At 53.6% G+C, this 117,569-nt stretch overlaps 8 protein-coding genes across 18 annotated transcripts; 5 read left to right on the top strand and 3 right to left on the bottom strand.

The window, feature by feature from the left end:
- The first annotated feature begins 5,499 nt into the window (after window positions 1-5,499).
- On the top strand, window positions 5,500-14,247 carry LOC139598633 (sodium-dependent serotonin transporter-like). Its single transcript, XM_071445256.1, has 13 exons — window positions 5,500-5,674; window positions 7,368-7,502; window positions 7,592-7,811; window positions 7,948-8,086; window positions 8,277-8,411; window positions 9,477-9,580; window positions 10,386-10,513; window positions 10,594-10,706; window positions 11,022-11,153; window positions 11,239-11,338; window positions 11,588-11,688; window positions 12,995-13,162; window positions 13,738-14,247. The coding sequence occupies exons 1-13, from the start codon at window positions 5,500-5,502 to the stop codon at window positions 13,816-13,818; spliced, it is 1,731 nt and encodes a 576-aa protein (XP_071301357.1). The 3' UTR covers window positions 13,819-14,247.
- Window positions 14,248-14,888: 641 nt separating this feature from the next.
- CUNH12orf76 (chromosome unknown C12orf76 homolog) lies at window positions 14,889-16,887 on the top strand. Its single transcript, XM_071445264.1, has 2 exons — window positions 14,889-15,059; window positions 15,164-16,887. The coding sequence occupies exons 1-2, from the start codon at window positions 14,960-14,962 to the stop codon at window positions 15,247-15,249; spliced, it is 186 nt and encodes a 61-aa protein (XP_071301365.1). The 5' UTR covers window positions 14,889-14,959; the 3' UTR covers window positions 15,250-16,887.
- A 964-nt stretch (window positions 16,888-17,851) lies between these two features.
- On the bottom strand, window positions 17,852-30,043 carry ANKRD13A (ankyrin repeat domain 13A). 2 transcript variants are annotated; one of them, XM_071445255.1, is made up of 16 exons: window positions 29,667-30,043; window positions 28,178-28,231; window positions 27,472-27,604; window positions 27,225-27,349; window positions 26,728-26,773; window positions 25,965-26,108; window positions 25,376-25,571; window positions 24,750-24,816; window positions 23,764-23,845; window positions 23,022-23,080; window positions 22,269-22,405; window positions 21,813-21,970; window positions 21,283-21,387; window positions 20,953-21,104; window positions 20,674-20,738; window positions 17,852-19,924 (listed from the first exon to the last, which is right to left on the bottom strand). In XM_071445255.1, exons 2-16 carry the CDS (start codon window positions 28,184-28,186, stop codon window positions 19,726-19,728), a joined length of 1,677 nt encoding a protein of 558 aa, XP_071301356.1. In that variant the 5' UTR covers window positions 28,187-28,231; window positions 29,667-30,043; the 3' UTR covers window positions 17,852-19,725. The 2 variants fall into 2 exon arrangements, with proteins under 2 accessions (XP_071301356.1, XP_071301355.1); XM_071445254.1 differs by lacking the exon at window positions 28,178-28,231.
- A 506-nt stretch (window positions 30,044-30,549) lies between these two features.
- Window positions 30,550-54,482, top strand: GIT2 (GIT ArfGAP 2). 7 transcript variants are annotated; one of them, XM_071445252.1, is made up of 21 exons: window positions 30,550-30,702; window positions 34,869-35,002; window positions 35,500-35,612; window positions 36,286-36,391; window positions 36,707-36,793; window positions 36,940-37,070; window positions 37,564-37,658; window positions 38,208-38,253; window positions 39,034-39,085; window positions 39,563-39,635; window positions 39,959-40,056; window positions 40,333-40,444; window positions 40,893-41,035; window positions 41,765-41,914; window positions 43,357-43,605; window positions 44,937-45,026; window positions 47,346-47,428; window positions 47,505-47,687; window positions 49,184-49,285; window positions 51,424-51,487; window positions 52,281-54,482. In XM_071445252.1, exons 1-21 carry the CDS (start codon window positions 30,579-30,581, stop codon window positions 52,491-52,493), a joined length of 2,448 nt encoding a protein of 815 aa, XP_071301353.1. In that variant the 5' UTR covers window positions 30,550-30,578; the 3' UTR covers window positions 52,494-54,482. The 7 variants fall into 7 exon arrangements, with proteins under 7 accessions (XP_071301353.1, XP_071301347.1, XP_071301346.1 ...); XM_071445246.1 differs by lacking the exon at window positions 49,184-49,285 and having other exon boundaries at window positions 39,037-39,085; XM_071445245.1 differs by lacking the exon at window positions 49,184-49,285.
- Window positions 54,483-54,756: 274 nt separating this feature from the next.
- TCHP (trichoplein keratin filament binding) lies at window positions 54,757-59,386 on the bottom strand. Of its 2 annotated transcripts, XM_071445258.1 has the most exons (12): window positions 59,154-59,384; window positions 58,901-59,081; window positions 58,700-58,756; window positions 58,056-58,124; window positions 57,693-57,851; window positions 57,378-57,490; window positions 57,030-57,096; window positions 56,595-56,767; window positions 56,289-56,370; window positions 55,929-56,114; window positions 55,769-55,858; window positions 54,757-55,312 (listed from the first exon to the last, which is right to left on the bottom strand). In XM_071445258.1, exons 1-12 carry the CDS (start codon window positions 59,324-59,326, stop codon window positions 55,280-55,282), a joined length of 1,383 nt encoding a protein of 460 aa, XP_071301359.1. In that variant the 5' UTR covers window positions 59,327-59,384; the 3' UTR covers window positions 54,757-55,279. The 2 variants fall into 2 exon arrangements, with proteins under 2 accessions (XP_071301359.1, XP_071301358.1); XM_071445257.1 differs by having other exon boundaries at window positions 58,901-59,386.
- A 1,059-nt stretch (window positions 59,387-60,445) lies between these two features.
- Window positions 60,446-63,250, top strand: GLTP (glycolipid transfer protein). Its single transcript, XM_071445263.1, has 5 exons — window positions 60,446-60,658; window positions 61,339-61,400; window positions 61,593-61,726; window positions 62,185-62,335; window positions 62,499-63,250. Exons 1-5 carry the CDS (start codon window positions 60,556-60,558, stop codon window positions 62,679-62,681), a joined length of 633 nt encoding a protein of 210 aa, XP_071301364.1. The 5' UTR covers window positions 60,446-60,555; the 3' UTR covers window positions 62,682-63,250.
- A 47-nt stretch (window positions 63,251-63,297) lies between these two features.
- TRPV4 (transient receptor potential cation channel subfamily V member 4) lies at window positions 63,298-72,042 on the top strand. Its single transcript, XM_071445244.1, has 16 exons — window positions 63,298-63,736; window positions 65,930-66,374; window positions 67,376-67,548; window positions 67,706-67,858; window positions 67,991-68,131; window positions 68,222-68,520; window positions 68,969-69,148; window positions 69,232-69,390; window positions 69,504-69,596; window positions 69,760-69,833; window positions 69,919-70,084; window positions 70,284-70,350; window positions 70,569-70,882; window positions 71,014-71,141; window positions 71,344-71,465; window positions 71,598-72,042. The coding sequence occupies exons 1-16, from the start codon at window positions 63,391-63,393 to the stop codon at window positions 71,738-71,740; spliced, it is 3,003 nt and encodes a 1,000-aa protein (XP_071301345.1). The 5' UTR covers window positions 63,298-63,390; the 3' UTR covers window positions 71,741-72,042.
- A 4,354-nt stretch (window positions 72,043-76,396) lies between these two features.
- FAM222A (family with sequence similarity 222 member A) lies at window positions 76,397-105,126 on the bottom strand. Of its 3 annotated transcripts, none has more exons than XM_071445233.1 (3): window positions 104,892-105,126; window positions 89,345-89,463; window positions 76,397-78,546 (listed from the first exon to the last, which is right to left on the bottom strand). In XM_071445233.1, exons 2-3 carry the CDS (start codon window positions 89,424-89,426, stop codon window positions 77,339-77,341), a joined length of 1,290 nt encoding a protein of 429 aa, XP_071301334.1. In that variant the 5' UTR covers window positions 89,427-89,463; window positions 104,892-105,126; the 3' UTR covers window positions 76,397-77,338. The 3 variants fall into 3 exon arrangements, with proteins under 3 accessions (XP_071301334.1, XP_071301333.1, XP_071301335.1); XM_071445232.1 differs by having other exon boundaries at window positions 104,615-105,125; XM_071445234.1 differs by lacking the exon at window positions 104,892-105,126 and having other exon boundaries at window positions 89,345-89,769.
- Between the last annotated feature and the right edge of the window lie 12,443 nt (window positions 105,127-117,569).

The following is a 117,569-nucleotide window of genomic DNA, read 5'->3' as shown; positions in this document are numbered from 1 at the left end:
ACTCCCGGCACCCCGGGACTCACAGCTCCGGTATCCCCGGTACTGATGGGTCCGGTACCCCGGGACTCCCGGCACCCCAGTACTCATGGCACCGGCACCCCGGTACTCATGGCACCGGTGTCCCGGTTCTCCCCGCATCCGCAGCCCCGGCTCGCCCCGTACCCCCGGCACCCCCGGCATCCCCGGCAGCGGCGGCCCGAGGGGCGACCGGCTCTGGGCCGGTGCTCTCGCCGGGGTCGCGGCCGGGACCGGTCCCACGGTGCGGTCACAGCCGTCCCGCGGCTCCCGGTGCCGCCTCCAGGCCCCCCTCAAGCAACTGATCCCCGTTATCCCAGCCAGGTCCCCGCACCCCCGGTTATCTCCCCGTTATCCCAGCCCCGGGGTGCCCGGGGACGGTGGTGGCGGGGCTGGGTGACCCCGCACGGGAGAGCCCTGGGGGTGTCGCCGCTCATGGGGATGGCTGGGGCAGTGTGTGGCCTCGGACAGGGGCTCAGGGCTCTGGGGTCCCTCACAGGGGCGGAACAGCCACGTCCTTTCAGACGTGAGCCATCCAGCCCCGCTCCGGCGAGCTCCAGCACGGAGGGAAGGTGACAACGACCAGAGACCCCCAACGCCTCCTGTGAAAATGACACCGCCAGAGCCCCTCGGAGAGCGTGCCCTGCCTGCAGCTCCATCACCACCTCTTCTGTTTTCCTCTTCCCTGGTTTACTGTTCCAGGACATTTCCATAGAAACAGCATCCTGGCTCCTCCGCAGTCCGGTTTCCAATAACTACAAACGGCGGCGGTGCCAGGGCAGCGGCCACCGGCACGGCCCCGCTGCACCGGGGCTCCATCCCGGCAGGGACACCCCCGGCAGCCCCCAGCCCGATCCCAGAGCCGGGCTGCATCCTCTGCCCCCGAGCTTTGCTCCTCCTCGGTGGCTCTGGTGACAGCAGGGACCAGCATCATCCCGATGGTTCCCTGTTGGAGCGTCGCGGGGTGGGAGTGTCGGGATGGACGGAGATGGACAGAGATCCCTGAAGGCAGGCTGTGGAACTTGCTGTTCATTGCAAAGGGTGCAGGGCCCAGCTGGGAGCTGCCAGCCACAGCTCAGAGCAGGACTGAGAGAAGAGAGGGGCAGAGAGGATGAGAGGGTAAGAGAGTAAAAGGGTAAGAGAGCAAAAGTGTAAGAGTGAGGTTCCCATTACAATACAATAAATCTTCTTCTGTGTTGAATATTCTCATTCTCACTAACCAATCAAGTCCAAGATACAAATCCTATAGCATTTATACATACAGCCTGTAAGAATCGTTACATTCCCATACTGTGTTACATTTTAAAACCTAAAAACTCCTCTTTGGACCCCTTCTGCCAAGCTGTAGGGTCTGCTCTGCCCCTTGGGCCTGTCTGCAAGCAGAGGGTGTTGTTCCATCAAAAGGGCATTACCTTCAGCTGGCCATACCATTGTTTTCCAGTTGTTCAGAAACTGGGGTATCTCAAAGCTTGCTTTCATTTCAATCTCGCTTATAGTTTCCATAGTCTCAAAATCTTTTGCCAGGCAATCACATTTATAAGGCTTTCCTGTTTCATCTTCCCCAACAGTTCCCTCCGCTGCCCAGGCTGGCAGGAGAACAGGAGGGAGCTCTGGCCTCGGGATTAATCCAAATTCCACTCCTTCAGTGCCTTCCAGGGCCAGGTGGAAGCCTGGGCTGTACCCATATTTCCGTGTCCTCTGTTTGCTTTTCGCTGTTTGTCTGCTTGTTAAATACCCATTTAGCACAAGTGCAGCTCGGAGGAATGCGATTGCTGGACCAGATGGGTCCCAGAATCTTTGGGAGAAAATCTGAAAAAAAGCACAGGGACAAGCTCCCCCCAAGCCTTGCTGGTTCCTTTTCTTTGGAAAATTCTGCCTCTCCCCAGATTAAGGCCAGGTGGGAAAAGATTGGCCCCTGTTTTCTGGAGCTTGGAGAGCTTAAATGAGAGCACGTTGATCTATACTTAATGTGATTAAGTTACATCTCCGAGTATCATGCTAATTAAATTAAACTTCCCACTGCTGCCTCTGAGGCTTAAGCAGGATAGTTGTTTTAAGACCACAATTCACTCCCCTGCATGGCTGAGCAGGTGGGATAAAAGCACTCTGCTAATCAAGTCATCCTGGTGTTTAGAAACAACTTCTAAAGCAAGGGATATTCAAATTTAAATCTGATTGGAGTTGGATTTAAACTCTGCATTTTCAATCTGAAGTGATTTGTGCTTTGAATAAGGAAAATAACAGGGAAAAAGCAGAAGTTACAGGGTGAGACAGTGCACAGACTGTCTGACCACAGTGTCTCAGGTGTAGAAACAGAATTTTGGGAAGGAATTCCTCCCTGTGAGTAGTGAGCCCTTGGCACAGGGTGCCCAGAGAAGCTGTGGCTGCTCCATCCCTGGAAGTGTCCCAGGCCAGGCTGGACAGGGCTTGGAGCAGCTGGGACAGTGCAAGGTGTCCCTGCCATGGCAGGGGTGGCCCTGCCTGACCTTTAAGGTCCCTTCCAACCCAAACCATCCCATGACCTCGCCAAGACCCCTCTCCCCCTGCCCTCCTCCCATGTCCAGCAGCTCTTTCCGCCTTGCAGCTTCTCAAAGCAGCGGAGATGTCAAAGCTCCCGCCTGATGGATCTGACAGCGCTGCCCCGCAGGCGGGACGGCAGCACCGGCAGCGTTCACGGCTCGTTCCCCAGCCGGCCCGGGGGCTCTGTCAGCCATGGAGGTACCGAACCGACGGCTCGGCTCAGCCCTGGGCTGGAGCGGGGCATCCACCGTGCTCGGTGCGTGCCTGAGCCCCCGGAGAGCAGCGGGAGCATCCCTGCGCTGCCAACCCGGCACGGCTCGGCTGTGGGAATAACTCCGGCCACGGACATTCCTGCAGGCCCAGCTCTGCCCCCCAGAGCGTGATTCAATAGCTCGGTGTGAGGGAAACAAGAGACTCTTCAGGAGAGAAAGGAGCTTAGTTTTAAATAGATGCCAGAGCTTGGAGAGCCGCTGCTCCACACTGGGAAAGGGGTCACTGTTCAGTGTTCAAGGGATGCTGGGGGCTGTCCCTGCTTCCCACAGACCCCTGAGACCCCTGGCAGTGCCTGAGCCCATCTGCTGAGCCCTCCTGAGCAGGGGCAGGACGTGGGCACAGGGAGGTCTCCCACTTGTCCCACCGAGCCGTTCCATGCAAACCACCTGGAGAAAAGAAGGGCCAGCAGCAGAGAAAGAGCTGTTCTCTATTCTCTATGATCTATTCTCTATGATCTATTATTTTTCACAGTTGTTAGGGCTCCAGCTGCCTCAGTTCTGTTATTTACACCTGGAGATGGTCTTTGGTCAGGGGGGTTAAACCCCACTCCCCAGCAGGGAATTCTCTCCCCTTCATCCCAAATCCCAGCACAAGGGCAGCCCCACTGGCAGCCCCCACAGCCTCGGCTTCCATCTCCACTCCAGCTCTGAAGGATTGGGATGCACGGCTCTGGGAAGGGGCACAAATCCCGCATAAACCACAGCAGATTAACTCCCCCTCCCCTGTGTGCTGGGGCTGGGCTCGGGGGGAGCCACGCTGGGTTTAGGAGCAGGGCCTGATGGAGGGGCTGTGCTGGGACCCCCCAATCTCTGCTCGCTCCCCCCCCAGCCCAGGGACCACCCTGAGCCCCCCCTCCACCCAACCCCTTCACTGGGGGAAAATCCGCATAACCCCACCAGCAGAAAACTGCTGTGTTTCACAGGAGAGGTGTTCAAAGGGCGATTATTTCACCTTAAAGCCACAATAATTTCAGGGTCCACAGTGCAGAGGGAGTGCAGTCCACCCCGTGGAGGGGACTGACAGGACTGGACCCACTTTTAGGTTCTTCCAGCCTTAACAATGTGGGAATTTTTCGTCACTTGGGGTCGCTAATTGTGGTGGTGTTTACAGGGGTCTCAGAATAAGGGAAGAGATGAGGATCTGACTCTATGTTTTAGAAGGCTAATTTATTATTTTATGATATATATTATATTAAAATGATGTATTAAAACTATACTAAAAGAATAGAAGAAAGGATTTCATCAGAAGGCTAGCAAAGAATAGAAAAAAGAATAATAACAAAAGTTCCTGACTTTCAGAAAGTCTAAGCCAGCTGACTGTGATTGGTCATAAATTAGAAACAACCACATGAGACCAATCACAGATCTACTTGTTGCATTCTACAGCAGCAAATTATTATTGTTTACATTTTGTTCTTGAAGCTTCTCAGCTTTAAGAGAAAAAATCTTAAAGAAAAGATTTTTCATAAAACATGTCTGTAACAAAACACTTCCACGATTCTGTGATTCCATCCTATGACAGCCAAAGCAGCCAGGGCCGGACACAAACAAAACAAAACAAAAAACCACATAAATGTGCTTTTAACTGGAGGTTTCTGACGGGTCCCCGTGTGTGTGCCCGAGGGATTAACAGTGTCCAGAGGCTTCCCGTGCCCGGCAGCTGCATCACGATGTCACCGTCGTCACAGCAACCCGCTCACCACGGCCCTGGAGCCGCGGCTCCGGCTCTCCTGGAGCTTCTTTTAATTAAAGATGGGAAAGGCTGTGAAAGGCCCCCAGAGCCCCGGGAGAGCCCGGTGACCCCAGGTCTGTGCAAGCCCTGCACGCACGCGTTTCACCGCAGTGAATTTTGCTGTGGAACTGTCACGGGGCAGAGCGGGGGCTCTGGGGACGCTGCCATCCCCTCCTGGTCACAGCTCAGCTGGGGAAGTTATTTCACTTTCGTGTGGCTTTTTCCCCAGCAATTCACACCCCAGAGAGACCTGTCGAGCCCAGATGGATGAGATGACCTTTAAAGGTCCCTTCCATTCCCAAACCACCCCATGATTCCCGAATTTCCCCTGCAAGCATCAGCGTCACCTCCTTAGCAAAACACACCACGGAGAGAGAAATAAGGATCTGTCAGGAGGAAGCACAGTCCCATTTTACCACCTCAGCCCCAAAAACTGAGCTGGAATCCCCTCCCCTGGGTGGGACCCACGGGGTGATTCTTATTCACACAAGGTGAGGTGATCCCTGTCCCTGATGTCAGGCTGGTCCCCATGAGGTGATGCCTGTCCCTGCAGGGTCAGGCTGGTCCCCATGAGGTGATGCCAGTCCCTGCAGGGTCAGGCTGGTCCCCATGAGGTGATGCTGGTCCCTGCAGGGTCAGGCTGGTCCCTGTGGGATGATGCTGGTCCCTGCAGGGTCCCCATGAGGTGATGCCGGTCTCTGCAGGGTCAGGCTGGTCCCCATGAGGTGATGCCGTTCCCTGCAGGGTCAGGCTGGTCCCCAGGCTCGGGGGCCGCCCTCCCCAGCTGCCTTTGATCAGAGCACGGCTCTGTTTCCCTGCTCTCCGTGCCGTGGGTTTCCAGCGGGAGGTGGGGAAGCGCGCTCAGCCTGACCCTCCCCTCCTCGGATCTGTCATCAGCCGCACACAAACCCTCCCCAAGTTACCCAGCCCGAATCCTGCAGGATTTGCCGGGGTGGCAGGATGGCAGAGCAGCCCTGCCTGGGTCCCCCCGCCAGCCCTGCAGCCCCAAACCCCCAGACCCACCCCAGGGACAAGTGGAGCAAAAAGATGGATTTCCTCCTCTCCGTCGTCGGATTCGCCGTCGATCTGGGCAACGTCTGGCGGTTCCCTTACATCTGCTACCAGAACGGAGGGGGTAAGGACACCACTGGGCTTATTTAAGTCTTCTTTTGGAGAAATGATGCCTTTTTCCTCGTTTTCTATCTTTCCCACCCTGAAGAATTCACTGTTTCTTCTCCTTCTTTGTTTGCAGCTGCTCCACTTCAGACAGGGCGGTTTAAAGACCGACCCAACTTCTCCTGACATCTGTCTCTTTTCTGTTTGTGTCTTTCTTCATTCAAAATCCTCCTCCACTCCCTCCATCCTCCTTCCCTGGGGTCCTTTCCTCATTTCCTGGTCTTTCCCTCCGTTCCTGGTCTTCCCCTCCTTCCCCAGTGGGGTTAGAGGTGCGTTAGCAGCTCTAGGATCACAAAGGGAAAATTAGCACGGTCCAAATTGCAAAAAAGGATAAAGATCTGTAAATTTGGGCTGGGAGGTTCACACAATTCATGATTTTGGGACTCTGGGAAGCTGCTCCTGGTTTAAAATCGTCCTCATGAGCATCCCACCCTCCTGCTGTGGATCCTGGCTGGCAGTGCTGGACATCACGAGCAGCCCCAGCTTTGAGGGATCAATGGGAAGCAAAGACACAGAAAAAACACCACAAAGGGAAAAAAACCTTCAGTAAATGACTACTAAATAAATTGCTGGGAATGGAGCAGGATAGAAAGCCCCCTCACATGGAAATGAAAAAGGAGGGATGAGAATTTTGTGCTGTTTGGGAAAGCGCAGCGGATTTAATTGCCAAAGTTGGCTTTCAGGGAGCATCCTCCACTGCTTGGGAAAATTAGAAAGAGGTAATTAGTTCCATACTCAAGGCAAAACTGTGGATCCCAGGTGCCCACGTTGAAACAGAGTTATTTGTGAGATGCTCCTCTGGGACTGGGAGCAGAGCTGAGCCCCTCTGCGTGCCTGTGGTTCGGGTGGGAGGTTCCCACCTGCCCCACACACATGGGAGGGTGAGGAGTTCAGGGAGCAGCTCTGGGGGAGCACAGCCCCACGGAGGGGGAGCACAGGGATGGGCAGTGCTGGACTCACCCACAATTGAGGCTCTGCCTGGAAGGAAAACACTGGAAACACTTGGTGCTGTTGGGCCAGCCCTGCCAGGCAGAGAGGGGGGCTGCAGGAGGGTGTTGGGGATATTTGGGATACTGGAGGTTTCAGGGATATTGGAGATACTGGGGGTTTTGGAGATGCTGGAGGTGCTGAGGGTTTTGGGGGTACTGGGAATGTTGGGGTGCACCACACTCACATCTGTCAGAGGGAGGAGCTGTTAAATTAACTAATCCCAGCAGAACTCAGAGAGCAGTTCCACTCCCAAAAGCTCCATGGGGTACAAGTGTAGCCCCAGTAAAAATGAGGATGTAATGAATAATGCAGATTACAGCGCTAATTATGTGTCTTGGGGTGGCTGTGCATATTCAGTCAGATTTTCCTCCAAAACTCTTCCAGACCTGAGGGGTGCTGGGTGTCCCCTCCCCTGTGTCCCAATGGTTTATGTGGCTCTTTGTTCCAGCCTGGCCAAATGGTGCCTCCCCAGCACGGGCTGGGACCCCAGCAGGGCTGCTGGAGCACCAAGCAGGGTCTCACATCTCTGAGCTCCCCTGACCAGACAATCTCCAAAGCTTCCCACAAACGCATCCAGACCTGCTGGGGCAGTGCCAGGAGGGAGGGAGGTGACAATGCCGTGGTCCCCTGGTGTTCACCCTGCTCTGCTCCCCCCAATGCAGGAGCCTTCCTCATCCCCTACACGCTGATGGCAGTTTTTGGGGGGGTGCCCCTCTTCTACATGGAGCTGGCCCTGGGGCAGTTCCACAGGACAGGTGCCATCCCCATCTGGAAGCGCATCTGCCCCATCTTTAAAGGTGAGAGGCCCCAGCTGGGGTGACACCCTGACCCCCAGCAGGTCCCCAAGGTCGTGTCCCAAAGCTGATCCCGATCCTGCTTTTCCCAGGCATCGGCTTTGCCATCTGCATCATCGGCCTCTACGTCTCCTTCTACTACAACACCATCATTGCCTGGGCTCTCTACTACTTCTACTCATCCTTCTCGGCCACCCTGCCCTGGGCAAGCTGTGACAACCCCTGGAACACCCCTGACTGCACCAACTACTTTGGGAAGAGCAACGTGACCTGGACCAACTTCTCCAGGTCCCCCGCCGAGGAGTTTTACACGTGAGTGCAAGGATGTGGGTGGTGTGAGCTGGGCACATCCCCCAGGGGGTTCTGGGGTGGGAATGCTCCTGAGGAGCTCAGGGACTGCTTGCCTGGGGCTGAGGCTGCTCCCAGCCCTGGGGATCCCGTCCTGCAGGAGGAAGGTGCTGGAGATCCAGAAATCTGGGGGTCTGTATGACATCGGGGGCATCCGCTGGCAGCTGCTCCTCTGCCTCTTCCTCATCTTCACCATCGTCTACTTCAGCCTGTGGAAAGGGGTGAAAACCTCTGGGAAGGTGAGGGGAGCTCCAGCAGTGCCCTGCCAGGGCAGGAGGAACCCCTCACCTGGTAGGATCTTGCCACCCCCGAGAGGGAAATGTCACCTCCTCCTCCTCCTCACCCCTGTGCCCGAGGCCACCCTGGGCGAGCCCAGCGCAGGGTTTGGGCGCTGGGTGGTGGCACAGGGTGACAGTGCCTCCCCCCCAGGTGGTGTGGGTGACAGCCACGCTGCCCTACGTGGTGCTGCTCATCCTGCTCATCCGAGGGGCCACCCTGCCTGGAGCCTGGAGAGGAGTTGTCTTCTACCTGCGCCCAGACTGGGGCAAGCTGCTGAGCACCTCGGTGAGTGAGGGTGGGACCCCCTGCCCAGGGCAGGGCAGCACCCAGAGCCCTCCAGAGCACACCTCTCATAGACACATCTTTTATGAAAAATCCTTTCTTTAAGATTTTTCCTCCTGAGAAGCTGAGAGGCCTCAGGAACAAAATGTAAAAATTTGATTATCTGCTGCTGTGCAATGCAACAAGTGGATCTTTGATTGGCCCATGTTGGTTGTTTCTAATTAATGGCCAATCACAGCCCAGCTGGCTCAGACAGAGAGTCTGAGCCACAAACCTTTGTTATCATTTCCTTCTTATTCTATTCTTAGCCAGCCTTCTGATGAAATCCTTTCTTCTATTTTTTTAGTATAGTTTTAATATAATATATATCATAAAATAATAAATCAAACCTTCTGAAACATGGAGTCAGATCCTTGTCTCTCCCCTCATCCTTGGACCCCTGTGAACACTGTCACAAACCCACCCACCCATCTGGGCAGGGCAGCACCCAAAACCCCTCCCCAGGGCACCCACCCATCCCTGCCCACGGGCCTGGCCCCACCACAGGGCAATGGGGCCCTTGTTCCCACAGAAACGGTGCCCTGGACAGGCTCTTGGAAATGGAAATCCATAATTGAATCACCCATCTCATTCTGGCCGGTTTTGTTTGTGCTCTGCTCCCCCCTGGGCTGACAATGAGCTTCCTGTGGGTAATTACCAGGCAGCACTTGAGAATTCTCATTAAAGGTAATGAGGGCTGCCAGCACTGAATGTGCCAGGCAGGAGTGGGCACGGCAGGCTCGGGGCTCCCCTCCATCCCTCCCTGCTCCAAGGGTGACACTGCTGAGTGTCCAGGGTGGAAATTAGCTCATTCCATGCCACAGCAGCTCCTCAGCCCCCAGGACATCTCCAGGGGGCACAGGGCAGGCAGGAGAGGAGCTCTGGACCCTTTTCTCTGGAGACTCTCAGCACAGCCCCAGCCCTGTGCCAGGGGGTGTCCCTGCCATTGCTACTGTGGGGCACCTCCCAGCCCCATCCAGCCCCAAGGACCTCCTGCCCTGCCCATCCTCCTGTTGTTTCTCCCTCCAGGTCTGGGTGGATGCTGCTGCGCAGATTTTCTTCTCCTTGGGCCCTGGATTTGGAGTCCTCCTTGCTCTGGCCAGTTACAACCATTTCCACAACAACTGCTACAGGTGAGGGTCCATCCCAGTGGGCACAGCTGCAGTGGAGGCACATCCCAACAGCTCCTGGTGCCCTCTGCCACATCCCAACAGCTCCTGGTGCCCTCTGCCACATCCCAGCAGCTCCTGGTGCCCACTGATACATCCCAACAGCTCCTGGTGCCCACTGCCACATCCCAACAGCTCCTGGTGCCCACTGCCACATCCCAACAGATCCTGGTCCCCACTGCCACATCCCAACAGCTCCTGGTGCCCACTGCCACATTCCAACACCTGCTGCTCCCCACTGCCACATCCCAACAGCTCTTGGTGCCCACTGATACATCCCAACAGCTCCTGGTCCCCTCTGCCACATCCCAACAGCTCCTGGTGCCCTCTGCCACATCCCAACAGCTCCTGGTGCCCTCTGCCACATCCCAACAGCTCCTGGTGCCCACTGCCACATCCCAACAGCTCCTGGTGCCCACTGCCACATCCCAACAGCTCCTGGTGCCCACTGCCACATCCCAACAGCTCCTGGTGCCCACTGCCACATCCCAACAGATCCTGGTCCCTTCTGCCACATCCCAACATCTGCTGCTCCCCACTGCCACATCCCAACAGCTCCTGGTCCCTTCTGCCACATCCCAACAGATCCTGGTGCCCTCTGCCACATCCCTGGTCCCCCTGGCTGCAGCCTGGGCATCTTTCCCCATTTCACTGATGGTTTTTGTTTGATGGGCCAGGAGAGGGAACTGGAGTGGGGCAAGGCCAGGGCAGCTGGAGCAGGGTGAGGGCTGACCTGGAGTGGGGTCTCTGCCTCTTTTCTGCCCTCCAGGGATGCCCTGGTCACCAGTGCTGTGAACTGCCTCACCAGCTTCCTCTCAGGCTTCGTCATCTTCACCGTGCTGGGCTACATGGCCGAGATGAGGGACGTGGAGGTGGAGGATGTTGCCAGAGACAAAGGTTCTCCTCCCTCCAGCAGCCCCTTCCCACCCCCAGGGCTGTGCCAGGGAACAGCCAACCAAGCCAGTGTCCCCTCCCAGGGCCCAGCCTCCTCTTCATCACCTACCCTGAAGCAATTGCCAACATGGTGGGATCCACCTTCTTTGCCATCATTTTCTTCCTGATGATGATCACCCTGGGGCTGGACAGCACGGTAGGAGGGGACAGCCCAGCTGTGTCCCCAGCAGGGACCGGGGGTGGCCATGTCCCATGGCTGAAAGTGGGGTGACAAGGGGAGGGATGGGCTGGGATGGGATGGGATGGGCTGGGATGGGCTGGGATGGGATGGGCTGGGATGGGATGGGATGGGATGGGCTGGGATGGGATGGGATGGGATGGGATGGGATGGGATGGGATGGGATGGGATGGGATGGGGCATCCCCGCTCTGCCATTTTCAGCAGATTTTCTTGGAGAGCAGGGCTGTCCCCACACCCCATTTCTCCACCCCTCACCAGCATTTCTTTGCAGTTTGGAGGCTTGGAGGCCGTGATCACGGCCGTGATGGACGAGTACCCCCAGGTCCTGGCAGGGCGACGGGAGCTCTTTGTCCTCGGCCTCATCACAATCTGCTTCCTGGGCTCCCTCAGCACCCTCACCTACGTGAGTTCCACTGGCACCACCCTGCCCTGGCCCCCACATCCCCTCCTGCACCCGTGGGGTCTGCAGCCTCCCCCTGCTGCTCCAGGGGGGAGCCTACGTGGTGAAGCTGCTGGAGGAGTTTGGTGCTGGCTGCTCCATCCTGGCAGTGGTGCTGCTGGAAACCATCGCTGTCTCCTGGTTTTATGGTAAGAAACTGCCTCTGTCGTGGAAAACACTCTGGGGGCACCTACACAGGTGTGTGACCCTGCACAGGTGAGTAAATCCCAGGCACTGGATCCTGTGTGGGGCTCCTGGCCAGGCTGGGATGGGAGCAGAGGGTTGGGATGGGAACAGAGGGTTGGGATGGGAACAGAGGCTGTTGTGTCCGTGGGGATATCCCTGACCCCACATCCCCAGCAGGATCCCAGGGCTCTGAGGGCTCTCTCCTCTGGCAGGGATCCAGAGGTTCTCCCACGATGTCAAGGCCATGCTGGGCTTCACCCCAGGGCTCTTCTGGAAGCTGTGCTGGGTCGCCATCAGCCCAGCCCTGCTGGCGGTGAGTATCCATGGCCAAATTATGGACAAGGTCATTGCTGTCCCTCTGGACACCCTGCAGCCACTCCCCTCTGCTGCCCAGCTCCCTGTGCCATGGATAACTCCCCTCTCACCCACACGAGGTGACCAGGAGAGCAGACAGGGCTGTGGGACCTCACACCAGCCCTCCCCATGCTGCTGCTCCAGCCACCGTGCCCACATCCCCAGGACCTCGCCGAGAAAGGGAGCTGGAAGTTCATTTTCCAGCCTTTTCCACAGCTCCAGGGCAAAGCTGGGCGCTCACACGGGTGCCAGCTCAGCTTTGCCTCATCCTCCCAGCACTCAGCATCCCTGGCAGGGCTGGCCACGGGTCCCTGTCCCCTGTGCTGGGCTGGATCCATCCCTTTGAAACGCCAGCTCCCACGGCACTTCAAAGGCTGCCGTGGGCACAGGGGCCTAATCTCACTGGATCTGCAGGAGAAGAGGCCTTGTGAGGATTAATTATGGCTCTAAGCACTTTGCCCTGGTTATTAAGAGAGGAGTATTATCATCAAAGCACACACAGCAAAGGGTTTTGTTTCAGCACAGGGCTGAGCAGCCCTGGCAGGCCAGCAGCTCACAGGGATTGTCAAACAGAGCCTCCCAGCCCTCACCCAGCCAGGGTGGCAGCCTGGGAGGTGCCCCTGTGATGCCCATGCTGCCTGGGATTTGGGATGACAGGGGGAGCAGCAGGACATGGAGGGTGCTCATAGAATCATGGAATTGCAGAATGGTTTGGGTTGGAAGGGACCTTAAAGATCATCTGGTTCCATCCCTGCACCCTGATAACCTGTGGGGTGAGCTGGGGAGATCAGGGAATTGTTTGGGTTGGAAAAGCCCTCTAAGATCAAAGAGTTCAAGCATTACCCAGCACTGCCAAGGCCACCACTAAGCCATGTCCCCAAGGCCCACATGCAGGGGGATATTAAAGCCCTCCAGGGATGGGGACTCCTCCACTGCCCTGGGCTGCACAGCCCTTTTGGTGAGGAAATTTTCCCTGATGTCCAACATAACCTGGCACAACCTGAGGCCATTTCCCCTGGTTCTGTGCCTTGTTCCCTGGAAGCAGAGCCCAACTCCCATCTGGCTGCACCCTCCTGTCAGGGAGTCGTGGGGAGACAGAAAATCCTCCCTGAGCCTCCTTTTCCCCAGGCTGAGCCCCTTTCCCAGCCCCTTCCCCAGCTCTGTTCCCTTCTCTGGCCACGCTCCAGCCCCTCCATGTCTGTCCTGGTGTGAGGAGCCCAAACTGCTCACAGGACTGGAGGCCCCTGTGGCTCTGCTCGTTACAGTTCATTGTGATCAGCTCCCTCCTGGAGCAGCCTCCCCTGACCCTCTTTGAGTACCAGTACCCCGAGTGGAGCATCTCCGTGGGATTCCTCATCGGGGCATCCTCCTTCATCTGCATCCCCCTGTACATGGTGTACAAGCTCGTCTGGACACCAGGGTCCCTCAAGCAGGTCAGGAGTGGCAATCCCAGGGCTCCTGGGTGGGCTGGGGTGGGCAGGGACCCCCTTGGGGAGCTGGGCTGGTTGATGCATCCTTGTGACCGTGTTCACAGGGGTCTGAGGATGAGGGGAGAGACGAGGATCTGACTCCATGTTTCAGAAGGCTTGGTTTATTATTTTATTATATATATTATATTAAAACGATTCTAAAAGAATAGAAGAAAGGATTTCATCAGAAAGCTGGCTAAAAATAGCATAAGAAGGAAATGATAACGAAGGCTTCATCTCGGACTCTCTGTCCGAGCCAGCTGGGCTGTGACTGGCCATTAATTAGAAACAACCAACATGGGCTAATGAAAGATCTACCTGTTGCATTCCACAGCAGCAGATAATCAAATTTTGTTCCTGAGGCCTCTCAGCTTCTCAGGAAGAAAAATCTTAAAGAAAGGATTTTTCATAAAAGATGTCTGCGACACATCCCCAGCATCTTTGTTGAGCGGCAATTAAACCCCACCGGGATTTAATGCCCTGGGGAGGGCTCGGGGGAGCGCAGGGAGGAGACGCGCTGTGTTTTGTCTCTCCATCAGCGCCTCGCCGTCTGCATTCGGCCCGAGAAGCTGATGCGAGCCCCCCAGGCAGAGGGGGTGGGCATGGCCCCGGTTCTGTAGCGCGGGGGACGCGGGCACTGCTCGGGCTCCCTCCTGGCGCAGCGATGGGGCAGCTCCTCAGCACAGACCGGACCTGGCATCTCCACGAGCATCACCGAGGGCACATCCCGGCGGAGCGGAGCCCGTTCTCGCTGCTGGCAGGGAGGAAAGCACGGCAGGGAGAACGGGAGCAGCGCTGCGGCCCCTGCGGGACCAACAGCCGGGGCTGGGGGAGAAGCCCAGCTCCCGGAGCGGATGGAGGAATTGCCTCGCTCCAAGGCTCCCCCCCGTGCGTGTCTGTAGCTGTGCCGTGAGTGTTTGGAAAATAAAGCTGATGCTGATGCTCGGAGCTGAGGGGAGGGAGAGGAGCCGGAGCTGGCAGTGCTGTGTTCATGGAGCGCCGTGCGGGGCTCAGAGCCCGGGCTGGGATGGGGGACAGGGGTGCTGTCGCTGTCCAGACACACCTTATCCTGCTAAAAAGATCCAAAATCCAGCGGAGGACTCGCCCGAGCCCGGGGGTGGGTCCCAGGTGCTGCTGAATCCGGGCAGGTCGGTGCCTCCTGCCGCCCCATCCCGGGGCATGCAGGGAATAGGCATTTAAAGAGGGAAAAAACCCTAATATATCTAATTTTAAACCCAAACCCTGGGTCGGGGTGAGGCATCCCTGGACCGGTGTCAACCATCCACCCGCCGCGGCTTCTTATTCCCATCGCTCCCAGAGCAGCATCACTGTTCCTCGGTGTTTGGGCACCTTAAAACACCGGGAAGGACCCACGTTCGTGACAGCGGGGGCTTGAGGGGACACACGGGGCTTAGGGGGGACACACGGGATTTGGGGGGGACACACAGGGCTTGGGGGGGACACACAGGGCTGGGGGGCAGAGGGTGCCCACGGGGGTGCAGGGACGCGCTATGGACGCGCGGGTCTGTCCCGGGGGCCGCGGGGCGCAGCGCTCCCGGTGCCGTTCCCGGAGCCGCTCCCGGTGCCGTTCCCGGAGCCGCTCCCGGTGCGATTCCCGGTGCGGTTCCCGGTGCCGCTCCCGGTGCCGTTCCATCGTTCCGCTCCCCCGGAAGGCCGGTGCCGGGGCGGGGCGGGCGGCAGGAAGGGGCAGGCCCGGGCCCGGCGCACAAAGCCCGGCGGGGTCCGTGGTGTCGCGGCGCGATGGGGCTGGCGGCGGCGCGGGGCTGGGCGCTGTCCCCGCTGTCGCCGGGCCCGGCGGAGCGCAGCCGGCCCTACGCTGTACTGCAGCATCAGAACCTGGGTGAGGAGCGGGGGGCACCGGGGATAGCCCCGCCACGACCCGGCCGGCGGCTCGGGAGATGCTCAGGGAGTGTTGAATTAATGTTCTTTCTCTTGCCGCCGTAGTGCTGCTGGGCAGCATCCTCAGCGCTCTGCTGCTCACCATCATCCTCATGGCCATCTGTGTCTACCGGCCCGTCCGGCGGCGGTAGCGGAGCGGGACCCGCCGGGGCATCGAGAGAATGCTGCATCCCACCCGGTTCTCCCACCTGGAATCCGCCATCCCAGCATCGCTTCAGCCCTGCCGGTTCTCCCGTCTGGTACCCACCGTCCCGGCGCTGCTGCTCCGGACCCAGCAGGTTCTCCCCTCCGGTACCCACCGTGCCACCGCTGCTCCGGTCCCGCCCGGTTCTCCCGTCCGCTCCTGGCAGCTGCTGGGGATGCGCTGAGGATGCGAGCGTGGCTTTCCCCCATCTCTGCCCGTGCTGTATCCCTTGGCTCCATCGTGATGTGGCTTCCAGCGGTGCTCTGGCCGGGTGCTGGAAATCATCCTCCTCTTCCTCAGCAAACAGAACTCCTGGAGCTCCTGGGGCGTGTTCGCAGCGATCCCGCCTGGCTCGGAGCAGGGGCTGAGCAGCGCCTCCCAAATCCCCGCGTTTTGGAGAGGCTGATCCGACCCCGTGTGCTCCAGAGCATCCCCGGGCTGTGCAGGCACCCGGGGCCTCGGTTGGAACAAGGACGGGGCGAGATTGGGGACATTGTCCGAGGAGCAGCTCCACGTGCTCGGTCACACCACGTCTGCTTTTTGCTTTCTGATTAATTCAGGTCCTTGTTTGAACGCCGAGTTCTGGGAGTTGGACAGGGCTTGGAGCGACCTGGGGGTAGTGGGGGGTGGACCTGTCAGGGCAGGGGTGGAACAGGACGAGCTTTAAGGTCCCATTCAAAAATATTCCAAAGGTAAAAGCTCAGTGAGCCAGCCAGCAGTGGGTGGAGGGTCTGGTCCATTCCTGCCTCTGAGCAGAAACACTGATGCATGACCTGATCCCGGTGTAGTTTTCCCCAAGCCAGGCTTCTCATTCCCAACGTTATTTGCTTTAGCTCCTGGCTAAAAAGCCCCAAATAACCTCCCACCAAACCAGCCCTGCTGAACCTGTTGGGCACTGGGGTGCAGCTGAGGGGTTCCAGCATGTGCTGCTCACTGTCCTCCTGCAAGCAGGAGCCTCCAAAAGTCTGCAAGCCAGGCAGATGCTCTGGAAGAGTTTGAGCTCCAGCCAGACCCATTTTATGCAGTTTCAGTAACAAGTGTTTACACTGAGTCCCACTTCCATACGAATGCTGCTATTTTGTTTTGCACTGCTACAAGTAGTAACTGGATTTTACTAATTATTACTTTAATATTTAACATAGGGGTGTTTTGCTTAGTAATTTATTTAGAGTTTTAAAAATGTAACTTCCAGACTAATTGTTGTTGACCTGTTCTCAAGCCCTCGTGCTGCATCTGAGGTGTTTTCTGTTCTGTTTCAAGGACACTGAGAGCTGGCATTGAACAGGGATTTTCTTTCTTTTGAGAAATGACAGAGTGAGCCCGGCCTCGAACAGATGGAGTTGTTAATCCAAGAGTGTTCTTTCTATTGCTTTCTGCTCCTCCTTTTGCTCACTGGTTCCCATGTTCCTGATTTTCCTTGCTCCTTCATCGCTGTGAAGCCTGGCCTGCAGCCTGTGCTGCTCGTGGGGGTGGATGGTGAAGCTCCCAGCCCCAGCTCTGCATTCCCAGGAGCAGAATTCCTGTTTGCTCTCATTCCTCACTCCCTGCTATGCCTCTTTGTACAAATAAAACGCTCAGTAAACAATCCAGGCTCTTATTTATTCATGGCTGTGCTGTTTGTTATTAACTGGGCTGGAAAGGGGTGAGGCTGTCCTGATCCCCACCCCTGGTCCCCTCATGGCTCCTACCTTGTTTTTAGTGGGATGGCAGTGCTGGGGGAAGCCAGGGAAGAGGATGGCAGTGCTGGGACAATGTTTCCATGGATGTTTGTCAACAAGGAACCATTTAAAAGCACAATGGAAGCACATCCTACAACGGCTGTGCAGTTTCCAGCAGCTCAGCTATGAATCAAAACTCAGCCAAAGCAGTGTAAGAAGGGTTTCCAAATAAACAAAATCATGAATTGCTGATGTAAAAAGCCTTGAAATGGGGTCAAAAGCACAAAAAAAAGCACATAGTCTTGCTTTCAGGAGCTAGCAGCATCAACTTAAAGAACTTTTTAGAAGAAGCTACAGGTGTTTGTAACTCTGAGCTTCTCTTTCCTACATCAGCCTCAAGCTGCCTCAGAGAGAGGTTGGACTCTACACAACAATCTTGGCCTTAATATTAAACCCACTCAGAACCCTCTCTCCTCTCTTACAAGAAGCTGCAGAGAGAAAATAATAGGGTTTCCTGCTTTTCACTGCCTTAACTTCTGTGTTGTACTGATTCTCCAAGACAGGGAGACTCAAAATTTGGCTGAAAACGTCCAAAAGCCAGAACTACCTTGGAGAATTTCAGATGATAATGTCACTTTAATATACAAAAAGACAGATCATTCATAAAAGAAAAAAAAAAGACTCCAAATACAGTGTGAGAAAAAAATACCTGTGTGTGGTGTCATGTGCAGTACCTTTGGTTTTTCTTCCAGCACACAGAGCACGTCCATCTTACACTGAAAGGGTTAAGTCAGGCTTTAAGAGAAGCAGCACCTGGCTGAGGGAAGCAGGGCCTTCTAGTTTTAGCTGGAATCCTACAAATGTCAAAGAAAGCAAAAAAAAAAAAACCCCAAAGCTAATCCAATTTATTTTACAGTCCCAGACTAAGAAGCAGGAGCGTAACAGAACTTTAACTGAAAGTGCTCAATGTTCTTTAGTTTAAATATAAAACCAGAACAAGTCAGCTTGAAAAATGCTATTTTTACCCCTCTTGTAACCTTTGAAAAGCTTAGCAGAAGACAGGCAATGCCAGGCAGGCGGGTTTGTAAAGGCAACAGCACTCTTTATTCCCACTGGAGGAATGCCCACAGCTCCATCTCCTGCCTCCCACCCTGTCAGGAGCTCAACACGAGGCCTCTTCCCTTCTCCCAGCTGTGACAGCCACAGGAATCCCCTTTTGCAAAGAAAGAAATCCCAACCCAGCCCACTGCCCCTGTGCAGGACAGTCCCCATTTCCAGCAGCTGTTTTCAGGGATGCAGGTTGTGCCAGGGAACAACAAACCCAGTGTGGAGAGGCCAGTCCTAGTGTACACTGAAGGAATTGTAATCATTTCCTATGTAAAACAATGGATTATTGGTTTAAAATAGGGTTCCAACTGCCCCACTGGTTCTGATCAAGTCCATTTTAGAGTGATTTTACATTGGTTAATTAATAGCTGGTCACCCAGAACTGCCCTGTTCAGCCTGAGGAACAGGAACAACGTTAGGAGCAAGCTCAAGAGCAGCTGTACCAAAGGTTCCTCCAGCCCTGCCAGGCAGAGCAGAGGGATATTGCTCACATTTAACAAGTGTAAGGCTTTCCTGTGGCTGTTCATCGTGTACCTGTGGAGTGCACTTGAGAGTCACAGTGTGAGTACTGTAAACACCGAGAGGAGTGCAGATAAAAGAGCTACAAAGATCCTGTATGGCCAAAAAACCTGAGGAAAGCTGGTTAAAACAGACCTAGGAATCGTTACAAGACCAGTTTGATGAGTGTAGGCCTAGTGGTTTGGTTTAAAAATCAATAAAAATATTCAGGTAAAAAAATAGATGTATTCACATGGAGGACAAGCCGCTGGGGTTTTAAAAAGCAACACACGTTTCCCTTGCAGAATTAAACTTCTCTTCCAATAAGGACACGTGAAAATCTCCCCTGAATTCTTTTCCTGGCTGCATTTAGCACCCACACTCAGCCATGCACACCAAGAGATCCCAAAGAAGCACCTGTATCTATCCCTTAATTTCTTGCTGCCCTCTGAGCAGGGGAAAGAGCTGGTTTGGAATCACTGCAGAAACTGCTGCTGTACTGGACAGATGGTCCCATTTCAGCATCTAAAATGTTACTGGCTACTTGTTTTGTCCTTTTTCAGAAAGCACTAGTTTAATCTGGAGCTTGGATGAGCTGTTCAAGTATAAAATTATCCCTCTTAAGCCAAAAATCTCAATAACTAGAGGAGAGATAACCATATCTAAACAAAACTAACAGAAAACATCTGTCAGCATGAAGAACTATTCTGTGTGTATAGGCAGGGAGATGCTCTCCCATGGAACAGCTGGAAAAACAGGCAATGGCATTGAATTATTAAGAAATAATGAAGCAGATGAGTTTTTCTTTGGTAAGTAATGAAGTTTTCCTCCTGAACTCCCCATAAATCAGGCTTTCAAGCTTTACTGCAATCCTACATCCTGATGCAAAGCAAAATTTCCATCTGCTCTTCAATAAATAAGTTTAGATAAAAACATTTCCTTCAAAGCTAAGACTGCATGGTTGGGGAGCCAGATGTGGAGTCCTGTGATCTACAACTCCTCCAAACAAAAATAAATCAGGTTTTTGCAGCTGATGCCAACTTAGAAGGCAGTAAAATGTTTCCTTAAGCAATCCAGGAGTGGTCTTCAGACTGACAGCTCTGACAATCTCCAGTTTTACACAGATTTGGTCATCCCTGCTTCAGGAGGTCACTTAGGAGTTATTTTTCCACAAGAGAGAGCTGTAAGACTTGCTGGAGCTCTGCATCTTCCTTTTCCTGACGCTGCTTCTCCTGCTCCTCCTGCTCCCTCACTGACAATTCCATGGCAAGCTGCAAGTCCTTCTCAAAGCTGGAGGCTTCACTGGAGCTGCTGCTGTGGGAGTTCCCTGATCTTGACAGAAAGCTCTCCTGAAGTGCCCTGATGGAAAAGAACAACTCTGAGAAGTACAAGAAACAGAGCCTGTCTCATATTCTTTGCAATGATCCTTCCTGGCAACTGTTTTAGACTCAGAAACCTGAAAATCTCTCCCAGAGGGGAGAAAACAGTTTGAGGATATGAGAGCAGCTGTTCCAACACGTGTAAAATTCCCTATGACAAACAAGGATTCCTTTGAATCATTCACAGATACCAGCAGTTATAGTTTCAATGGGCCCTCTAAAAGTATCCTCACCTGGTTTAAAGGATTTTTCATGATAGAAGAACCCAGAAGATCCAGTTCTTGGTTTCTTTGCACTTAAGTGCAGGAAGACTCCACAGACACCAGAGCCCATTTTTAAGTGTCCATTAAATCCATGTTTTTAAGGATTACATAAGGATTTTGAAAAGAAATAAGATCTGCCTTGAAGTGTGCAGCCTCTAATAACCAAAGATGCAATGCAGAGGGAAATTCAGAGTTTTAAGAGCAGAAGAGGAGGACTGGGTTTGTATGTTGGGTAAAGAATCTGCTGTGTGCACAGACCAGCCCCACAGCTGGAAAGAGCTACACAACATGAACCAGGAGGCCCAGTTTGGAGTTCCTGTTTCTTAGAAAAGTTGGAAGAAGCAGAACAAGAAATCTCGAGTTTTGTGCATTTGCTCATATATATTAAAAAAAAAAAATTGCCAAATTGCTTCATGGTACTGCTGGGGGTATTTTTGCAAGGTTTGATGTGAAAAAAAAAACTTACTTCTGATACTGCATGTTGAAGTCTGAGGAATATGCAACTGCTCCATTGGAAAGCATCTCCAGGTCCTAGAGATGGGCAAAGAGACAATTCCACAGCAGTTATCAGATTGCAGAGTAACTCACTGAAAGTCACCCTGAAACCACCTTTATTTCTTCTTTGAAATGCATTATTTTTATCTTCTAAAGTCTAAAGTAGAAAAAGTGACCCTAAACTGGTTTCCTTCATCTCTTGCTGCACAGTCCTTGCCCAGGCTGCCACTGTACAGACCCCAGCACTTACTTTATTTGCACCAGATTCCAACAAGCTCTGCTGGATGGCAAACTGCATGATCTCATTGTCCTCATCCTGCACGAGGATGTTCCTGCCATCATCCTGGATGTGGTAGGACTTGGGGATCTCAAACACCGACTGGTCAACCTCGAAATTAGCACCTACAGAAGGCAAATAAAGCTAAAACCACGCTGGGCCCTGTTTGTAACAAGTTGTAACAGAATAAATTCTGATGAATGGTTTTGCAGTAACACCTTGCAGCTCCCCCTGTTCCATTCCCTGCTTCTCCCTCCTCTGTGCATTGCAGGGACAGGGATGTAAAAAGGGGAGATCCCTTACCTGCATCACTCTGTGCACCTCCAGGAGAGGCTCTCTCAGCTGTCCTGCAGCTGTTGACATTTTCAAAGGTAATTCGAGCATTCAGCACGTGAAACAGGGGGATTTCTGTAAGAGAACAAGATTTCTGCCAACATGAGAACAAATGTTTGCTTCCACAACAGCCTCCTATAATGACAAAGCACAGAGGAACTAAACTCACCAATAAGGTGGCTTTAGTTATTTATTATTATTTAATTAATGTTTTTAATTATTTATTTAGCTCAATCTCTCTCTAAATCTCTTATTTTAAAATAAGATTTGCCAAATTTAAGGCACTGAAGCTAAGAGGAAAGGGGCTGACAACAGCTCATGCTCACACTAATGACATTGTCTTTAAAATTATATTTCTGGATTGACTCCAGATGTACAAAACAATGTTTCAGAGAAGAGAAAACTAAAAGGCCAATGTGGGTTTTTTTTTAAATAATATATTGTGAAACCAAAGGGGGGAAAATGGACAAGATGTTACTATAAAAATTGCTAAATATTACCGATTTTGACAGGAAATCCTGGTGGAAATTCCAGAGTGATGAAATCCCTAAGTCTGGCAAAATGAGCACTGGTTCTGGCCATCAGGTCAATGATTGGAGTGACTTGTTCCATAAGAGACAAGGGGAACTCTTCACTCATCCATAAGGTTGCTTTAAATCTTAAAGACAAAGTAGGATAAAAAACATCCTAAATTCACAGTTTAGGAAGAGATGCAAAGCAAAACAGGCAGTTGGGCAGTGGCAGGAGGTTACTAACAAGTTACAGCACCAGCCCAAATGTTTGCTTTGACTCAGTGGAATTAAAAATAGATTATAGCTGTATACTTCAAGATCTCTCATCTAATTAATTGTGAAAACTGGGGGGAAAAACCACACTGGATATTTGTAAAAATGGTTTCCAGGGATTAGATAACCGGGAAGAGACAAACTAGAAATAGTTAAAATGGTATTTCTCACTTCTGTGTTCTAACAGTGACTTCCTTTGGTCTTCCTATGTCTCTGCCTTTCAAATCAAATTCTGGGTTGAAGTATTCCTCCAGAGTAATAGCAGTGGGATTGTTGGTTGCAGCATATTCTGTAGTCCTGGATGTACTCTAGAAGGAAAGAGAAGGAAAAAAAGCAACCCAAAAAGTAATGAACAGTGGTTACAACAAGAAACTTTTCATTTACCCTTTGTGAAGTAACTCCTTCCCTATTTCAGACACAGTGACACCCAGCCATAAACACCAGCTGTTATTAGACTGAGGTTTTATTCTGTTTCACTGAGGTTAAAAATCTCCAAATTTTTAGAGACAGAAAAAATCTTAAGACACTTTAAAGATGGAAACCAACTAGAAATACACACATGAGCCCCAGCATTTCCAGGCTCCAAATCCTTTACTAAAGTCAAAACTTGGATGGAGGATTTGAACCCAAGATCTCTAAATCCCTGTAAATGCGCAATGCCATCCTGACAGAGAACCAGCAAATCCATTATCCACTGTTCTTTCACAGTTTAGAAGCAAGGGAACTTCTAAAGCCAGGTGGAATCATGGAATGGTTTGGGTTGGAAGGGATCTCAAAGTTCTCCTATTTCCAACCAAACAAAAACACCCTCAGGGCAAATGAAAACCTCATAATGAAAACTGCTGCCAAGCTAAGGAAACAGGAGGTGACTCCACACACCAGGAATTCCTCCTACAGTGACCTGTGCTGACATCAGACACTCACCTGAGCACCACATTCATGCTCCACTGTCCCCAGGAATGATTCCAGAGGGCTCCTATCAGCTTCAGGTGACAGGAGGGAAAACAAAAACAGCCATTAGCATTAATTAGCAGTAAAACTGGCACTCAGGCCAGGCTTCCCACCCAAAGGGAAGCTGTTCAGATCTCCTGGGAGCTTTACCAGGCAAGCCCAGGACCTACAGCTGATGGTATAAAACAGGTACAACACACAGAATAGAGCACAGATTTTCAGTGGTTTCTATGATTAGCAGACACCTTTGTGAGTCCCAGTGCCTCAGTGGCCTCAGGGTAGGAGAATTTCCATATAAAGTTACTGGCTGGTCACCCTTTACTCTAATTCAAATACCAGAAGATATTAGTAGACCAAAACAAAAATTCCAAGCAAACAAAGCCTCTGTGAATCTCGTATCCATGGCCAAAGTGAAATAAGGGCAGGAATACATTCCTGAGCAGAAAAGTGCAGCCTTTTAAAACTGTCAGCAAACTTTCAACAGGCTTGAAGGGTTTTTATTTCCTCTAAACACAGCTGGGATAAAACCAGGTTCATTTGTAGGTTAAGAGTGAAATAATGAGCTGCCTCAGACACAGAACACGTCAAAGAAAATCAGGGCAAAGTCAGCAAGAAGAGAATTTCCTTGTTTGTCTGCCCAGTTCTTCAGACACAAAGGAGGTGTCAGACAGCCAAAGGGTTGTATTTATTCCCAATTTTCCTATGGGGAAGGTACCTTTATATCTTCTCTTCTCCTCTTCTGTTAAATGCTCTGTTCTGATCCGTGTGATCACGTTCACGTTGTTCGCTGTGTAGACCTTACAAAAACACAGAGACAAAAACCAAGCAACATCACAAGTTAAAAAAAGAGTTCCCCAGTAAAACATCATGTACACAAAACTAACTGAACCAACCTCAACACCAGACAGGCATTTCCAAGAGATTTTAAGAGGGAATGGAAAAGGAAAGCCAGGGAATACTATTTCTAATCAGAAATGAGTTATAAGACCTCAGAAATTATATTTAGTAACAGTTTGGGAACACTAATGAACCCTCTGTCCAGCTGAACAGCCCTGCAGTCTTATCAGGAAAAACCTTCAGATAAATGTAAAAGCTATTCAGCACTTACTCTTCTGGTGAATTAAATTACAAAATGTAATTTATTGCACCAATTCCCAAACCTGGAGTAAACACAGAATCAGGGAAATTAAATCTTGTGATTCTGAACCTAAATTCCTACCACAGTAAGGCTGCAAAACCACCTTGAAAAATATTTCACTGAGGTGAAATAGAGGTCAGAACCAGTGTCAGGAGGAACCATTCTAAGCAGCTGTGACCCAGGTGCAGTTCATGAATTCAAGATGCCACTCATGGCTGCTGGTGCCTTGCAGTGCTGTTATTATCAGCAGTTCCTCAACTTCCACCCACTGAAACAATGGCAGCGTTCAAATGTGAGTTAAGTGCCAGCCTTTGGAAGGGAAGGACTGCAGGCAGCTCTGCTGAATCTTCTGTCCCTCCTCTCCCCTCTTTGATCCCCCTGGGGACATTCCTGCACATGGGCTCCATCCCTCCCACAGCCTGGAAGTTCCTCACTCCAGCCCAATTCTGCTGGCAACACAATCAATGTCCCAATAGGAATTTTAAGACCTGAAATAGTCAGGAAATACAGAAAAAGCACAGTCAGACTTCAATTTGCTGCAAGATCTGTCAGACAGGCTTTACCTTGGCTTCATAACCATTGACACCTTCTGATTTTTCTGTCCTCCATACCCAGAATCCAGACGTGGTTCTGACAAAAAGGAACACCACAAATGTCTACACAGCTGCATTTTTATACAACCCCCAGCTGGTTTTTCTAAATTTCATTTTAAAGAACATTTGACAGGTTATTAATCCCAGATACCTGGATAAATAGGTGTAGTCATGAAGAAAGACAAATGTGTCTGTTAAAAGACACACTGTGCACATTTAAAGTATTCATGTGAGAGTTGACTTATTTGGTACCAAATCCAAGTTCTTGTCCATCGGTTCCAGCACATGGATTTGTGTGAAATGCAAATTTGAGTGAGCAACTGACTCAATCCTGGAGGCCTTTTCCAACCTTAATGATTCCAGTCCACTAATATGATAAACTGGAAGTTTTCTGCCACTGATTTCTTTCAATTGGAACCTTTTTGCCAAGCAACAGTGGCAATTTGACCAACCCAAATCTCTTCATCTATCGCTTCATGAAGCTTAAATTCATTTCAGACCTAGCCCTAAAAGTTTTAATTACCAAAACTTTTGTGAGTTTGTCATTAAAGCTAACATCAAAATGCTTATTTGCTAAGAGAAGCTCTCTGTCTTACCTTTCAAAAGCAATGTTTTTGGTATCAAGGCACGTGCTGATGATTGGGGATGTGAGGCGCCTCTCCACATCTTTCCTCTTGGGCGTCATCGATCCCAAAGTCAAACGTTTCATGTGCTGGGAGATCTCAAACCTCTCTGTTGTAACAAACTTGTCATCGTGGTTGATCTCAATGAGCTCTGCCCAGCCACCAGTGTCTGGTGGAAGAAAAGGAACATTTCAAGTTAAAAAACTCAGCAAGTGTTCCGGGGTGAAAAGCTGGGGGTGTATCGTGTATCAAACCCGGGTGTTTCTGCACTCAGATGGGATCAAGCTTGGAGATGGAACTAAAGTTATTTTTTATAGGTAGGGCAGCAGAAAAGAAGGAAGGAAACAGTAAAATATTGACATTTTACCCCATCACCAAATTTTTACCTCAGATTCACTCAAAGCAAAGAAGTTAAGCCATCATAAAACAATATCTCCGTGAGACACAGACAAGCATAAAACCTTCATAAAACACAAGAGGCCTTTTAGGTGTAAAATCAGGATTTCTCACTGTGCTCACACAGTGTTTGGGGGTCAGTGGTGCAGACAGGTGAACTCTTTACCTTCTCCCTTGAAGATGACAGTCCTCCTGCCCCTCTCCCAGCTCATGTTCTCAAAGCCCAGCAAGGTGATGTCCACACGCAGCTTGGCCCGGCTCTTCCAGATGCGGCACACGTCGCTCGGGCACACCCTGGAAACCAGGGGCACTGGGAGAAAGGGAGAAATGCAAAGGGAAAATGTGCCACAGGTGCAGCACAGAGGAAATGAAATCCAGCACAGGGATGGCTCACTCCTGGGAATGTCATTCCAGAGGAGGTGAGATGCTGATCCTCTTTAGATTTAAGAACAACCAGCTTAGGGCAAAACTGGCCTAATTTAAAGAGGAATGTGAAAAGGAAGAAGATATTTGTTCAGACTGAAGGGTGTGAAATGGCATAAATCCCATGCCTGGTGGTCTAATAGTTTGATATTTGAAATATTTAATCAGCTGTGAGGCCTAGTGTTCATTCCTTTCAGGGAAAAGCAGGTACTTCCCAAACAACCAGTGCATCCATAGATAACACATGATCAGATGGCCAGGGATAGGTAAAAAAACCCAAGAAAAGTCTTCAGCAACTGCAACAACAGCTAAATTCTCCACTACCAAAAACTACCCAACCAACCACACAGGAAACAAAGAATAATTGTGCAACAAAAGCACAAGAGGTCATTTAGAGATGGAGGAGAGGAGGATTCCGGGGAGCGGATATTTCCCTGCCTGTGCTGTGGGACATTTGTAACTCATTTTTACAGCTTGGAATTGGTAACAAGGAGCAGGATTCTTACCCCAGCTAGTGAACTCCCATTTCATTTCCACATAAAAGTCAGGAGTCTGCAGAAGGAGAATATCTGATGAGTACCTCATGAAATAGTTTGACATTCATTGCAGCATTTCCTGTGAACATTTTAGATAAAGGAAAAAAAAAAAAAAAAGGAGAGCAGAACTGGAGAAATGACTAGCCAATGCTAAAACTGAAATTGAAAGTAGCAACAATAGGCACTGCCCTGCCCCTGCTGCTTTCTGGGGAGCTGTTCTTCCTTGTTCTACTGGAGGAGCAGAAATGCCTTCAAGATTCAGCCTCCAATGCTGGAGTACATAACCAAGGATTTAAATAAAGTCAAGGAAAAACCTCCATGTCCCTCAGCACTATAGAATATGCAGGTTGGAACAAAACACAATTGCCCAGCTAATTGCAATAGTTCACTTAACTGAACTGCTTGAATGAGAATTCAAGCAGTGATTTCGGTCTGGAGTGAGAGTTTACACTTCAATACATCATTACCTCGTTAATTTTCTGCAGTAACTCAGGAACTCCTCCGAGGGTCATGGAGGTCTGCTGGTAGTCCCGATGCTGCAGGATCAGCTGGACCATCTCTGGATCCCCTGTGCTGACAGCCTCGTGCAAAACTGAAATAAACCCAACCACAGCCTCGTGTCACTTTGCTTGCTGACCAAAATTCCCCATAAAAACACAGAACATCTGCTACTGAAAGAAAGACACCCCAGGCTGTTCCCCAGGCTGTCCTTACCCGTCCATCCTTGTGCATTCTCCTTGGTCACATCTGCCTTGTGCTGCAGGAGGACCTTGGCAGACTCGATGTAACCCAAGGAAACAGCCAAGTGCAGCAAGGTCCTGCCCCGTGGATCCCGCTGGTCAACGTCCTGCCAGTGTCCAGGAGAGAAGGAACAGAGCTCATCAGAGCCTGCACAAACAGAGAGCTAATCCAGGAGTCAACATTCCCTGCCATTCCCATGGACCTGCTCCCAAACTCTCCTGCACCGCCCCTCTGCAGGGCTGGCTCGCTTCCCCGCGTGAATAAAAGGAGAGGCAGAACGGGGCCCAAGAAACGACACAAAATCTGTAGGACAGGAGTTCCTGCTGATGCTTTTCAGTTCTTTTTCTGTCATTATTTCCCCTCTGGCTCCCCCCAGAAGGCTCAGGAGGAGATGGGGGGAGTCTCATCCGTGTGCATCGCCCCACGGACAGCCGAGAGCCTGAGACCCCACAGAGGGCTTGAACTGTACAACAAAATGGGGGGAAAACAGGAAAAAAAGGTAACAGAGCACACAACACAGCTTTTGGACAGCACTTTTGGAAAGGACAGAAGCAGATGGTGTTTCACAAAGCACACACAGCACAATGAGGAGTGAGGGCATTCTCTACAAGTCACTAAAATAAAAAATAAACTACACAGGCACAAATATCCAAAACATGCAAGCACAACATACTCATACCTTACACATTTTTCACTATTAGCTTAGAGATTTGAAACAGAAGAGCATCTATAACTAAAGGAAAAGGGGAAAGTCAATAGCAGAATGAGAAAGGAAGGTTATTATGCATGTTAACAGCGTTATCTGACAGCTTCAAGTCAGACTATCTCACAGAGAGTGGGAAAGCTTCGCTTTAAAGCATCTTCTCTTCACTTCTGGGGTGGAACATTAATTAATTTGCTTTCCCACCTCCTGCAGCTCCAAGACTGCAGCACCAAAGAGCTCCAAGGGTCCCTCCCCACTGTGGTTGCTGCTGTTGCCTGCCCCCCACATGCCCAACCCTGTTTGCCACCCCAGCTGCAGCTGGGAGGTGCCTTTGATCCCTTCCCGCGTCCCTCCGGCAGCAGGAAGCTCCGTCCCGAAGAAGCAGGGGGAAATAGATCTTTGGAATACTTAAAAAGAGGAAAAAAAAAAAAAAGTTTAAAAGCAGGTAAAGGAAGTAAGAGACACAGTCCATCTTCACACACTGCTGGTTTCCACAGGGAATGGAGGGAGGAAGCAGCATTCCACAGGTGGGAGCTGCTGAGTGATCCCTATTTAACCACAGACTCTCACAGGTGTCAGAAATAAACACACAGGAGCAACGTGCCAGTGAGGTTAAAGATTTTGGTTAATGCAGAAGGTGACATGAATTAGATAAGAAGTGACTGCATTCCAAAGATTCTCCCAAACCAGGGCAGGAACATGCTCTGAGCAGGAATTAGTAAGTCAGGTGCACCGTTAGAGCTGCAGGTGACAGTCAGGAGGTGGCACAGCTGGTCTTGGGCTCACGTACTTGTGGTGTCAGGTATAATTAATTAATCAGCTCTGCTTATTAACTGTACCTCACTCTAGCCCTTGTCAGAGCTTTTCCACAGCAGCTCAGCCAGAAGGATTTTTGCTGCTCAAGCTCTGCTGCAGCTTTCAGGCCGTTTCCTTACGTCATCATGTCCCAGAGAGGGGACAGCTTTGTGTTTTCTACTCTCCAGCACGGAACAATGATCCTTTTTTTTTTTTTTTTTTAAGCAGAGATACTGAAAACATTCCAACCAATATAAAAACTCTGCCCTCAACCTTGGGCAGCAACAAATCTATGAGAACTGATGGTGCTCAGCAAGCTGGGGGCTGGTTTGATGTCCAGCAGCAGCAGCCACTTTTGCTGCACGTTGACTTCCCATTAAGATAAACACTATTTATTGCTTTAATAAATAAATTAACGTCCATCACAGCTGCTCTCCTTGAGCGACTCCTCTCCTTTTGCTGCAGCTGGAATGCTCACAGCGAAGCTTTACAGATGGGAAGCCAACGTTTAATATCTGACATAAAAATATATTCCTCCACCTTTTTCCATCAATCCCACACCACAAATAAACGGGTAACGAAACGCAGGGATCCCTCAAGCTCCTGGCAGTACCACCAGGGTGCTTCTCCCTGGCACAGCGAGGGCCAGCAGCCCCCGAACCCCCGTTACCTGCTCCTGCAGCTCCTCGTCCAGCCGCCTGTAGTCGTTATTCCACACCAGGACGTGCAGGGGGAAGGCGCTGCTGGCCCCGCCAGGGGAGCTCATCCCGGCACACACCTGCGGAAGGGCAGCCAGGGCCCCTCACTCTTCCCTCTCTGGGTGCTGCAGACCCCAGGTTACTCAAGCCCTGAGCCCTTCAGCTTCTGCTCTCTGCTGGCACCCACCTGGCCCAGGTGTGTGTGTGTGTGTGAGAGCCACAACCCTCTAGGAACCGTTCACCCCTCTCCAAGGGGAGCCCCATGCAAACCCCACCGCGGGGGTCTCCCTTGCTCCTGGTGCCCCTGGCAGCCCCCCGCTCCCGAGAATGTCCTCCCGGAGCCCCTCAGCGCCGCTCCCGGGGGTCTCCCCGCTCTCGCCCCCTCAGCCGTCCCCGTCCCTCTTCCCTGTCCCTCCGGGGACGGCTGGGACGAACCACAGCGCGGCCGGAGCAGGGGGGGGCTCCTCGCTGTCCCCCGCACTCTACCGCCACCGACAACCGCACGGAAAGCGGAAGCCGCTCCCCCTCCCCCTCTGCGGGAGGACAGATGGAACGTCCCGCCCGCAGCTGTCCCATCGCCTTCCACGCGGGGGGGGGAGCGCTCCTCTCACCCCACCTTCGCCCGGCCTTGGTTTCGCTCGCCCGCCCGCCATGGCGGGTGAGGGCAGGGTTTGCTGCACAGCGGCCTCTTCCACCAGCCTTCCGAAGCCCCGTCTCTCCCGTCACCCCGCTGAGAGGGCGCAGCGGGCGGGCGGCCGCACCCCCGAGCGGGAGCGCTCAGTGCTGCGCCGCTGAATAAGAGCTCAGTTAAAGTCAGGCCCATGCCAGCAGTAAAGATGGCGGCACGGGCGACATGCGGAGCGGCACAGAGCGGCTCGGCGCGCATGCGCGGGGCCGGCCCGGGGCTGGCGGGGCCCGTTACCGGCCCCGCTGCCGCCGCTGCCGCCGGTCCCGCGATGGCGAAGCGCCTGAGGAGCAGCGAGGTGTGCGCCGACTGCAGCGCCCAGGGTAGGCACGGCACCGCCACCGGCACCGCGCGGGCTCGTCCCGCCGACCCCTCTTGGGCCGGGGGCCGCGGGGGCGCCGCTGGCCCGGGGGTGTCACCGCCCCGGAGCGGCCGCCGCTGCACCTGTGATGGAGCGGGAGGGTTCGGGTGAGAAGGGACCTAAAGCCCATGGGCAGGACAGCTTCCAGCAGCCCGGGCTGGGACACTCGCAGGGCTGGGATATAACTCCGTGTCCGAGCGTCCGGGTCCCGCCGGCACCGCCGCCCCTCCCGAGCCCGGCGCACGCAGAGCTCCGGGATATCCTGGAGATCTCCGGTGTGGAGGAAACGCGGAGCTCCCCAGTGTAGGAAGGAGGAAAGCCGACAGAAATGCACCGGCTGAAAGGCGGGAGGAGGGCGTGGGTTGGGAGTGTGTCACTGAAGGGACGGGGCTGCTTTGGGGGAGCGGGGCTGGGCTCGGAGCTCTTCATCCATTCCCTCTTCATCTTCCCAGGTAAGCTGGGAGTTGTCCCACGGCCCGATATGGGTGTCGGTGTCCCAGACTTCCAAGGAAAGTTGTGCTGAGGTGTCTGAGACGCTCAGTGTCTGCTCTGGGCTGACACATATCCCACTGCAGACCAGTTTGGGAGCGTGTGGAAACAGATCTTGTCTTTAGGAAGGCTGTTGCATCTCCTGACCATCTGTAGTTCTGCTGCTCTTGTATCTAAAACTGTCCTGCTTTATTTCATCAGCTCTGTCTGTGTCTTTTCTGTCTCTTTAGTTTTTGCTGTTTGTGTTCTGGGCAGGTTCTTCCAATACAATTAATTAATTATGCACGTACTGATATGAATTAAAACACTAATGTAATAATACATTATTCTGACATATGTAACGTAGATAGCACTTGAATTGGCAGAAGATAGGATGTGCAAGAAGGGAGAACAACTTTTGTTAAATCTGAGTTATGTTTCAAAAAAATGATAAAAATTCCAAATTGACTTCCAGAAAGTTACTTTCTTCTTTCTACAAAAGGAATTCTTCCCTGTGAGGGTCGTGAGGACCTGGCACAGGCTGCCCTGAGAAGGTTGTCCCATCCCTGGAAGCGTCCAAGGCCAGATTGGGTGGGGCTTGGGATAATGGGTGGTGTCCCTGCCCATGGTAGGGATTGGAACTGGGTGAGCTTTAAGCTCCCTCCAACCCAAACTAGCCTGGATTCTTCTTGAACCCCTGCAGAAATTTGGGTTTACACTCAATGGAGCTGGCATCTCTCAGGCAGGCAATTTTCCCTATCACACAAGGCAGCCTATCTATGCTTGCACACCTCAGGGGTGTTGTGGCTTGGAGATAAAGCTGTGTGAATTGTGTTCCTTAAGCTCCAGAGGTATCAGAATCACTGTCTGGTAATCCTGTAACCCTGCCTTTTATCGTGACATTAGAGCACTGCCAGCTTTTTACTTATTTACTAGAAATCTGCTGGCTTATCCACATATAGAAAGAAATCTTAATTTAATCTTTTTGTAAATAAAACAAATCAACCCCTTCCTTTAGCTAAACCAGAGAATTTTTCCCTGGGTGCAGGGGGGTTGTGCCACGAGACCTGGGGGCTGCAGCCTTTGCATCACTGTGGGTGTGCCCAGCACCTGCATTAATTATTGCTTCCCCTGGAAGCTCATCAATGCCCCCTTTGTCTCTGCAAAGGCAGAGTGTGTGGAGGGTTTTCTTTGACTGGGGGTGATCTTAGAGCAGCTCTTGTGCTGCACTTCCTATCCCGAGGCAGGAGCTCAGTTCTCAGACCCAGGGCCGGGTTTGTCTCCATCTCACACTTCCTGTTTTGAACCACCCTGCAGGTTCCTGAAAGCGCCAGCCCAACCCTGCAGCTTCTCCCCAATTGTCCTTTGTATCCAAACCAGCGTGGGCAGCAGGGCCAGGCTGGGACCTGAGCTGGACACTGAGGCCCCTCAGTTGCTTTGTCCAGCTCTGGGCCCCTCGCTCCAGACAGACGTGGAGGATGTCCTGGAAAGGGAATGGAGCTGGGAAGGGGCTGGAGCAGCTGAGGGAGCTGGGAAAGGGGCTCAGCCTGGGGAAAAAGAGGCTCAAGGGGAACCTTGTGGCTCTGCACAGCTCCTGACAGGAGGGGATACCCTGGGAAGGGTCAGGCTCTGCTCCCAGGGAACAGGGACAGGAGGAGAGGGAACTGCATCAAACTGTGCCAGGGGAGGGTCAGGCTGGACACCAGGAGGAATTTCCTCATGGAAAGGGTGCTCAGGGCTTGCTCAGGGAAGTTTGGATTCCCCACCCCTGCAGGTGCCCAAGGAATTCCTGGATGTGGCACTCAGTGCTCTGGGCTGGTGACAAGGTGGGGATGGTCAGTCTAAGGTTGGGCTCAGTCTTGGAGGTCTTTTCCAACCTCAGTGATTGTGGGATTCTGTGTATTTTGGTACTGGCTTAAACATATTCTGATTGAGTCCATAATTAGGTCTGTCTTAAAAATTACTCAAATTCCAGGACAGATACTTCATTACACTAAATTTAAACCTGAAATATCCAGGGCCATTGGGTGTTGAGGTGGAGATAAAGAAAATCCCCAGTGCTGACTGTTGATAATGCAGAGCAGTGCTCACAAACAGCCTGGGAATGGGCAAGGGAAAGGATCCTTAAGGATCCCATCCATGTGTGATGAGGTTGTCTCTAACAAGAAGGGACCAGGCTCATTAATCTGGAAGGCTGCCTCAGTTTGGGTCATTAGGTTGCCATGAAATCATCTTCACTCCATTGCTGCTCTTTTTCTTCTTCGAAATCAAAGTTTTTAAATAACAGAATGATTTAACAAGGAGTTCAATGTGCTTGTTGTAATTTGTTGTTTAATAAATTGATTTTTTTTTTTGTCTCACCTGCTTTAATTTGGCTCTGGGCTGGTTCTGGTGGGTCAGGAGATGCTGCTGTCCCTCATGGCTCAGACAGGTTTGCCTGCATTGCCTGCAGCACACCCAGATCACCAACTCTGCTCAGAAACCTGGGAAGTCACATCTCATTTGCAGGGATTCAGTCCATTTGTGTGGGTCAGAGGAGACTTTTCCATATGATGCACCAGTGCTCAGATGTGTTCTGACAGGACTCAGAAGTTCTCTCATCAAATACCAGGCTCGCCTTGTACTCACTTATTTGGCCTCAGACCCATCTCTGCATTTGAAATTAAGATTTTTCCAAAATAAAAGAGATCTTGATTTCCTTTTTTGTTCTCCTGGGAGGTGCTAGGTCTGAAGCTCTGTCTGGCTGCTCAGTTGCCTGTTCCTGCAGGGTTCTGGCACGTTGAGTTTCACGTGTCACTGACAGAAATTGGAATTTCTTCTGGAGACTGAGCTCTGAGCTGCTGAGGGACCTGTTTGGTGTCCTGTGGGCATTTATTGTTTTAGCCTAATCTACCATTCCTACTTGATTTTATGCCTTTTGATGTTTGTAGCTCATATATATTATTTACTACTTCACTTCCCATCAGTTTTCTTTCTGGGCTGCTTATAAAATGGTTCAGTTCAGATCTGCTGTGAGATGAAGTTATTTTGCTTGAGAATTTTGGATTTTATTGAGCCTTTGACTTGGCACATATGTATCCTTTTTTATTATGACACTCTTGTGTGTTGTTATTATTTAAAGTGGAAATTTAAAAGATGTTGTTATACTTTAGAACTGAAAACTGAGTAGTAGGGGGAAAGGCTGGTGCTGTGGCAACTTTATGTATAGATTTTGTGTTTTTAGAAAGTATTTTTTGAAAAGCTTAAAAAAATCCCAGAAAAACAGAGTTTTTTTCAAAGAGCAAGTAGGCACTGTTGTTAGGAATACTTCTGTGGGAGTCCACAAAATAACAAGTAAAGCACTTCAAGGTGGTGATAAATTCAGTGTTTTGTTATGTTTAGAAAGGAATCTATTTTCACAAGGAGAACTGCAAGCAGTGGGGCTTTTCTCCAAATTTCCACTGCAAATCTTCTCACTGTCCTTGGAATCCCACGTCCCCCATGAGTGCCAGGACTGGTGTTTCCCATTTTCCCAGCATCCAGAGCCCCCAGCAAGGCTGTGACGTTCCCAGGCTCACACAGTGGCTGAGCAGGGAAGGTTAAAATGCTCATTTTAGGCTCTGCTTTTGCAATCCAAGGTCGTGCTGCTTCCTGTGTTATAATGGATGGCTTCTATTGCAGATCCTTGCTGGGCATCCATAAACAGGGGGATCCTGATCTGTGATGAGTGCTGCAGTGTGCACAGGAGCCTGGGCCGTCACATCTCCCAAGTGAGGCATCTCAAACACACCCCGTGGCCTCCAACACTGCTGCAGGTACACAGGAAAGCTGTTTTCCTTCATTAAAACCAGATTTTTAAAATGTCATTTAAATCACTAAACCTTTTTTTTTTTTTTGAGAGGGATGGTCCTTTTAAGCTTTGTTTTTTTTAAGTTATTTTCATTTTGTTTCTCTTCTTTTGTTGTGGTGGGCCACTAAGGTCAGAATTATCTTTGCATTTTGAATTTGATACCTTTGCTTTGGAAGGTCCCTTCAACTTTTCTTTCACAGTACATCTGTGAAAGAAATTCCACTGCACATCTGCTTTAACCTGATTTTTCTTTTCACTGTAGGTGCTGTTGGAAAGAGCAGAGAATTTTAAGGGGATTCTCACTAAATTCCACATCATAACATCCTAAACATGTGCCCAGTTATGATACCCCAGCAGGTTACAGATGCTGGCACACAAAGTGGGAATCTGTTGCTTGAAAATTATTACAGATAGTTGATTAATCCAGCCAGCAGCAAAATATCTCTGTGTTCTGGCTTTCAGATGGTGGAAACTCTGTACAACAATGGTGCTAATTCCATCTGGGAGCACTCCCTGCTGGACCCTGCCTCTGTGATGAGCGGGCGGCGCAAGGCCAGCCCGCAGGATAAAGTGCAGTAAGTGGGAAATGCAGAATTGTTATCTTACAGAAGTGGGATTATTTTATCCAGCAGTGACAGGACAACATGCAGGAACCGGTGTGTGTTTGGTCATTATTTTTTTCTTTTATTTCCAAGTTTGTTTTTTTTTAATTTATAGCAGAAATAGGGATACAGTGTTTGAATTATCTGAATTATTGATTCCTGTTGAATAGTGAGGAGCTCTGCTTGCACCTTAGTCAAAGGACTTTTCTTTGTCATATGCTTCAGTTATCTGAATGCTGCCAACAAAATGAAGTTTGGTTGAGGAATTTAATAAAAGTTCACAGATTTTTGTCCCTGACTATGGTGCTTCATTTTAAAATGTAATTACTGTGTAGAGTAAGCATAGATTTTAAGTTGGCATGATTTTAAAGTCTGTATTTCTTTTAAGAAACAGACACCACATGTTACAGTCTGCAGATATTTGATGGCTGTAACAGACTTTTTCTCTATATAGTCAGACAATCTGCACTGGGTTGTTTTTTAATGAAAATATTTTTCCATGCCTAACTTTGCCATCAGCAACACACAAATCTCGGATTCAATCTTCACTTGTAAATTTTTTCTTTTTCTGGAACGTCTGTATGACTTATGAAAACACTGATATTTCTTTCCTTTCCCTTCTTGTTGCCTGGATTGCTCTTTGCAGCCCCAACAAAGCAGAGTTCATCAGAGCTAAATATCAAATGTTAGCGTTTGTGCATCGCCTGCCGTGCCGGGAGGACGACAGTGTCACTGCCAAGGATCTCAGCAAGGTCAGTGCCTCCTGGGACAGCACAGGCAGATCTCACTGACTTCCCTTGCTGGCTTTTGGCTCAACTGTTTCTGGTTTTCTGCACTATCACATAAATAAATAAAGCTTGACTTCAACTTGAAGCCCTTTTTTTGTGGGTATCACTGGAGGCGATGATTGAGAGGCATTAATTGAGGTGAACTTGGAGAAAAACTTTTACACAAAAGACCTGTAGTAAGAGCTCTGCATACTCTTATTCCTCAAAGCATGGCTGAGACACAACTGCTAAATCACTGTTGCTGCTGCTGTGTTAAATATAATTCTGCTTCTTTTTCAGCAACTCCATTCCAGTGTGAGGACAGGGAATCTGGAGACCTGTTTGCGACTGCTCTCCTTAGGAGCTCAAGCCAACTTCTTCCATCCTGTAGGAACACTTTTCTCATTATTTAGATGATATACAATCAATTCCAATTAATATTATTTACACTCATTTCAACTGATTCATGCTGTATTTCAGTGTCCTACTCAGACCTGTAGGTTAAGTAGATATTTTTCCTTAATCTCTTGCAGGAGAAAGGAAACACCCCACTGCACGTTGCTGCTAAGGCAGGACAGACTTTGCAAGCAGAGCTGTTGGCAGTTTATGGTGCTGATCCTGGTACACAAGATTCCAATGGGAAAACTCCAGTTGATTATGCAAGGTAGGAGTCTCTGATATCCATAAATCACACAACAGACCTGCTAAGTTACATTTCTGTCCTGAAATAATTTGTCTGCTAAATGCTAATAATACTTTTTCCAGAAAGAAAGAATGAATAAAACTGAGGAATAAGTATTTTCATCAGATCACAGCCTGTGTTCTGTGTGCCTGAGACATCAGCTATGATGCCAATGACACAGGCTGTGCCAATCTAGCAGCTCACAGGAAATTAATTAGAGAAGAGTTTCTGCAAGTTCAGGCTCCAGGAGTCTCCAGTTCTGCCCAATTCCTGAGCTAACTCCAGGAGGATTAGCTCAGGAATTGCTGTAGGAATGTCCCAGCTGCAGAGATGGATTGAGGCACGGGGGTGGAACTGGGCTGTGAGTCTGTGATGGGTTGATGCACCAAACAGTGCAGCGGTGGCTTGTACTAAATGTGTTTGTCTGACCATTTCTGAGTGTCACTGACTGCCCCCTGTCCCTGTGTGTGAGCAGGCAAGGGGGGCACCACGAGCTGGCAGAGAGGCTGGTGGAGATCCAGTACGAGCTCACAGACAGGTTGGCTTTCTACCTCTGTGGCAGGAAACCAGGTGAGCTCCACACCTGCACCCTCAGACCTGTCCCTGACACTTACAGGACATTCAGACTCTGCTGTGTCATATTTGTGCACTGCATTTTTTGTATCCCTTCCAAAATAGTCAAATAAATTACACATAACCAAAGAAAGTATAAGATGCATGATTAGGGATGATGCATTTAAAATTGGGATAAAATAGCAAGGTTTTAAATAGAAATAAATTAAAAACAAAGCCCCTTCCTGGTTTTCCACAAATACATGTTCTTTATGTGCTGTAGAAACTCTTCCAAGTAGTTTCTTCTAATTGAAGTGCAGCAGCAGGGGAGTGTTCTGTTAAGTGGGTGCTTTTTGACACAAGGACACTTACAGATTTTTAACCATAAAGGTACCTGTGTTAGAACTTAATTTTCTTTTTTTTTTTTTAATGGAATTTCAATACACCTAATAAGCCTTAATTGAGTAGTTACATGCAAGATAAATTATTTAGTGTTCCCTGATTCTTATTATTGAAAATTGCTGGCCAGTACCAACCTAGTAAAGTGCAATTTGTTTTCAACTTTAGAGCACAAAAATGGGCAGCACTTTGTTATACCTCAGATGGCAGACAGGTAAGTTGCTGATTCCATCACATGTCTGAAAACATCAGAGTTAAAAACCCCTAATAATTAAGTTTTCTTTCCTTTCTGAAACACCTTTTAAGCTTGTTGCTATTCTAACTTTTTTATGTGTGCCTTTATTAGTCTTGAAAGCTTTTTTTCATTGAAAGAATATTGGAATATCAGCAAAATTAGAAAATTACAGAAGCTGATTGTATTTGTTAAAATGCAGGGAGAAGGTGAGACATTTCTGGGAAGGGAAACACAAAGGGAATTCCTAAGAAACAGATTGTGGAAATAATTTAAGGACCAATTGAGTATTTTCCTGATTTTTTTAATGCTTTTAACTTGTGATCAATGAAATCAGATTTGTATAAGAAGTATCAAGTACTAATTTTAAGTTCCTGTTCCTCTTTTATTGCTGTGCAATTGGAAATAAGACGGCTGTAAGTAAACCACTGTCCAACCTCCTGCTTGCAAAACTTCTGTGAAAAACTTCAGTAACTTAAAAATTGTGTGGGTAAAAAACCTGTGGGTATTCATATTCCAAAGAATTTTTTTGTATTATTTCATTTAAAATTTAAAAAGAATGCTTAATAATATGCTAATTGTGATGTTATAGTAGCAATATTAATAACATCAGCGTGTTAAAAACAATGATAAAAATACTGAAATATTAGGGGGGTTAAGGTAAAACTGACATTTTAATCACTGAGTTACCAAAATATAGAATTTGGATATGTAGAAGCCATGAAATGCTGTAGATGTAATGATCACTTCTTGTTTTCATAGCAGTCTGGATGTATCAGAACTGGCAAAAGCAGCCAAGAAGAAGCTTCAGTCTGTAAGTAAAACTCCTTTTCTAGATGTGGCAAACTCTCATCTCTCAGGCTCCTTAGCACAAGTGTCTCTTGACCCATCTGCTGTAGGAGCAGCTTGAAACACACAAATATTTTGTGATTCTTCACTGTTCATTGGAGTTCACATCTCCAGTGCCATTTTGGTACCTCATTCCCACATTCCCTCTGCCTCACCCCACACACAAAAGGTCTTTTTGTGATCAGATGGGAGAGGAAAAAATAAATCTATTAACCAGGAAAGGAGGAGTGTAGAACAGGATGGTTGTTTCTGTACCTAGAAATGGGGTGGTCATGCATGTCTGCAGCCTGTGCAGGCTGAGAAAGGAGCATTTCTATGCATTACAGAGGCTGGAGAAAAAAGCAGAGTTGTGCTCTTATATTTTCTCAGTTACTTTCTGTTATCAGAGATCTTACTGGGTTTCATTTCTTTTCAAACTGTAATTATTCTCCTTTACCCTTAGCTAAGCAATCACTTATTTGAAGAACTTGCCATGGATGTTTATGATGAAGTTGACAGAAGGGAAACAGATGCAGGTGAGAGTTTGTGGAATGAAATAAAACAAGTTTGGATTGTCACTTTACCTACAAAATTCCAATCCAAGCACATGTTCTGTTCAAGTGCTTCTGTATTCAGCAATTACTGCTGAGGGGAGTTTCTTTGCCTTGCATTGCCTGAAGGGGATGTTAATTGAAAAGAATCTTGTGTTTTTCACAGAGCAGAGAACCCTCTGGGGAAAAGCTTTCCTCTGAATTGATTGTGTTTGTGTTTGAAATTGCAGTCTTTTATTTGACAAAGAAATTCTGTCAAGCAGTACAGGAAGGTTATTCCCTCTTCTTTTTTTTTTCCTCTGGAGCAGTTTGGCTCGCTACTCAGAACCACAGCACACTGGTGACAGAGACCACTGTGGTCCCTTTTCTTCCTGTAAATCCTGAATACTCCTCAACCAGGAATCAGGTATGAAATCTTAATACTGTAAAAAATAATATAACAGCCCAGGTAACTAAGTAGGCCTAAGTAATATTGCTTTACTGCATTTCGTTATTGTAGAAGAATTGCATCTACTTGGAAAGAGGTTAAATAAATTCACATTTCCCCTTTAAATCACCCTTTTTGCAATAAATGTAGTTGAACAGTCAACTCCAAGTGTGTAGTTTTAGTTTTTCCTGGGGACTCTGCTGTTCTTCTGATGTAGGATGTACTTTTCTTTCCTCTGCTTTATTCTGTATTTAGGGAAGGCAGAAACTGGCTCGATTTAATGCCCACGAGTTTGCTACACTGGTTATAGACATTTTAAGTGATGCCAAACGAAGACAGCAGGGGAATTCTCTCACTGGTTCCAAAGGTGAGTGAGCTTTTCTTGCCAGCTCCTTTGCAGGCACTTCTTCAGTAGTTCAGTCACTCCCAGAGCCCCTCAGCAGAGCTGAATTATGGAAGAGATCTATATATTGTTTTCATATATGCTTTTCTCTCTGCAGACAAAATACCAAAAAAGTCTTTTATAACTTTTAGTAGTATTTCCCTATATTTTTCATTTGCATGCTGACATCCATTTATCCAATGTAATCTGTTCGGGTTTTTTTTAATTTATATGAATTTTATTAAGCTGCTGAAGGATTCTCACCACTTATTTTAACTTAGAAGAAATAAAAAGACAAAACCATAATACTTTGAAGTTTTGGACACTAATCCTTCATTCCTCCTAGGTGGATCTAAATTAAATTTTTTCCAAATTATGAACTTCTGTTTCTTCTCCAGACTTACTAGTATGTGTTTTATGTGTTGCTCTGCAGAAAATGTGGAGCTGATCCTGAAATCAATCAGCAATCAGCACAGCAGTGAAAGTCAGGACAATGACCAGCCTGATTATGACAGTGTTGCTTCAGATGAAGATACAGATCTGGAAACAAATGTGGCTAAATCAAACAGGCAGAAGGTAGGATTGAAATATTGATACATACCCCAAGTGTTATTCATAAAGGTCATTTGCGTAAATTATCGGAAAATTAATATTTTTATTAATTTTGTAATCATAACTCAGTCTATGAACTTTCTTAAGTGCTGTTGCTTTAGGATTTTTTATTGTAAAAAAAAAGCCTCTCTAGAAAACTAAGGTATATGGCTGGAGATAAGATACAGATTTAATTGCATAGATGAAATAATTGGATCTGCCAGAAAGCTCTAAATCAGTGATTCCATGGTATTTCACAAACATTTCCTGCTTCTTACTGGAGAAATACTCACAGCAGACCAATGGTGTCCAAATGAGTCAAACCATTCCTGGGATAATGCAAAATGGCATCAAAAGGCAGAAAAACCTGGTGGTTCTACTTTAATCTTCCCTGGAAATGCACACTGGGTATTTAGCAGTCTGTCTTTCATAACTTTGCAGTTCTTTATTGCATATTTTTAAAAACCCTTATAAAACAGTATTTTATCACTGAAATTCTGATGCAAATATTTTTAGAGGAGCTAAGAGCTGATTGGCATCAGGTTACTTTTCTAGAGGACTTCAAATGATTCTGGTTAATGGCTCTTATTAATTTCAACCTTATTTGAACTGTGATGCCTTTAAAGTAAGTACATGAAAAGCTGTTGAAATCTCATTTTCTTGTTTTCTTCTTCTCCTTAATGGTGTAAGTATTTTTCTCTTCCTTTTTCCTAGAGCTTGGATTCAGATTTGTCAGATGGACCAGTGACAGCCCAGGAATATATGCAGGTTAAAAATGCTTTGGTGGCTTCTGAGGTGAAGATTCAGCAGTTAATGAAAGTGAACATCAACCTGAGTGATGAGCTGAGGATTATGCAGAAAAAGGTAACAGAGGAACCCCTCCCTCCTTGGGGTGTCTGAAATTGTCACAATAAAACTGCTGGAACTGAGGATGAAATAATCCAATATTAGGATAGTGAAAAAACTCATTTTAAAGTGGAGCTGCTTTGGGATCAGACATGAGACTATAAATATTTATGTGCAACACATGTTTTAAATCTTGTTTTTTCATGGTGCTGGTGGTGACCCAGCCCTGCAAATCACGAGAATGATTTGACTTATGTCAAAATTTAACATCAGTTTTCCAAGTGACAGGACAGTTGTTGCAAGTCTTGGGTGTTTTTGCTGTCTTGCTTCAATATAAGCAGCTTTAAACAATGAGGAATCAAGTGCCAGCACACCCTGTGTGTGTGCACTTACCTGTATTTTTGTGGGGTAAAGGACAATTTATATCTGAGTTCACTATCCTGTCTGGCTGGCTAGAAAGGGCTGGCTGCTTACCCTCAGATTAATTGGAATATCTCTGTCTGTTCAAAGTGCCAATTCTCTTCTGTTCTGTTGGAATGGTGAACGCTGGGAGATCTCAGGGTGTTTCCTTGGTCTTTCAACAGCTTGTACTGGTTTCAGCATTTCTCTTGAATCAATTGAATTCATTTTTCACTTAGATTGGGTTTCTTTAGACACGTAAAATCATTTAGGGTAAAAAAAAACCTTTGGGGCCTATGAATTAATGAGGCTTTAGGATATTTTCATGGTGTAGCAGAAGGGAAATTCTTGCTGTCCTGCAGTTTTTCTTCACTTCATCTTTTCTTTCCGATGTGTTAATATAGCAAACTTACTCCAAGTCCACAAAACAATCAGAATTGGTACATTTTCACTATCAAATAAATACATGATAATAAAAAGCTTTAAAATGCTTTCTTGTTGGCTTCTTAGATAGCAATAGCTGATGCCTAATTTTCATAAGCTGAGCTCTCTCCTTGCTTTGCAGAGCAAGCTCAAGTTCCTTTGTGCTGCCTCTGGTGTCTGTGCTGCAGTTCTGGCATTGTCAGATTTCACTGGCCTTATGTTAAAGTCTTCTAAGTCCTTATATTGGCTGCTGCAATGGATCCCTTTGCTTGGAAAACTGTTGTGTTGGCAGTCCTTCCCCCACAGCCTCATTCTATCCCAGGATTCCTGTGCCAGTAGAGCAGGCTGGAGGGAATGGGTCGTGTGTTTCTGAACTACAGCAGCCAATTTTAACATCTAACTTTAGTTTACATCCCAGCAGCTGCTGGAAATCAGCACCTAAATATTTCCAGATCTGAAACAAAGGTGTTTTCTATGCTTGTACCAAGCAAGTCAAGTTGATTTTGAAAAAGAAATGAACCCCCAGGCAGCAGTACCTGGATTTTCTGGTACGGCTGACAAGCGAGTGTCGCGTGGTCACTTTGCTTTTGGCACTTGCTCTTAGGAAACCAAATCCCACTGCTAAACATTTCTTTCAGCTCCAAACTCTCCAGAGTGAAAATACCAACCTCAGAAGACAGGCCACAACCAATATCTATCAGGTGCAAAGTGGTTCTGAGTACCCAGACCCCAGCAGCAATTCCTCCCTAAAGCGGCGCCCGTCGGCCCGGGGCAGCAGGCCCATGTCCATGTACGAGACTGGCTCGGGGCAGAAGCCCTACCTGCCCATGGGGGAGGTCACCTACCCAGAGGAAAACATCACCAGGCTGCAGCCCTTCCCTCCACACGTGAGTAAAAGTGCTGCTGCTTCTGCACTGCCTCTCATGTTCAGCTTTGCTGTCTCTTCCGACGCCGCTCGTTCACTCAGCTTCTGCCTCAGAGGGGAAAAAAAAAACCAACAGGGGATAAAACTGTGAGAATCGTTCATGTTTGCTGTATTAACATGTCTGCAGGAGCCTGATGGTTTGAAAAGCAGTGTGTGTATATCTATACCTATATATCTATATATATATAAAAAATATCAATATGTGATTGTCTGAAAACCAGGAAGGGAGGGGGAAATAGTATTCCAAGAAGGTAGGTAAAATTCATGTGTTTTTCTGGAGATAAACATGCAGGTATCAATTTGTGGAACTTGATAACCACCTTACAAAAATAAAATAAAATCGAAAAATTTTCTCCAGACTACCAGTTTCTTATTCTGAATTAGGAACTGGAGGCTGGAGATGGTTTAGATCTGCCAGTCAAGCAGATTCTTCTGGTTTAGTATTTTCCTGTGTGATGTGGGGAGGGAGTTCTCTGTTGATCAGAGGGATTTTGCACTGAAGTGTTCACGCTTTACAGAAGTGACCCAACACCTACGAGTGCATTTAATTAACAAGTGCATTTAATTAATTAGCACAGTTAATTTTTTGTTTCGCCTTCTTAGATTGTCCTGTGGGCTGGAATACAGGACAGTATCTTTTAGACACGCATTGAAAATGTGTGGATTTTTGACAATATGTTTCCCTCTTAGTAGCAATGTCTTTTATTTCCTTCTAGTCAAATCATTAAGACCTTTAAAATGTATTTTGAAGTACTTTTGGCATGAGGGAGGGCAAATATTCCATGCACATTCCACAGAAGACAGTTGAATGCACCAAGGGAATCAATCCCCACCATCAATTAAATTAATTTAAGCTATGAAATATGGATAATTTTAAATTATATTGTCATGTTGATATGATGGCAGTTCTGGCAGCAAGAAATGTCAGACTTCATTTGTGTGTGACAGTGTGTGCAAAATGTGACAGTGCTTTGTATAGGTCCTTTGGTCATTTGGGTGGAAATTTGGATAGCAGTGGCAGTTCTGAAGCATTGATTTGTTTTGTGGAGTTAGTTAATTTGGCACGTGGTGACTTTTTTTGTTCTCCATGGAATTTGGCACCTCTGGAATCTCAGTATTAGAATGGGCATGAATTCAATTGTACTTTGAAAGAATTAAGTCCCCTCAGCCTAAGCCAGATTCTCAACATCATTCTTGCTTTATGTCATCTCCATGGTTTTAAGAATGTTCCTTTGATTTCAGTTAAGAGTTTGTTTGTGTTTTGGTTTTGGTTTTTGTCTTTCCCATTTTTAGATCGGGAGGAGTGCGTTTGTGACCTCCTCTTCATCTCTACCTTCCTTCCCCTCCACGCTTTCCTGGTCGAGGGATGAGAGCACACGAAGGGTTAAGTACCTTCCCCATCGATCTTCTCCCTGGAGGAGGTGCCAATCTCCCCAGAAGCACATCCTCTCTCTTCCCCCTCTCACTGCCTGGCCTTCCAGCCTGCATGGAGCAGAATCTCCTCCCTTCCATTCCTGCTGCCCCCAGCTCCGGGCTCTCGCCTCTCTCTAACTTCACATCTTCAGCCTTTAACACCGCGCACGGTTCTCCAGGTCACTCCTTCAGCTGCACATCAGCCCTGAGACAAGCTGGCTGCTGTTTGGACACTGATTTTCCAGGCTCTCACTGATGTTTCTAAGCCAATGTACAACTCTGCTGCTGACTAAAAGCACTGCATGAGGCCCAGCTTCAAAGCTGCTTTCCTTGGGGGCCGGTGGCTTGCACCAATCCAGGTGGTCCTGATTGACTGTTTGCCTTACAGATAACAAATTTGGGGGTTTAAATGTTTACTCTGGTCTCTCTCTGCCAGGATACAGATCCTGCTTTTTAATTCCTTCTGTCCCCATTTTATTTTGACTGTGCCATGTTTGGACATGTTAGTTCAGAAAATATTAGATTTGCAAATAGGGATAGAAGAAAAAACTTTCAATGGAATATCCAGCTTGGCCAAATGGAAATCTGGGCTTGGCTGCAGTGCTGTCTGGTACTGGAAACTTGCACAGGTTTTAGTTGATTGTTTTTATTCTACACTGATTCTATATTAGTGTTTCCATAGTAGCTTCTTCTTATAATTCATCACTGTTGTTTGTATTTCTGACCAGATGGTCGAGCTTTGCCACTATTAGGATTGTTGTCTCTGTACACCTGGGAGTGGGGAAAGGTCAGACAAAGGTCAGACTCTACATAAAATAGTTTCTTACCTTCAAAATACATTTCACTTTTACAACTGATCTTTACCAGCTGTCCTGAAAGAAGAGCGTTCAAAAAATGCTGGTTTTTCCTTCTGTGCAGAGTAACTTTAAAATTGAAAAGGGGTTCCTAACTCCAGGTGCTTCACTTAAGAATTGATGGGTTTAACATCAGATGAGTGCTTAACAAATGTTCTGACTCTCAGTCAGTGAAAACCAGTTCCTGGTCACATTTTTGGTCTGTCCTTGAGGCAGAAATATTATTTGATCAGCAGATTGGAGGTGTCCCTTACAGATTAACCCTGGAGACTCCCTCATGATGACTTCAGGGTTTCTGTAAGAGCCTCAGGGCTGGTTTTTGGGGCTGCTCTGGGATCAGAGTGACACCAGCATGGTGTATTTGACACCAGTCACACTGTGCTGGGCACCTGGGTGAAGATTTGCAGTTTTTAGAAGACTTGAGGAAGCAGATGTGTGGTGATCCTGGGGCCTGGCTGAGGATTTGCCCTCCAAGCTCATTTTGATATCCTTTTCTTCATTCAGCCTTTTTTCTGGGATCAGCCTCCCACTTTGCATGGGCCTGCAGAGCTCAATCCAGCCTCTGCTTCCCTGCATTCCTCCTGCTCTCATTTCAGCTTCCACTTTGGAATTGGCCCCTCTCCTCCTTTTGACACTCTTCTTCTGTGGCCCTCTACTCTCATGGTTGGCCTCCTGCCCTTGTTGCATCCAGAACTCTCACTTCTTTGGTCTTCCAGCTCTGTACCAGCATTAAGCATTCAGTGGGCCTCAGTTCCTCACACTTTGGCTTCCCACCCTGTTTTGGGCTTCACTTTGCAATGGGCTTTAACCCCTCTGGCCCCAAATTGTGATGAGCTCCAGGTCTTGTCAGTCCCATACATGCCCTCAGTCTCCCACCTGCAGTTTGGGCTCCCCCATCTCTGTCTCCTGTCTTTATTTGGGCTTTCCCATTGCCACAGTCTTCAGCCCTTGTTTTGGGCTCCCATTTTGCAGTGGCCTTCCCACTCTGCATTCAGCCTCCCCACCGTGGTCTCTGGCCTCTGCTCTGCTCTCTTGGTCTGGCCTCTTTCTCTCTGGGGTTCTCTCCCTCTCCAGTGGCTCTTACTCATTGATCAGGCTCCTGTTTCATGGTGCTGCTTCTCCATTTGGCCTCAGCTCCTTGTGGCCTCTCAGAGTGTGTCCCTGGGGCAGTTTCAGTGGCAGGGAAGGATGCTGTGCTCTGTCTGTCTGTCCTGCCGTGCTGGGTGTCCAGGGGCTGGTGGGGCTGTGCTGGCAGTGCCCAGGGCTTTGGGTACGAGCTGAGCAGCAGCCCTGGCATGGGGAGAGGGGCACAGCAGCTCCAGGGTAATGCCAGAGCTGTTGTACAAGGAGCAAACCCCCGTGCACAGCACATGGCTCTGGCCCAGCCCAGAGCTGCTCTCTCCTGCACAGGCTGAAGTAAATCTGTTCCTTGCAGGCCTCCAAGCTGGAGAAGCAGAGCAGCGTGTCTGAGAGCGACTATGACAACCCCACCACGCCCGTGGAGCTGGAGGAGCCAGGGTAGGTGCTGTGACACAGCTGGGGGTGACAGGGCACTGCTGTGTCCCCATTCCAAGCCCTGCTTTGCTCCCTGCAGGTCGGGCAGGAAGGGCAGGCAGCGCAGCGTGGTGTGGCAGGGGGAGGGCTCCATCCCTGAGGACACTGACCCAGCCCCCAGCTCCAGCCTGCCCAGTACAGAAGATGTGATCAGGAAAACAGAGCAGATCACCAAGAACATCCAGGAGCTGCTGCGAGCAGCACAGGAGAACAAACATGACAGGTAAGGAGGGAGGGCTGGAAAAGCTCTGGAGTTGGGGAGGAAACAAAGGGAATTCTTCAGGTGTTTTCACCTGTAGCACAGGTGAACGTGAAATACAGCTCCTCTATTTCACACCTGTAAAATGTGTGGGTCTGTGGTGTTCCCTGGTGTCCTTAGTGCCACAGGGCAAGCTGGGGACAAGTGACCAGCCCCTTGTGAGGGGGTTCTGGCTGCAGTGCTGCCTGCCCTGCCCTTGAGTCCTGCAAAAAACCAGGGTTGTAATAGGCACAAATCAAATGTCTTGTAGAAAACTCACTGCAAGTTTTTCTTGGGTCTTCACTCTCTATGTCCATAGGTAATTACACCCTGCAGAGTGTGATAGTAACACCAAGCCTTGCCTCAGGAGCAAATTGTGAAAAAGAGAGAATTTGGCTTTCCTATTGAGGTATTAGTACAAATTTTGTAGCAGCAAAAGCATTTTGAGCTATTGGTTTTAGATACAGAGCCAGCTGAGTAAGCAGAACACTGACTGAGCCCATCAGGCTGCAGCAGCTTCAGCTCCCTCTGGGAAATTCTGGCCCACCTGAACAATTTCCAGAATAGCTGTGGCTGACTAAAAGTGGTCTACCCTTGCTGATCATCAGGTGCTGCTCCCCACACAGCTCTTTTAGAAGGCTGTAAATCAAAGGTGTGAGCACATTTTGGGGCTGGAACACTCTGGGCTCCACAAACCTGGCCCTGCAGGCTGCTGGGTCTGGCTGTGCTGTGGCCCCAGCTCGGTGCCCTCTGTGCCTGGGAGGAGCAGCAGAGGTTTGTGTTGAGCCCTCACTTCCTGCCTCGCTCAGAGAAGTGAACAACAATGGGGCCACTTTTGTTCTGTGTTTTTTCCTTCTTGTACTTTGCTATTTTTAGCAGGGCTGGCGTGGCCTCTCCTTCTCACCCAAGTGACGACTTCTGCCGTGTTTGTGCTGAGCTCTTTGCCCTTGGTGTAACCTTTTCAGTGCAGTCTCTTGGTGCTTGTTTCACACGGAGAAACTTTAAATGAGTGTAGTTTTTATGTATATCACACTATAAAGTTGTGATTTTATTTTAAATCATTGAAGGAAACAAGGCAGCATACCTGGCTTTTGTTGTTGAATTGATCAGGTTTTTTAAAAGCCTGTTATGCTGCATTTTTGTTTTCTGTACCACACGTGGAGTGAGGTGTTTGCCTATGCTTAGATGAGTGTTGTCTTGCAAAACACTGGACTAGGAAGCTGCTGTTGTTTGTTTTCCTCTTCCCTGGTTTCCTTAACACAGGAGAATGCTTCCTTACCAAAATGAGACACTTGAGGATGTAATAACACATCCTCCAAGTTCATGCTGGGAACGTAGAGAAAAATCACATGCTGCATACCTAACTGGAGAGTAAAAAAAAAAAAATACAATGCAAGAGTATCATCTATTAATGAAACCCCTTCTTCCTTTTGTTTCCCACTCTCTCCCATCCCTCTCCCTGTGCTCCATGGGCTCAGCAGGCCCTTGGAGCGTGGGGGCCCATCCCAGCTCAGACCCAGCCTCGGCCCTGAGCGAGTGCCCCTGCAGCCTCAGAGCAGCCAGCAGCCCGGCCCTGCCTCCTGGTACTCTGGCCTCTGTCCCTGCCTCCCAGGCACAGTGTCCTTTCTCCTTCTCTCTGCTGCCTCTTTCCCTCCCTCTCTGGCTGCACAGGGGTCGTGGAAGGCGATGCATGAAATGCTGCAGGGGATGAGGGAGCTGCAGGCAGCCCCTCCAGGCCTGGGGTGTGGCACAGCCCCTTCAGCTCCCAGCAGGTGTCAGTGGGGAACAGAACCACAGCCTGGAGCTGCAGCTGGCTCTGGTGTATTCTCCTGGCTCTGTTTTGGTTTTTATTGCCTGTCAAGATAAATTCAATTACAGCTTGGGTGGTTCGTGGAATCACAGAATAGTTGGGGTTAGAAGGGACCTTGGAGACCACCTTGTTCCACCTCCTCCATGGGCAGGGACACCTTCCACTGTCCCAGGCTGCTCCAAGCCCCACCCAGCCTGGCCTCGGACACTTCCAGGGATGGGACAGCCACACCTTCTCTGTGCCAGGCCCTCCTCACCCTCATAGGGAAGAATTTCTTCCTTTAGGAAGAAATCTTTGAGGTTTTAAGGTTCCCTTCCAACCCAAACCATTCCATGATTTTATGAACAAAACACGTGGTTGCTGCTTCTTAGCACCATTGCAAAAGTAGCAGGAGTTTCACATTTCCAAAGTGGAACATTCACACCTGACAGTTGAGGCCCTTGGAGTGTTTATACAACTGGGGGTCAAATGAGATCATTTGTATCTCAAATCCTTGAAAAAAAATGTTTGTTTATGGTATCTTCCAACCTGACTGAAACATTGTTAGTGCCTAAAATAAAAGTGACATTTGCATGAGAGGCTCTTTAAAACAGAACTGCCCAGGTTCAAACCCCAGCCAACAAATTGTCAGGATTGGAGAAAGACATTAACACAATTTACTGCTAATGAGGGATTCCTTTCCCAAGCTGTCACTACTTGAATATCTTCCTGATGTCTCACTGGAGTGTGTGTAAACCCAACACAGTGTCAGAGCATCTCACAGTGAGTGTTTAGACATTAAACTAAAGCCATTCCTCCAGGCTACACTGGAAATTTAGCAGCTGACCTAGAGAACATACAGTGAAACCATTATTCACCTGAGTGTCTCATTCAGGTTATTCTCAGGGCTTTCTCTGCCTTGTTAGTGAAGGGTTTAATCAGTAAATTGACTTTTTAATGAGGTAGGGTGCTGGTCACTGTGACTGCAGGGAGCATATTAATCATTAACTCCACAGCAGAAGGGGAATTGTGCTGAACTTGGGAAGACCTCTCTCCACTTTTAGTTTATTTGGGAGAACTCATGTGACTTGAGACACATGGAAATACTCCTTTTGAAGCAATTTTCCTGCATTGCCAAAATGACCCCAGTGTGTTGCTTTTCTCTCAGTGCATTTGCAAGTGAATGATTTTTTTGCACCTTTGGTGTTCAAGGAGATCAAACAAATAATGACTGGGGGGGGGGTGGGTTTGGGGGCTCTTTTTGCTTGAAAGGGCACTGGCCTACCATAACCCACACATGCTGAATAGTTTTCTTGAATGCTTTGTGAGTTTTGAGATTCTCATGTGAACTAACTTATGCTAAAATTGAGTTTTTGAAGCATTAAAAGTGAGTCTTTTGAAATGAGATTTGTGAGAGAGCACACTAACACTTCACTATTCACAGCAGTTCATGGGAAATAGTTCTATTTTGAACAGACCAGTTTTCATTTGGTATATAAATCAGAAGTGAAATCTGTGAGGATTCATGGAATCTGTTTTATTTTATTAAATAACTCATCAGAATTAGTGAATATTTAGAATTCACTGACTGTGAGTGCAGTTGGTAGTTTGGGGACGCATGTGTGTAAGAATTTGCCTTGTCTGTTTACTGGGTGTTAATTAATCCAAGAAGGCATCTTGGTGTTCTGGAGTTGCACACAAATGGAGACTTTCCTAACAAAGTTTTATATTAAAAAAGTATGGAAAATTATTCCTTCAAACCAACTCCAAAAAACAACGAAAATCTAAGCAATAATTTTGCACTTTTGGTTAAGTTGTCGCTTTTTCTGAAGTCACATGGTTGTTTTTAGAATAACAATCACTGAGCAGTGAAGTGGAAGAGGGAAAGGGGGGGTCTCTACACAATGAATAACCCAGGGCATCTTTCTGCAGCTATATACCGTGCTCCGAGAGAATACATGTGGCAGTGACAGAGATGGCAGCCTTGTTCCCAAAAGTAAGTACCTGCCACCATCAGTTTTGGCCTCAATCTTCATGTGTAATTCCCCTTCAGAATGAAAATCAAAAATTTTCTCCCTTCAAAATGAAAACAGTAGAGAGAAATGATGGGGTTTTATGATGCACCTTTGTATTTATTAGCATGGCAATTGGGAAAGGCTGAAGTGGGAGTCCAGGCCTTTAATTGTACTCTCGAATGTAAAACTCTTTAAGAATTGTAGAAAACTGAATCTGGCATGAAGAGTTGTGTGGTTATATGGGGATTTCACCAGACTCATCACCCCCTTTTCCATCTGAGTGCCATCACCTGGATTTCTTTCCTGCAGCCACGTTTAGATCTGTTATCCACCCATCAAAGTGATCTGTTTGGAGAGGTGGGTAAAGACTGTACAAGAACTTGGTCATGGGGATTTAGGGACTGAAATCCCCATGACCAAGTTCTTGTAAAGTCTTTACCCACTTCTCCAAAACTGCAAGGAAAGAGCCAAGGCTGCTGTCCCGCCTGCACCCATCACCCTGGACATGCTGTCCCCTCCTGCCAGCCAGGACATGGGCTGGGACCGTAAACAGCCACCAGAAATGTGCATGAGTAACTTCCTAAGGAAGGGCACGGAGCAAAATCCCTGCCTGCTGCCTGGCAGCCCTTGGGGATCTCCCGAGAGGAGGGAGAAATTCCGCCCGCTGCCACGAGGGGAATCGGGGCTCGGCCGCATCAAAGAGCCCTTGTGAGCACGCTAATTAAAAGGTTGTGTTGTTCTGCCTGTTGCAGCGTCTGTTTTTTCCCTTCCCAGAAGCCCAAGTCGGAGCTGGTGAGGACTTCCCTGCGGCTGCTGACCTCCAGCGCCTACAGGCTGCAGTCGGAGTGCAGGAAGGCGCTGCCCGCCGAGCCCAGCGCCGCGCCCGACATGCAGCTGGTGACACAGCAGGTCATCCAGTGCGCCTACGACATCGCCAAGGCCGCCAAGCAGCTGGTCACCATCACAACCAAAGAGAACAACAACTGAGCCGCTCGAGGCTTTTTACTCTGGGGTTTTTTTTTTTAAAAGTTGGATTTCAACATCTAGGTGTGGAACTATGCGCATTTTTACGAGGAGAAAAAAATTCAAGGGGCAAGAAACTTTTTTTTTTTTTTTTAAACTCAGTATTATTTTTGCATGTTTTCTAACAATTTTATGATTAATTTAACCCACTGCCTTATTTTGTGCCTGTGTTGCCAGTGTAGTTATGGATAATAGCATGTTGCAAGTAGCTGTTGAGCCACTCTCATGTCCCAGCGCTGTAGATGTTTCCTTGGGGCCACGTTCTGCTTTCAGATCCTGCTGGTGGAACTGCTCTGACACCACTGCACGGATGGCAGAGCAGCATTTCCATCCCTCTGGAGCCCTCCCCATGCTGGGATCCTGCTGGCTGAGGCTCCCCAGGCTCCAGGACTGCTCCCAGCAGGAAGAAGGTTTGTCCTGGTAACGGGGTGCGAGCCCAACGTTCTCTGTTCCCATATCAACTGTTGTGCAATATGTTTGTTTTTTTTCTTTTTTTTTAGTCTGCTAAACCAGTAGTAGTTGTGGGCATCCAAGCTTGTTACGTGTAGCTCTACAAGGTCTTTGTCACTTTATGTTTTGGAAGGAATTTGAAACTTAATAGTTATTTCTTTTAGTTGTCACTATGCCATTAATATATGTTTGATGTTATTTTAGGGCATTAGTGGTTAAAATATTATCCTTTGTTTCTGAGTTAGTAATTAAGTTTCCTGCAGAATTTTCCTGTCATCTTTGAGGTCTTGTTTGCAGCAGCATTTCTCAGTAACTCCAGATGCAATTTCACTAAAGATTTCTGTGATTATTAAAAAAAAAAAGGAAGTTAGAAGAGTGCCAGTGCAAAAGCAGCTGTGTCTGCCACAGCACATAACCTGTGTACCTCAACATATCCAAATGTGAAAACATTTCTCTTATCTCCTCGAAGTTTTTTATGCAAATCTTTCAAAATTTGACAACTTGCTGACCTGGCCCCAGTGGCCATGTGTGCTCCAGGTTTCTTCATCCATAACAGTTCACAGGAGTGTGTCAGTCCATAATTTAAAAATTGAGAATAATTTTGGGAGTCTGAATTTTAGGTGGTGCAGGAAATCACTGATTTTTGCCGATGTCCCATTTGGAATTGTGTTGTCCCTGCCCAGGAGCCAGCCATGGTGTGTTTGTGTGGATATCTCCAAGCACAAGTGCCACAGCACTGCTGGATTCCTGGTGCTGTCTGGCTCCCAGAGGCTGAGGGAGGGAAGGAATGGAGAGAGGAGATGACAGCCCAGTAAATTAATGTTCTTCACTGTGGTGTTTTATTTCCTTTCTGCCCTTCTGAACCCCAGAAGCAGCTCTAGCCTGACAGCAGAGGCAGGCTGGGATTAAAACTGCAAATGACCTTTGTGAAACCTACTTCAAAATCATGCAACTGGCAATTAATTAAGCACATCGAGAATCTTCTAGGAACTTTTCCTTAAATAATGGCTGAAAGGCAGCAGATGGTATTTTTCAGTCTCCCAGGACACCACTGTGTGCTGTTCTTTAACATATCTTACCTGCTTCCCAAAGCAGGGTGACACTGAGCTATGGTGTAATTTATCACTTATTTAAACCTGCCTTTGATCCAAAACCAAGGGGACACTTCAGTAACTGCCAGCCCCTGCTCCAGCTACACTGAAATCAGAGTGGTCCACACCCCACAGGAACCCCCAGCAGCAAGTTCATGAACCCTCCACTCACAGCACTGCAGTCACAGAGTTTGTAGCACCTCCAGTAACAAAGGTGTGTTTTTCTTTTAGGACTAGATCTCTTGTTCCCCTGTAAACAAACTTGCTCTTCCTTTACAAAATGCTGCAGAGGAAAGGAAAAGCTTTTTTTGCCTTTTTCCAAACCTTGTATTTATCAGTGTCATTCTGTCTGTACAATATTTTGACTTTTAATCTTTTGTTTACAGTATTACTATAAAATGCTAAAACCCTTTCAGTGTGTGAAATAATGTGGGCTTATTTCACTGCTGGTTCTCTAAAGATCTCTGCAAAGGTTTCTACTCTTGAGTAAAGTGCTGCCAGCCTTTGTAAAAGCTCCTTGTGCACTGTGACAGGACTGATGTCAAGCTGCAGTTGTGGATGGTAACAGCAAGGAATGAACTGCAATAATCAACTCAGCCTCCTCTCCTGTTGCTGCTGTACGTTTGCTCATGTAACAAAACCAAATCCTTGTTCAGGTTTCAATTATTCATTATTTATGAAACAAGTGAAAAACAATGTTTAAATCTCCAGCACCTTCTGGAGAGGAAGTGGCCAAGCACTGCTGCCACAGCACACACGATCTGGCTGATTTGCAATATACATTATTAATTAACTCCTCACAGTCCAGTGGGAAGCCAGGCACAGCCTGATTCTCCAAGGTGGGAGTGACACAGCCCCACAGCTCCTCTTCCTGGGGAGACACAGATTCTCTTGTGGCTCAGGTCCACAGGGCCCTTTTTTTTTTTTTTTTTGCTGGATTGGTTCAGCCTCTCACATACTGAAATACATGAGCACAACTCCAGAATGCAAAGTGAAGCAGTTCACTTCTCTGAAGGTGCTCACACCTCCACATTCCTGGAGACAGTAGAACTTCTCTTCAGCTTGGCCACAACTAAATGTTTTCAGAAATCTACCGAGTCAAGTCTTGATCTCACAGTAGGCTGTTCCAGAGGCATCATTATTTCAGGAGTTCCCCGAGTCCTCAGAGTTTTCTTTCTGTAGTCTGGAGCTGCATCTCATGCTCATTCCTCAGGTCCAAGCTGCTCTTGGGTAACTGTAGAACTAATGGGGTCAAAACAAAGATTAGCACAGGTTTAGGGGCTCTGGAATTAATCCACACAAACTCTTGAGCATGCACAGGAGCTGATGGGCTGGGCAGGGGCTTTAGGTAGGGTTACTCAAATTTGATTTTAGAGCCAGGCAAAGCAGGACAGTCAACAAAGACACTGAGCAGGGAAGTTGCACTGTACCAACTGCACTAATGCACTTAAAATAAATCCTTTTCAGCACAGAGCAAGATTGGAGGCATTAGCAACACATCTGCCTCAAAAATTCTTTAAAAATTAAGGCCTAATATATAAATATCATCAAAAAAGAAAAGAGAGAAGTGTAGAGTTCTGTGAGGGGAAGTGCCCTAGCACTGTGCTGTCTAAAGTGCAGATCAGAGACAATGATGGTGTCACTCTCCAAGATGGGCTCCTGTGTTGGGGTGACCCCTGTGCCAGTGTGTGACCTTACCCTGCTGTGCCAGCCCTGCTTGGCCTCCAGGTGCTGCCGGGCTGATCCCTCCTGCTGCTGCTGCTCCTCTCCCAGGCTGAGCTCTGTCCCCTGTGCAGGGGAAATGGGGTGAGATGGGGCAGCCTCAGCAGCCAGGTGTGTATGAGGGAGCTCAGCCTACCTGTGCCTGCAGCTCCCTCCCGTGGGCTCTCTGCTGCTCCTCCTCCTCCTCCTGCTCCTGCTGAGTCCCTTCCTTGGCCTCCTCCAGTTCTTTGATCAGCTGCTCTCGATATTTAATGGACTCTGCTTGGGCCTTCCTGTTCAGCTCCATCTTCTCTTGGATCTGGCGCTGCCTGCCTGCAAGGACCTGTGCAAAGGGAGGAGATGGTGAAACAGCTCCCAGGAAACACACCAGACAAAGCAAAAAAATTCCATTCCACCCTGGTGTGGAAGGCTGTAGCTTTCCAGAGAGTGGTGGGTTACCAGTGGAATGATGGTTTCATTGAGCCAAGGGGGACACATCATCAAGAGAGGTCATCACCTCACTCATCAGGCGATCTCTGGCCACCTTCTCTCTTTCCCATTCTTCTTCCCTCTTCTCCCACATTTTTTTTGCTTCTTCCCTAAAGGAGAGAGGAGGAATTATCTCTGAGGTTAACCCCCCTGTATACCCCACAGGCACAGACAAGCTATCCTGTGCTTTAGAGGAGACCTTGGGTTTCTCTTCAGGTTTGTTCCCTGCCTGTTGGTGTGTCTATCCCACCTGTACCTCTCAGTGACCCCCCTGGCCCGGAACACTCAGCACACATGGAGTCTTCAGGTGAGGTTCAGAGGTGGACAGACTCACCTGAAGATAGTCTCAAGCTCTGCTTCCCTCTCCTTTTCCAGCTGGAGTTGTTCCTCAATGACCTTCTTCATCCAGGCCACGTCTGCCACCGCGCGTCCCCGCTGCGCACTCTGCCAGCTCTGATCCTCCTCTTCTTTCTCCAGGAGGACTGATAAGATTTGCCTGTCTGTCTCCTGGAGAAAAAAACATGGGATTAACAACTATCCAACAGCCTTCCAGCCTGTGTGCAGGGCTCCTCTAGGCATTACTGGGGACAGTGTCAAGGGTGTGCTCAGCAAGATGCTCCATCTGCTGCTTCCCTGTGAGCTCTGTGCTCCAGCCCTGTGCACAAGCCGGAAGGGGCCTCCTAATCTGTAGGAATCAGAGGCAGACACAAACCACACACAACAACTTTTTCATCACACAGCATCTATAAAGTATAAATTAATCTCTTACCAGCTCCTCCTGTACCTGCTGCGCTCGTCTCCTTAACTGGACGTCACACTGATGCTTCAAAAAGCGACTGAAGGAGGAAAAAAGCAAAATTAAAAAAAAAAAACAACATTCACACTGACTCTAAAGCAGCACATCTTTGTAGAGCAGCACCTGGGGAGGTACATCTGTGACAATGCTACCAGAAACAAAAAGCAGTAACAGCACCAGTGCCTCTGCTCCTAGGCTGCTGTGGGCAAGTCCACCAAAACCCAGATATTTACATCCTACCACTGCTACCTGGAATATCTCCTTGTGCCCCAAGTAGTGGTGTGGGCACAGGAACAGATCCTATCCAGAACAAGCTCCTACCCAAGCTCTTTCTTCCTCCGGTGCTCTTCCATTTGTTTCCTTTCTTCTTCCAAATTCTCCAGCTCCCACCGCTGCTTTAATAAATTCTCTTGTTCCTTTTTCAGCTTTGTTGCCTAAAAAGGAAAACACAAGCACCAAGAGAGAGTACAACATCCCAGAGAGCATGCTTGACCAGAATTTGTACCCTGCTCTGCTCCTCTGCAGGCAGGGAAAACCCTCCCTGCAGTGCAAACATGGAGAGGTCAGGTCAGCCTTGCTGTATTTCCAAGTGAAGCAACAAATTCCTTTCTCCTATGAGGAGAAAGTCAAGATTACCTTTGTCTCCTGCAGTTTCAGTTCTTCTATCTGCTGAAGCAAGGTCTTCTCCAGCTGAGGCTTCTCTTCCTCTTGTCTCGTTCCTTCCAGCGCTTCCCCTCCTGCCGTTTCGTATCTGTTTTCATAACGTTTCTTCTCTACAAGTTTGGTCCCCTCTTCCTTTCCCAAAGAAAAGAAAACAGCATTTCAGGTTAGCCTGACACAAAGAGACAACTTCTGGCTCAGAAAATCCACAGAGCAAGCCGGATGGCTTTGTTAACAGTGCCCTTCCTGGCAGCAGCTCCCATGGCGTAAGTGTCACCTTCCACCCACACACATTTCAGAGACCTCCCAGTGACCAGAACACCAGGGCTGCCCCCATACCTTGTTTTCTTGTGTTAGCTGATCCCTCCAAGCCTCCCTCATGTGCTTCCCGTGCAGCTCAGACTCTGCCTGGAGACACAACAGATGTAACAGGGCCATCAGTGCCAGAGGTTCTGTCCCCCAGGACCTTCCAGACTCTCTGGAGCAGCACCTGAAACCCCAGGAGTATCTGCCTCTGCAGAGGTGGGCTCATCTGAGTGTCCAAGGTGCCCACCAGGTCCTGAGGGTCATTGTCACATGGGAAACACCGCAGTGACAGTGATACAGGACTGCGATGTTGGAGCAGTATGTGGGTGGAATGAAGAATGAGGAAGCACCACAGCATGGCAGGTACAGCTGAGATATTAAGATTTATATTTTTTGTATTATTTATATTTTATGTGCCTGAGATATTTACATTGTGAGTTCTGGAAATTTGCTCAGAGTCTGAACAGATTTCTGACTTTTAAAAATACAGCTTTGAGAGAACTTCTTAAAACTATTTAAACTTAAACCCTTTCACTTCTTTGCCTTTTGTTTATCAGAACTTGGGGCAGTTGCTGTGATGTAAGATGAGCGACCACAGTAGAGATATGATGACTTTCAAGTTAAAAACCAGTTTAATAAATACAAGGCAGCAGGGACTCAAGAGAAAGCAACATCACCTCTCGGAGCTTCGCGTTGTTTTTGTTCCAGCGCTCCTGCAGCGGCGGCTCAGCAAACTGGGAATACAGAGCTGGGTCAGGTCAAGATACGGGATTGCTCAGCATCCCAAACCCCGCCGAGGCTGTCAGGGCTGGCAACTCCAGCAAGTCCCGCTGGTACAGCTGAAGCACGGGACGAGCAGGGCCGGGCCGCTCCCTCACCTTCCTCCCGCACTCTCCGGGGCCGTCCCGCAGCTCCTGGCTCCGCATCCCGCCCCGCCGCCGCTCCCGCAGCTCCGCCGCCAGCGCCTCCCGCTCCTCGCCCAGCAGCCGCCGCAGCCGCTCCCGCCGCCGCTCCAGCCGCGCCGCCGCCTCCTCCGCGTCCCGTCGCGCCGCCGCCGCGCTGCCGCACACACCGGCGGTGAGCGCGATCCCCGCACCGCCCCGGGACCCGCCGCACCGACCGCGGCCGTACCTGGGCGGGGGGACGCGGGGCTCGCTCCACCGCGCCTGCAGGGAGCAGGCGGCGGCGGCGCGGGCGAAGGCGCGGCTGGTGCTCTCCCACTGCTGCCGGCTGCGCTCCTGCAGCTCCCGCCGCTCGGCCGCCCAGCGCTCCGGGCCGCGGCCCCGCCGCAGCCACAGCGACATCGCAACGCGCCCGCCCGCGACGGCTCCCGCCGAGGGACACGGCGAGACGGGCTCCGCGAGCACGGAGGGAGGCGGGGACCGACGGAGGGAGGCGGGGAGAGAGGGACGGACGGGAGATGGAGCGGCAGCGGGGGATCGGTTCGCTCCGACCCGGCCCGGCGGTGCTGCCGCGTCCCGAGCGCTCGCAGATGTGCGGGTACAGCCCGGGCCGGGCGTGGTGCCGCTGTGCTGGCTCGGAGCGCGCAGCACCGCGGGGTTTGTGGCGCTGTGAATATCTCAGGGGTTAAAGGTTTCTGTTTCTGCCCGCCTTGGCAGGGCACCAGCGCGGCGGCGCCCGCAGCGAACCCAAACGGACCGGCCGCTGAGTGAGCCAGGACAGCCCGGGCAGCGCCGGAGGGGCTGCGGGCATCCCGAGAGGGACTCCAGGCATCCCGAAGTGAGCGCTGGATATCCCAGGACAAGCTCCGAGCACCCTGGGGTGGGCTCAGGGTATCGCAGGCACCGCGGAATTGGCTCCTGGCACCCCAGGAAGGGCTTCAAGCGTCCCGGGAGGGGCTCCGGGCAGCACGGGAGTCTGGCAGCGGGGAGGGAGGCGGCACCAGCCGGCAGCCCCCGCCGGTGACCCGCAGCTCCCCGCACCCGCCTTGTATCCGCACCCGCCCTGCCAGGCACCGATCGCTATCGCCCCACGACCTGTTTTTCCAGAATAACCAGTAAAAACACCATATGTGGGGCCCTGCCACCGGCAGGTCCGCTCCCCACGCAGCGGGCGGGCTGAGCCTCCCTCCGCTCCCACCTCTTCTTCACCTCTCCGTGTCCCCGCTTGGTGTCATTTTCCCACCCAACCCCTCACTGAGGTGTGTCATCACTGCCGCGCGTTGAGGTTTGTTTTCCATCTGTTCCCTATAAAATATTTATCACCCGTGAATAATTAACGCCGGCCCGCCTGGCGCTCGGAACGCGGCCGGGGCAGCGCACGGCCCCGGGCACTGCCAGGCCCCGAGTCTGAGGGGGCGATAGGGGCGTGGTTTCCTCTTTGCAATGAAAGTCCCGTCCCCCGCCGCTCTGACCAATGGCTGCGCATCGGCCGTACGGGAGGTGCGCAGCCATTGGTCGGAACGGTGGGGGGCGGAGCGTGGCGTGGGCGCGCTGCCGGGTCGGCCCCCGCTGCCTCAGAGCCCCCTCAGCCGGGGAGCGGTGAGGGGGAAAGCGGGAGCGCTGTGCCGGTCATGGCGCTGCTGCTGGAGCACGAGTTCAAGCCGCTGCCGGCTGATAAGCAGATCGAGACTTTGCCCTTCCTGGAGGCCGTGGCGCACCTGCCGCCGTTCTTCGGTGAGACCGGGGTAGCCGGGGCTGGGAGATGCGGGCTGGGACCAGGCCTGCTGCGGGCTCAGCCGCTCCGGGTGCCCCCTCCCCGGTTCTGGGTGGTGACCCCCCTACCTGATCCAGGGCTCACGCCGGGCTTGGCTGCTCTGCCAGGACCGGGGTTGCATCACGATCCTGTCAAACCCGCCGAGCAGCCCCGTTGGGAAGCGTCCTGCCATCCCCTGGAGCACCCCATGCAGAGGCATCGCCCGGGGCAGGCGCTGCCATCCCAGCCGTGGATCCCACCCCGTGTCGGGAGACGGGTGGGTGTCGGCGTGGCCGCCCTCGTGGCACAGTGTGCCCGCTGCCCTCCACAATGTCAGCTATTGTGTGGCGGCTCGGTGGCAGCCGCGGAAGGGCAGGACGTGGGGCTGCCTGCCTGCCTGCGGACGGGCAGTGTCCGGTGCCGGTCAGGCTGTTCCAGGATGTTCTGCCAGGGCTGTGTCCCGGAGCCACGGGGATTGGAGGTCACTGGTGGGGCCGCAGTAGATGGCAGGGCTGTCCCAAGGGCCAACAGCTGTGTATGAAGCTCAGAGATCCCTTTCTGGGTTCAGTGCCTGGGCTGTGCTTAAAGTGAAACCTGTTGGTTTCGGGAAGTGTATGGTGTCCCCTGTGTCACCAATTGTCCTCCCTCCCTGTCTCCACAGATTGCCTGGGGACTCCCATCGTCTACTCACCGGTCAAAGCAGACCTGACTGGAAATATCAAGGTAGGAAGGGACTCAGGAGGGCTGAGAGAGGAGAATCCCTGGGGAGAGATGCTGAGGGACTGGAGGTGTTTCATAAGGCTTTTCTTCCTACGGGGACTTGGCTTAGCAGTGGCTCACCCAGTCACAGTTTATTCCCAGAGCTCCTGCTCAAAGTCCCTGCTCCTTGGTGCCAATCCCCTTTTCTGCCCTCAGAAAATCCGGGCGGTTTATGACTCCAACCCTGCCAAGTTCAAAACGCTGCAGAACATCCTGGAGGTGGAGAAGGAGCTGCACGGCTCGGCCTGGCCCAAGACAGGCGCGACGCTGGCGCTGATGTGGTTGAAAAGGTGACTCACGGCGTCGGGAGCTGCTGTGGCTCTGTCCCGGCATGTGGGGAGCTGGAGAGCTCCAAATGGAGGCTGCCTGTGCTGGGCTGGGCCCTGTGGGCTGGGCAGCTGGAAGTGGGGTGCTGTGTTTGGGGAGCACAGCTGTTGGGAACCCCCTCCTCAAATCTCCCCTCTGGGAATGCACAGGGGAATTCAACCTCAGAGCATGAGCCCACAAATTGGACAGGGCAGTGCCTGGAGGATCCATGGGGCTGCACCTGACCCTGCCCAGCTCAGCCCTCAGCCCTGGCCTCACCTGGGGGTTCCATCCTGCCCTGGAGGCTCCATCCAGCCCTTCTCTCTCTCTCTCTTCCCTGGATGGACACACAGGGACAGGGACAGGCCCTTGGAAACACCAGGCTGGAAGCTGGGAAGCAGCACCCACTTCCCTGAGCCCAACATCTCTGCTCTTCTCCCAGGGGTCTGAAATTCATTCTGGTGTTGCTGCAGAGCATCTCTGACGGTGAGAGGGATGAGGAGCATCCCAACCTCATCCGAGTGAACGCCTTGAAGGCTTACGAGATTGCACTGAAGAAATACCACGGCTGGATGCTGCAGAAGCTCTTCACGGTGAGCATCCCCTCCCTCTCCAAGCACCCAACCACCATCCCTAAAGCTGTTCCCGTGCACTGACAAGTGTCCAGAGAGCCCACAGCACTGGCACATAGGAACAACCCAACCCATGGTCTCTGTTGGGTTTGTGGGAGTCAAACACCCTCTCCCTGTTTTACAGGGCTCAGTCTATGCTCTTCCCTACAAATCCGATTTGCTGAAGGCCTTGGAGAAGGGTAAAGAAGTCAAGGAAGAGGAAAGCATAGAAAAAATCCACCAGTTTCTCACCAGGGTCACTCCAATCCTGGATGCAATTTATGAGATGTACACGAAGATGAACGCTGAGCTGAGCTACAAAGCCTAAAGCTGGCACAGGATTGGCACAGATTAAATAACGTGTGATGGGTGTTACCTATGTCTTCATCACTGAGGCAGCTGGGGCGGCTCCCTGCTCTCTGGTGACTTCGATTCCTCTCTGGATCTGCAGTGGATAATGTCTTTTCTAACCAAAAAAGTAACAGTAATTAACTTCCTATTAAGAATACGGCAATAAAACAATTGTGGGTGTCACCCTTGGATTTCCCAAGAGGAAGAACAAGTGTTTCTAGTCCCAACCCCTGGATTCCTGTCTCCAGTGGGGCAGGGAATGAAGTGTCCTGCTGATGAATGAAGTGGTACTTGGGCTGTGCCTGGAACCCACCGACGGGCACCTCGTGTTGATTGGCACTGGATTGTCCGGAATGATGCCCATGGAGGAGGAGCTGATGACTTTCCTGGGTGATCCCAATTCTTCCAGTGCTGGCCTGGGATCAAGCCCCTGTGCTGGGATTCAGAAACCAGGGACTGTCCCCGTGGTGTTTGCGGTGCCTTATGAGCCCCCCTCGCCTCCTGAGCCCCAGGAGCAGCAATTAATAAAAACTGACAGTACCCATGGCCTGGGAGCCTCATTTGGGGCTGGGTCAGCCCCAAAGGGTGTTTGGGGAGACTCTTTTGGGCAAGGTGTTTTGGGGCAGGGCTGTTTTGGGTAGGGAAATTCGTTTTTTTTTTTTCCTAGGGGAGCTGTTTTCAGGAGGATGTTTTGGAGCTGTTCCTGGGAGGCTGTTTTGAAGCTGTGTCCTAGGAGAGCTGTTTATGGGAGGGTTTTTGGAGCTGTTCTTTGGGAGGCCTGTGCCAGAGACGTTTTTCCTGGGGGGCTTATTTCTTGCAGGGTATTTTGGGGCTGTTCCTTCTGGGCTGTTTTGTGGCCGGTGTTCCCGGGAGACTGCCCGGGGGCGGGCGGGGGCCGATCCCGAGGGCGGATCCCGGTGGCGCCTCCGCCGCTGGAGCCGGGGCCGGGGCGGGGAGGGGCCGCTCTGGGGACCGGCCCCGGGCGACTCGGCGGCGCCGGAGCCTACGGGACTTTCCACGGGATCTTTGGCGGTACGGAACCGGGGGAGCGGGGGGCACCACCGGGAGTGGGACGGGCCGGGACACGGGCACCGGGGCTGGATGGAGCCTCCGGTGCGGGGACACGGAAACTGGGGCAGGATGGGGCTCTCCGGGCAGCACACGGCGAGCGGGGCAGGATGGAGACCCCAGGTGAGGCCGGGGTCGAGGGCTGAGCTGGGCAGGGCCAGGTGGACCCTCATGGATGCCCCGGCACTGTCTGGGCAGCTTGGGGATCGTGATCCGAGATTGAGGTGCCGGGTGGGTTCCCAGGCGAGCTTTGAGGAGGGGGCTCCGAACCCCCCATGCTGCCCACACCAGCTCCTGGCTGTTGCCGAGGTGAGCACGGGCCCGGCAGTGAGGATGATTTTGGGAAGCAGCTGCATCACTCGGGATGAGGATTTCCGACAAGAACTCGCTGTGGTTTCAGTGATTCACTCCCACCCTTAATCACCCTTTAATGTCATGGGACACCCTCCCTGCCGCCCACCCATGGATGTCCCTGCACATCCCGGTGTTGGTGACAGCGTCCGTGCCCCCGTGGTGGGCAGGAGTGGGCACTGACTGGGGACACTGGTCCAGCTGGGAGGTTGGGATGCTGGGAAGAGGTGGGAGCACACGTGGGGTTTGTGTTGGATGCAAGAGCTGTGCCTTGACTCAGTTACTCCATGAGGTGAGGAAGTTTGAAAAATCCAAACCCAAATAACCGAGGGGCCAAATCAAACCCCTGTGACAGCACCTTTCCTGGCAGCATCTGGGCTGACGGCACCAGCCCTGAGTCCCTCATTCCCCACACAAACTTCAGGCTTCAAGGCCGGTGACAGCAGGTGTGGGACAGCCAGTACTGTGTCCGGGTTTTCCCTAAAACTGCATTTTTTTCGGGTCCCAGCAGTTTGGACAGGTCAGGTGCTCCATCCCCATTCCCAGCCCGCAGGGTCCGTGTGCTCGGCAATTCCCTTGTCCAAGGTCAAACCGGCCATGCGAGGGCCCCTGTTTGCATGGGGTCAGGATGTGGGACCTGCGGGCTTTGGCAGGTGCTTGTGGAATTTCTTGCAGAGGTGGGGATGGCAGGAAAGTCAGCAAAGAGGAGAAACTGTCAGCTCTGTGTCCCCCAGGGCTGCACTGTCCTTTCTGGGTGTCCCCCAGGGCTGCACCAGCCCCGCTGGGTGTCCCCAAGTGTGGCAGGGAGGGGAACCACTGCCTGAGCCCCCTCTCTATTGCTGCAGGGTTTGGGGCCGTTTGCCACCCTCATCCCCCGTGCCCACGGGAGCACCGTGTGGCTGCCAGCACCCTCGGCCTCATTCGAGCCCTTTCCCCGGGCTGCGCTCCCGACAGGGCCGAGCCTGCCGCTGTGGCTTGTCGCACAGAGTTTCAGCCCAGCACAAAATGACACGTTTCCCGCTGCCTTTTCCGTCCCGGGAGGGCTGAGCTCCCCGCGGGCGGGAGCCGTGCTGAGCCCTAACGCTGCTGGGTTTCACCGGGGGGTTTTGGTGGAAATTGGGGCTGGGGGAGTGCCTGGGCTCAGTCACTTGGTGTCCCGGGCGTGGCGGGCAGGATGCGGTGACACGGTACAGCGCTCTGCTGGCCGCGCCGATGGCACGTCTCTCCTTCATCTCCACGTCCCTCTGGGTAACCTAAACCCGTAATTTCTTCCCAGCCGCTGTTCCTGCCCCCCGCCCCGTGCAGCGCCCGTCCCCTCCCGGTGCCCAGACCCGCGTCCCACCGAGCCCCCCTGGCTTGTGGAGCATCAGGAGCAGCCCTGGCCCCGCTCCCAGCCCTGCTGCGGTGGCAGCTCCTGCTGCCTCTGGGCGCTTCCCTGGCCGCTTCCTTGGATGTGGGGAGTATCCCAAGGAATGTTTTCTTTCCTTGGGCGGCAGATCGCAGCGCACAGGGTCTGCTCTGTGCCCTGTCCTGGGCTGCACCCCGGCTGACCGCAGCGGGGCCGGGCTCGCCCTCGCCCAGCACGGCAGCGCCGCAGCCGGAGGGGCCCCCGCAGACGTGAGGGGTCCCCGCAGAGGGTGGGTGGGTGCCGAGGAGAGCCGGGACAAGGCAGGACCATCCGGGTGACTGAGCTACAGCGGGTTCCAACCTCCGCCAGGGTGGGTGTGGAACCTGCCCCGCCGCGGGGCTCGGGGAGAGAGGATGGGGAGAGTATTTTGGGGGTGACACGGGGTTTTCCTCCGCCAGGTCTCCTGCTCTCGTGGAAGGAGCCGGGGGTCACAGCCAGCCAGGCAGGTCAGTCGTGCCCGTCCCTCCGCGCAGGGACCATGGCAGACAGCGAGGACGCCCCGCGCGATGCCGGGGAGGGCGCGGGGGAGGACGGCTCCCTCCAGAACGAATCCTTCCCGCTCTCCTCTCTGGCCAACCTGTTCGAGAGCGAGGACACCCCGAGCCCCGCCGAGGCAGCCCGGGGTCCCCCCGGCGCCGGCGATGGAAAGCAAAACCTCCGCATGAAATTCCACGGGGCCTTTCGGAAAGGCGCCCCGAAGCCCATGGAGCTGCTGGAGGCCACCATCTACGAGTCCCCCGTGGTCCCCGCGCCCAAGAAAGCCCCCATGGACTCCCTTTTCGACTACGGCACCTACCGCCACCACCCCAGCGAGAACAAGCGCTGGCGCAGGAGGGTCGCGGAGTGAGTACGGGACACCCCGGTGGGGACGGGGATGTTCTGTCGGGGACACCCCGGTGGGGATGAGGATGTTTTGTCGGTGACACCCCGGTGGGGATGGGGATGTTCTGTCGGGGACACCCCGGTGGGGACGGGGATGTTCAGTGACTGGGGACGTGGGGGGACCTCCGAGCGGCACTTTGGGGTGCTTTGGGCAGAGATGCCGCGCACAGGGAGCAGCTCCCAGTGAGTCCCAGTGGCTGTGCCGTGCCGTGGAGGGGCTCCGCAGCCCCCGGTACCGCGGGGCCGGGAGAGCGCTCCCCTTCCCCCTGACGGGCGCCATGAAAGAGGCTCTGTGCGCCCGGCCGCTCCCCTGGCCGGTGCGGCCGTCTGGCTGCGGCATGAAAAGGCTTTTCAGGAGGGCCTCCACCCTGCCCGCGCCAGGAAACCGGAGCCGGGGGGGGCAGCCCGCGGCCGGACGCACAATGCCCCTCTGTGCCGGGCACCTGGGGCGGCCCGCCAGTGTCCCCACCCAGGGGTGCAGCCGGCTTAGGAGAGCGGGATGTTCCCCGTGGAGGTGGGTGGAGGGGGGCAGGATGCCCCATGGGCCCTCAGACTGGAAGTCACCGGCTGGAGCAGCCGCCAAACGTCCTGCCCCCATTCCCGGTGCGCGGAGCTGCCGCCGGTCCGTACCCCCCGCTCCGCTGCCGACTGCTCCGACCGGTCTGGCTTCATCCGTGGTGCCGGAGCGTGACCAAACCCGCGGCCCGTCCCTCCTGGGGGGCACAGCTGGGGGCCCCAAGCGCTGCAGCACCTGGGTGGGAGCTGGCAAGAGCTGGCAAGAAGGCACTGGGAGCACCGGGCTGCTGTGGACGGGGATGCTGCCCTGGCCTCATCGGTGACCCCCGGCCGGGAGATGTCCCCACGTGCCTGTCCCCGGTGGCTGAGCACCCTCAAGCTCGTCGCACAGGTGGGGGAAGCAGAGGCAGCGGCTCCCGTTCCCAGCGCTGGCGTTTCCCCCGCAGGAAGCAGCCGCCCGCCGCAAAGGGGCCGGCTCCCGAGCCGCCCCCCGTCCTCAAGGTCTTCAACAGACCCATCCTCTTCGACATCGTGTCCCGGGGGTCCCCGGCCGGCCTGGACGGGCTCCTCTCCTTCCTGCTCACCCACAAGAAGCGCCTGACAGACGAGGAGTTCCGAGGTGAGGACCTGGCTGTTCCTTGCCCTGGTGCCAGGGCTGGGCTGTGACCCCTGGCGATCCCTGTATTCCTGAGGGATGGGGATGCACAGCTCTGGCATGGGGAGCCGGGGGCCTGAGGGGTTTGCCCTGGCCCCCCCTCAGCACCCTCCACTCGCAGAGCCCTCCACGGGAAAGACCTGCCTGCCCAAAGCCCTGCTCAACCTGAGCGGGGGCAAGAACGACACCATCCCGGTGCTGCTGGACATCGCCGAGAAGACGGGAAACATGCGGGAGTTCATCAACTCACCCTTCAGGGACGTCTACTATCGAGGTGGGGGGCGTGGGGCCACTGCTGGGGGGGGGACACTGGGCTGGTTCGGGGACCGGAGAAGGGACCTGGGGAGGCTGGGACGCGGGGGAAGTGCCGGGACAAGGCGGTGGCTGACAGGCGGTGGTGGCACAGGTCAGACAGCCCTGCACATCGCCATCGAGCGCCGCTGCAAGCACTACGTGGAGCTGCTGGTGGAGAAGGGAGCAGACGTCCATGCCCAGGCCCGCGGTCGCTTCTTCCAGCCCAAGGGCGAGGGCGGCTACTTCTACTTCGGTGAGCAGGGAGGGAGCCGGGGGGCTGCACCCCGAGGTGTCCCCGCAGCGGGGAAGGGGTGACCCGAGCCGCGCTGTTGTCCCCCCGCAGGTGAGCTGCCCCTGTCGCTGGCCGCCTGCACCAACCAGCCGCACATCGTGCACTACCTGACGGAGAACGGGCACAAGCAGGCGGACCTGCGGCGCCAGGACTCCCGCGGCAACACCGTGCTGCACGCCCTGGTGGCCATCGCCGACAACACCCGCGAGAACACCAAGTTTGTCACCAAGATGTACGACCTGCTCCTCGTCAAGTGCGCCAAGCTCTTCCCCGACACCAACCTGGAGGCTCTGCTCAACAACGACGGCCTCTCCCCGCTCATGATGGCGGCCAAGACCGGCAAGATCGGGGTACGGTGTCCCCCCCGTCCTGGGGACGTCTCCCTGCCGTCCCTGCTGAGCCCTGTCACACTCAGTGCATGCACGGCTTCTCTCGGCTTCTCTCTGCAGATGCTGGTGGAAACCTGGAGGTGCAGCCCTATTAACCTGGCTAATTAACACCCCTTTGCGTTCTGGCCCTTTCCCAATTAACTCCAGACCCTCACACAGCCCAGCTTCTCCCCTGACCTGCCCTTGGCTTCTGGTGGGGCAGGCAGGGGAGTCACCAAAAATGCAGAAGCTGCAGCATCCTGCAGGGCTGCCACAGTGCCTGCATCACCCCAGGAGCGCCTGGGAGCACCCTGAGCCCATTGGGGTGCAGGGAGGGGGTTGGGGGATGCACCCAGCATGGGGCGGGAGGAGGGCAGGGTGGAGGCAGGTCTGTGGGTAGCAGTCCTCCCTCCATCCCTCCCTCTGGCAGATCTTCCAGCACATCATCCGGAGGGAGATCACGGATGAGGACGCCCGGCACCTCTCCAGGAAGTTCAAGGACTGGGCCTATGGCCCCGTCTACTCCTCCCTGTACGACCTCTCCTCTCTGGACACCTGTGGGGAGGAGGTGTCCGTGCTGGAGATCCTCGTCTACAACAGCAAGATCGAGGTGTGCAGGGCTGGGGGGCCTGGGAGGGGTCTGGAGGGGCCTGGGTGGCCCTGTCCCCTCTGCCATCACCCATGTCCCACCAGAACCGCCACGAGATGCTGGCTGTGGAGCCCATCAACGAGCTGCTGAGGGACAAGTGGCGCAAGTTTGGGGCTGTGTCCTTCTACATCAGCGTGGTCTCCTACCTCAGCGCCATGATCATCTTCACCCTTGTCGCCTACTACCGCCCCATGGAAGGCCCTGTGAGTCCCCAAGCTGGCACAGCCCCACGGGCCAGCCCTGCCTTGCAGGGGGGTCTGGCAGGGCTCTGTCCCAGGGGATGGGGGAGCAGCTCAGCTCTGTCCTCTCCCCACAGCCGCCCTACCCCTACACCAGCACCGCCGACTACCTGCGCCTGGCCGGGGAGATCATCACCCTCCTCACTGGAATCCTCTTCTTCTGCACAAATGTCAGTGTGGCAAGGCAGGGGGTCCTCCCATGGGGACACTGAGCTCTTTGGGGTCTCCAGGGGTGACAGCCCTGTCCCCTGAGGCATCCACCCCTGCCAAAGTGGCCTCAGACGTGGGGACCCTGCCACTCGAGACCCTCCAACCTCTGCCTCTCTCCCACAGATTAAAGACCTGTTCATGAAGAAGTGCCCAGGTGTGAACTCCTTCTTCATAGATGGCTCCTTCCAGCTGCTCTAGTACGTGGGGAACCCCCAGGGCCACCACCAGCCACTGCACCCCCCAGGCTCGTGGCTGCAGGCTCTGACCCCAACTCTCCTGCAGCTTCATCTACTCGGTGCTGGTGATTGTCACGGCGGGGCTGTACCTGGGTGGCATCGAGGCCTACCTGGCTGTCATGGTCTTTGCCCTGGTCCTGGGCTGGATGAACGCCCTGTACTTCACCCGTGGGCTCAAGCTGACAGGGACCTACAGCATCATGATCCAGAAGGTCTGGTGGGGTTGTGGGTCTTGTCCTTCTCCAGGGGTGATGCTCCTGTGGAATTACAGCCTAAAAAGGTCCCTCCAGGCTTTGTGAAGGGTTCCTGTGGCTCTCCACTGCCCTGCTCCCAGCCCAGATGTGCCAGTGGCACAGCTTGATGATGATGCTGTGGTCCAGCACACCTCACCCTGCTCTCCACCACTTTCAGATCCTCTTCAAAGATTTGTTCCGCTTCCTCCTGGTCTACCTGCTCTTCATGATTGGCTATGCATCAGGTAACCAGCCAGCTCCTCTGGCTGGGGCAGGGACAGCTCCTGGCTGGGCAGGGGGCTGCAGACCCCCAGCTCCATCCCACCTGCCCACAGCCTCAGCCTTTGCCTCCTCCCACGGTGGAGAAGGTCTCAGCCAGCACGGAGCCACACTGGGGCCCATTGTGGATCCTGTCCTTGCCACTGCCCCTATGGACTCGCTGTCCCTGTCCCTTCTCCCCCAGCCCTGGTGTCCCTCCTCAACCCGTGTCCCAGCAGTGAGTCCTGCAGCGAGAAGTCCAACTGCACAGTGCCCACCTACCCGTCCTGCCGGGACAGCCAGACCTTCAGCACCTTCCTGCTCGACCTCTTCAAGCTCACCATCGGCATGGGCGACCTGGAGATGCTCGAGAGCGCCAAATACCCCGGCGTCTTCATCATCCTCCTCGTCACCTACATCATCCTCACCTTCGTGCTCCTCCTCAACATGCTCATCGCCCTCATGGGCGAGACCGTGGGCCAAGTCTCCAAGGAGAGCAAGCACATCTGGAAGCTGCAGGTACCACCCTGGGTGTGGTGGGATGGGATCTCCAGGAGCTGCCTGTGCCTGGAGGGCTGCAGCCTCGAGGCATCCTGAGCTCCATGGGCAAGGCACCCCCATGCTCAGGCATTCCCTGTTGTCCCTGGCAGTGGGCCACCACCATCCTGGACATCGAGCGCTCCTTCCCGGTGTTCCTGAGGAAAGCTTTCCGCTCGGGGGAGATGGTCACTGTGGGGAAGGGCACGGACGGGACCCCCGACCGCCGCTGGTGCTTCAGGTAAAGGTGGGCACCCTCGGAGGCTGGGGAGCAGCTGAGCCTCTCCCAGCAGCATTTTTGGGGGCCTGGCACCGTGCAGCACTCATTTACTGGGTGGTTTGTAGTGGTCTGGAAGCAGCTGGCATTGCTGGTGGGTGCTGGAGGTCCCGCCCTGGCTCCAGGGCACTCCGTGCAGCCCCTGCGGGTCTGACCTTCCCCACAGGGTGGACGAGGTGAACTGGTCCCACTGGAACCAGAACCTGGGCATCATCAGTGAGGACCCGGGCAAGAGCGACACGTACCAGTACTACGGCTTCTCCCACACCATGGGCCGGCTGCGAAGAGGTGAGCGCCCTGCTGTGGGCTGGGACATCCCTCAGGATGCTGCTGGCGGCCTCTGACGAGCCCCAGGAGCAGATCTGGGGGCCTGGCAAGCAGCCACAGATGGGCTTTGCGCATCTCCCGCCCTCTCCACAGATCGGTGGTCGACAGTGGTGCCACGCGTGGTGGAGCTGAACAAGAACTGCCCTCCGGAGGAGGTGGTGGTGCCCCTGGGGAGCATGGGCACGGCGGAGCCGCGGGAGCGGCGGCACGGCCCAGCCCCGAGCTCCCCGCTCTAGCACGGCAGCACCGGCAGCTGATGGACTCTGCCCGGGCCCCCGGAGCGGCTCGGGAATCGCCGCTGGGCTGGATGGATGGTACTCGTCTGCTCCTCAGGGAATCGCGCAGCCTCTGTCCCCTCCGGCAGCCGCTGTCCCCGGCCGTGTCTCGGCTCTCACCGAGTGCCACCGCTTCACTTCGCTGTGCTGGGGCCATGCCGTGCCGGGAGCCTCGGCCCGGGGTGGGGAGCACGGCCCCCGCCGGCGCCGATGGTTTTGCCACAGAGTTTTGCACAAGGTTTATACGGTTATTTATTCAGTAATAAAGACTGACGCGCCACCGCCGTCTCCTCCCGGCGCTGAGCGATTCGGCGTGGGACAGCCAGGATGCCAGCAGGGTTTGGGGAGGGATAGGATGGAGGAGCTGCCTGCTCCCCAGTGCTAACCAAGCCAAACCGTGCCAAACTGTGCTGTGCCTTTGGGCGTGGTCACCCAGCAGGCTGAGCTCAGGTTTGGTGCACGGATGTGGTGTACAGGGATGTGATGATGTCCAGGTGTGACACAGGGATACGATGCACAGGTGTGAGACATGGATGGATATGATGCATAGGTGCAGTGCAGGGATGTGATGATGGTGATAGGTGTGGTGCAGGGATATGATGATGTCCAGGTGTGACACAGGGCTACAATGCACAGGTGTGGTCCAGAGATACGATGTACAGGTGTGACACATGGATATGATGTACAGGTGCGGTGCAGGGGTGTGATGATGCACAGGTGCAGGGATGTGATGGTGCACAGGTGCAGGGATGTGATGATGCACAGGTGCGGTGCAGGGATGTGATGATGCACAGGTGCAGGTGTGTGATGATGCACAGGTGCAGGGATGTGATGATGCACAGGTGCAGGGGTGTGACGATGCACAGGTGCAGGGGTGTGATGATGCACAGGTGCAGGGATGTGATGATGCACAGGTGCGGTGCAGGGGTGTGATGATGCACAGGTGCAGGGGTGTGATGATGCACAGGTGCAGGGATGTGATGATGCACAGGTGCAGGGGTGTGATGATGCACAGGTGCAGGGGTGTGATGATGCACAGGTGCGGTGCAGGGATGTGATGATGCACAGGTGCAGGGGTGTGATGATGCACAGGTGCGGTGCAGGATGCCGTGCGCGCTCGCTCCACTGGAGGGCGGCACACACCGCGCGATGCGGGCCCGGCCCCGGTCTCGCCGGGCTGGCCTCGCACCCCGAGCGCAGGGCCGGGGCCGCTACCGGGCCGCGGCAAACCGGCTCTCCGCATCCCCATAACATCCGTGCCCCATCCCCTCCCGTCCCTAGCCCATCCCTATAGATCTCCATCCCATCCCCATCCTCAGCCCATCCCATGCATCACCCCTCTGTAGCTCCTTTCCTCCTCATCCTCCCAGCCACCTGGTGAGCGTTCCTTCAGCAGCTGGACGTTGTGGGGGTGTGAAGGGGTGCTTTGGGTGGGCACCAGTGGCATGGTGACACGGTGGCACTGACAGAGACCCTGGCCAGGGCCTGGGGACAGCCCTGCTCTCTCAGCAAACGCTTTAGCAGCAGAGGGGACACTCCATCTTCCAACTTGATGAGTCGCCGTCAGCGTTAACGGCACCGTCTCCGTTTAAATGTGATTTACATACATCTCTCATATTGTGGTTTAAGTATTTCCCCAGGGTGAGGGATGAATATGTTTCATTATCGCTCCTTGGGAGAGGCGGAGGTGGCGGCTCCTGCTTCATAATCGAATGAGGAGCTGAGCTGCTCTGCTTCTAGGCTGGATCTTGGGTGAAAACAATGAACGTGGCTTTCACCCGACTGGGTCCGCAGTGGGCAGTCCTGGCTGGGTCATGTGTGGTGGCTGGGGAGCCCTGGAGCAGGACTCAGCCAGAGATGGGCTCAGCACCGTGGCTGCCCCCGGCCGCAGCACTAGAGATGGGATTTTCCAGTAAAATGAGACATAAACCAATTTCCTACCCTCCCGTGCAGATCTTAATGCCCCAAAGCCAAGAGGCCACATATCAGTGAGCTTTAAAGAGATTTGGGCTGTGGGAAGGACAGCTGTCACCAAGCCCCTGCATCACCATCACTTTACACCCTGCAGCGGCTCTGTGAGGACGGGGCCACCACAGCCACCGTGGTGACATCCCAGCACTGGAGTCCTCTGCCGCCTTCAGGGACTGGTTTTGGCCCTTTTACCCCCTGCCCCACCACGCCTGGAGCTGTTTCAGCCTCAGCTGGTGAACGGGGGGTGCTTGGCCCCGGCCCCCTCCCGCCCCTCCCCGCGCCGCCCTGCCAGAGATGACAAACCCAACAAAGGGAAGAGAAGAGCACTTGTCATCCAGAATGCGGAGCGTGGAAGCAAATTTATTTTTAGATAAATCTAAAGCTTAATTTGTGAAGCTAATATCAATCAAAATGAGAGATGGGTTTTTTTAAGTCCTTTTGCAGCCGTGCAATTTATACTGCCTGTCTCTCCTCCTCGCTCCCAAACAGCAAAGGCAGCCGCTAAGTTTAATATCAGCCTCATGCACACCTGCCTTAGAAATTTGTGTGATTATTGGTATTATTATTGGTATACTTTGAATAGGAAGGTGTTTGTAGGCCAGAAGCAGCATAGTTTCCTTTAGTGTGTTCCCACAGCACCCGTGGATGCTGTGCCCCATGGAACGGAAGGGCAATGGGCTGTGATGGGATGTACCTCAGGTGTCCCTGCCCCATCTCCCACCAGTGTCTGTGCACATTTTTTGTCCTCACGTGCTCACCTGCACCTGGCAGGGCTGGCACTGCAGCAGGTGCCCACCAAAGAGGAACCCATTCATTTTGCATTCCACACTTGAAGCCTCCCCAGCGAAATCCTCCTCCCAAGCAGCGATCTGAGGGGAGAATTAACCTGCTAAATAATAAAAACCCCCGCACACCTCCTAATGAAATGTAATGACTTGGAGACCTGCAAGATGGATCGCGCCGTCGCTCCCAGCCACTCGCCCTGATTTATGGCGAGCTGGGAAATCTGATGGAGGCAGCGCTAATGAATCCTCCTCCCACGGGCACCACTGAGGGAGCAAAGTTTCTCCTGGAGCCCCCAGCACGGCTCAGCGCACCCCAGCCTTTGTAGAGTCCCCCTTTGGTGCAGGGGGTCCCCAAGGAGGGGCTGCCCTCCACAGAGGCCCCGCCGTGCTCCAGCCTCACATTCCTTTGATGTGGCATCTTTTTAATGACAAAGATCTGAGCAGAGATCTTCCTCCAGACAGAATAATTTTAACACGCAGGCAGGCAGGGGCACCCCCCCATCAGCAATGTTAACCTCTGTGAAAATTTCCTTTTGTCCCAATTTCTCTTTGTTCCCCGGATTGGCTGTCACGCTGCTCGCTGCTGCTGGTGACAGAGAGGTCCCCTCCCGGTGCCACAAATACCGGAGGAGCCACGTGCGCCCTTGTCCTGCCCACATCCCATCCCCATCCTCATTCCCATCCTCATCCTTTCCCCATTCCTGTCCCCATTGATTCCCATCCCCTTTCCCATCTCATCCCATCCCATCCCCACCCTTATCCCATCCCCATCCTCATTCTATCCCCATTCCCGTCCCATCCCATCCCATCCCATCCCATCCCATCCCATCCCATCCCATCCCATCCCTGTACCCTCCTGGTCATGCACAGAAGGCAGCTGAGCCTCTGTCACCCTCAGTCCCCTCCCTGGCTGGGATGAGGCCATGCTGTGTGTCCCACCACAGGACACGGAGGCTGGGGAGATGCATCCACATCCAGGAGCAATTTGGGATTCAGTCCCATTATCCTGCTGTGCTTGCTGCTGCTTGGCAAAGCAGCAGGGTTGGATTTAGGGCCGTCAGAGAGCCCCCACCCCACCTGGGCACCAGGAATGGCCCTGCAATGGAAACCCAGTGGGAAACAGGAGCGCTGGATGGCAGCGGAGATGCCACCCCCTGTGCTGGTGACAGGATGGGGACGCAGTCCCTGACCCTGTCCCCCGGGTACACGTGAGGCCACAGCCCTAATCCCAGGGATTTGTCCCATGTGCCACCCCTTGGGTGTGAGGCAGAGACTGGTGCCGCCGGGATTAATGGCTCAGCATCGTTAACAGGTTATTTATAGGTGCTCCTCCGTGCCCTAAAAATTTCTGGGAGCAGGGGGGTGTCCCGGCTCTGGGGGAGGCCACAGCAAAGCAAAGAGACTCCAGAGCACACATCCAGCGAGATCCTGGTTTTACTTTGGGAAAAACACCATCCGGACACACGGCTTGCGGGTTTTGTGTTGGTTTTTTTTTTTTCTTGTTTTTTTTTTTTTCTTTTTTTCATTTTGTTTTCTCATTTTTAAAACAATATAGTGCAGCCAGCACTTCTCACAGTAGAATATAATGGTCAATTTTAGTATAAAAAAAAAACATTCTCAGAGATTTGTAAATGCACTTAGTGCTTGAACAGGCTTTCAGGGATACAGTACCTCTTTTCCGAGCACAATCACCTTGGGTTTCATCGGGATATTATTCTTCTTTTACCTTTAAACATCAAAACACTTTGTATTTCGTGGTGAGGAGCCTTTTGTAAATGAACAAATCTATTAAACACAGAATTACACAGAGTGAGTAACGGACCATAATCATTTTGGAATTGTTTGGGGTTTTTTTTAAAAAAAAAAAAAAAGAAAGAGAAAAAAAAGGAGGTATGTGAGCGCCCCAGTACCGCGACCCAGAACCAAGGTAGAACTGACAGTAAGAGGGGAAATAAAACAGCCTGGAAGTGTGAGAGCCAGGGGTTCCCAGGAGAGAGGGGCTGAGGGGGTCCCGAACCTCCTGGTTGAGTGGGAATAGGAGCTGTGGCCACTGTGGGGCCGGGTGAGAGGAGGAGGATGAGGAGGAAGAGGGGTGGGAGGAGACTCTGTAGCAGCCAACACGTAGATGTACAGCCTAGTCAACTAAAAAAAAAAAAAAAAAAAATTAAAAAAACCAAAAAATCTGTTCAAGTTTTCAAGTGTTTTTCTTAAATAGCCTCCAGACTGTCCCCAGTTATTAGCTTTAATCAAAGCAGTGCAAGTTACGGACTTCAGCTACAGGTCAGGCGCCAGCTCCCTGCGGCCACACGCCGGGCTGGGACCGGCCACCTCTAGGCTGGCACTGGCCACCACGGAGCCTCCCAGCCCCTGCCGTGCCAGGACAGGCCACTGTGGAGCCTCCAGGACAGACGCCAGGTCAGCACTGGCCACCACGGAGCCTCCCAGCCGCGCACTGGGCTGGGACCCACCCTGGAGCCTCCCGGCCGGCCACGACACCGGGCTCTGCCCCGCTCTGGGCACCGCCAGCACAGCAGAGCCTCCCCTCCCTGGATAGCAGCAACTCGTAGCAATTCCCTGTTCACATTCGTGGAGATAAAATGATTTCTGAGCTATATAGACAAGCGGTCCTTCGGCTTCCAGCGGGTCGCGGGCGTGTCCAGTCTGGGGACCCCGGTGCAATGCCAGTGTCCCGGGAGCCCTTTCAGCAGCCGACCCCACGTCCCCCTCCCTGTCCCCCTGCCCCGGCACCCGCAGCTCGCGCCAAAGTCCTCGCCCTGGGTTTGGGAAGAGCAGCATCCGTCCCTTATCTGTAGACGGGCAGGCGGATGTGGGCGTGCTGGTGGTCCAAGAGCCTTGGCACAGACACGGTCTCGTAGCCCTTGCCCAGCATCTGCTCCTTGATGCAGGGCGGGTGGATGTCGTTGATGAGATACTCCAGGGACTGGAGGCTGCTGCTGAGGATGGAGGTATTGCAGAGGGTCTTGCTGGGCAGCCCCTCGGCCGGGGGCACCCCCAGCTCGCGGGGCCCGGCCCCCAGCTCCGGCGGGTTGTAACAGTCGCTGTTGGGGGTCACCAGGATGCTGTTCCAGGGGGGAGCAAAGTACTGCCCCACCGCGAAGTTGCCGTGCATGCAGTTCAAGGGGGACGAGCTCACCTTGTCGGCGGCGCCGCCCAGCCCGTAGGGCCGCGAGGCGCCCGCGCACGTCTCGGGGGATTTGCTGAGAGCCCCGCCGCCGCCGCTGCCCCCGCTGTACATTCGCAGGTGCTGCTGCTGCTGCTTCTGCTGCCACACCAGGTAGTCCATGCCCTCGGGGTAAACGCCCGCCTTGGGTCCCAGGGCGGCGGCCGGGTTGGAGCCCAGCGCCAGCTCGGCGCCCTTGCGGCACTCGGGCAGGACGGTGCCGCCGTAGCCGGGGCCGAAGGCGCCGTGCTTGGCCGGGCTGGGGTGGGCGGCCACGACAGCCGGGCAGCCGGGCTGGGCACCCTGCGCCTGGCACTGCTGATTGATCTGGTAGATGATGCTCTGGATGGAGGGCAGGTTGGAGGGCGGCAGCGCCAGGCTCCTGCCTGCCAACGGCAGCACCGAGGCCGCCACCGTCACGTTGGGGGGCACGGGACCCTCCAGCTGCTTCTGGCCGCCGTGGTAGCTCAGCTGCCCGGCGCAGGAGGGACCTTGAGCTAAAGTGCTTGAGGTGGGGTAGGGAGCGACGCCCACCTGGGCGGGCGAGAGCTTAGTCCGCTTCCCCTCCGAGTTCTTCACCACGCTTTTGCCGGAGGCTTTGACGATGGCCAGCAGCCCCTGGTAGCCGCCGGCATGCAGGGGGTAGGGGCTGTACCTCTGCCCCGTGGTGTCGTAGCCGTTCACCGTCCGGTTAAGGTGCTTGTGCTGGGGGACCCTGATGTTGGTGGGGAAGATCTTGATGGTCAGCGGGCTGTTGGCCACCTTCTGTGCGTAGGCGTCCAGCTCGGCGGGGCTGGGGTAGCGCGGGGAATGCATGGGGGCCGTCTCGCCTGCGGGGGCAAAGCTTGGGGTGAATCCAGTGCCAGCAGGGTGAGGGCACCCAGCGTCCCAGCACCGTCCTCCCACCATCCTCCCCCAGACCTCTCCAGGCAGAAACCAGGTCACGGCACCGAGCTGTCCCCTCCCACTGACGGGAGTCACTTGTAAGTGGCCTAAAATAAACTCGGTGTGGAGAATGGAAATGTCACTTTACCCAACGGGGGAATCTTTCTCTGAGATTGGATTTAAACTACATTATACAAGCAATTTCATGGGTGCTTTGCGCTGCTACGAGAACCTCACCAAAAATGGAAAAGCATTGCATTTACCAGCCATAAATCAGCAGTTCCTATAATGAGCACAAAAATGTCACTTTTATGCAATTTTACAGATGAACAAAACTGGTGAAATTAACTGTGGTAACCTACTGGAGTCAGCAAAAGCCACTGCAGAAAAAAAAATTATATATGTATATAGTTTTGTTCCTTTCAAACTCTTTCCTGAGCAAGTTTCTGCCATTCTGGTGTGAAAACTCATTTGTCGTTCCCATTATACTTTCATTTGGAGTTTATCTTGAGTATCCAATGAGCCACCAACTGTGAAAATGATTAAATCTACAAAATCTATCTAATAGATGGAATAAATTAGGTGTTTAAAATCTCCACACACTCACACACACACACACACGCAGGCACGTGCATGTACACGTCGGAACATGGGAATGAGGGTTGGTTCCCAGCTGGTTCCCAAAATTCCCAGCCCTGCCAAGGGATGTCTATGACACACTGGTAATACCAGACCTGGTGCCTGCCCAGAGGAAGGTTTTGCAAGGGAGAAATGGTAAAACTGGGGGGTTTGTGGAAGCCCAGCCTTCCCAGGCAGTTCAGCCCCTCAGTAGTACCTGGAGCACTCTGCTCCCGATGCCACCAGCATCAGCAACCCCTGATGCCACCACACCCTGGGTGGCAAAGCCACCACAGAAGAGCTGCACCTCTGGGTACATTCCACATTCCCTGTGAGGGGATTGCCTGTCCCAGTCCCACTCTGAGTGACATTTCCATGGCTGTGACATGCCCAGACAAACCAGGCATTGGTTAAAACCAGGATTCATTGGTTAAAACCAGGATTCAGCACTGGAATCTGTGACTCTCCACATCACCCCTGCTCCCAGCAGCAGAGGGGGGACACAGCAGCGAGGCTGTGGCTGCTCTCCATGCTCTCCATGCTCTCCATCCATGGCCACTCTCCGTGCTCCCCATGCTCTCCATCAGGGCAGTAATTGCACAGGCAGGACCCAGCACCTGAACCAACCATTGCTCTCATTAAGCTGATGTTATGGGCTTTTTACAGGTGTCTTAAATAGACATTGTTATTAACAAGTGTATTAAGCCAATTAAAGGCAGCGCCTTTGAGGAGGATTTAGAGGAGCTGTCGGAACACGGGAGGAACAGCACCAGCAGCTCCCTCTGGCAGGACACGCGAGGACGTGTGGCACCAGGACACCCCAGACTGAGCCAGACTGAGCCTCCAGCCTCTGGGAAGCTCCTGCAGAGCCAGCAGGGCAGTGAGGGCACACTGAGGGGGCTCTGCTGGGCATGGGAACCCCCCAAGCCAGTGGGTGCAGGGGGCTGAGAACGGGACCCCTCTGCCCAGAGGCACAGCACGGAACGGCACAGCACGGAACGGCACAGCACGCACATCTGCATTCCCCTTCATGCCAGCACCACTGTCCTTGGAGGTGGCAGCATTGTGAATACTCAATTAACATGACACTAATTAGCTGGTGACACTTGCAGAATCCCTAATGAGCCCATACTGTAGAAACGCTCCTTTCCAAGGAAAAAACATTAAAAAACCAAGGAGCTGTTGCGAGAGGGAGGGAAGGAAGTGGTGTCACCTGTGGTCACCACAGCTCCCTGACAGGGATAACCAAAACATCGTCCCCAAGCACTGAGGCTACAGGTGACACTTTAGGGCTGGCCCTGTGCCATGGGACAAGATGGGTGATCTGAGCCTGGATCCGAGCCTGGATCCGAGCCTGGATCCGAGCCTGGATCCGAGGGCATCGCCACCCGCCAGCCGGGGCGCGTGCCCGCCTCAGCCTTTGTCACCTCTTTGCTCCAGCTGCGTTGGATGTGACAAGCCACCGCTTCGGTTGTGTTGTCACATCTCAGGGTGACGCAGCGCACCCCCGCCGGGAAAATTACAGAGAGCCGCTCTGGCGGCGGCGGCGGCGCTGCCGCTCTCCGCAGTAATTACTGCTTTCCAGGGGCTCTAATTGCTGCGGGATGCAAACTCGCCCGAGCCACCACGGCACCGGCGGGAGCAGCCAGCGCCGACACTGCCGCTCGCTGTTTGTCCTTCCTGTCCGTCTCCTCCTGAACCTGGAGCATCAGAGCCAGCCCCGACACTGCTGCTCGCTGTTTGTCCTTCCTGTCCGTCTCCTCCTGAACCTGGAGCATCAGAGCCAGCCCCGATGCTGCTTCTCACTGTTTGTCCTTCCTGTCCATCTCCTCCTGAACCTGGAGCCAGCCTCAACACTGCCACTCGCTGTTTTTCCACTGTGTTCATCTCCTCCTGAACCTGGAGCATCGCAGCCTGCAGGTCGGGGATGCACGGCTGATCCCCCGGCTGCCAGCACAGCCATCACCACCTCTTGCCATCCCTAAACCCACCCCAGGCACAGCCATCACCACCTCTTGCCATCCCTAAACCCAGCCCAGGCACTGCCAGCCACTCCTCCTCCTCCTCCCAGCTCCTTCCCTGCCTCCCAGCTCCCTCCCTCATTCCCATGGGATGCGTCCAGCACCCCCCTCCCTGGCCAAGATCCCCCTCCCTCCCTGACCTGCTCTATTTTTCCAGCCTGCACTCAATAACGGCTAAATAATTGAATCTGCTCAGCAGCCGAAGATTTGGTTTGAATTTTATTGGAATTTTAAATTGTTTTGTTTCTTCAGTATTTTATTACTGTAAATGGAAAATGCATCGCCCGCAGTAATAATCCGATGGCTTTTTATATTACTCTGAGCTTCTGCTTGGAGCATTATTGGAAAGCCAAGGCAGCGAGGAGACCCCAGCTAATGGCAGCACGGGCTTATGAGATTATGCCTCCAGCTAAACAACTTTTTACTTTAGCAAATTGGCCACCAAACCCAGTCCCAGACACAGATGTAAATCCCAGACCCTGCTGGGGCTGTGGGCCAGGATAAATCTCCAGTTTATGGAGCAGGGAGCTCCATCCCTGCTGTGCCCAGAGCAGCAGGATGAGGCAACATGTCCAACAGGGACCAGGGATGGCTGCAGGAAGGGTGGGAGAGGTGGGAGAAACCCCTCCCAAAACCTCCTCAAATGTGCCCACCTGCTGCTGGCATCACTCACATCCCCCACACATCCAGCATTCCCTGCATCTCCCAAATCCCCCCCATGCACAGTATGCCCTGCATCCACTGCATTCCTCTGACCCCTGGTGTCCCCAGGGACACCCACACCAAGCCTGGCTACAGCCACAGCCCACAAGGCCAAGGGAAAAAAAGGAAGATGGGAAGAAAAAAGAGAAGGGAAGCTAACCAGTGTTAGCTTGGTTTAATTGGTTAAAGCAGTTGTGGGATCAAAATGGCACCAGGAAGGATGCCCAGGAGCATCCTGGAGAGGAATGATGCTCAGGACCAGGAAGGATGCTCAATCCTGGGAAGGATGTTCAGGATCGGGAGGAATGATAAGAACCAGGAAGGACAGAGTGGATCCTCACTACTGGGAAGGATGCTCAGTACTGGGAAGGATGCTCTGGACCAGGAAGGGCAGGACGGACACTCAGCACACAGCAGGAAGCTCCACTCAGCTCCCACAGCCCAGGTGCCTGTGTGACCCCCAGGATGGTGCTGGAACAACATCCCTGGCTGGGCTCCCTCTTCCCTGGATGATGATGAACACGGGCACCAGCAATTTGTGCCTTCAGTTTCCAGTCCCTGAGGCTGCACTGCCTGGCAGCTGCCCAGCTCTGGAAGGAGATGGGGAGCATGAGGATGTTTGGGTGCACAGAAGGAACCATTTGGGGATCAGCACCACAGCAAGGACTCCTCAGGGAGAAGCTGAGAGGGAATGTGGCAGGCCATGGCACCTCAGTGGTTAACAGCAGCACGAGAGACACGTGCTGCTCCCTCCCTCCCTCCCCCCATTCCTTCCCAGATAAGATGGGACAATCCTTATTTTTACACATCGAAGGCGCTACAATATTTTGCAATAAATGAAAGAAGTAATCTCGGCAGGGAATCTTTATAAAGCTGCCAAAGGCGACGTGTGGCTGGCTGGAAGCTTCCCTGAGCAGGGGATGGGCCTGGCCTTCCCCGTGGTCCCAAAGGAAAAGGCTTTTCACCCCCTTTTCAGATGGGAAAAAAGCTGCAATGGAGGGCTCGACCCCAAAAAAGCAGCTCAAGAGAAGTGTCTTCCCCAGCTCTGTCTTCACGTGGTCCCACTGCCACATTCACCCTGGGAAGGGGCATTTTCCTGGAGCCCTGAGCATCCTACCCAAGCTCACCCTCCCTGCTCATGCTCACCCTCCATCCCTGTCCTGCCCTGCCCCTCTTCCAGAACAGCACTGGCATTTCCAGCCCTGAGCTCCTGGTTTGTTCCTGCCCAGCCTCTCTGAGCTGGCAGGGCAGAAGGGCAGCAATTAGGCAGGATTTTTAATTGGCACAGGGGCAGGAGGGGTGGGAAGGGGAGCGATGCCGGGAGGAGGCAGGAGCACACTGGGGACCTGAGCAGCCCTGCCAATGGCTCTTATTAAAAAATAACAGTGCTGCAGCCTCCAAATGAATTAAATTCTGTGAGAGCAGAGAGCTCGTCCCCAGCTTTGGGACCAGGATCCCTGTTCCCCTCGCAGCAAGGCAATCCCAATGCCTTCAAAGCTTCAAAAAGCATCAAAAATCCCCTTTTTCTCTGCCTGCTGCACTGGGAACAGATTTTGTAAAAGCTAAACCCTAAATATTTGCAAAACACTTGGAAGAAACCTCAATATTTGGAAAACACTTGCAAGAAAACAAACAAAAGCTGCTACATTTAACAAATCAAGACAGTCCTTCAAGTTTTGGGTCTGTGCCCCAAGCAGCAAAGCTGCCTGGCAGGATCTGGCTGCCCTGGAGGGCAGAGCTGGCACAGCTGGCACACGGAGCCAGTGACCCCAGCCAAGGGCAGGACACATTCCAGGGCGTCCCAGATGGAGCTGGGGGGTGGCTGGGGGATGCTGCCCTGCCCAGACTCGGGTGCCCAATGGGTGGGCATGGGGTTTTTGGGGGGGGCTGTGGGCACTGTGCCCCTCACTCCGGGAGGGTTGGGCGGCTGCCACATCCCCCAGCCCTCCCACCCTGCATGAGTAGCGGTTTCTATGGTGACAGTGTCCCCAGGATGGGTGGCACAGAGTGGTGACAGTGTCCCCAGGACACCAGCACCACCCTGTGCTGTCCCCAAAACTTGTGTCCCCACAGCACAGCCCCCACTGCAGGACCCCCTGGGCCTGGTGTGGAGCATCCCCCGTGCCAGGAGCCGAGACAAACCCCAGCTCTGGGGGCTTTAATTAACCCAACTCCAGCAATAACAGCGGGAGGAATCCATCTGAATAACCGTAGGTGGCAAACCCCGCGTGGCGGCGGCAGCGCCGGAATCTGCAAAGACAACAAAATTCATGACAAAGCACAAAGGGAAGCGCCGGGCTCGCCGTCCCCAGATATTCATCCGTTAACACGTTCCCTTTTTAGGCTGACATGTCATTTCAGACGGGCCTTTCTTCCTCCCCTTTCTTCTCCCCCTCGTCGCGCGCGGCTCTGCCGAGGCGGCTGCTGAATTGGATCACCTCGGGGCGAGCACTTTATTATCTGCAGTCAAAGCGTCACCACAAATACCCGTCTACACACACACGTGTCACTTCCCATTTGTCTCCTCCACGAGGTATCAGCCCTGCACAGGCACCGTGCTCTGTGCCACCACAGCCACCACAGCCACCGTGCCCCGCTGCGAGGATGCCCCGGTGCCACCCCACAGCCAGCGTGGAGCTGCCCCACTGTCACCCCAAAGCCAGCATGGTGCTGCCCCACTGTCACCTCAAAGCCATCCCAATGCTGTCCCACTGTCAGCCCAGTGTCACCCCAAAGCCATCCTGATGCTCTCCCACTGTCACCCAAATCCATCCTGATGCTGCCCCACTGTCACCCCAAAGCCAGCATGGTGCTGTCCCACTGTCACCCCAAATCCATCCCAATGCTGTCCCACTGTCACCCCAAAGCCATCCTGATGCTGCCCCACTGTCACCTCAAAGCCATCCCAATGCTCTCCCACTGTCACCCCAAAGCCAGCGTGGTGCTGTCCCACTGTCACCCCAAAGCCATCCTGATGCTGCCCCAGTGGATCCTAATGCTGTCCTGATGCCACCCTCATGATACTCAAGTGCCACCTCAGCACCACCATGATGCTGTCACAATACTGCCCTAATGTCACCTGTATGTCACCCAAGGCTGCCCAAGCACAGCCCTGAGGGCACCCCAGCACAACTGCCACCCCAATGCCATCCCAGTGCCGCCTCTCAGCAGCCCTGATGCCATCAGGAGGGGACCCCACCACTTCTGTTGGCCCTGCAGCTCATCCCAGCTGCCCCCAGCCCCTCTGCTCACTCATCCACAGCCAATTTGTATTTTAATTAATTTAAGATACGAGTTCTGTATCTGCCAAGGGAGCAGGGTGGGCACCCCCAAAGCAGGGTGCCCCATCCTGGGGTCTGCCAGTGCCCAGCAGCCTGCTCTGTGGCCAATGAACCATCACAATCCTGGGAAGTTTGGACACAAACCTCCTCGTGCACTGCACCATTACCAGCCAAAGCCACCCCAAATCCAGGGCTCTGACCTGGCAGGAGATGGGCACTGAGCAGCCCCAGCTCACCCTCCACACATGACCAATGGAAAAGTGTTTTTGCAGCAATTCCTGGCAGGGAAAGTGCAAGTCAACAGCACATTTTGGGCCCAGCACTTAATTGAACTCCTTTTTATGGCACGTATATAAATACACAGAACCATCATTAACCGATCCCTTCCAGAAACTGAAAATGAAAGAATTAATCTTACTTCACTCATGTGTAACCCCTCATGAAATTAAAATGATATTTTATGGGTGTGTACAAAAGCAAAGCCTCGCTGCAGCCACTCTAATGAAAATGCCCTTGGAACAAGCAGAATTGGGTAACGAGAGGCCATTAAATGGGGCCTCATCCTGTGTGCAATTAACTGGTTTAACACTGATGAGAGTCCCCACAGGTGCAGGGAGAGCTGTGGGTGACCCTGGGCTGAGTCCCTGGCAGGGAGCCCTGGCCATCACCTCTCATTAGGGCCATCTCCTCGTTAGTGTTTAAATACCCAGATGGCCCCCGGGAGGGTTTGTGCCACCCCCAAAGAGCCATTTATCACACTGTCCCCATGGGGCCGAGGTGACAGCTCCCATGGGACCCCTGGCATGGAGGATGCGAATGGTGAAAGAATCCCCAGGCTGGTTTGGGTTGCAGGGACCTTAAAGCCCATCCAGTGCCACCCCTGCCATGGGCAGGGACACCTTCCACTATCCCAGGTTGCTCCAAGCCCTGTCCAGCCTGGCTTGGGACATTTCCAGGGATGGGGCAGCCACAGCTTCTCTGGGCAATCTGTGCCAGGGCCTCGCCTCCCTCACAAGGAAGAACTTTTTCCTAAAATCCATCTATCCCTTCCCTCTGGCAGTGTGAGGCCCTTCCCACTCATCCTGCCATTCCACAGTATTGTAAATAACCCCTCTCCATCTTTCTTGTAGGCCACAGAGGATGCTCAGGATGCTCCCCTCTGTGAACTCCCCACGGCTCCCAGCCCCTTTTGGGGGACACACATCCTGCTCCCTGCCACACTCCCAGCCCCAGGCTGGCTGGAGGAGGGCACATGGAATATAACATTCCATTAAACACCATCCACTGCTCCGTGCCTGCTGAGAGAGTGGGAGCAACCAAAGAGTTTGGCCAAGCTGAGAGGGGCATTTGATTTATAATTTAAATAAAGCTCAGGATTCCTGTAACGCGCCCAGGATAAAATCAAAAGGGACCAGGCTGCTGGAGTTAATTGGACGTGATATTTTCCTGAGGATGCTGCTGCTCTGCAGGCTCCTGCTCCTCTGCTGGAGGAGGGAGGCATAGATTGGGGCTGGAAGGGCTCTGGCACCTTCCTGCATCCTCCTCAAGGCATGCCAAGCTGGTTCCTATGGAACAGCCTTGGGAACACCGCTGGCAACAGCAGCAAAGTCACCTCCAGCTCTGTCAGGATGGATTTTGTGGGATGCTCCGGGCCTGCTGGGATGCAGCCACACCGATGTGGGAGGCACAGAGATGGGGGGGACAACAATCAGCAGGAAAGGCCAGGGGCAGAACCGAGGGGTGAAGGCACCAGCAGCTCCCTGCGTGGGCAGGAAAATGAGTCAGCTCACCTTTTACGTGAAATTAATACCAAAATTAATCAGCGGCGCGGGCAGGATAATAGGATTTCACAGTGGTGCCGGGCCAGACGGCCAATGTGCCGAGAGCCAGACTCATTTAATATCGACAGAAACAATGCCAGAGGACAGAAATAAGACCCATAAAGATAATTACTGAGATACTCAGGAGCAAATTAAGTAATCAGAGGCACTTCTAAATTGCGCCTGGTTTGAAGAGCGCGCTCTCCGTGCCGATTCCCCGGCGGGCGCTCCGGTGGCAGCCCCGTGCCTGCTCCCAGCTCCTCCACCCTGCTTCCCACAGGTGCCATAAATAAGGAAGGGGAAATTGTATTCCAAGCCAGATGCGTGGCCCTGGATGTCACCTGCAATTTAATTTGCGCTGGCAGGAGGCAGAGAGGAGCGAGACGTGCCGGATTTGCCCGTAATGAGCGGAAACATACGGGCAGCTAAACTTTGATTAAGGTGACCTGGCTGGTGGCAGCCCATGGTGAGTGCAGCGTGGGGGTCTGGGCAGGAGCTTGGCTGCTGCCACCCATTCCAGGGGACACAAATCTCTTGGAGATCTCAGGTGAGCACGGTCCTGCCTGAGGGATGGGGTGAGACCAGTCAAAAACTGTCTCCAGGGTAACCCACGCTGCCAGGGCTCAAACCTCTGCCCTCGTCCCACTGGCAAAACTCCAGGACCATTGGGATCCTGGGGCTGGGACCCTTCCAGGACACAAGCAGCTGTATCCAGAAGCATCTCTCACACCCAGTGAGAGATGCTCCACACATGTGGTGTCGCACCCATGGCACCGTATGTGACACAACATAAGAGCTCCTGCTTCCCAAACCTCCTTCTTTCAGCACCTATGGCAGGGAGGGAAATGCTAGAAAGCACCACCCCCCCCAGCAGGAAGGTGCCTCTGGGCTTTGTTCCATGAGCTGAGCTGGTTCTTAGCTCTGTTGGGAATGCTGTGGGGACCAGCAGGTGTATCCTGACCTCAGGAGCACAAGGAGCTCACACAGAGATTCTCCATGCTGAACACCTCCAGTCTCCAGAAAACCCTGTCAGGCTCATTTTGCCCATGTGTCTCAGACCATGTGGGCATGGCTGAGCTCACTATTCCATGGCAACGAGGTGCTCCAGGAGCTGGACACCTCTTACCAGCCCTGTGCTGCTGTGATGCTCAGGCGTGATGGATTACGAATAATTTTACAAGAGCAGCATCCTTTTTCCTTCCAGACGCCAATAAGGAGGAGACCTGGGAGACATTGCATGCTCCAGTGCAGTGCAAGCTGCACTGTGACACCTGGGTGCCCAAAACCCCACCTCTGGTCTGGGTGTCCCACTCTCTGTGCTGGCCATTGGGGAGCTTCACACAAAAAATCATGGAATCCAGAATGGTTTGTGTTGGAAGTGACCTTAAAGATCACCCACTTCCCCTACTGACATGAGCAGGCACACCTTCTTCTCCAAGCCCTATCCATGGCCATGAAAATGACAAGTTTCAGGGATAAAAGAACTTCCAGGGATAAATAACCCTCCTGGCTGGCAGTGCAATGCTGAAACAATGCTGGGGGTCCCCAGAGAGGCTGAGCATCGTCCAAAATCCATGCCCAGCTTGCCCAAACCCCATGCCCAGCTCACCTGGCTGCTCAGAGTGCCCAGGTAGAGGAGGAAAAAAAAACATCTACAGGAAAATCCAGCTCATTAAACAAACACCCGGGGGCTGTCACAGCCTAACAAGCAGAGCTTTAGCAGCTGATTTGTCTTCAGCCAGCAATGTTTAAAAATCCAACTGAGACCAGCAGAAAAATATCCACTCCCCTCTTTAAAACACACATTCATCACTTGAGAATCTTAATGCGTCTTTCCCAGCCGGGGAGGTCAAACACGCCTGCCTAAAGCAGGCTCATTAAATATACATTTAATCACGGTTTGGATTGAGAGACAAAGGCTGGGAGAGACAGGTGCTTTGCTGGAGTGACCTTTTGGATCCCATTTTAATGTAACTAGTTTACAGCTTATCTGAAAGGCCAGCTCCTGGGGAAGGCGAGCTGCAGCACAAACGGGGAAAGTAATTAGGGGGGGAAGGGCCGGGGAGGTTTGGGGGGCCGGCTGCACCATCCTCTGCTGCCACCACGCTTCCCAGGCAGCCCTGCAACATTTGCTGAAGTTGGACTTATCAACCACAGAACCCAATTTAATTTGCTTATCTTGGCTCCTTCCTCCCCCTCTCCTCCCCGCTTCTCCTGCTCTTTTTAATTATCGGTTAAATAAATGTCTTTTTCAATAAGGGAAACAGCATCAAAGCGGGCGCCCGCCCCCGGGGCACTTACACTTGCGTGGCTCCAGCGCCTTGTTGGGGCAGGGGAGGTGCTGGGCTGGGGGGTTCTGGGTCCTCTGCAGGCAGGCCAGCATGGTCTGGGCTTCCCTGCGGGCGTTGCCGCCCCACACCCTGCAAGAGAGGAGACACACGGTGAGCCAGGGACCTGCCACCCCCTGCCACCACCCCCTGCCACCAGCCCCGTGGAGCTCCCCAGCACTCGGTGCCGTCGCTCCTCTGGAGATAAACAACCAACTCTGAAAGCCTGAAGTGAATAGGGATGTATATAAAATAAATATGAAGGTCTCAGCGGGTGATTTGTGCTTCCTGCGGAGCTTCCTGCCCTTCCCAACGGGAATGTGGCGGAGCCGGGGCGTCGCAGCGGTGCCAGGCGTGCCAGCCGGTGCCTCCTGGCACGGAGTGACCCCGGCCAAGGCTGGGGAAAGACAGCGCTAACATCCCCACTCGGGGTCCTGGGATCTGTCGCCAGCTCCCAGCTGGCATCAAAATCTGTGTGACAAAAGCTGGAGGGGTCAGGCCAAAGCCGTCGTCACCACGGTGCTGCTCATTGTACATCCGTCCCCAGCCGCCGGGGCCCTGAGGTATAACCAGTTGCTGCTGACACCCTCCCACTGCTCCAGCTGGCGCAGGGAGCGATATTCCCACTCGGAGAGGGCAGGGAGACGTGGGCAGGAGCAGCAGAAAAGCAGGCGTGGTGCCCATCCGCCAGCGTTTTGGCTCCTGTGCTGCTGCTCTCTGGCTGAACGTTCATGGCTGGCTGGGGGTCACAAGTGGACGTCATAGATGGGTGTCACTGCTGGGTCCATCACTCCATCTTCTCCCTCGTGGGGGAATCGTGCCCTCCTGCAGCCATCCAGGATGTTCCCCACGTGTCCCAGTGCAGGGGAGTGAGGTGGTGGCCTCAGGCACGTGGTGGCCTCTGGCAGAGCCCGTGACCATCAGCACCAGGAAACAAAGCATGGATTGATGCTCCCTAAGCTGTGCCCGGGGCTCTCCAAGCTCTGCTGGTTTAAATGTCACCCTTTAAAACACCTTTGCAGCCACCATGGGACCTGTGCTGCTCGCTCCTGCCCTGTGCCCTCCACCAGGCAGGGGGTGCCAGGCTCTGGGATAATCCACAGGATGGGATCCATGCAGGGTGTCCATGCCTCAGCTGGACCCATCAGGCTCAGGGTCTCACCCTGACTCCCCCAGCAAACCAGGGACAAGGAGAGACTCGTCGGGAAAAGGTGTGAGGAAGAGGAGGAGGAGGAGGAGGAGGAAGAGGAGGAGGAGGAGGGGAGGAAGTCATCTAATACCGAGCAGGTGTCTGGAGAACCCAAATTGTGCTGTTTTCTCCTAATAATGAAGTATTCATGAGTAAAAGCCTTTTTCACTACTTTCTTAAGATACTAATTTCACAACAAGCGCCTTGTTACCATGCAATTATTCCAATCGTGCATTTCTCCCAGATTCCATCTGTCCTCGCGCTCTCTAAATGAAAGACAATCATGTAACCACCTTTCATTATTCACTATTTTACTTTCAGCAAAGGTACCCTGAAAGAAATGATTTCCTCTGAAAGGGACTTTTATTCAGTTTCAAAACCAATTTTCTCCTATTACTGTCTTAAAAAAAAAAAAAGGAGGGGGGCAGGGAGGTGTTTTTATTTCATGCATTACATATCCTTTGTTAACGCAGCTCGCAGTAAAAGCAGCCGTATCCATTTTCTGGCTTCGATTTCTGGTAATTTTAAAATATGCCATTACAATCAGGCAGAAATTATACAATTTGAAAGGAGAATGAAGTGCTTCTTATTCAGAGCCTGAACGCACTTGACTGCCAGGAGTTCTCCTCTCCCCGCCGGGACTCGGGGTTCATTACGCAGCCCCACTCCCGGCGCCTCGGCTCCCTAGGAATGTGCCCAGCACCCGGATTTTCCATGATGGGACCTGCCACCCTGACCTCATCCCTGTCCCCAAAGGGTGGCCCTGGATCAAAGCACCCACGGCCGTGCAGGAGATGGATGGTGGCACCAGCTCCTGCTGTACCTGAGCCCGAGCTCTGCGGTGACCTCAGGGCTGGCGTCCTGCCGGGTGTCACCATCTGGCCGATTAGTGGCGGACGTCACCCTCTCCCTGTGCCCAGGCAGCTCCTCATGGGGACACTGACCCGTGTCCCTGGCAGACACGGGCGGCGTGGGCGGCTCCTGGATCAGTTCCCTGCTGGTCCTTGGGGCACACGGGGCTCAGAAAGCACCCAGGGGGTCACCAAACCCATGTGTGGGCACAGAGCGGGTGTGAATGCAGCGTGTCACAGGAGCTGAGGGCCCAGCAGAGCCCTACGCTGGCAAAGGGCATCCCCACCACTGCTCTCTGTGCCCTGCCATGCACAGCCCAGCTCCCTCCTGGAGCCATCCCGACCCTGGGCTCAGATCATCACCAGCAGCAGGCAGGAGAGCCACACGCCAAACTGAATAAAGGCACCCGATTAATTCAGACCCTGCTCCCGGCGTCTCGCAGCCCAGATGATTTTTCCGACAGCTACGCTGTGCCTCACCCCACCTTCCCAGGCAAGGTTCTGGTGCCACAACCCCAGAACAGCGTCCATCTGTCCATCCCAGCACCCTGCAGGGAGCCCCAAGCCCCAGAAGGCCCGTGGGCGAGCGGGTGGGTGCCTGGCACAATGGGCATCTGTGCCACGGTGGCATTTCGCTAATGCCGCTCCGAAAAGCCCCTGAATCAGCTGATGGGAATTGGGCGCTGGGCTGTCCAACGCTTAGCGCCGGCTTAGTTAGCTCCATCTGCATTTGAACTAATTCCAATCAGCAGGATCCGATTTAGTTCAAGCTGCTCTGGCTCTTTCGTGGCAGGGAAGGCAACACTCAGCAGTTTTGCTGGAACGCCCCGAGTCTGCGCGGCCTCTGCCCGGGCTGTGCACGTGGACACGCCATCACCCAGCACTGGGGCACAGGGTGAGTCCCACCAACAGTGGGGTCATCTTGGGGACATCTGGAGCAAGGTCCTCCAGGTGCCCCAACCCCACACCCCACAACTCCGGCATCATAGAATCACCAAATGTTTTGGATTGGAAGGGACATTAAAGCCCATTCTGTCCCACTCCTTGCCATGCACAGGGATGTCTTCCACTAGCCCAGGTTGCTCCAAGCCCTGTCCAACCTGGCCTTGAACATTTCCAGGGATGGGAGAGCCACAGCTCCATCCTGCGCCTCTCCCACCACTCCATCCTGCCCCACACCCAGCTAATCCATCTCGACATCACACTATTTATAAGCCCAAGGTCTTTGTGACTTTAATAAAAAACACCACCCTCTATGTCTAAAGCCCCAGTGATGGGAGGGTTTGGCACCTCCTCTGACATCAGCAGCTGATAAGTCGGGCTTATCTCCTCCGAGAGCCCTGCGAAGGTCCCTCCCGCGAGATAAGGCCAGCGCAGCTGTCGATAGAGGCTTTTGCAGGCGAGGATTTAGATAAAAGAAAATGTGACGGGAGGGGGGGAGAAAAGAAAAAAGGAACTTTTAAAGTCTCAGCCCGAAGTGGGTCTGTGCGGCTGCTGAGCTGTGGCAGGGCAGGGACGGTGAGGGACAAGGTCTTGGTCACCATCCAGGCTGTGGTGGAATACATCCAGATCCTTCCCCGGGTGTTACTGGGGTGCAATCCTATCAAAAGGGAGCTTTTGGGGTTAGGAGAGGAAAGGGGGGCAGGACCAGGGATGCTGCAAAGCTGGTGGAGCCACATCATGGCCATGACCCCGTGGCTATCAAAAGCCAGCACTGGGTTTGGCACAAGGACAGGAGGTCAGGGGTGACCCCGGCTGGGAGAGGCACAGGAGGCTCCTGACAGTGCCAGACAGACACATGGACAGCACGGGGCAAGGTTAAGGCTGGCAGCAACCAGAGAAACAAAGCAAAAGCCCTCACTGGCCCCTGGTGTGCAGGGTACAACTGGGAACATCCCCGTCCCTCGTCCTTACACAGATGGAGGAGAATCCAACCACCTCACAGCCCCGGGGACATCGGAGCTCCCTGACACCACCCCCTGCCACTGCCACCACCACTGGTCCCACATGATGAGATTTCCCATCCCATGGTGAGGGTGAGGAGGTGCCAGAGGAGGAAGGATTCCCCTGTGCACACAGTTGATGCCCACCCCATGGCAGGGTGAGCAGGATTTTGGCTGGTGCTGCTGCCTGGCACTGCCGTACCCATCTCCCATCCAGATTTAGGGAGGAGGGGATGCAGCGACACCACAGCTCAGCCCTACAAGGGGTGAGCACAAAAAGGTCACCCCACAGTGGACCACGGGGAGCATCAGGTAAAATAAAACCCAAAGTTTGTCACCAAAGGTCACCCCATGACCTTCCCTGGCCCAACCTTCCCTCATCCCGCCCGGCTAATCCGCTCCCCTCCGTGTGCTCCAGCCCCGGGGCTTTCAGGGGGCCCTGTTAATAATTAAATGTTAATCTAAAAAGCAATTTTAGCTGCAGTGCTGCAGATCTGGTTAGAGATTACATTAGCATGTAAGAGTCAAGGGTAATTTTCTCTAACCCCTCTTGTGATCTTTAAAACCCGCAGATCTTAAAGCAACACCAGCTCCTCTGATTAAAATTGGAAGCTGGGGTTTGCGATGGATAATGATGCTGGAAGTGATTATTTTGCTGCTCAGGGGTTCACTGGGATGTGGGGACTGTGGAGGGCTGGGGAGGAGACCCAGAGCAGCCAAGTGGCTTCTCCCAGCCCATGCTCTGTGGAAATGCTGGGAAGGTGCTGGGGAGAGCCCTGGACCCAGCACTGAGCAGAGCTGTGACACCCTGAGCATCCTCATTTCCCACTTTTTTGGGCTGCTGTGACAGCAGGATGGCACAGAGCCCACCAGCCATGGCACAGTGCCAGGGACAGAGTGGACCCTCACTGCTGGCATCCTACAGCAGCATCTCATGTCTCTCCCATCCCATCCAGAAATGAGGTTTCTGCTCTTGTGGCAGCTCCAAGGAGAAACCCCTTGGACTGTTCAAGAGAGTCAACACGAAAAAATACCCCAAAATAACCTTTTGCTCACAAGCAGGGTGAAAGGAACTGGGACAGGGCACCGCAAATCACCTCCTGAGCACTTCCAAAGACCCTAAGGAAGAAATAGGGTATCAGATGCGTCCGCAACGATGGAATTTAAAAAAACCCAACAATTCAAGTGCTGTTGAGCATTTGCAGACGTCCCTGTGCAGGGCTTGGGCGGCCTGGTTAAATTTATGTGTCAGCTTTAAGGAGGCCTCTCATCAAATGAGCTATTTTGGGCAGAGATTAAAGATCTATTTTCGCTGCGAGCGGGAACAGCTCTCGAACAGGTTAATAATGATTCTGGAAAGCCAAGCGCCTCCAGCACCCCGGGGCAGGACCCCAGAGCCCTGGGTGCTTTTGGGGGGCTCCTGAGGCTCCCCTAGCCAGGAGGGTGGGGGATCAGAGTGCAGCATCCCCCCGCCCTGCTGCCATCCTGCCGGGGAGGAAGGAGCCCCGCGTGCTGCGGCAGGCGCCGAGCAGCCGTGGGTAATTGGAAGTGGCAGACGCTGGCACGGCGCTGCCGAGAAGGTCATTACGTGGGACTGGGAACAAAATGCCAGGAGCAAGGGGGGGAGCAGCCCTGTTAGCAAAGGTCAGGGCCCCGCTCGGGTGCCGTCGGTGTTTTTGGCAGGGCTCGGCCCCGGCTGTGCGCAGCGAGGTCCCGGCAGGGCCAGCGCACAGCGGGCGGGCAGGATCTGCCAGGTCTTGCCAGACATGTACAGACTTGGCCCCTTGGATGTGGCACCAGCTCCTCAGAGCAAAACCTCACCGATGTGACACAGTCGTGCCATGCCTTCCTCCTGTACACAGACTGGGGAGCTGTCCCTCATGGATCTTGGGATGCTCACGGGCTTTAGTCCCAGCCCCAGCACAGACCTGGGATCAACCAGCAGAAAAGCCAAGTGGCTCCATGCAGCAGCAACTAAAAGCATTCTGGACTCCAACAAGCCAGGAGCCAGCTCCAGCACGGGCAACCACACCATGGGCACTGGCAGCATCCACAGCTCCAGCTGAGACCAAGCAAACTCAGCAGTGCAGAGAGCAAAGCTTCCCATCACAGCTCCTGTCCCATCTTGGCTCACTCCTGCCTCATCCCAGGGGTTTGATTGTCCCCTGCAGTGACATCCCTGTGCTCCCATGGCCATGGTGCCCCATCCAGCTGCCCCACACTCGGCAGCCGGGCGCACTCCACTCCGTAATTACAGCCCCAAGAGCCGGAGCTGTGAAAGAATCTGACGAAGGAATCCAGGGTAGATCGCGCTGCTGAAATTACTATAATCAAAGGCTTTCACAAAGGCTTCAAATGCAACCAATTACCCTGAAAGGCGAGGCAAGAAAGAAAACAAATTAACATGTTTGCACAGAGCCCCGGCGCAGCGCACACATCGCCCCGCGCCGCCCTCGACCCCGGCCGGCCGCTGCTCTCCATCCCCGCTCCTCCTCCGCATCCATGGCCACCTCTCCTCATCCCTGGCTACCAGCTCCCCATCCCCACGGCTGGGCCCTATCCCACATCCTGCTCTGCTCACAGCTGCACACAAAGGGGCTCTGTGCCCGTCCCTCAGCCCGCAGCCACCCACTGCCCCCCGGCGCACAAAAGCCCTGCCTGTGCCACGGCCGGCTCCGGCGCAGGCTCGGGGGCTTGCCAGGGTGGCCTGGGGAAACCTCCCCGCCTCCCTCCCTCCTCCCCCAGAGCTGGAGGGGTCCCCAGGCCAAGGGAGGAGTGGGGGGTACTCAAAGGCACCCATTGAGCACAGCCCTGTGTCGCCCACCAACAGCTGGGGAGGCTTCTCACAGCAGGGACCCCTCACCCTCCCCTCCTTATGTTCCACTTTGTCTGCACTGCCGGTCTGGGGGGGAAAAAAGGGGGAAAAAATAAAAAATCAACTTCTTCCTTTTAATATTTAACGTGAGTCCATCACCCTCAGTCTATTTGGTAACACAAAGCTCTGGAGATTTAAACCCTTCTCACCCGGAGAGATGGAAATGAATGGTGCTCTTTAATGAGCTGGTTCAGCAGAAAAGATAGATTTCCAAGATTACTGTAGGAATTCTTATAATTGATGTGTACTTTTGTAACAAGGATTATACCACCATCCGGCCAAGTAATTCCAGCTCTTTTTCCCCCTTCTCCCAAGCTCACCCTGCTTTTGGGGTTCCCTGGGGAGAGGGACCAGGCTGTGTCCCCGTGGGGGAGACAGCAACTCGAGAGGGGGAGGAAGAAAAAAGACAAAGAAAAACTAAACAGGTTTTTCTTATTTAGCCATAGACAACCTAAGGCAGCCACTGAATGGGAAAATAAGGCATCTCTCCAGATTTCTCTATTTGTTTTACAAATCCCTACTTTCCCCCACCGATCGGGAGGCCGGATGAGCCGCTGAATGCCGAGTAATTAAAAGGAACAGAGAACAATACTCAGCGCTGCCGAAGAACACGGAGTTTCCCTCAGATGTTTATAGCAATTGTATGAAAATGTACCAGGCGGGATGGGGAGAGCTGACAGCCGGGATTGGGAGCAGCAGCCGGGATCGGAGCTGGCTGCCTCCCCCGCCTGATTGGCATTAATTGTGCGCGTTTGCAAAGCAGAACGGAAAGTCTGACACGAGCTGCGAGCCAACATTTCTTTCTAATAGTCTTAATGATTACGACGAGAGCTGATGATCATCGCGGGGTGTTAATAGCCCCGGAGAGGAGCGGCTCCCGGTGGGGACAAGCGGGGATGCCCCCAGCCCAGCTGCCGCGGGTGGGCTGGGGGGCGGTGGGATGTGCTCAAGTGGTCCCATGCAGCCACATCACTGCCTGTCAGGCTGTAAAACTCGGACAAGGGGACAGGAAGGACAAGGAGGGGACAGGAAGGACACGGAGGGCACAGCAGCCTCCGGCTCCATCCATCCCCAGGCTCTGCCCCATCGGAGGGGTGGCAAACGCAGGAGGGAGGATGTGTCCCACCCTGAGCCCCCTGTGCAGCGGGAGTGTCCCAAGGCTGAGGGGGACACCCTGCTCCCACAGGTGCCCCAAACCAGCTACCACAGCCCCATCCCCAGCAGGTGGCACAGGAGGGTCTGGGGCTGCTGCCCTGGGGAACCAGGAGAGGCTGAAATACCCCACCGAACAGCAGAGCCCGTCATTAGCGGCTGATTAATGAATCCCGAGTTTTCCCCACTCTTTACAAGGCTGTTTCTCCGGATGTCCTTGAGTTTCCCTGCTGCAGAGGCGAGCGGGAGCTGGGTGGGATCGGAGACCAGCACCGGCTGCTCTGACCACGACAGACACAGAGCCAGACGTGCACAAAAACCCGACCGGGCCGGGTTTACACGGGAGGAAAAATCGATGGCCATCGATCTGCAATACAAAGGGACCGTGGTGCTGGCAGACGGCTGCCATCTGATGTGACCGGCGCTGTGCAGGGGACACGGCTGGGGTCACCCACCCTGGGACACAGCCAGCAGCACCCACGGCCACCCCACCTGCGCCGGGCCGGGCCATGTGCCACAAAGCCTCGCAGCAGCACATCCATGGTGTGTGGGTGGCCCTTGGCCGTGTCCTTGCTGTCACCTGCTCAGCCTCCCCCAGCTGGATGGAGGGATGGCCTCAGCCCGGCTCTGAGCTGTTTGATTTGTTTTATCATCTGCACTGGCCAACAGATCACTCAGCTTTGGGCTCTCTGAGCCCGCTAATAATTGTTCCCTGATGAAAAGGAATCGAGACTCGGTCCCTTTCTTCTTTCCCCCCTCGTCTTTTCCAAAAAAAAAAAAAAAATCAGTCCGTAAAGAAGAGCTATAAAAATGGCTTGTTATCTCACCTAGCGAGGCTCGGGCTGTATGTTATTGCTAATTGGGTATAACATCCTTGTCTTGTTCTGCTCTCTGAAGCTAAATCAAGAAAGCACCACTGCTGCGAACTAATTATATCTCTGGACTGCAGACTCCAGCTTGTCTTCCCCTTTATTGAGTTAAAAAATGGTCACTAACCTTAATCTCTCATATTCCCAAGAATTAGGGCTGCTGGAAACCCACCACTTCCACCTGCATCCTGCTCTGTGCTGGGAAAGACAGAGCACATGGCCTGAGGAAGGGTTTGTGCTGCTCTGGGACACAGCCCTGAGCCAGATCCCAGAGCTGCTCACGCCTGTGGCATCCCGTGACAATCACAGGCACTGCTCAGGTCCCTGTGCCATGGACACTTTCCCACACACACTCAAAGCCTGGCCACCTCTCCTCACGGGAGACCTCAACCTTCTTTCACTGGGATGCTTTTAAAATCTGTCCCCCCTTCAGCATTCCCAGGCTTGGCAGATGTGGGCAGATGTGAACACAGGGGTCATGTGTGCAGAAACAGAGGGGAGAGGATGCTGCTCCCAGTTCATCCACGTCAGCTCCCAGTCCCAGCCCAGGATGGACCCCCATGAACCTGTTAAAGCTGCTGCTCACCCTCGGGGCGCCCCACAGGAGCAGGGACACTGCAGCCACCCAGCTGTGCCACTACACGTGGCTATGGATCAATCTCTCTGGTTACTGGCACAGCTGCACCCTCTGGCACTGCAGCCATGGCACAGGCCCCAGGAGAGAGGACAAGCAGAGCCACAAAGGACACTGAGATGAGCAGTGGAGCTTGGGCCACACAGGACAGCCCTGTTCTTCCCTGTCCCTCAGCACCAGCAAGCTGGGGTCAGAAATACCAGCAGCAACGTGAGGCTGTGGGACAGGAGCTGGAGCAGTGGCACCAAGCTCAGCATCCTGCCTCCCTCCATCCCCCTGCCCGTGGGCACCCACCCGTACAGATGGTGCTACTTTCCAAAGGCAAAGTCAAACTCCAGCTCTCCCCGCGAGCCAAGAGCATCCCTTAAAAAAAAAATTGATACTTCCCTGACTATTAATTAACCTGAACCACTTAAAACTGCCTTCAATTTGTCAGGTTTAACTGCCAGCTCTCCTCGGTAAATCAAGCGTCGCGTGCAGATGGAGGCTGCGTGCGCGAGGCGACGGCGAAGGAGGAGGCGGGGAGCACGGCGAGAGGGGCGCCCTGTGCCACGCTCACCACCCTGTCCCCTGAGAGCCCTGGCCATGATATTCACACCCCACAATTAGCCAGGGCACGGTATTAAACACGCCAGGCAGGCAGGAGCAGGCAGGGCAGCCAGCGGGGCTCGGAGCGCCCCACACCGCAGCCTTCCCGTCTCCCCCCACGGCGCCCTTGTCGTGCAGCCAAGGCTGAATTGGAAAGCAATATGAATATTTATCTCTGACAGTGAAATCTCCCCGCTGCAGGGTATTAAGGCTTTATTAGTGTGTGGTTACCAGCCACGCTAAGCCAGCCCCTGCTCTTGCCTGGAGCGCAGCAGAGAGATGACCTACAAGAGGCAGATGGCAAAGCCTTGGAGAGCCCCCGACGCTGGGACGTGCCTCCTCAAAAAGGGGGCTGTGCATCCCAGTCCCGTGCAGGGACACAGAGCCAAGGTCCCCCTACCAAAGCCCCCTCCTCACCCAGCACCAGCCCCTCTGAAACGCCTCCCCAGGCTGGGGCTGTCCCCCCGCCCCCGCCGCGCGCGGCTCTCGCCGTTTTGGGTTAAAACGCTGATGTATTCTCTCTTTAGCAAAAGGAGTCCCAGGGGCTATAAAAACTCCCAGCAGGCTCCTGTCAGTCTCAGGTCATTAACTTTCTTTCATTGGGAGTTTGTTTACAGCCAGCCATAAATAGCGGCGCCCGCGCCGCTCGCTCGCCAGCAGGACAGGCTGGGATGGGATGGGGTGGGATGGGGCTGCCTGGGCAGGGGGACCCAGCACCCTAAGCTCCAAGGTGTGGGGTCCAACACTCGCTCTCCTCTATCAACTTTTCCCATGCCCCGTGTTCCCTGCGCCCCGTCCTGCTCAGAGCAGCGGCACCGTGTGCTCCGGCGCCACCTCAGCCCTGCAAATGGATGGGGTCACCTTGTGCACGGCCTGAGGGAGCTGCAATGTGCCTGCGGCTCAGCCCTGGCCTTTCCTGGAGGAGGAGGAAGGAGGCAGCTGGCTGGAGCTGTCCCCGTGGTCACCTGCCCCAAATCCTGCCCCACACTCTTACCCAGCAGAGCCCCAGCCCCTGTCACAAGCACCAACCTCAGTTCGGGACCTCTGCGTGTTTGAGGTGACCCAGTGCCAGGGCACAGAGCCCTGGGGGGACACCAAGACCCCTCATGTCCCCCCTGCCAGCACCTCAGAGCTCTGCTTTTCCAATAGCACGGGTAAAAACACAAAATTGAGCGCGCCACTGGCACAGCTGGCCTGGCATTCCTGCCAGGATGTTTCCCACACGTGGCTCCTCTGCACCCAGGCACAGATGGGACAATCTCAGAGCACCCACACCCTGCTCTCTGCCCAGGACAGGCACCCACAGCCCTGCCAATGCCCCTAACACGGGGAGATCACCCTGGACCCTGTTGATCTCCAGCGAGCCACCCTGCTGGGATCCTGCTGGATGCAGGTGCCCAGGGCTGGCACAGGTGCTCGGGAGCTTCATTTGCCATGGCTGCGTGAGCTCATCCCATATGAACCCAGCTGGGGCTTCGGTGGTGCCACAGGTACCCCCAGACACCATTTCCACAGGTACTCCCTGCATGGGGGGGCTGAACAAGAATCTCAGGCTGTCCCCTCGTGCCACCCCCATCAGCCCCACGCCGGCACAGATGGCAGGAGTGGGGACTCGGTGGCACAGCCCCCCCATGCCTCACCCCAGGCTGCAGAGGGGGGTCCTGGGGGTCCAGCTGGTTCTGGCAGCAGCCAGGAGCCCACCTCGTGTTGTAATTCACGATGGGATGGCTGCAGGACCAGCCCCCGGAGCATCACCACAACAGTCTGCGCACTGGGCTGAGGGATTAAACCCCAAACTCACACACGGGCGACCTGTGCTCTTCCACCCATCCCTAGGCGAGCAGGGACTTGCCAAAAATCCCAGCCTCATCCCTGCCGGTGCCCGGCATCTATGGAAATATCTGTGTTTTAACCCATATACTCGCCCAACCTGTAATCAGAGCAACACAAATAGCCCCTGCTTCCCATGTAAATTAAAAACACCCATTAGGCAGATTTCAAAAGATGTCAGTAGGCTTATAATTATACACGACATCCTTCCGAGATAAAAGCGATTACCGGGGATGCAAATCACTTAGCAACCAATCAGTGCCCCCAGAGTGCGGAGCACTGACCAGCCATCCATTTTCGCCTCGTCCTTTTATTCCCTGCATCGAGCAAATACAAACACAGATAAAGAGAGGCACAATAGCTCTTGACACGCAAATAGGTTAACATAATAAAGCCAGCTTTAGCCGGCTCACTCGAGGGAGAAAAGCAATTCTCAGGCAAGCAGGAGGTAATAAAACAGGGCTTTTGTGTTCCTGGCTCCCATTCTCACCCCTGCGCCAGCTTTGCTGCATTAGCTGATAGGCATCGTGGTTTGATTGAATTACCTTTCATGAATATTAGCTTTTTGAGGAATGCGCAGGCAGAAGAGAAAGAAGAAATGTCTTATTTTTGCATGCATGCGCCTGCTGCAGACGGACATGCGGCGGCACAGATGCCGGCAGGGGCCGGGAGAGGGGTCCCGGCAGGTGCAGCCCCCGGCCCACCCCGCCAGCTGCAGCATCCCCAGCCCTGGGGGGGTCACACACACACACTCCCTGCATCCCAGCATGAGACACCACCAGCAAAGGACCTTCCCTTCCCCAGGGACACGCATCCCGCTGTCCTTCTGCCATCACCCTCCACGCTCAGCACCCCGCATCCCTGCCCGTGGTACCCGAGCGCCGGAGGGGGCTGGGGCGGGCTGGCTCCCAGCGCACATTCCCGAGCCCACCGCGCTCCCTGTGCCGCAGGATCACGCCGGAGAAGGAGCAGGGGCTGCCCGGCTCCACCGCAGGTTTTTTTTTTCCCACACAAGTTGAGGCCACGCAGGAAACCCGCTCCAGGCAAAAATTAACTCCGGCGCCTGGCAGGGATGCGAGCGGCCGGCGCTAATGCCGCACGCACGGCGGGGACAGCTCGGGGACAGCTCGGGGATGGGACACCCGGCTCGGGGACATCACCCCCGTGGGGTCATAGCACCGGGAGACCCTCGGTCCCACTGCCAGAGCCCTTCTCCTGACAGGGCAGCAGCACGCAATTAAAAACCAGCCCCAGGAGGGAAGGGACTGATCCACAGCCCGCTCAGGGATGGATGAATTTTAGGCTCAAATAAAACAGAGAACCAGAGGGGCTTAAAAGCTGAGGTGATGTGGCCTCAGCAGCCTGGCAGCAGCCACTCATGTCCTCCTTCCATGGGCTTCCCTGCTCCAGCCTGAGGGGAAATATTCACACCGAGATATTGCAATTTTTAACGACACGCTTGGCTGAAACAGGGCCCAGCTCACAGCATCCAGAACGTGCCCTACCGGTACCGACCCTCAAAGCAGCAGGAAAGCTGCTCCTGAGGCTGGGAAAACAAGCCGTGCTCCCAGGGAATGGCTTTCCCTTCCCCTGCTCCCCACACAAGGGAAGCACACGGCAATGAGAGCTTCCCTCTCCTTCCACCACGGCTTCGACCCGACCGCACCCGGCTCACACCGCGGCTCCCGGCACCGCCAATCCACTCCTCAAAGTTTTATGGATCATTCACAAGAAAAATCCCTCGCAGGATGCCGGGTGCCCTCGGCCAGGGACGTTTCCCACCTCAGCCCCAGCACCACAGCCTGGGTGTGAGAGCTTTGGGTCCCACCAGAGCGATGGCCACGTGTGTGGCCACTGACCAGAGACACAGCGAGCAGTCAAAGCCCACCACAGGGCCTTGAGAAGGGATGAGACACCACCAGCAAAGTCCCAAAGTGCCAAATCCCACTAAATTATCCCCAGAAAGATGCTGGACGGTCCTTGTGGAGAGAGGGGCCGCGTGGCTCTGTCCCCATGCCTGCAGAGCCCCACGGTCACTCCATCCTCCATGAAAGCTCCTCACCCACCCGGACAAGCTGCCTGCAGCCAGAGCATCCCGAGCAGGAGGGTGCACATTAAAAATATATATAAAATATATATAAACACACATATAAATACGTATCAAAAACCTCCCTAGGGAGATCCCGACAAGCAGAGCCGGGCAGACCACCACTGCCCAACGCCAATGAATTCATCCCTCGGCAAACACCAAGCACGGCTGGAAAACTTTGCCAGTGCCTCTCCTCGGAAATACCCCGCAGGGCCGGAGCCGAGCCCCGGTTGCAGTGAGCTGTGCCGTGCCGAGCCGTGCCGTGCCGCCGGCTCGCTGGGTCCAGGCCCTGCCTCTCCAGCCATTAAATCTCCACGATGTGACGGCTCTCCCCGGAGCTGGATTGGGACGCTGGGGCTGAGCTGCTGGCACCGGCAGCGCCTCATTTCTGCCGGGGACCGAGCCGGAGAGGCGGCACAGCTCGCTCGTCCCCGGCTGGAGCCGGCGGCCGCCCCGGTGGATGCCCAGCCGTGCTGCCCAGGAGATCTCGGGGACCACGATGCCTCGTCCCCGGTGAATCGTATTCCCAGCGCCGATGGTCCAGAAGACGCCACAGGGATGCTGCCTCAGCAGCGGAGCTTTTCCCAGAGGGGATTTTCCCCGGCAGAGCCTCCTGACCCGGCGGAGGCAGCCAGGGAGACGGGTGTTAAATAAACCATCGCTGGGTGGGTCCTTCTTCCCTCTCCTTTGTGACCGGCGGGATCCACACCAGGCGCGGGGTCCATGGCGGGGTCCTGCTCTGCCACCACCCGCTCCGGTGTCGCGGTGGGATCGGGCGCTTTCCTGCCCGGGACGGAGGAGAAAAAACCTTTTTTTTTTTTTTTTTTTTTTTCCCCCAGGCGGAAAGGGGCAGAAAAGGGTCGCAGCAAAGGTGGCAGCTCCCGGTCGGCTCCCGCTGGAAGTGTCTCAGCTTTCCTCCTGGAGGCACCCGTGGATATTTTATTTCCACTCAAGAGTCAGGCGACCCAAAAAGCCATTTTAAAAAAATCAAAAATCGGATTAAAAAAAAAAAAAAAACTCAAAAAAACCCAAAAGTTCTTCCCGTTCCTCTCCGGTAGCGACGGGCGAACCGGGCCCCGGCGGCGACGGCTCCGCGGGCACCACCGGGCACCGCGCTGCGGCGGCACCGCCTCCGCTGCGCTCCGGGAGCCGGCGGAGCCCCCCGCTCCCCGCGCCCCCGCCCGGTAACCCCCCCGACCTCCCCGGTGCCCGGACCCCCGTTACCGTCAGAGCTGGATCCGGGCCGGCTGCGGGCGCTGCGTTGCGGGGCGCGCCGGGCCGCCCCCCCCGGGCCGCGCAGCAGCAGCGGCGGCGCCCGCCCGGCCCCGCGCCCCGCCGGCGGCCCGCCCCGCCCCGTGCGCGGCCAGCGTGCGGGTCCCGGCGCTCGGCCCCGGGGGGGGACGGCGGGGAGCACCGCGGGGAAAGGAGCGGGGGGGGGGACGGGGGGTGGACAGCAACAGCAAAAATATCCGGGGAGAAAAAAATTTAAAAATAAATTAACCCCAAATCCACCCGGCGCGGCTGAGCTGGGGCGGCGCGGCGACCCCGCGGGGCATCACACCGCGGCTGCCCCCGGTTCCTTTGTGCGGCGGCGGCGGCGGCGGTCGGTGCCCGGCGGGGCGGGGCGGGGTGTGGGGGGTGGGTGTCGCGGGGGGCAGCAGCAGCGGCGGCGGCGGCGGCTCAGCGCTCCATGGCGGCGGCGGCGGCGGCGGCGGGCGGGGGTCGCGGCGGGGCGGGGCGGGGCGGGGGGCGCTGGCGGGGCGGCCCCGGCGCTCGCGGCTCCCGCCCGGCGCGCGGCTGCGGCGGCTCTGAGCGCCCCGCGCGGGGCCCGGCGGCCGCACGCGGCTCGGCCCCGCCCCCGGCGCGTTGCCATGGCCACGGCGCCGCGTCCTGCGGGGAGGGAGGGAGGGGGAGAAAAGGGGGCGGGGCGTCCCCGCCGGACGTGCGGCGCCTTCCTCCCCCCTCCCATCGGCTTCTCGAGCGGGAAAATCCGAACGGCGGGACTGCGCTTCCCGGCGTGCCCCGCGCGCCGCCGCCGCGCCGCGGGGCTGAGGGGCGCCGTGAGGCATCATGGGAGTTGTGGTCCTGCTGGCGGGAGGGGTTTGCCGCGGGGGAGCACGTGGGGACAGCGAGGTGACAAGTCCGGAGTTAACGGGGGATGAGAGCCAGCCTTGGAGACACTGTGTTTATCTGTGCTTCAGATACAAACTTTGAGTTAGCAGATTTTGAACCTCAGGGCTTCGTTTGCCATACAAGATGACTGAAGCCTCCAGTAGAAAGATTGTTTAGTGAATGGGAAAAAACAAACATGTTCTCTTTGACTCTGCGTGTCATTAGATATCATTTGTTTTTTTTTAAAGTGTCCTATTGAATTATTTTCCTGTTGAGTTATCTTTTCTTTCTCTTTAATTAATTGTCTGGTGCTATCAGTGAGACCCCTGGTCTCACCTGGGGACCCCAATGGCCATGGCCACAGACACCCCTGAGCCCTGTGCACTGTGAGGTCTGAGCAGGCACTGCTGCGGCTGAGGCTGCCCCCTTAGCACAAGTCCTGGAATCCATTATTGCTTCCTCAAAATCTTTGACCCAGGTTCTTTGTGGCACTTCACGTGTATGAGGGTCTGTGGGAAGGGGGCAGCCCGTTCACTCTTGTCCATAATGGTCCCACACGGGCATGGGCAGCTCCATCAGCAGCCCAGTGTGAGCCTCTAGGGCCCTTTACCTCCCTCCATCCCCTCCCTCCATCCCTCCTCCCTGTCTCCTGCCTCTCAGCACTGAGGTTTGGCCACTTTTGGGGAGATCTGACTTCTCTACAGAGTTTTGAGGAGTTTTGACTGGATCTGGCTTATTCTTGGGGCCTCTCCACCTCCTTCATAGGGGAAAGCACCAGCAGCTTTCCAGACATCCATAATCAGGGGTGGCAAGGGGAGAGCTGACACCCAGGGCCCATTTTCCAAAAACATGAAGCTGCTCCAGTCACCACTCCTGATCCAGCAAATGCTGAAGGTTGGGAAATTAAAATAATAGCTAGATCTGCTTTCAGGAGAGCGACTCCTCTATGCAATTATAACACGTATTATCCTCCCTGTGAAAATACATTATATTGAATAAATTCCCTCTCAGAGCAGGGCTATTCATACTGCTCATTTGTTTCAGTTCAAACATTTTTAGCTCATCTCTCTGGCAGGTTCTGGTGCAGTTTTATACCTTCTCTGCAGCTTATTTATCTGCTTCCCCGTGTTGCAATAGAGGCCGGCGATAAGAATAAAACCATTACAGATTTGCGAACAGCACTTAGATTTTTCAGAGATAATTTAATCAAAGCTATTAGGAAGGCAGGAAGAAAGATTGCTCTTTATTCGGAGGGGAAAAAAAAATATAAAAGACATAAAAAGGAACCTTCATTCTTCTCAGAAAATGTTTTAGCCACCTGAAGTCACTCACAGGGACTTGAAAGGGTGACGGCGTCTTTGCCAGGGAAGAGATCCGTCCCGGAATAGCAAACTTCAAAAGGTGGGTGTTTTGGCACTGCCTTCAAGGAGATACTATTAAGCAGTTCTGACCTCCCCATTTCCATCCTTTTTCTCCTTTTTTTTTTTTTTTCTTTTTTTTTTTGAAGAAACACTTTTGTGATTCAGGGAACCCGTGAATACTTTGCCGGAACATAAATTTCCCCCAGCGATGTTGGGAACACAAGGAGAGCCTTAATCTGCTAATGAATGAGCTCTGCAAAGTGAGACCGGCCCCGCTGCCACTTCCAGAGGGATTGAATTGCAGGGAGGAAGCTGGAGGAGAGAGATTTTTAAAAGTCCTTCTGCTTTAGCACAAATAAATAATGCATCAGCACGTCTGGGGTGGTGGCGGGTGAGTCCCTCCCCTGAGGCACTGGCGAGCCCACCCGAAGTTTTCCATGCTCCCAAAACAGGAATAACGCTGGATTGTGGTGACAGGACAAGGGGAATGGCTTCAACCTGACAGAGAGTAGGTTAAGATTAAATGTGAGGAAGAAATTCGTCCTTGTGAGGGATGTGAGGCCCTGGCAGAGGTTGCCCAGAGAAGCTGTGGCTGTCCCATCCCTGGAAATGCTCAGGGCCAGGTTGGATGGGGCTTGGAGCAACCTGGGATGGTTGAAGATGTCCCTACCCATGGCAGAGGGTGGAACAGGATGAGCTTTAATGTCCCTCCCAACTCCAACCATTCATTGATTCTCCTCTCTGATTCTGTGCTCTTTCAGATAACGATATCCCTTTAATTTAATATCATTATTTTTGACCGGCACTGGCAATTTGGAGCACGGAGTGTCTCCATCTCTCATCCTGACAAATGCATGCTGTAATTCTTTGCCCAAAATGTCACTCTGCCCTGGCAATGCCTGGCCCTCAGAACGAGAAAGATTTCTCAGGGATTAAAACCGGGCCATTACTCTCTTGCTTTAAATGCATTCAAGGTTCTGAAAGCTGTATCTGCTCTCGTTCTTTTTGTAGGAAAAGTTATTGACTTATCAAGGTTAAAATCCATTCCGTATGGCCCAATAAAACAGGGATATCTCCGCATCCGTGCTGTCATTTGCAGGTCCGTTTTCATGGCAACAGGGCTCTTTTCTGCACATTAAACGGTTCAGTTGTGCAAAGTTCAGACATTACATAAACACAGAGGTAACAACAACAAAAAAAAAAAAATCAATGAGCTCATAGGCATGGAAAGAGGAGATAGCATTGATCGGGGCCGCTGTCGATATTTGGGATCGCTGGCTCCTGCCCCGCTCGCAGCCCTCCTGTGCTGGCAGCAGGGACACAAAGGGATGATGAAGGACACGGAGGGGAAAATGGCACCTTCAGCTCCCTGCCAGCTCCTGCCTGTGTTTAATGTCACCAGGGCACAGCAAGGGGTGCAGAGATGCCCAGCCACCCCATTGAGGTTTTTGGTGCCAGCGGTGCCGTTGTCACTCCAGTAGGTTCTTCCCATGGCTGATTTTGGCTCTCAACCCCAATTTCCATTCCCATTGAATCCTTAGAGGCTTCCCCCAGCTCCCAGCTGGGGGAAATGCAGCACTCCAGGGAATGGGGCTCTAAGAGGTGGCTCCAGGCAAGGACAGGACTCAAACACTGCCCTGGCAGCACCACACTGAGGACACGGAGCACTGGTGGGCTGTTGGGGCCAGGGACTTTGATGCTGATGGGAGATGTCAAGCTTTTTGCTTCCCAGTCAGAGGGGAGAGAGAGATTCCGGCATTAAAATGCTCGTTAGAGGAGAGACACCAACATCTGTTGGGAAAGCAAATGGAGAGCAGAGTGAGACGGCCAGGGGCAGCCAGGCGTGAAGAGGAGGAGGAGGAGGAGGAGGAGGAGGAAGGAAGGAAGGAAGGCAGGAGTGGGGGTCTCTCCAAGCTGCTGCTGTGGCACAGAGGATCTGCTGCCCCTCACCCTGTGCCAGTGCATGGGCACATTCCTGGATCCCAAACCTCATCAGAGTGAGAGCAGAATTTGCCCACAAAGAAAAACTGGTCCCTTACAGCTCCTTGCTGGGATCCTCGGGGTCAGAAGCTCCCTGAGTGCTGGGGCCAGACTGGGAGAGCTGGACCCAGGGAGCACAGAGGGCTTGGAGGGCATGGAGGTTGATCCATGCACATGGGACAGGTGGCTGATCCAGGCTCAGAAATCTCCTGTTTGGCCGAGGAGCTGTGTCCAGCAGCATCCTCCCTGCTGTCCCCCGAGATGCCACTGCTCTGGGTGGGCACAGAGGTGCAGCTGGGCAGCATTTTGGGGCAGCTGCCTGGGGTGCTGCAGGGTCAGCAAGGCAGAAGCTCCCGTGCTCTGAGCTCGCTTCCCCTCGGTTTATTTATAGATTCAGCAAGTTATTCAGCTGAAACAAATCCCCTTTCCAGCCGGGTCCCGGGGCCAGCGGCGCCTGCGTCCTCTCCCAGTGCATCAGGCTGCGTTTTCTGGGGGCACTGGCGGCCCCACAACACCACCCTGGCATCTGCAGGGCCAGGGGGTGGCCTGGGCAGGGTGACAGTCCCCAGGGGACAGGTAGTGACACAAAAGCCACCCGAGAGCAAGCCAGGATGGACTGCCCGTGGTAAGGGATCAGGATGAGGGGTGAGGGGTGGGCTGGATGGGGTGAGGGGCTGGGGTCCACGCTGCCCCCCCCTCTCAGCCCCCAGCCCCCTGACAGTGATGCCAGGAGCGAGTGCTCCCTGCCAGCCTGAGTCTATTTTTATTCCCTGCTTAAAAATATCCCAGTCCGGGTCACTGGCACATGATGGATCATCCTTCCTGCGACTGCCCTCGGGGTCTTCCCAGCTCCAACACAAGGAGCAGAGCCCAGCTTCCTGCCAGAGTCCCCCTCACCCTTCTCATCCTGCAAAAGCACCAAGGGGACACCACAGCCCCCACAGAAATATCCACGTGTTCCTGGGGCTGGAATGTGATGAGCAGCAGCCCCAGCCCTGCCCCTGTGCCAGCTCTGCATCCCAGCAGTGACCAGGAGCATCCTGAGGTCACTGTGTCCTCACTCTCTGCTGTCACTGCCCAAGCAGAATCTGTGCCTTTTTTCTTCCCTCCTGCTGGTATTTTGTGAAAAATCCAACCTATTTCACCAAAACCTTGGGTGAAGGCTCTAGTGAGCAGAGCTGGGAGCATGAGAAGGAGCCAATTCCAGCCTGTGGAGCATTTTCTATCCCTGCTAGTCCTGAGGCTCTGATGCCACCCGAGATAAGGTGCTGACTGACAGGTGATTTGGTTTTATCTCACTGGGAATGTTTCACATCCTGCACAGGGGCTGTTCCACAGCCTCTTTGTGCTGGAGTGCTCAAAAGCATCACTGGGTGGAGGCAAGGCCAAGAGGTTTCAGGGGGTCCCCAGCCTCCAGCTGCAGAGGGGACCCTCTGTGGGCAATAGTGGCACTCCCAGGGAGGGCTCGGTGGGCACACCTGGGTGTTGTCCTGTAGCCATCACCTCCTCCCTGCTGGTCCCCAGCGTGCCAGGGCCTCAGAGCCCATCACAGGGAATTCACCAGCTCCTTGGCAAAGCCTTTTGGCTCTGGGAGTGACCATTTCCTGGAAGAGGACACGATTAGGGCCAGGTCTGGTGGTGCTGCTGGGCTTGTTCCTGCCCCATCTCTTGCACATGGTGTTCCCTCCCCACACCAATATTTTATCCCCCTCCCCTTGTTCTTTAACCAGTTTCCTTCTGCACCAAAATTCTCGACTGGGGTGTTTAACTGCATTTATGGAGCAGTGCTGGGATGTTTTTCCAGCCTGGATTACAGGGTGGTTCCTGCCAAGGGGGGCAGCCCCAGGAAGCTGAGCTATGGGAACGAGAGCAGAGCGAGCTGGAGATTCCCAGGAGATCTTCACCTTTAACTTATTTGCTTCTTTCTCCTCCAAATCTGCTGACATTTGGAAAAGGGGAATCGTTGCAATTTGCTTGTTTCAGCAGGTTCCCCCTCTCCCCCGTGCTGCTCCCAGCTCTGCCGGGCTGTCAGCAGCCCCAGCACTGTGGAAGGCACTGACTGTGGTGGGAGAAGGAAGGTGAATGATCCCTGAACCTTCCAGCGTGGGACAGAGCAGTGCCCAGGGCACCAAGCAACACCCAGCAGCTCCAAGCAATGCCACATGGTGGGACCAGAACCCCTGTGCCCCCCATCAGGGCTGCCAGGAGAGCTGGCACAGCCCCCTGGCCTTTCAGCCAGGGAAAGCACCCGATTCAATCCCCCTGACAGTCAGGAATTTCAAATGATTTATTAAAAATGTATAGAGCTGGGTTGTCGGTGTCGCTGCTCTGATAAGAGCTCGTCTCCCGTGGCAGCCGCCGGGTTTGTGTTCCCCTCACTCAGCCAGCTCCAGGGGGAAGGATCCTTCCACCTGCATATTAATTTTTGGCACATTGCTGCAGGCAAACCCATCCATGAGGTGCTACAGCTGAGCCATGACCTCTGGGAAGGCATTGTTGAGTCCCCTGGCCAGCCTGGCCGTGGCACTGTGGCCAGGACAGCACCAGGCACAGCTCTTCCTGCTCCCTCTGCCCCTTTTGGCTCCTTGGGATCTGGGGGTCCCTTCCTGATGACCCACAGCACCCAGGAAAGGTTAATGGAGACAGAGAGAGCACAAGGAACTCCATTCCCACATGGTGTATTCTAGAGAAGGAGAAATGGGACATCTTGGCAGTTCTGCCATCCATCCGTGCCATCCCTGTCCCTGTTACCTGGCACTGGCACCTGCCCATGTCCTCAGCAGGATGTGCCCAAGCCCATTGCCTCCACAGCAGATGATCAATTTAAATCAGGATTTTCTGATTTTCTCCTGTTTTTTTCAAAAAATTCTTTCTCTGCGGCACCCAGGCTTTCCCTGGAAACCCAGCTGGCAGCGTTGGGCATCCCCAGCCCTGCTTGGGCTGCGATTGTCCCATGGGACCATCCTCTCCACCCTCCCCACCCTCACCATGCTCAGCATGGGGCTGGGGATGAGGCAGCCGGCTCTCGGTGACTGAGCCAGCACATCCGTCACCATCAGCACGGCCCTGCCTTTGTGTGACACCAGGACCGTGCAAATCAGGCTCTGTGTGCCCCCGAGCCGGGCTCTGCGTGGAGCCAGCCCCAAAATCCCTCCTGGAAAAGGCACAGCACTCTTGGGCAAGAGCCTTGTTGTTCCAGGATAACGGGAGCCTGGCAGGGCTCCCACGTGAGGGCTGCCAAGCCCAGTGGATTGGCAGGACCACCCCACCTCCTGTGGCATTCCTGATCCCAGATCCCAGAACCCTGCTCCCAGTACCATCTTCTGGAAGTCAGGAAGTCTGGAAGTCAGGAAGTCAGTCCATGTCCCCAGGAATGTGCTCCCAACATCCCATCCCTGCATCCCTCCTCTCACAGCCCACTCACGCCACCCCCTCTCCCAGTTTTGAGTCCAATTATGGCTCAGAAACTAGCACGGTGCCCAGGTGTACAATCCCAATTAGGCTCTGCTTAAAACCAATTAACCACCGTGATAAGTTTTCCATTTTGGAGCAGGTTTCCACGGGACAATCTCTGTCCTGCTGGGCCTCCCAGAGATGGGTGCCAGCAGAGCTGCCAAAACCTGGGGCTGCCCTTGTGTGGGGGGGGACACTCCTGACCCCACCTCACCATTCTGGGGTGGCTTCCCAGACCTGAATCCCTGTGGATGGTGCTGAGCACCGGGCTGGTCCCTGTCCCACCCCTAGGGACACATGGGGACACCCACACTGGGCTGACAGCCATGATGGGGTTCTGGAGGCCTTGGCTCCTGCTGCACCCCACAGCAGTGGGGATCCCATGGGAACAGGGAGGAGGTGGCAGCTCTGGAGGGTGCTGGGTATCTCCGGGCTCTGGGGCCGGGGGGCTCATGCTTGGCTGAGCTTTCCGTGCATCTCTGGTGCTGGGCTGAGCACTGGGGTGGTCCCTGTCCCACTCCTGGGGACACATGGGGACACCCAACATTGGGCTGACAGCCATGATGGGGTTCTGGAGGCCTTGGCTCCTGCTGCACCCCACAGCAGTGGGGATCCCATGGGAACAGGGAGGAGGTGGCAGCTCTGGAGGGTGCCGGGTATCTCCGGGCTCTGGGGCCGGGGGGCTCATGCTTGGCTGAGCTTTCCATGCGCTGCCGGTGCCCTCCCGCCGCGGGCTTTGATCCTCACGGCCAAAGAGCAAAGGCAGCGCCTTTGTGCGCCGGGAGGCTTTGAAGTCTCCCAAAATGGGGCACAGGGGAGTGACCGGCCCCTCTCTGCCTGCCCAGCCCCACTTTCACTCCCGTTTTATTTCCTTCTTCCCAATTAGGAGCCACCTCCGGCAATAAAACCTGTAAACTTTCCCTGGCTGGGGCTGGGGGCTGTGACACCTCACAGAACCCCCTGGGGGTCCCAAAACGCCCCCTGCCACCCTCTGTGATCACACTGATGTGTTCCCCCAGCTCAGGACATCAAGTGACTTCCCCTGCTCCAGGAGGCAACAGGCATGTCCTGCCCAGCGGGTGACACTAATTATCTCTGTCCTTAATTCTCATCCCATTTTTAATTTCCCACTCCAAAAGCAAGCACAAAATGTGCCTCTTTTCCAACCCCTCCTTTCCCTTTCGTGGCTCCGCTGAGCCCGGGAGGTTGAGCGGAGCCCAGTGGGGACGTGCGAGCCTGGGTTTTTTTGTGAGAAAAATGCGCATTGATCATTTCTGGGAATCAGGCTGTGTTTTTTACTCTGAAGCATCCATTATACACAGCTGCTTAATTGACGAGCGCTGCCGAGTCACCTCGGCTGCCGGAGTAAAACAGCCTAAAAGCTCCAGCGCAGAGGAAGTCCGCGCTTTATAAATTGATTCAGTGGGAGAGAGAGAGAGCGAGTGAAAAAAAACATTAATTACAGATGCTTCTGTGGGCACTGTTTTATGGCAGCGAGACCAGGATGTGGGCAATTCTCCTAAATGTGCTGATTAGACAGCACTTCATGTCTGGGAGCACATTAAATGGGCTCTGTAAAGCTATTAAAGATGCAGCGCCATAAAGAATTGACAAGAGCGAGCGGCAGCGGCGCAGCCCCGGGCTCCTGCCGGGCTCCAGCTCAGCTCCTGCCCCATCCCTGCCCCAGGCTCCTGCCCCATTCCTGCCCCAGGCTCCTGCCCCGGGCCCCAGCTCTGCTCCTGCCCCATTCCTGCCCCAGGCCCCAGCTCTGCTCCTGCCCCTTTCCTGCCCCAGGCTCCTTCCCAGTTCCTGCCCCGGGCTTCTGCCCCATTCCTGCCCCATTCCTGTCCCAGGCACCTGCCTCACTCCTGCCTCATTCCTGCCCCAGGCTCCTTCCCAGCTCCTGCCCCACTCCCATCCCAGGTTCCTGCCCAGCTTCTGGAAACTCCTGCTGTCCAGAGGACAGACCCCCTGGGACCAAACAGGGTGAAAGTCAGGGGGCTTTGGGTGCTGCTCTGGCTTCACCCCCCATCTTTGCCCACCCCAGGATGGGCAGGAGATGGGGAGGAAGGAGCCATCCATGCTGTGACTCTGGCAGGCAGAGTGACCCCGGCGCGGTGGGCGCGGGGCCGGCCGGGCGTGCGATGTTAACACAGCTCAAATCAATTTGTCAGGACACAGCTCACCAATTAGCACTGCTGGGATTATTACTCATTTGCGCACTGCAGGTTTCAGGGAATTAATCAAGGGCTCAGGGGTAGCTGGGACAGCCAGGGAGGGAAGGGTGATGGCAGCACCCAGCACAGCTGATGGTGCCTGGAGCTGTGCTGGAGGTGTCCAGTGTTTCCCTGGAACCAGAGGGATTTGGCCCTTGGAGGACACCCCAAAATAACAACCACCCCCTTCCCTGGAGCCCCACATCCCCACCCAGACCCCAGCGGTGCCAGATCCTGGCTGCAGTGGGACAGGAGCAGCAAGAAGTGAGCCCAAGGCAAAATGACACTTCCCACATCATCCCAGGGAGGTGACACTGAATGGTGTCACCCAGCCACACCTGGCCTGGGGAGCAAGCAGGGCCCTGGTCCTGGCACGGCAGTGAGGGTCCTGAGGGAAGCAGGCGCTGGTGCCAGGGGTTTTTGGCACCAAATGGGTCACCCAGGTGGGATTGTGAGCAGGAATGGAGTCACAACCTATGAGCAAACAGGACAGGAATTCACAACCCGGGCTATCAACTAAAACAGTGTGGTCTGGGCTGTTCACCCCTGGATCCCTCTCTCCAGCACAGGAATATCCACCTTCCCAAGGTCCCTGTCCCTGCCCTGCTCAGGGGAACACTGGATCCAGGTGCCCGGGGGGTTCCCCTGGCCCTGCCCTGCCTGGCTGTGGATGCCAAAGCGAGCTGGGAGCTGGGAGCTGGGAGCTGTGTGCAGTGCCAGCTCCAGCCGCCGTCCCTCTGATGGATAATCGATCCCTCTGAGCCGGGGAGAGACACCCTGTCCAAACGCATCAGCCTTGAAATGCCAACCTCCCTAATGCGATTTTACAATCTCCTATAATCGAGTGGCAGCAAAACTTCCCTTTCCCCAGGCTCCCCTCCCATCACAGAGCACGTGGACTGAGGCTGCATCCTCCCAAAGTCCTGCTCTCCGTGGGGGTCAGCTCCCCTCTGGGATGAGATGTGGCCTCAGGGTGCCAGGGGCAACCTTCTGCCAGCCCCCAGGACTGATGAACCTCTGCCCCAAAATATGGCCATGCTGATCCACAGCTGTCCCAAATCCACAGCTGTCCCAAATGCACCTCCCTGGGGTCCCTGCAGCTGGGTGAGCACCCCTTGTGCCTTCCCAGCCCCCCAGAATTACAAACTTAGCCCTAAGCATTGCCATGGGTATTTGGGAGTCTTGTACCCCACCACAGGCTCCACAACCTCTCCCAGGGCCCAGGGGAAGGTGCAGAGCTGTCAGAGCTGAGATCCCAACACCTTTTTTTGTGGGAACAAAGCCACAGCAGCCCCTTGACCCCGTGTAAACCCCAAAGCCAGGCTGGGGGGCTGCAGGGGGGTCTGGCAGGACCGTGAGGCTGAGCCTGCTGGGAACCCCAGCGCAGCTCAAGGTTAGTGCCGGTAATTAAGGGCTGGGATTTGCATGCAGCAAATGACTCCAGCTAATTGCAGGTTTAAGAGGAAAATGATCGGAGAGAGGATTGTTTGCAAAATTGGGGCACGGCGGAGGAAGGGAGGTGGAGGAAGGGACGCTCTGCTCGGCTCTGGAGGTCGCCAGGCTGGCTGTGCCACCGCTGCTGGGGACAGCACACCTGGGTGGCCGTGGCAGGAGCTGGCAGTGCCACCACGGCCCCGCAGGGTTGGACTACCAGGCCAACGAGCCCCGAGGGATGCAGAGTGACCCCAGCTCTAGAGCTGCCCCCAGCCCCAGGCCAGGCTCCCAGGCCCCCCACACGTGGGCAGAGTGTGGCACTGTGGCTGCTGGGCCACCGCCAACTCACACCCCAAACCCCCCCCCACCCAAAAAAAAATAGTTACAAATGCCAAGGTGCTGAATTGATTCATTTAATTTTCCCTTCTCATTTGATCAAGAGCAGGGTGACATTTGGCAAAAGTTGCTGATGAGGGATTGAATGATTAATTGTCATGACAACCATTCCTGGTTAATGACAGGGATGAGATTGTGCCGGCATAAAAGCCGGAGAGTGGCCTTGAGTGCCGCGGTGCTAAATTACCAGGCATGTCACTGTTTGTGCTTTTGGTAAAACGTGGCCATGCGTTTCTAATGAGAGGTTAACTGTGTCCCCAAAGTAATTACAACTGATTGAAGAGGTAGTTAGTAATTAGAGGATTAACTGTAATGAGTCTCACCTGCAGCTGTTGCCATAGTTACAGTATTTTAGATGATCGGAGTTAAAATAGGACGAGGTGCTGGCAGGGGTGGTTCTGCCCCTTGGGGCACCCTGGAGGCCTGGGTGGGCTGGTGCCCCCACTGCACCCACCATCCCACGGGGTGTCCCATGGGCTGGGCATGGAACTGCCAGGGAATCCCATCCCAAAGCCAGGGATGCCAGAGCGGAGCATCCCCCACAGCCCTGCCAGCCCTGGGGAGCAGCAGGTGGGAGCCCAGGGCTGGCTCTGCCAGCAGGAGATTCCCAAGGGCAGGAAAGTCACCAAAAAAACTCAAATCTTCAAATTCTGACAGCCAGGGCTGGCTCTCTCTGGGAGCTGGGAAGGGGGGAGCACAAGCACGGGGATGTCCTCAGAGCATCACTGGTGTCCTCCAGAGTCCCTGAGCTCTGACTGCACCAAAGTGCCACCTCCACTGCCCAACCTGAGCTTGTTCCAACTCTCCTGATTCTCTGCTCTCACGGCTGACAATTTACAGGCCCATGTAAAACCTCCAAGTACAGTATCTTTAATTATTCCATCCATAAATGATAAGAGCCATTCATTTCAGGGCTCTCATTACGAATTTATACCCCTGTTTAATGTGCTCACTAGCAGCAGACATCCCACAGCTCGCAGAGAAATATTGAACAATCCTTTCTGGAAGAGCCAAGCGGATACCAACGGAGCTATTTTGGACTTGGGAAGAGAGATGGGCAAAGCAGGGGGGATTGGGCTTTAAAATCAAGAGCGAACCCCTCACCCCAGGGAGGTCTGGGGCACCAAGGGCAGGTGGCTCAAAGCTTTTCATCCAGGTGCTTCCCAAGTGGAATTCTGCTGCTGGTTTTTTGGGTTTGTTTTTTTTTGGATGTGCTGATGGTTGAAA

This window comes from Agelaius tricolor, unplaced genomic scaffold, assembly GCF_023055355.1.
Source record: "Agelaius tricolor isolate 1412-34295 unplaced genomic scaffold, bAgeTri1.0.p SCAF_20, whole genome shotgun sequence".
NCBI lineage: Eukaryota > Metazoa > Chordata > Aves > Passeriformes > Icteridae > Agelaius > Agelaius tricolor.
Note: the sequence above shows the minus strand (reverse complement) of the source record. Positions and strands in the feature narration are given on the sequence as shown.

What these genes read in the sequence shown, in the direction of transcription:
- LOC139598633 (XM_071445256.1), top strand. Translation starts at nt 5,500, where the DNA reads ATGGCAGAGCAGCCCTGCCTGGGTCCCCCCGCCAGCCCTGCAGCCCCA. An exon ending in CCCGCCGAGGAGTTTTACAC is followed by an intron (nt 7,812 to 7,947) that starts GTGAGTGCAAGG and finishes CCCGTCCTGCAG; the next exon opens with GAGGAAGGTGCTGGAGATCC. An exon ending in CGCTGTCTCCTGGTTTTATG is followed by an intron (nt 11,339 to 11,587) that starts GTAAGAAACTGC and finishes CTCCTCTGGCAG; the next exon opens with GGATCCAGAGGTTCTCCCAC.
- CUNH12orf76 (XM_071445264.1), top strand. Translation starts at nt 14,960, where the DNA reads ATGGGGCTGGCGGCGGCGCGGGGCTGGGCGCTGTCCCCGCTGTCGCCG. An exon ending in ACTGCAGCATCAGAACCTGG is followed by an intron (nt 15,060 to 15,163) that starts GTGAGGAGCGGG and finishes TTGCCGCCGTAG; the next exon opens with TGCTGCTGGGCAGCATCCTC.
- ANKRD13A (XM_071445254.1), bottom strand. Translation starts at nt 29,762, where the DNA reads ATGAGCTCCCCTGGCGGGGCCAGCAGCGCCTTCCCCCTGCACGTCCTG. An exon ending in ACGAGGAGCTGCAGGAGCAG is followed by an intron (nt 27,605 to 29,666) that starts GTAACGGGGGTT and finishes GGACACTGGCAG; the next exon opens with GACGTTGACCAGCGGGATCC. An exon ending in TGTCATCTTCAAGGGAGAAG is followed by an intron (nt 25,572 to 25,964) that starts GTAAAGAGTTCA and finishes TTCTTCCACCAG; the next exon opens with ACACTGGTGGCTGGGCAGAG.
- GIT2 (XM_071445252.1), top strand. Translation starts at nt 30,579, where the DNA reads ATGCGCGGGGCCGGCCCGGGGCTGGCGGGGCCCGTTACCGGCCCCGCT. An exon ending in TGCAGCCCTTCCCTCCACAC is followed by an intron (nt 43,606 to 44,936) that starts GTGAGTAAAAGT and finishes TCCCATTTTTAG; the next exon opens with ATCGGGAGGAGTGCGTTTGT. An exon ending in GGGATGAGAGCACACGAAGG is followed by an intron (nt 45,027 to 47,345) that starts GTTAAGTACCTT and finishes TGTTCCTTGCAG; the next exon opens with GCCTCCAAGCTGGAGAAGCA.
- TCHP (XM_071445257.1), bottom strand. Translation starts at nt 59,326, where the DNA reads ATGTCGCTGTGGCTGCGGCGGGGCCGCGGCCCGGAGCGCTGGGCGGCC. An exon ending in CCGGAGAGTGCGGGAGGAAG is followed by an intron (nt 58,757 to 58,900) that starts GTGAGGGAGCGG and finishes CTGTATTCCCAG; the next exon opens with TTTGCTGAGCCGCCGCTGCA. An exon ending in ACAACGCGAAGCTCCGAGAG is followed by an intron (nt 58,125 to 58,699) that starts GTGATGTTGCTT and finishes TTGTGTCTCCAG; the next exon opens with GCAGAGTCTGAGCTGCACGG.
- GLTP (XM_071445263.1), top strand. Translation starts at nt 60,556, where the DNA reads ATGGCGCTGCTGCTGGAGCACGAGTTCAAGCCGCTGCCGGCTGATAAG. An exon ending in ACCTGACTGGAAATATCAAG is followed by an intron (nt 61,401 to 61,592) that starts GTAGGAAGGGAC and finishes TTCTGCCCTCAG; the next exon opens with AAAATCCGGGCGGTTTATGA. An exon ending in GCGCTGATGTGGTTGAAAAG is followed by an intron (nt 61,727 to 62,184) that starts GTGACTCACGGC and finishes CTCTTCTCCCAG; the next exon opens with GGGTCTGAAATTCATTCTGG.
- TRPV4 (XM_071445244.1), top strand. Translation starts at nt 63,391, where the DNA reads ATGTTTTGGAGCTGTTCCTGGGAGGCTGTTTTGAAGCTGTGTCCTAGG. An exon ending in CCAAGACCGGCAAGATCGGG is followed by an intron (nt 68,521 to 68,968) that starts GTACGGTGTCCC and finishes TCCCTCTGGCAG; the next exon opens with ATCTTCCAGCACATCATCCG. An exon ending in TCTACAACAGCAAGATCGAG is followed by an intron (nt 69,149 to 69,231) that starts GTGTGCAGGGCT and finishes ATGTCCCACCAG; the next exon opens with AACCGCCACGAGATGCTGGC.
- FAM222A (XM_071445233.1), bottom strand. Translation starts at nt 89,426, where the DNA reads ATGCTGGCCTGCCTGCAGAGGACCCAGAACCCCCCAGCCCAGCACCTC. An exon ending in GGCGCTGGAGCCACGCAAGT is followed by an intron (nt 78,547 to 89,344) that starts GTAAGTGCCCCG and finishes TTGCCCCCGCAG; the next exon opens with GCGAGACGGCCCCCATGCAT.